The following is a 144,179-nucleotide window of genomic DNA, read 5'->3' as shown; positions in this document are numbered from 1 at the left end:
GCTCATTACAGGACTCCTGGAGGGACACGTTTCCTTCTTTACAAAGATTGAAGAAGAGGAGCCAGAATGGGTTCTGGGCTATGCTGAGCTGTCCCCCATAGGTTTAGCACGTCTTTCAAATTCAGCCCCAGCTCCAGCGCTAGCCCCACCATGGTGCTTATGTCCTGTGGACATGCATTCCTAGTGTGGACCCCTAGCAAAGCCAATCCAAGTTCCCTGGAATCAAATCATGCCTCTTTCCACAGATTCCTCCCGGTGCCTGTCCAAATTGTGACCTAATCCCTCTACATTGCAGTGATGTTTATTTCCATTAGTCGCTAAATTCTGGTCATTACATTCTACTAAATGTTTGTGATAACATCCTTTGTCCCCTTGAGGCAAGTTTGCTTCTATCACCTACACAGCTTTGCCAGCCTTTGTGTGTCAAAAATGTCCATGAGGACACAAAATAAATTGCAGAAAGAAGGTCACTATGTAGTAAATAGCTCTTAACAACATCAGCTAGAAAAACTACATCATCTGTATAGAGTAGTAGGGCACTCATAAGCTAAGAGCACTGTACCACTCATGGTTCTAGAACATAAAAATAGAGAAAAATATGGGCTAGCTCACATTGGCTGAAAGTATAAGAGAGCCCCTAGAGTTTGAGGAAAACATACATTAACAGTGTGCTACAACAAACTGTTATATACAATTAAAACTGATACATATATATAGGGTTTTTTTTTAGTATTTGAGAGACAAATGACCAATCAACATGCTGTTACCAGGTGCTGACAATCTAAAAGGATAATAATTCTCAAAACATAAAGTGTTTGTGACTTGTTCTTAAAATGTGCATAAATATATTAACACAGGGAGAAATGATTGAAAGCTCTGGTTACATTTCTGAACCATCCAAACAAAATTTTTATATTAAGATTTAAATTAGAGTGTCAAAAGCTGATCAGTGAACGTTCCTGTCTACTAGTTATAGTATAATCATTTAAATTTTGTATTTAAAATTATTTTATGCAATTAGCATATTATTTTAAATGTCAATTAATACAATAGTTAAATTAGTCTGTTTTTATGATCTCTGAGATGTAAGTTCTCTGGGGATAAGGACAAGATCTGTTAGGTGATCTTGTTCATGGTACTCTGATAACCAAGATTTGGTATTTGATCATTTTAATAATAAAGTCAAGTGTTTTCTCCAAGGCCATGAAGTCAAATTAATTTTTTTCTTCTTTATTTTCAATCTTATTATCCACACCATCAATGCTTCTCACCTTATCACTTCAGAGCCCACAGGTCAAGGAATCTTAGTGTCCAGTACATGATTAAACCCATTAACTGAAATGGCACCTGAAATGGACATGCCACTAACCTAAAGAGATAACAGGGGGCTTCTCTGGTGGTTCAGTGGTTAGGAATCTGACTGCCAATGCAGGGGACATGGGTTCGAGCCCTGGTCTGGAAAGATCCCACATCTTCGTTGCCGTGGAGCAACGAAGCCCTTGTGCCACAACTACTGAGCCCACTTGTCACAGCTACTGAAGCCCGCGCACCTAGAGTCCATGCTCTGCAACAAGAGAGGCCACCACAGTCAGAGGCCCGCGTACCGCAACGAAGAGTAGCCCCCGCTCGCCACAACTGGAGAAAGCCCACACACAGCAACGAAGACCCAAGGCAGCCAAAAAGAAATAAATAATTTTTTTAAAAAAAAAAAGAGTTAAAAGGAGATCATTATTTTCTCCAATCAACTTCCACTGAAAATGCAGGGCAAGGCAGGAAGTTGATCTAGAAGAAGGTACAACATCAGAATGCTGCCCAAGCTACCACCCAAAAAAAATCTATATTCCCAATTTACCTATTTTACTTAAGGCAGAAAAAACTTCTGGGGATTAACATACCCATTTTATACATTTAATGTAATTGGAGAATATTAAAGCTAGAAGAAACCATCGTTTCATCTCTAAAAACAAGAGTGAAAGTACAAGAACCCTGATTCCCAAAGAAACAAATTGCAGCTTCTAAAACATGGACATTTAAATTACATATCACAGCCCCTTTGGTTCCTTTCAAAATAGAATAAATAAGAGGAATGTGACAAGGGTCATATACCTCCCCTCTCCCCATCTCTGCAAGGGTGGCCTTCAGTGGAACTTGGCCATAGACAGGGAGCCCAGACAATGCTGATAATCTAACAAGACTGAAGAAAGATTAGGGACTTCCCTGGCAGTCCAGTGGTTAAGACTCCACACTTCCACTGCAGGGGGCATGGGTTCAATCCCTGGTTGGGCAAATGAGAACCCACATGCCCCACGGCTCAGCAAAAAAAAAAAAAAAGAAGAAGAAGAAGAAGAAGGATTAGATGGTACAAAAGATATTCTTTTCACCACGTGTCAAGTCAGTCTCAATAAATTTATTTTGTTTTCCATTGTAATTCATTCATATTTGTGAAATAACAATGTCAAATATTGAAAACAACTTCACAATTTACTAAACATTTCCATAGACATTCTTTAGCACTGACAGCAATTGAACAGAGGTAATGGGCTGACCAACAGAGATCCACGTTCCTCATTCATAGTGCAAAGTTGGTGGGAAGAGGTGGCCCAGCTAGGGACCATGTGATGGAATGTGAACCAAAGTGATGTGTGCCATTTCTGGGCTCAGATGTTAAGTACTAGGTGCTCAATCCTCTACACTCTCACTCTTCACTACCTAGCCAACTAAATGCAAAGGATCCAGTAAAAGACACCAAGGAGGTCTTAAGAGATAGAAAGAGTCACAGCTTAAGAGGAGATTCACAGATCTGGGATGTGAGCAGGAAGTTACAGAGATTTGAAGATTTCTTGTTTTATTAGCTAGTGAAAACAACAGTGCAAAAAGAAGTGACAATGCAGGTACCAGTCAGTGCCTAACTCACATCAGGCACTCAACAAATGTTGGGTGGACGGATGGATGGATGGATGGATGGGCAGGTGGATGGACAAATGGCAGAAGCATTATATTCTAACCTATTTAATCTGAAAATCATAAAGTCCTGCCACAAATATAACACTAGGTAGTGATGTTAATTTCTAACACATGTGAACTGGGCCAATGATTATTTTTAAAGAAATATGGATGACCTCTAAAATAGTAATGTACTTTCCAGAGGAATATCAGAAAAATTGTAAATGGCACTAATTAGAGACTAAACTAAATAATGTGATTGTCTCAAATCATCTGAAGACTAGTAACCATGACTTTCCCAAATAATTCAGAATAAATGGGGATTGGAGTACTATTACATAGGTTTAAGAGCATTGGGCTTTGAGATTAGGGAGATGTTAATTCAGATGAAGGCCACAGCACATACTAGCTGTGTAACTCGAAATGAGCAGTATCCTCCCTAAGCTTCACTTCCCACATCTGTAAAATGTGAAAATGGAAGTAGAAACCTTAGCACAGTGTCTGGCACATAGAAGACGCTCAATACATGCTAGGCTATTATTCTTGAGAGTGAATCTACATGCTGTTTTTGTTAATTAAAATATATTCAAGTTACTCTGTCACATGGCATGTAATTTCAAAGATACTAAACCATAGAAATCTTTAAAAGATTCCTCCAATTTTCAAGCATGGTTAAAAGACAGTCAATAACTAACTCTCATATTGCAGAACTGGGAGCTTTTCAAGGGTGGCTATCAGTGGCTGCAGTATGATTTTATAACTGCTGGGCTATTCTTTCTAAAATACAAATTTAACTTGTCCATCCAGTGGTTGCTAGCCTCTACTGGATATCAAGGTCCATATTCATGACATTTTCATTCTCACTCATTTGTTTCTTTTCTCTCCAAATGTGCTTCCCAGTGCTCCTACCACCATCTTCCAGACAAGCCACAATTTCTGCTTTTGAGCCTCCCCAGTTCTGTGAACCACTTTCCTCCTATTCTTAAATCTCCTGAGCAAATATCAGACTCAAGGTCACACTGATAAAGCCTCTTGCAAACTTTATATACTCAGCAAATGTCAAGGCTCTTAGCTCTCTCCATCTACTTCTACCACAGGCTCCTTCTACTTCTCTCCTCTCTTTGGATTCCTAGAGCATATATAATCCACATAAAATAGAGTATTGGATCCTATACTCTTGTATATTGATATTTAATTATTTCAAGTTTTTTTTTAGTCCTCTTAAATAAATAAGATTGTCAATTTCTTGGGGGCCTTAGTATCCTCATCTATGAAATGAGGGTATTGTATTAAAGATGTCTTGGCTTCTTCTTACTCTCAAATTCTTATGATCTCTCGGGTCATCTTGTCTGTGAAGCCCAAAGCACGGAGCACAAATATGGGTACATCTTAGCTCAGTCACTACAAAAAGAGTTAAGAGAAAAGATAAGCCATACTTAACAAAATTCAATCAAGGTCAGATCTAAAGTGAACCTTTTTTTGTATACATCAGCATATAGAATAACATTCACAAAGATTTTCTCTTGACAGGTTTAGCTCTAAGGTAAGAAAATTCATGGGATTTCTTTTCTTTATTTTTGCGAAATTGAGAGGCAACACAGGGCCAGGCAGCCTGGTAGAAACTTTCTTGTGCCTCCGGAGAAAGTATCCTATTTCCAAAGGCTTCCTCGAATGCTCCGGGATTTCTGCTGCCCTCACAAAAACCAACTCAGACAGAATTCCGCTTTCTTCTACTTTCCTCATGCTCAAAATTGATTTACCACAAAACGAATAAGACTGAGCTTTCAGGGGCCCTTATTTGAGAGAATTCTAGCAATGTGTCCGCGTGGTCCAATGTTGTACAATTTGCAAATGTAAGATATTTTATTCATAATTAAATGACTGCTGTCTCTTTCTACCCTGATTTTTCCCCCTTTTAGTTCCCTTTGCTGAAGTGGTAGTGTTGTGCCCGTGGGCACATATGAAGTCCAGGTAAAAAGATGTAAGTTTGTGATAGGTAGTTGGGAACACCGTCAACTTTTGTTTAGTCAAATGTTTTCACGTGGTTCACCATCACTTCCATAAAGTTAAGCTCTAGCTTGTCCAGTAAGTGGCAAAGCTAAGATTCAAACCTAAGTTTGTCTCATTGTAACGCTACCATATCATATTATTTACTCCTTTCATATTCTTTGGGATGTATTAACAAGTCTTTGATTCCGTAATTTAAGATATGATGCTCTATGCTGAGCAACTTAGCAGCATCTGGCACTTCCTCCCATCTCTCAACCTGGCGCCAACAGACTTTCCTAGCTTTAACATCCACCACTGTCCTACCTGTACAAACAATTCTATCCACGTGGGATTCTTCGTTTACAGACCGTGCTTTTGTTCATGATCTTTCCTTAGGCTAAAATGGTCTTGACCAATCGCATTTATGTAAATTCTTATTAATTTTTCCCTAAATTGACATAAACCACTGACATCAATGAAAAGAATATATAACTCATATCATGCCACTACTATAAAGGCATCAATGAAAAACTGGGTCATGATTGTTGTCAAATTTAAGAGCTGTCCATTGAAAAAATCTGGAGACAAAGATCAAGCCGGTAGGACTAAACACCTCTAGCACCCAGGTTTTGCTCTCTAAATGTAAGTAAGTGTTATTTTTTAATTTAAAAATTAAAGCATCTTGGAAAAAATTACTAATTACAGGTCAGGGCAGGAAATATACAAAACTAGATAATCTTTTGTCATAGCTGCAAGCAAAAAAGATTTCTAACACTGCAGTTGTCCCCCCTTCTCCAATGTGTCACTTTCTGTGATTTCAGTTACTCCCATGGTCAACCATAGTCCAAAAATATTAAATGGAAAATTCCAGAAATAAACAATTCATAAGTTTTAAATTGTGCAACGTTCTGAGTAGCATGATGAAATATCGCACCATCCCGCTCCATCCTACCTGGAATGTGAATCCACCCCCATTGTCCAGCATATTCTCCCCTATGCTGGTCACTTAGTACCCATCTGGGTTATCAGATCGACTGCCCCAGTATTGCTTGTGTTCAAATAACCCGTATTTTACTTAATAATGGCCCAAAAGCGCAATAGGTAGTGGTGCTGGCAATTCAGATATGCCAAAGAGATGCTGCAAAGTGCTTCCTTTAAGTGAAAAGGTGTCTCAAGTTAATGAGGAAAGAAAAAAATCCTATGCTGAGGTTGCTAAGATCTACGGTAAGAATGAATCTTATATCTGTGAAACTGTGAAGAGGAAAAAGAAATTCGTGCTAGTTTTGCAGTCGCACCTCAAACTGCAAAAGTTATGGCCACAGTGTGTGATAAGTGCTTAGTTAAGATGGAAAAGGCATTAAATTTGTACAATAAGATATTCTGAGGGACTTCCCTGGCAGCGCAGTGCTTAAGAATCCGCCTGCCGGGCTTCCCTGGTAGCGCAGTGGTTGAGATTCCGCCTGCCGATACAGGGGACGCGGGTTCGTGCACCCGTCCTGGGGGATCCCACATGCCGCAGATCGGCTAGGCCCGTGAGCCATGGCCGCTGAGCCTGCGCGTCCGGAGCCTGTGCTCCGCAACGGGAGAGGCCACAACAGTGAGAGGTCTGCGTACCGCAAAAAAAAAAAAAAAAAAAAAAAAAAAAAAAAAAAAAGAATCCGCCTGCCAATGCAGGGGACACGAGTTCGAGCCCTGGTCCAGGAAGATCCCACATGCTGCAGAGCAAATAAGTCCGTGCACCACAACTACCAAACCTGCGCTCTAGAGCCCGCGAACAACAACTACTGAGCCTGCATGTCACAACTACTGAAGCCTGTGCACATGCTAGAGCCCGTGCTCTGCAACAAAAGAAGCCACTGCAATGAGAAGTCCATGAACCGCAATGAAGAGTAACCACCGCTCCCCGCACCTAGAGAAAGCCGGCGTGCAGCAACGAAGACCCAACACAGCCATAAATAAATAAATAATAAAAAGGAAAAAAAGATATTTTGAGAGAGAAACCATATTCACATAACTTTATTACACTATATTGTTGTAATTGTTCTATTTATTAGTTATTGTTGTTAATCTCTTACTGTGCCTAATTAATCAATTAAACTTTATCATAGGTATGTATGTATAGGAAAAAACATAGTATAATATACGTGACCAAAAGTGGGGGTCTGGCTGCTCGCCACTCAAAAGCCAATAAAGAGGCAAGTTTGGTGGAAAGGAAAGTTTGCTTTATTTTGGATGCCAGCAACTGGTGGGGGAAGGGCAGGTTCCTGTCCAAAGGCCAATTCCCCCCAACTACAACCAGTGGGCAAGAGCATTTATAGGTTGAGGGAGGGGGCTACATGCAGAAACATCACAGTCAGCTCTGACAATCATCTTGAAATTGGTCATGCAGGGGTCTGACCAGCGTCATCTTGATTGTTTTAAGTATTGATACTATTAATCTTCAGTTCCAGGGTCGGTTTGTTCCCATTTTCTTGAGGCCAATTCTCAGAATTGTGGCAGCTTATGTCATGGCTACAGTCTGGTCATCATGTAGTTAACCTCTTCCACCTGGTGGGGGTGTCAGTATCTACAGGACAGGTCCCAGGATGTGGCTCAGAATATTATCTATAGCCCTTGAGGAGGAACTAAAGGTCCTTAAATGTGCTTAATGACTAAAGTATTATTATTTAGCTTTGTTAGACTGTTTTCCTTTGTTTCTGCATTTTCCCACTTCTCTGATTAAACTTATTCTTTGGCTAAAGTTTTTCCACAGACAAAAGGCAAGCGGAGCACATGGGGGTGGGGGGAAGGACCATAGGGTCCTGCTCCATTTCATATATATACAGAGAGTTTGGTACTATTCGTGTTTTCAAGTAAACACTGGCGGCCTTGGAATGTATTCCCCATGGATAAGGAGGGATTTCTGTATTGAGGTTATATCACAAGAACAGAGGAGTCAATTTGAAGAGGCTCCAATTGACCAAAGTACTGATAAAAATAAAAATACATCAGATATGTTAAACTGCAAAGAATAAAAACACTCCAAAAATGTTAAAAATTCATGAGTTTGAAATGTTACTAAAACAGAAAAAAGTAAAACCTTCATTAGTCACCTTTAAAAAATGCTAAGGAATCAACTCTTTTTTCTGAAAACTGGTAAATAAAGCAAATAAATTAAATATTGAATCTGCTTTTCTTTTTTTTTCTTTTTTTAACTTTTTATTTTATATTGGAGTATAGTTGATTAACAATGTTGTGATTGTTTCAGGTGTACAGCAAAGTGATTCAGTTTTACATATACATGTATCTATTCTTTTTCAAATTCTTTTCCCATTTAGGTTGTTATATAATATTGAGCAGAGTTCCCTGTGCTATACAGTAGGTCCTTGCTGGTTATCTTCTTTTTTTTTTTTGGCTGTGTTGGGTCTTCGTTGCTGCACACGAGCTTTATCTAGGTATGGCGAGTGGGAGCTACTCTTCGTTGCGGTGCGCGGGCTTCTCATTGTGGTTGCTTCTCTTGTTGCGGAGCACGGGCTCTAGGCACACAGGCTCCAGTAGTTGTGGCATGCAGGCTCAGTAGTTGTGGCTCCCAGGCTCTAGAGCGCAGGTTCAGTAGTTGTGGCGCATGGGCTTAGTTGCTCCATAGCATGTGGGATCTCCCCGGACCAGAGATCGAACCCGTGTCCCCTGCATTGGCAGGTGGACTCTCAACCACTGCGCCACCAGGGAAGCCCACCAGATACTTTATTAGGAAATTTTTCTCTCTATGGAATCACTCCAAGTACTATAGGAAGAGGAAATGATTGAATAGGAACATTTGCAAACTCCTAACGAAGACAGGCAATGGTCATGAATGACTTCAAGCAGTCCCAAAGAGAAGACAACCAGACACCTTGTACCTGATGACAAAAATACATAACACCATTTAAAAAATACTTTTGCCAATAATATCAAACCTAAATCAAATCAAGCTTCTCAATATAATTATTAATATTCTGGAAAAAGAGTAGACAGAAGAAGACACTGTGTGACATCATTAAAATGCAATTTGTAAAATCCAAACAATAATAAGGACAATAGATAAGTGTATTTTTACACCATTTTTTTACACTTGTATAACCAACAAAAAATAAAGATGTTTTGAAAATATAAAAAGGCAATATAACAAAAAAGAACCTTGGTTTACGTGTGATATTATTATCACCTTAACAAAGAGATTCTCTCCTTGAAAGATTATTCACCAAGAAATATCTTGAAGAATGAATTGTATTGGTGCATTTATACTTAGTCACAGATTATAGGCTCCTTGACTTAGGGTCCTACGAAGAGAGAAATTCAAGAATGAAGTCTTAAAGGCTATTGTCAATGGAAGACCTGATAGTAATAAGTAAAAAGTGTCTTTAAATTTATATCTGAAAATGTTACACACTGAAAAAAACTTATAAATTTGCAAAATTCTCATTTAAATTTGATATATACATGTTTAAAATCAGGTCCAAATGTATTTGTGCTAGCCCAGCTTCCTGCCGGTCCCTATGGAGTGCAAGTCACTGCTGTGCATTGTCAGGGCAAATTCACCTTCGTATACAGCAAGGAAGCAGCACCAAAGAGCAAAGGCAATGGATCTGAGTCCTAAAGCAGGAGGCTAAAAGTCGTTGGCAAGATGTAAATAAGTGTCATGCATGCTGACTCGTGTTAGGACCTTCTGGTTTTTTATTCTATTAATTCTATTTCATTATTTAACTCTCTTTTGCATAACCAAAAAAAGATACCTTTGTAAGTCTTTGGCACCATCTTTTGGACAACGTGATTATTTCAAAACTGAAATTTGTTTCAATGAAAAGGATTTCTGAGTACTTTATAGGCAAATTGAAATCAGACATATTTTTATACATTTTTGGTTTTTTTTATAATTAATAGACTTTACTTCTAGAGCAGTTTTAGATTTGCAGAAAAATCCACCAGATAATACAAAGTCCCCATATATTCCCCTCCCACACTTAGGTGGTGCAGTGGTTAAAAATCCGCCTGCCAATGCAGGGGGACACGGGTTCAATCCCTGGTCCAGGAAGATCCCACATGCCACAGAGCAACTAAGCCCGTGTGCCACAACTACTGAGCCTGCACTCTACAGCCCACAAGCCACAACTACTGAGCCCGTGCACCACAGCTACTGAAACCCATGCACCTAGAGCCCGTGCTCCACAACAAGAGAAGCCATCGCAATGAGAAACCTGTGCACCACAACGAAGAGCAGCCCCTGCTCGCCTCAACTAGAGAAAGCCTGCGCACAGCAACGAAGACCCAATGCAGCCAAAAATAAATTTTTAAAAATCCCTTGTGCTTCATCTTTCCTCCCTTCCCCCCAACCCCTGTAACCACTAATCTTTCTACTGTCTCTATAGTTTTTTGTGTCTCTGTAGTTTTCCACAGTGACAAATAGTGGATAATAAAATATGTATCCTTTTCAGACTGCCTTCTTTCACATAGCAATATGCATTTAAGAGTCTTCCGTAACTTTTTGCGATTTGATAGTTCATTTCTTCTTGTCACTGAATAATACGGATTCCATTGTATGGATGTGCCAACGTTTATCCCTTTCCTATTGGTGAACATCTTGATTGCCTCCAGCTTTGGTAATTATGAATAAAACTGCCATAAACATTTCTGTGCAGGTTTTGTGTGTGTGTTTATGGAGTTTTCATTCGGGTAAATGCCAAGGAGTTTGATTGCTGGATTATATGGTAAGATAACGTTTAACTTTGTAAGAAACTGTCAAATTGTCTTCCAAAGTGATTGTACCATTTTGCATTCATACTAGCAATGAATGAGAGTTTCTGTTGTCTTCATTCTCACCAGCTTTTGTGTTGTAAATTTTGGGGATTTTAACCATGCATATTTGGGACAAATCCTACTTGGTCATGATGTATAATTTTTTATTCATTGTTGGATTCAATTTGTTAATATTTTATTGAGGACTTTTGCATGTTTGTTCAGAAGTGATACTGGTCTCTGGTTTTCCTTTCTTATAATGTTGTTACCTGGTTTGGGGGATTAGTGTAATGCTACCTTCACAGGATATGTTAGAAAGTATTCCCTCTGCTTCTATTTCCTGGATGAGGTTGCAGAGAATTGGTGTCATTTCTTCTTTAAATGTTTGGTAAAATTCACCAGTGAAATCATTTAGAACTATTGCTTTCATTTTTGGAATTTTATTTATTAGTAATTCAAAATCCTTAATATATATAGTCCTATTCAGACTATCTATTTCTTTTTGAGTTTCAGTAGTTTCTGTCCAATTGGTCCATTTTATCTAAGTTATCAAATTTGTGGGCATAGAGTTATATATAATATTCCTTTATTATCCTTTTATTGTCCATGAGATCAGTAGTGATCAGTTTTATCCATTTTTTACTTCATGTATTCTGATGCTCTATTGTTACGAACATGCATATTAAGGATTGTTAATGACTTCTTGGAGAATCAACCCTGTTTTAATTATGTAATACCTCTTTTTATCCCTGATAACTTTCCTTGTTCTGAAGTCTGCTTTGCTTAAAAGTAACATAGTTATTCCAGTTTTGTTTTGATTGATGTTAAGATGGTATAACTTTCTATACCCCTTTACTCTTCATTTATCTGCATCTTTATATTTTAAAGGGCTTACTTACAGACAATAGGTAGATGGGCCTTGTTTTTTTATCCACTTTGACAATTCCTGTTATTTTAATTGGTATATATAGACCATTCACATTTAAAGTGATTATTGATATAGGTGGATTAAAATCTACCATATTTTTATTTGTTGCACTTTTTATTGCTCCTTTGTTTTAATCTTCCCCTCTTTTTCTGCCCCTCTTGTTTTTTGGGGGTTTTTTTAATTTATTTACTTATTTTATTTACTTATTTTTGGCTGTGTTGGGTCTTCACTGCTGCACGCAGGCTTTCTCTAGTTACGGCAAGCAGGGGCTACTCTGTTGCAGTGCGCAGGCTTCTCACTGCGGTGGCTTCTCATTGCGGAGCACGGGCTCTAGGTGCGCAGGCTTCAGTAGTTGCGGCACACGGGCTCTAGACCACAGGCTCAGTAGTTGTGGTGCACAGGCTTAGCTGCTCCACAGCATGTGGGATCTTCCCGGACCAGGGATCAAACCCGTGTCCCCTGCATTGGCAGGCGGATTCTCAACCACTGCACCACCAGGGAAGCCCCTGCCTCTCTGGTTTTAATTGAGCATTTTATATGATTCCATTTTCTCTGCCCTCCTAACATATTATACTTCTTTTTAAAATTTTTTTTCTGGTTGCCATAAAATTTACAGTATTCATTTACAACTAATCCAAATCCACTTTCAAGTAACACTATACCACTTCATGAGTACTGCAGGTATCTTGTAACAGAATATTCTCAATTCCCCCTCCCATCCCTTATAACACTGCTATCACTTCACTTATCCCTATCTACAATCGCCCAAATGTTGCTATTACTTGAACAGCTATTTATCTATTGGATCAATTAAGAATAACAAAAATAAAAGATCCTATTTCACCCTCATATATTCCTTCCCTGATCCAATCCCTTTCCTTATGTACATCTGAGTGCCTGACCTACATCATTTTCCTTCTCAGAACTTCCCTTTAACATTTCTTGTAAGGCAGGTCTACTGTCAACAATTTTCATCAGCTTTCTTTATCTGAGAAAGTCCATATTTCTCTTTCACTTTTGAAGGATGATTTGTCTAGATACAAAATTCTAGGTTGGTGGATATTTTTTTTAACACTTTAAACAATTTCACTACATTCTCTTCTTGTGTGCATGGTTTCTGAACAAGGAGTCCGATGTAATCCTTATACAGCTTCCTCTATAGATTAGTCCCCCATCCTCCTGACTTTGATTTTCTGTCGTTTGAATATGATATGAACAGGTATAAACTTTTTGATATTTATCCTGCTTGGTGCTATCTGGGCTTGTTGATTCTGTCATTTGGTGCCTGTCATTAATTTGAAATATTGTCAGCATTATTACTTCAAATATTTCTTCTACTCCTTTCTCATTTTCTTTTCTATCCGTTACTCCCATTACATATGTGCAGCTGTCCCCACAGTCCTTGGATATTCTCCTCCATTTTTTTCCTTTTTTTTTTTTTTTTTTTTTGGTTTTTTCAGTTTAAGAATGGTGAGTATGTTGTTTGCTAGTACCCTATTCTTTTTTTTTTTTGGAAAGAAAATGATTCATAGATTTCAAATTCATAGTCCTAATCCCCAGTATCTCAGAAGGTGACTCTATTTGGAGATAGGGTTTTTAAAGAGATAATTAAGTTGAAGTCATTATGGTGGTCCCTAATCCAATGTGATGGGTGTCCTTATTATAATAAGAAGTTACAGAGGGAAAGCAATGTGAAGACACAGGGAGAAGAAAGTCATGTACAAGTCAAGGAGAGAAGTCTTGGAAGAAACCAATCTTGCAGACACACTGATCTCAGATTTTTAGCCTCCAAGACTGTGAGAAAATAAATTTCTATTGCTTAAGCCACCCAGTCTGTGGTACTTTGTATGGCCAACCTAGCAAACTAATATAAACACCAATCAGTATTAAGGCTTTAAGGACCTTAAAAACAAGTGCTTTCAATGTACATTCATATATCGACACTTCAGCCCAAAACTTTTATTTTGAAACCAGTGTTTTCTCTTTGACTATACAGAAGCCATTCTTGAGGTTATTTGATGCAGTAATGAACAGGGAAATTTAGACAGAAATGTATCCCCTATCACACAGGTTTCACATAGCTCAAACTGCTGGCTGCTTCTTGGTGACTAAGAATTTTTATAATCCCCAAATAATACCAAGGTTAAAACCAAGTCCATGAGAATAGCTGTGGGGCTATGCATGGGCCTTATGGTATCTCATTATTTTCAAAGTCTCCCAGGGACTGGGCCGAATGCCCACACAAAAGGGAAATAATGTAGAGAAGACTGGGTGATAAGACTCAGGAGAATTGCAAACAAGGATTTTACTGAGTATTTCTGTTATAGCTCTATCCTGCAGTTTAAAGACTTCAGTTCTCCTCTAGACTCAACTACCAACTAGAGGAAGAAGCCAGGCAATTCCCTTCTCTTTACAAGGGGTGCTCATGTGTTTTCTCGTGTGTGAAACAAAAGGATCAATCCACTAGCCAATCTCTAAGGCTGTTTATAGCTCCCAAAATTTATAAATCATAAAAGTTTAAGAGGATGATATTCAACGAGGAGTTCCATGGTGATGGACTTAGAAGAAGCCTGAGTCAATCTTTCCATGGCATCCATATGACTGGACAAGTGTGTATGAAAAAACCAAAGGCAAAGCAGTCATCCCACTGTAATACAAGTCATGCAATTGAGGTGATATCAGTGAAAATGTCAGAATGAGAGCCTCTGAAAATGCATCCCTTCGTAAAAGTAATGAAAAAAACTGGAAAAATTTGTCAGAATCAACTTTTTCAGACCAGACCTATGGATACTAACCAAAGAATTGTAGTAACCCAAAGAGCATTTGTTCAAGAAAAATGGCTAAGGACTTCCCTGGTGGCACAGTGGTTAAGAATCCACTCGCGGGCTTCCCTGGTGGCGCAGTGGTTGAGAGTCCGCCTGCCGATGCAGGGGACACGGGTTCGTGCCCCGGTCCGGGAAGATCCCACATGTTGCGGAGCGGTTGGGCCCGTGAGCCATGGTCGCTGGGCCTGCGCGTCCGGAGCCTGTGCTCTGCAACGGGAGAGGCCACAGCAGTGAGACGCCAGTGGACCGCAAAAAAAAAAAAAAAAAAAAAAGAATCCGCTCGCCAATGCAGGGGACACGGGTTCAAGCCCTGGTCCAGGAAGATTCCACATGCCACGGAGCAACTAAGCCTGTGTGCCACAACTACTGAGCCTGTGCTCTAGAGCCCATGAGCCACAACTACTGAAGCCCACGCACCTAGAGCCTGTGCTCCGCAACAAGAGAAGTTACTGCAGTTAGAAGTCCATGCACTGCAATGAGAAGCCCATGCACTGTAATGAAGACCCAACACAGCCAAAAATAAAAATAAATAAATCTATAAAAAAAAAGAAAAATGGCTAAATAGTCATGAAAGCAGTCATGAAAGCTTATTTTGTGGTGTTTTAACTTGCCCTAGTACCATCCTCCACTGCCCATCTCAACAGTAGCCTTGGAAACCAACAGTCTGCATTCCTATTGCCAGATGGAGCAAAAGACACCATCATGAAATACAACCCACAGTAGAAAATATCCACAAATCATATATCTAATAAGGATATAGTAACCAGAATATATAAAGAACTCTTATAATTCATAATGAAGGACAAATAAACCAAACAAAAAATGGGAAAATGTTCAAATAGACATTTCTCTAGATAGATACATAGGTAGGATGGATAGATAGATAAATAGATAAGCAGATAGATAGATAGGGCAAATAAGCATGAGTGCTCATCATTCATTAGAGAAATAAAAATCAAAACCATAATGAAATACCACTTCATACCCATTAAAATGGATATATATATATTTTTTAATGGGAAATCACAAGTGTTGACAAGGATGTGGGGAAATTGGATCCTTATATATTGCTGATGGGGATGAAAAATTGCACAGCTGTTGTGGGAAACAGTTTGTCTATTCCTCAGAAGGTTACCTGAAGCTACCATATGACAGCAATTCCACTCCTAGGAGAACATACTCAAGAGAAATGAAAACAAATGTTCACACAAAAACTTGTGCACAAATGTTCACAGCAGCATTATTCATAATAGCCAAGAAACGGAAACAAAGCAAATGGTCATCAACTTATGGATAAATAAAATGTGGTATAACTACCTATACAGTGGAATACAATTCAATGAAAGGGATTGAAGTACTGATACTTGCTGCTGAATCTTGAAAAGTTTTTGCTAAATGAAAGTAGTCAGACACAAAAGAGCACACATTATATATCATTTTATGTGAAATATCCAGAATAAGCAAATCCATAGAGACAGAAAGTACATTAGTAGTTTCATCTTTTCTGGATTAATGAAATATTCTGGAGTTAGTCATGATAGTGGCACAACCTTATCAATGTACTCAAAACCACTGAAATGTACACTTTAAAATGATAAATTGTGGAACTTCCCTGGTGGTGCAGTAGTTAAGACTCCACACTCTCAATGCAGAGGGCCCGGGTTCCATCCCTGATCAGGGAACTAGATCCCACATGCATGCTGCAACTAAGAGTTCACATGCCACAACTAAGGAGGCTGAGTGCCACAACTAAGAGGCCTGAAAGCTGCAACTAAGGAGCCCGCCTGCCACAGCTAAGGAGCCAATGAGCCTCAACTAAGGAGCCCACGTGCCACAACTAAGGAGCCAGCAAGCTGCAGCTAAGGAACCCATGAGCTGCAACTAAGGAGCCCATGAGCCACAACAACTAAGACCCGGTGCAACCAAATAAATAAATAAATTTTTTTAAAAGACAAATTTTATGGTATGTTAATTACATATCAACAACAACAATGAAACAAGACACACAATTAAACCAAATATTGCTACTGATTCCAAAAGATTGGCCTTAAACATGGGGCAAACAAGCTACATCAATAAGAATGAATAAGGACACCAGCACTGTGGCTTCTCTGGTTTTGACACATATTCCCAATCTTTCCAAAGTCCAATAGTGTTGCCAATAAAGCATTTTCATTTTAAGCTTCATAATAAGCTGGTCCGTTGTTATCATTATTCCTTTCCTGACATGTGATTTTATTTTATTTCCAAAACATATTAACTTTTGATACATCACAGTAATTTCAATCCATGAGGATCTTTCAATGTAGGAGTGAATTAGAAAGATATTTTTTGTCTATTTGAGATAACAGGTCCTGGCACCATGCTTTGGGCAAAATACATCAAAAGAATGAACTGAAGTTTAAGGTTCCTTTTAGATCACAATTTTTATAACATCAGAAAAATTCTTGCCTAAAAACAATCCGAATTATTCAACGGTAAGATATTCTATATTCACCTCATTCAGCCTGAGGGAAAGAACAAAGTCAGCAGCTGGAGAAACTTCTAAGTTTGAGGCACATTCATCTTCTCATTATGCCCTTCTAAGTCACCAACGCCTGAATTCAACATCAACACACTCAGAGAGAAAACGCAAGTAAAAGGTTTCTGAAAACCTTTCTATTATGTCGTATTTGCAAAGGTAATTCTCACGTGGAAAGAAGCCATAAGAAATTCAAGTCATGAAATTTAAATACCGTGTCCAATAATTACTACCATTCTATCCTACCCGTATCAGTCAATTAAATTTAACTAACTCTCCAAATTAGCGTTAGATAACACTTAATCCCAATTTGATAAAAAAAAATTTTACTTTGTGTATATCCTTGTTTCTATGAAAAAAAAGTTTCTTACTCTGATTATGAATCTTAGAGAATCGAAAGATTCAAAGCTCTTTGCCTCCAAAGCTGTTTATTATAGAGCAAGGTTTGTATTCAGTTTAAGGCGGCTCCATGGGAGTATTTACCCAAAGGGGTTTATTTACTGAACTATCCAGAGATTTTCATTATGAGATGACTTCAAATATGGAGGAAACCACTGACATTATCCATGAGCAACGTTGGTAACAAGTTTATACTTAATCAGGTCTTTCTTGGCTTCAGCCTCTTTTGTGCAAGGCCTGATCCTTGACACACACACAGAGCCCACTGGGATTTTGCAACACTGTGGTCCTGCTTAATAAATGATTCTTTTCTTAGTCTTTATTGAGATATAATTAATATACAAAAAAATCACTTCACTAATATTTATATCTTGATAAGCTCAGACATATACTTACACCTGTGATACTCACTTCAACCAAGGCTTTAAACATATCTTTCACCTTCCAAATTTTCTTTGTGTTCTTTTGTGAGTTTCTTGTTTATTTGTTTGTTATCAATTTAGGGGGTTAGGAGATCTACCCTCTTAACATATTTTAACGTACATGCACAATAATGTATTGTTAACTATAGGTACTACTTGAATAAATGCTTTTTTATATTGATGATGACAATGTACATGACATCAGGTACTATTACCCACATTCATGCATTCACATAACCAATGGTTTTGTATCGATCACTCAATTTGTGCCAGGCCCTGTCTTGGCACTGGTGACAGGATGATAAAGAAGGAAAACACAGCCCCTGACCTCATGCAGTTTTTTGTTTGTTTGTTTGTTTTCTCATGCAGTTTTATACTTTAGTGAGAGGAGAGAGAAAATACACATAGCTTGAGTGAGTAAGATGACTTCAAATACTGCTAAGTGCTATGGAGAAAATACAGTTGAATAAGGAGACAGGAAGTGACAGGGCAGGACAATTCACAAAGGTTCACTGAAGTGAAGAGAGAATGCTCAGCTCATCAGGCCATCCTGCCCCTGCAAAAACCAGTGGAGCTCCTACACGGAGAACACTGTGGGAACATGAAATACTCAAGTAGCAGAGGCCTGAAGACCAAGTAAGGAATCAGTGCCCCAATAAAAACATTCAACTCACATCAGGTTTACTCCGGGATCTGCTTCCAAAAGTCTCCCGTTAGATTTGGTACACACGTAGCTCTATCCTGTTTCAGCTTTCAGAAGGTATCCGCCTAAAGACTAGCCCCTATTCTGATATCTCACACTGAGAAAAACCACACTTGCGATTTTATCTGGAAGACAGAATTCAAGAACTGTGAATTCTGAAGTATCCCACTGAACTGTTGAGATCACCATCATACTCAGAAGTAAAAAGTGGAATGCAATTTTTTTTTGGTAGAAATTTATTTATTTTAGGGGCTTCCCTGGTGGCACAGCGATTAAGAATCCGCCTACCAATGCAGAGGACACAGGTTCAAGCCCTGGTCCGGGAAGATCCCACATGCTGTGGAGCAACTAGGCCCGAGCGCCACAACTACTGAGCCTGTGCTCTAGAGCCCGTGAGCCACAACTACTGAGGCCCGCACGTCTAGAGCCCGTGCTCTGCAACAAGAGAAGCCACCATAATGAGAAGCCCGCGCACCACAACGAAGAGTGGCCCTCGCTCACTGCAACTAGAGAAAGCCTGCACGCAGCAACAAAGACCCAACTCAGCCAAAAATAAATAAATTAAATAAATAATTTTTTTTAAAAGAAATTTATTTTTTTTTTATTTATTTACTTTTGGCTTTTTTTTTAACATCTTTATTGGAGTGTAGTTGCTTTACAATGTTGTGTTAGTTTCTGCTATATAACAAAGTGAATCAGCTATATGTATACATATATCCCCATATTCCCTCCCTCTTGCGTCTGCCTCCCACCCTCCCTATCCCACCCCTCTAGGTGCACACAAAGCACCGAGCTGATCTCCCTGTGCTATGTAGCTTCTTCCCACCAGCTATCTATTTTACATTTGGTAGTGTATATATGTCAATGCTATTCTCTCACTTTGTCCCAGTTTACCCTTCCCCCTCCCCCATGTCCTCAAGTCCATTCTCTACATCTGCATCTTTATTCCTGTCCTGCCCCTAGGTTCATCAGAACCTCTTTTTTTTTTTTAATTTCATATATATGTGTTAGCATACGGTATTCGTTTTTCTCTTTCTGACTTACTTCACTCTGTACGACAGACTCTAGGTCCATCCACCTCACTACAAATAACTCAATTTCATTTCTTTTTATGGCTGAGTAATATTCTGTTGTATATATGTGCCACATCTTCTTTATCCATTCATCTGTCAATGGACACCTAGGGTGCTTCCATGTCCTGGTTATTGTGAATAGTGCTGCAATGAACATTGTGGTACATCACTCTTTCTGCATTATGGTTTTCTCAAGGTATATGCCCAGTAGTGGGATTGCTGGGTGAGATGGTAGTTCCATTTTTAGTTTTTTAAAGAAACTCCATACTGTTCTCCATAGTGGCTGTAACAATTTACATTCCCACCAACAGTGCGAGAGGGTTCCCTTCTCTCCACAACCTCTCCAGCATTTATTATTTGTACTTTTTTTTTTTTTTTTTTTTTTTTTTGCGGTACATGGGCCTCTCACTGTTGTGGCCTCTCCCGTTGCGGAGCACAGGCTCCGGACACGCAGGCTCAGCGGCCATGGCTCACGGGCCTAGCCGCTCCGCAGCATGTGGGATCTTCCCAGACCAGGGTACGAACCCGTGTCCCCTGAAACAGCAGGCGGACTCTCAACCACTGCGCCACCAGGGAAGCCCTGTACATTTTTTGATGATGGCCATTCTGACCAGTGTGAGGTGATACCTCATTGTAGTTTTGATTTGCATTTCTCTAATGATTAGTGATGTTGAGCATCCTTTCATGGGTTTGTTGGCAATCTGTATATCTTCTTTGGAGAAATGTCTATTGAGATCTTCTGCCCATTTTTGGATTGGGTTGTTTGTTTTTTTTGATATTGAGCTGCATGAGCTGCTTGTATATTTTGGAGATTAATCCTTTGTCAGTTGCTTCACTTGCAAATATTTTCTCCCCTTCTGAGGGTTGTCTTTTCGTCTTGTTTATGGTTTCCTTTGCTGTGCAAAAGTTGTTAAGTTTCATTAGGTCCCATTTGTTTATTTTTGTTTTTATTTCCATGTCTCTAGGGGGTGGGTCAAAAAGGATCTTGCTGTGATTTATGTCATAGAGTGTTGCAATTTTCCAATCAACAAATTAACAAGGTCAAAATGCAATTTGGAAGGGGAAAATTAGCTGCAAATTGTCTAGGTATAAATTATTTATAATCATTACTTTAAAGACATCTATTTTAATACTTCACATGATATTGAGATGAAACTTCTCTGAATTTATGTAATATCTTCCATGTAGTTGATGCAATTTACCAACAGTAGTTTATAAATTCATACAAGAAAGGTATCTGCAGAAATGGAGCAGAGGATTTCCCTGGTGGTGCAGTGGTTAAGAGTCTGCCTGCCAATGCAGGGGGACACAGATTCGATCCCTGATCCAGGAAGATCCCACGTGCCGCAGAGCAACTAAGCCCATGCACTACAACTACTGAGCATGCACTCTAGAGCCCATGAGCCACAACTACTGAGTCCGCGTGCCACAACTACTGAAGCCCACGTGCCTAAAGCCCATGCTCCACAACAAGAGAAGCCACCACAATTAGAAGCCCGCACACCGCAACAAAGAGTAGCCCCCACTTTCCACAACTAGAGAAAGCCCATGCACAGCAATGAAGACCCAACACAGCCAAATAAATAAATAAATAAAACCTTCATTAAAAAAGAAAAAAGTGAAGCAGAACGTGTGATACTCCTTGCTACACTTGGAAAACTCAGTATCTTGAGTTAAGAAGCCACATTCACCTGAAGGACTAGTGGATGGCAAAGAAATGGAGAGACGGGTGCCAACTCAAGTCTTCTCAGGCATCTTCTACAACGCAGTGGCAGATAACACAGGTCAAATACTCCAGTTTATCTTTGTTCTTTGTCCTACTCCTTTTGAGCTGCTACAACAACAATACCACAGACTGAGTGGCTTATCGCTAACAGAAATTCATTTCCCACAGTTCTAGAAGCTGGAAGTCTAAGATCAGGGTGCCCCAGTGGTTGGGTTCTGGTAAAAGCCCTCTTCTGGGTTGAAGACTGCCAACTTCTAGCTGTGTCCTCATAGCTAAAGCACCTTGTCCTTCCTCAGGTGTTGGCCTGAGAATCAGTCCCAAAGTTTTCTTTCTGAGATAATTCTAATCCATCTTCACTTGTGATACCAGAACTGTTTAGAACATAATTGCTCTTTTTTTTAAAAAAAGATTGATCCATTGATTGACTGATTTGGCTGCGCCGCGTCTTGCAGCACGTGGGATCTGCGTTGCAGCGTGCGGGATCTAGTACCCTGACCAAGGATGGAACCCGGGCCCCCTGCATTGGCAGCGTGGTGTCTTAACCACTGGACCACCAGGGAAGTCCCCATAATTGCTCTTTTTAATGTCTTTGCTTTGTTCATTTACAAGAGGTCGAAATGAAATACATATATTTTTTTAACTGGACTGTAACTATTTATCTCAGTCTTAATTGAGTCTAATTCATTATCAACAGACAAGGTCAGGTATGGTGTCTGTGTGCTGGGCTCCTGCCTACACTCTGTTATCTCTTCATGCTGCAGTCTTAGCCACCCAACCCAGAATGCCTATGAAAGGGCACATGAATCCCAGCGTGCATAGAATGGTCCATGGGGAGCAAATAAAATAGTATATCTCCATTAGCATTTGTTTTATACTAATAAATAAGACAGAAATTAGACCTTTAATATTTACTTGGGAGAGTAATCTTGCTCAGTTTATATATAAGATGGTCGTGCTGCATGTGCAGTGTGCCAGGCTCAAAGAAATAGTGGACGTTCACCAAGATGTTCGCATTTTCTGAAGTGAACAAGAGAACGCCAAGACTAAAATGTCTTCGATTCCACTTAAATTAGCCTCATTATGGCAGAAAACAGTGATCTAATCAGACCTGACATTATCTGCAAAAATTTCTAAGTTGCCAATGCAATTTCATTATTAGCACAAGTGTCACAGTTTTGTGTATATTTTGTAATCTATACAATTGCATGGAATGTATGACATAGGTATAATTCATAAATAACTAGATATAAATATATTGGATGTTTACTAAACCAATATTTTATTATAAAGTCTGTTCATTCAAAAGAGTTTGGAGACTCTAGTCTAAAACACCCTTTTAATCATATCAATCACTTAATCGAAAATTGTCATTTAATCTCCACCGGCTAAAAGGTATAGTCCAAATTCTTATTGTAGTAAATTTAGCGCTTCACAAAGTGGCCCCAAGCCCATTTTTAATTCTTGCTTCCTGCCACTCTTCTCATGGATTCACTCAGTGTTCCCTGATCTTGTCATGATATTCTGAGCACCTCTCTCCTTCTACTTTACGTCACATTTGCACTGTTGGGGATAGACAGTTATTTGCCCCTTTCTCAAGTGGAAAGCTTACACATCTTTTGAACACTGATGGATGGTCAGCTACTCTGTGAAGCTTCTCAGACTCCCCCTGACAGGGTTACAAAGCACGTTGCCTTGTGCTGTCATTAGGGGTCCACATCTGTGTCTCCCACCCCTGCAAAGACAGGAGCCCTCTGAGGTAGAGTATAGTTGCTTTACAATGTTGTGTTAGCTTCTACTGCACAGCAAAATGAATCAGCCATACCTATACATATATCCCCTCCATTTAGGACACTACAGTGCATTAAGTAGAGTTCCCTGTGCTATACCGTATTAAAAGAACCTAGAAATGCTTTGGGCTCTGCTGATTCTGAAAAGCATCTCAGCTGTATAACATTGCCACCTAGTGGTAGACTTCAAAACATTAACTCAAAATAATTCTGTTTCACTGTTTCAAAGCTAAGTACAGTAAGTCCCTTACATGCGAACGCGTTCTGTTCCAAGAGCGCGTTCATAAGTCCAATTTGTTTGGAAGTCCAACAAAGTTAGCCTAGGTATCCAACTAACATTGGGTATATAGTACTGCACTGCAATAGGTTTAAAACACTTTTCACACAAATAATACATCTTAAAAAATACAAAAAGGGCTTCCCTGGTGGCGCAGTGGTTGGGAGTCCGCCTGCTGATGCAGGGGACGCAGGTTCGTGCCCCGGTCCGGGAGGATCCTGCGTGCCGCGGAGCGACTGGGCCCGTGAGCCATGGCCGCTGGGCCTGTGCGTCCGGAGCCAGTGCATCCAGAGCCTGTGCTCCACAACAGTAGAGAGGCCACAGCAGTGGGAGGCCTGCATACCGCAAAAAAAAAAAAAAGAAAGAAAACATTTTTTGTCTCATAGTAATCTTACAGACACATGAACTAACTTACGTGGTTGGACATGCGAACACAGGTTAGCATCTTTGAAAGTTTGCAACGTGAAGGTTCGTATGTAGGGGATTTACTGTACATAAATAGGAGGTTAGCTTCTGGCCATGATGGAATAATAGGGAACATATTTTCCCTTCTACCAAGAAAAAAAAGAAGACAAAATATAGCACATAATGGTTTGCAAGACACTGAACAACAGGCAATAGAGGAGAGTGGCTCTGTGAAACCAGAGACAAGGTCAGCCCTACAATCTCCCCAGATTGCTGCCTTGAAAGAGATCGCAGACCACAGAGCAAGTATGGGGTGGGGTGGGTAGTGGACTCATTATTTCTTCTTTTTAAGTTAACCATTTGATTTATTTATTTATTTTTGGCTGTGTTGGGTCTTTGTTGCTGCACGCGGGCTTCCTCCAGTTGCGGCGAGCAGGGGCTATGCTTTGTTGCGGTGCGCAGGCTTCTCATTGCGGTGGCTTCTCTTGTTGCGGAGCACAGGCTCTAGGCACGCGGGCTTCAGTAGTTGCGGCATGCGGGCTCAGTAGTTGTGGCACACGGGCTCTAGAGCGCAGGCTCAGTAGTTGTGGTGCACAGGCTTAGTTACTCCATGGCACATGGGATCTTCCCGGACCAGGGATCGAACACGTGTCCCCTCCATTGGCAGGCAGATTCTTAACCACTGCGCCACCAGGGAAGTCCCTGGACTCATTATTGATCATGTATCAATATTTGTTCATCAATTGTGGGAAACGTGCAGCACTAACGCAAGATGTTAATTATAGAAGAAACTATATGTTATAAATTGCATCTTTATAAGAACTCTTTGTGCTCAATTTTTCTGTAAACCTGAAACTGCTCTTCAGAGTGTGTGTGGGCAAGGCACGCAGAGCGCTGGGGGTGCCATGGGCCAGTTGGGGGTATCCGCGGGTGAGGCGTTCACAGCAGCTCATGAGCTGTCTTCTTGACGGAGTCTGCGATGCAGTTGGTACGATCCGCATCCCTTAATGCCCTCTGAGAGTCCTCTCTGCCACTCTCGCAGCCTCTTCCACCCCCAGTCACGTAGCCCATATTCAGCCTTCTTGATGAGGTGAAAGAGGACCCTTCGGCAGTGTCCTGTGTTCCTCCGCGGGAGATCACAGGCCAAGAAACTTTCTCGTGGCCCTAAGCTGTGCTGTTGGGGAAGGAAAGATGTAGGCAGAGTCAAGCTATTCCTCTTATCCACTCCAATGCATCCAAACTTGTTTCCCCTCCAACCGTGTGCTGGAACTTCTCCTCTGGAAACTCAGACTTCCACAAAGGCTCTCTTTTCAATGTCTTTTAGAGGTTCCCTGGTCTGAATCACAGAAGGGCTGGAGCTGGTTCACAGGCCACTGCAGGGTCCATGACCAGGACTAAGGTGTGTGTGCCTATTACCCAATGCACAGGTGGGTGAGACGCCTCCTGGGTCACTTGGCATATGGTGCTGGATCCCACAGATCCCACAAAGGCAAGTTGTCTGTGGATGAATGCCAAATCTTTGTTGTTAGGGGGGAGGCGGTGACAAAAACGAGTGACATCTTACTCTGCCATGATGCTGACATCCTGGAGACATGTTGATTGTCATGGTGGGGAAGGATGCCACTGACATCTAGTGGGTAGAGAAACCGCTAAACATCCTACACTGTCTAAGACGCCTCCCACAGAGAATGATCCTATATAAAAATGCCAATAGAGACAAGCTTGAGAAATGCCGATGAATAATATCCAGTTTTGAAAAGGAAGAACAAAGTCAGAGGACTTAAACCACATGATTTCAAGACGTAATATAAAGCCACAGTGACCAAAACCATGCAATTGGTGTACAGATAGACAAACAGATCAATGGGACAGATTAGTGAGTGCAGAAATAGACTCATACATATAAACTGATTTTCCACCAAGGTCCCAAGGCCATTTGATGGGGAAAGGATAATCTTTCAACAAATGGTATTGAAATAATAAAATATATGTGTAAACCTCTACCCTTAATCTCACACCACATACAAAAATTATGTTGCGTCATAGACCAATTTTACGAGCTTAATCTATAAAATTCTAGGAGAAAACATAAGCAGGGCTTCCCTGGTGGCACAGTGGTTAAGAATCCGCCTGTCAATGCAGAGGACACAGGCTCGAGCCCTGGTCCGGGAGGATCCCACATGCCGCGGAGCAACTAAGCCCAAGCGCCACACCTACTGAGCCTGCGCTCTAGAGCCCGCAAGCCACAACTACTGAGCCCACATGTTACAACTACTGAAGCCCGCATGTCTAGAGCCCATGCTCCTCAACAAGAGAAGCCACCTCAGGGAGAAGCCCGTGCACTGCAACGAAGAGTAGCCCCCGCTCGCCGCAACTAGAGGAAGCCCGTGCGCAGCAATGCAGACCCACTGCAGCCAAAAATAAATGAATAAATAAATTTATCTTTAAAAAAATAAGCAAAAATCTTAGTGATCTTGGGGTTGGCAAGGTTGCTTAAATACAATACAAAGAGTACAAAGGTTTTTTTTAATGTAAAAAATTGGACTTCATCTATATATATTTTGCCTTGCTAGGAAAAGGTCTCCAGGAAAATGTTATATGCATTGTCTGAAGTCAGGATACCCAGTGAGGGGAGAAGCCAGGGGCTGGCAGGTAGGTCCCCACCAGCCCAGGACCCTGAAAGCCCCACATTCAGACTGCACAGGGGCAGCCGCACTCTGCCACCAGCGTCCCCCCCGTGCAGCAGAGGGTAGAGTCCACGCTGCCACCTCCCACAACCAGGGCCTGCCTGTGTTTGCTCATCTTTGGAATAGGGGGGAGTGTGAGCCAGGCTAGTGTCCACGGCACTCTCATTCACGGTGTGATGGTGCAGCTGTGTCCTTGGTGCAGGGTCACTCACCCTTGGCTAAGCTGTTGGGTGCACGTGGATTTCCACCTCCCCTGCCTGGAACCAGCTCAGTCCAAGCAGCCAGATCAGGCTCCTGGCTTGAGTGCTGTGACCAGCCCTGGCTCCAAACAAAGCCATGTCCCATGTAAAGACAAAGCATATTTCTGCGTGGAGATGGCGAGTGTGGAAACAACGGGCACTAGGGGATGGCAAGAGAGCTTGAGTTTGTGATCTGTCCTGGGCCAGGTCCTGACTGTGCTCCCACCTCCCTCATTCCCACCTCAGCCTGAAGCCCCCTCTCCCAAGGAGGGACAGGATCAGAAATGAAAGGAGGGGCTTCCCTGATGGTGCAGTGGTTAAGAATCCACCTGCCAGGGCCTTCCCTGGTGGCACAGTGGTTAAGAATCCGCCTGCCGGGCTTCCCTGGTGGCGCAGTGGTTGAGAGTCCGCCTACCGATGCAGGGGACACGGGTTCGTGTCCTGGTCCGGAAAGATCCCACAGGCCGCGGAGCGGCTGGGCCCGTGAGCCATGGCCACTGAGCCTGTGCATCTGGAGCCTGTGCTCCGCAGAGGGAGAGGCCACAACAGTGAGAGGCCTGCGTACCACAAAAAAAAAAAAAAGGATCCGCCTGCCAGTTAAGGGACAGGGGTTCGAGCCCTGCTCCAGGAAGATCCCATGTGCCGCGGAGCAACTAAGCCCGTGCGCCACAACTACTGAGCCTGAGCTCTAGAGCCTGCAAGCCACAACTACTGAAGCCCGCGCACCTAGAGCCCGTGCTCCATAACAAGAGAAGCCACCGCAATGAGAAACCCGCACACCACAAGGAAGAGTAGCCCCCACTCGCCGCAACTAGAGAAAGCCCGCGCACAGCCACAAAGACCCAACACAGCCAAAATAAATAAATAAATAAATTTATTTTTTTAAAAAAAGAATCCGCCTGCCAATGCAGGGCACACGGGTTCGAGCCCTGGTCCAGGAAGATCCCACATGCTGCAGAGCAACTAAGTCCGTGCACCACAACTACTAAGCCTGTGCTCTAGAGCCCACAAGCCACAACTACTGAGCCCATGCACCACAACTACTGAAGCCCACGTGCCTAGAGCTCGTGCTCCACAAGAGAAGCCACCGCAATGAGAAGCCCGCTCACCGCAACAAAGAGTAGCCCCCACTTGCCGCAACTAGAGAAAGCTCACATGCAGCAACGAAGACCCAACGCAGCCAATAAATTAATTAATTAATTTTTTTAAAAAAAGAAATGAAAGGAGATGAAGAACAAGTGTCAGGAAATATTGGACATGAGGGTTCTTAGTGCAGTGATTGAAAGGTTCTCAAGCATATTAATGCTGATTGTTGCACCAGTCAGTAAATTTACTTAAATCATTGAATCATACATTTGGTAGGGGCAAATTTCTTATCTGTAAAATGTACCTAAATAAAGCTGTTTGAAAAAAGAGCATTGGCCAGGGATTACTGTATTTGTCCCTCTCCCTCAGCTCAGCTGAGGTCTGCCTGGTTGCCAGGCACTGGTGTGGTTCCAGACACAATGCTCTCAACATTCTCTGAAGTCTGTTGTGAGCAGCAGCGTTCTGGACATGAGGTAGTGCTGCAGTATCTGTGATGCTGTGTGTCCTGCTGGTCCAGGAGATGTGGAGCTGGGCAGTGGCGACACTATCAGGGGACCTCAGACCAGGCCTAGCTCTCCGCTCATTGCTGTATTTGATGGCAGTCGAGATGGTCATGGTCGGAATTATCAAGGTCTGACTTCTTCATTCAAATAGAGACAAACTAGACACTGGAGACTCTGCCCCTCTGGAGGAAAGACAACATATCTTTACGCTTTGCCTAATTGAAAATGAATTTGAAGGGCATGAGTCAACTTCGGAGGAACCCCTTTGGGAGACCACAGTATCAGTAATAAGAAAATTAGAAGCCATGAATAAAGACCTAGAAACATCTAACCCTTTTCTGAGGTGTAAAGTGGACATTCCAAAAACTACCAAAAGAGGACAAATCTCAAAATGTAAAACAAGTTGAGCTAATGGCTGGCATTACCAGAAAAATCTGGTCCTTAACAAGGCACAGCAGAGGACACACAAAATGCAAGTCGTTGCTCCTGTTACATCCTTCAAAATCCATCAGGCAAATGAAGAAGAAATTCAGGTATCTCTATAAGGAAAAGTCTCATCTTCAAGGAAGCCTAACACTGTTTTCAAGAGAAGCTGAATGAGTGAAAAGAGTGAGCACATTTACTATACAGAATAAAAAGATATTACAAAACTTTTTTTAAAAAGCCAGATCAAGCTTCTGGGTGAACTTCAGGGAAGAAGGAGGATTGGGCTTCTGCTCCTGGAAAAGATACATGGATGGTGGGAGCTTGCAGTTGGATGTAACAAGTTCACCAGAAAACAGAGACCACATGGATGACAAATCAAAGGGAGTTTTGAAGACTATGACTGTTGTGACTGAGTTAAATACTTACTTAAAAACTCTTGAAGAAAAAAGAAACCAACTGCATACTAACTGAACTGAGGAATATGAAATAATTGATGCCCTTAAATTTCATATGAAATGTCTCCACACTGGGAAAGCTTCACTGCAGTCAGAAAAACAGACCTGATAGGTTTATAATGTTTAGGATTGTGTTGTACCTGATGTGAAAGTGAATCACATTTAACACTGAAGCCACAGCTGCTTTAACCTCCACAACCTAAACTCCTTAGGGTGTTGACTACAAGCAACCTTAACCTTGACCCTGAAAGCTGCCCTCGGGGGAAAGGGAGGGCTGACTGAGTTCACAGGTCAAACCCAGCCACTCTTCACCCAGCCCTGCCCCAGACAAAATTATGAAGGTGACAAGGTTTTTTTGGGACCCCTGATTCCCTTGCCTGTCCCTGTCCTGTGTGCTATACCACTCCGCCCCATCATAAGCCTGGATTTGGGATTGGGAAGGACCTCAGAAGCCAGAGTCAACCCTCACCACTCCCTCCCTGAGCTTTCTCACCTTCACAACTGTGCAGTCAGTGGAACATTTAGACACCCTAAATGAGGGCTTCCCTGGTGGCACAGTGCTTAAGAACCCACCCACCAATGCAGGGGACACTGGTTCAAGCCCTGGTCCAGGAAGATCCCACATGCCGTGGAGCAACTAAGCCCATGTGCCACAACTACTGAGCCTGCACTCTAGAGCCCACGAGCCACAACTACTGAGGCCACATGCCACAACTACTGAAGCCCACATGCCTAGAGCCCGGGCTCCGCAACAAGAGAAGCCACCACAGTGAGAAGCCTGCATACCACAATGAAGACCCAATACAGCCAAAAATAAATAAATTAAATAAATAAATAAATAAAACCCTAAATGAGACCATGAGACCACCCTGCTGAAAGCCCATCAATGCCTCCAAGTCACACTGAGACTCAAATCCATGCTTCCATGACCCCCCCCCCCCCGCAAGGTGGTGCATGGCCTGCTCCAGGCATGTACATGCCCAAGCCCCTCCTAACAGCCACAGGCCATCCTTCTGTTCCATTAGCATCTCAAGCTCACTTGTGTCATTCCCTCTGTCAGAAGCACCTTTCCAGTGATAGGTGGGTGCTCCATCTTTCATTTAGGTACCAATTCTGATCCTGTCTTCTTAAGGTGGCCTTTCCCAGCCACTGTAGCTTAGTGATGGCATTTCATCTGCCCCTCTCTATTCCTTTGCCCTATTTACTGCCTCCTAGCAGTCATCCTTCCTGAAATCGTTTTATTTCCATGTTTATTCATGTCTACTTTCTGCATCACCCTCTGCACTATAAACAGCCAATAGGACAGAGAGATTATCTTACTTCCGCTGAGTCCTCTCCTGTCTGGCACATGACAGGAGCTCATTAAGGATCTGAGAAACTGAGCAAGAAATTAATGAGTCCAGTGGGAAGACCCATGAGATCTCAGACCTGCCCAAACATCAGAGTAAGGCCATTCTGGGCCTCCAGTACAGAACCTCCTTGGAGCCTGACCTGGGACCCAGCTGCTCCCACTACCTGAATGTTCCCAGAGGAACAAAGCTTATGTCCCAGAAACTGCTCCTCTCTCACGAGTGGGTTTCAGGCCAAAGACTGTGCATTCACACGGTCCATGTGGAGGGCAGGGGAAGCTCCAGGTTGCAGGGAAACAGGGAGGTGGTATTAAGGAAAGAGACATGGTGGGGTGGCCACTGCCTCCTGTACCGCAGGGTTGAGCAGGAAAGAGCTGGGGTGCCTTTGTGGTAAAGGAAAAGCCACTGGGCCTCAGGGGCCCAGATTACTTCACTGGTTCGGACAGTCAGTCCCTAGCGAGGAGGAACCTGCAAGCGTTTAACACCCAGGTCCTCCTGGGAGTCATGACTAATATCTGCGAGGCGAGAAGTCACAAAGCACAGACCTTCATCAGAGCTCCATGCTGTCTTCTACTTCATCACCTGTAAGCCCCCCTGATGGCTCCCCTCTAGTGCAAGGGTTACATACAGAGATGAGGAAACAGGTTCAAACAAGCTCCAAATTATGAAACACTGAGAGGTGGTTATCAGCTCAGAAACTTAAACCCGCTCCCTGGAATCCCTCAACTCTAACACAGAGACATGCAGGTTAAATGAGATGAATTTAGGCAAAACTCTTAGCACATGGTAAAATAAGTTGCTACTTTTATCATCACATTCATAACTGGCATTGAATCTGGGACTTCCATCCCCAAATCCCATTCATCTTCCACTCTCTGAAAAGCTGTTTTGCCTCTGTTTACGCTTTTTTTTCCCAATTATTTTTTTTTAATTGAAGTACAGCTGATTTACAATATCGTGTTAGTTTCCAGTGTATAACAAGGTGATTCAGATATAGATATATATTCTCTTCAGATTCTTTTCCATTATAGGTTATTACGAGATATTGAGTACGGTTCCCTGTGCTATACAGTAGGACCTTGTTGTTTATGTATTTTATATATAGTAGTGTGTATCTGTTAATCCCAAACTCCTAATTTATCCCTCCCCCTCCTTTCTCTTTTGGTAACCATAAGTTTGTTTTCTGTGTCTGTGAGTCTATTTCTGTTCTGTAAATAAGTTCATTTGTATCATTTTTTTAGATTCCACATGTAAGTGATGTTATATGATATTTGTCTTTGTCTGGCTTACTTCACTTAGTATGATCATCTCTAGATTCATCCATGTTGCTGCAAATAGCATTATTTCATACTTTTCTATGGCTCAATAATATTCCACTGTATATAGGTACCACATCTTCTTTACCCATTCATCCGTCAATGGACATTTACATTGTTTCCATGTCGGCTATTGTGAATAGTGCTGCTATAAACATAGGGGTGCATGTATCTTTTTGAATTACAGTTTTGTCTGGATATATGCCCAGGAGTGGGATTGCTGGATCATATGGCAATTCTATTTTTAGTTTTTTGAGAAACCTCCATACTGTTTTCCATAGTGGCTGCACCAACTTACATTCCCACCAACAGTGTAAGAGGGCTTGCTTTTCTCCACATCCTCTCCAGGATTTATTATTTGTAAACATTTTATGATGGCCATTCTGACCCGTGTGAGGTGATAGCTCAAAGTAGTTTTGATTTGTATTTCTCTAACAATGAGCGATGTTAAGCATCTTTTCACATGCCTTTTGGCCATCTGGATGTCTTCTTTGGAGAAATGTCTATTTAGAGCTTATGCCCATTTTTTGATTCGGTTGTTTGTTTGATATTGAGCTATATGAGCTGTTTATGTAGTTTGGAAATTAAGCCCTTGTCAGTCACATCATTTGCAAATATTTTCTCCCATTCCATAGGTTGTCTTATTTTGGTTTTGGTTTCCTATGCTGTGCAAAAGCTTGTAAGTTTGATTAAGTCCCATTTGCTTATCGTTTAAACTTTTACGGGCTGGCGAACTGCATCAAAATGTTTAGGGTGAGAGGACCTCTCATGGAGGGAAATGGTCATTTACTCAGGAGGAGGGCCCCCAGAGATTGTGAGCATGTGCATGCTTGGGCCAGGTCTGTGCAGCTTGGAAGCGTAAGAGCACATCTTTCCAGAGGCAGATCCAAACATCAGTGGGCACAGGTGGGAAAGGGGTTCAGCCTTGAGTTCAGATCACAAGAACAAGGGAAACCAAGGGTAAAGGGGGTCATTTCAGGCTCACTGTGAGTGGGGAAGAAACAATGGGAGCAGAATTAGCAAATGCAATCCTAATTAGAACCACAGTGGGGATTCTTTCTGGAACTGGGCAAAACCTTTTGGAGGGAACTATGGGAATAAATGTGAGAGGGTAGTAAAGTCAGTAGTATAACACTGGAAATAAACGTGTGTGCTTCTCTGCAACATAACAGCTGAAGCCTAGTGAGTGCTCGCTCTGCCTCGCTCCTAGCCCTGACATCCACCAACCCGTGTCACCATCTGGTATCACCATCATTTGAGTATGTGCCTCTTTTCAAGTTCAGAGTGTGGAGTTGTTCCTGCCTCATTCTCGGCCATCGGTGACCTGCAGAGCTTTCCACAGACCACTAACTGCTTCATGTGGGAACTTAATAGGATTGTAATTCTTAGATAATGCTCCATAACTGTAGATTATTTCCATGTGACTCTTGGATGTCCTTCCTTGTTATTCTATTTGTAGGTGGTATAATGACAGTATTTTGTGGCTACCAAAAGACCACTAAAATCATCAGAAACACAAAATTTTCTTTTTTCTAAAATGATTTAGCTCTTTTTCTCTTCTATTTTTATTGCTAGTATTTAAGTAAGGGCAAAATTTTGGTTGTTTCTGTTTAACAGGGCCCCGTAACGTGAACACTGAGGGAGGATTTTACATGAGTGGACTCACAACTAGAAAGATGTAGAAGGCAAAGTTTATTTCAATGTAACAAGAGCTGAGTTACTCTAGTTACAGCACTAATATGTTTAACAAAACTGATTTTTGATTTAAGAAAAAGTAGGTCGTGAAACGTTTTATATGGCCCAGCATCCCTTTCTTCAGCATTTATCACATGTAGTTTTGTTTGGGTTTTTTTACTTTTTATTGGGGTAGAGCTGATCCACCATGTTGTCATCATGTATAGTTTTGTACTAATGGCCCCTGTGAGCTGTGCCACCTTCCCCCTTCCCCCTCAGAATGGAGCTCTGGCCCTGGATTAGCAGCCCAGAGTGGGTGCTTTCCTCCAGAGGCAGCCCAGTTTCTCACTCTCAGGAGGCAATGCTCTCCACCCACCCCCTAGCAGCACCATAACCCTGATTAACATCTCCAACCAGCCTTTCAAAAAACACGTTTCAGTTAAGTTTGGTGTAGAAGAAATAGCGTTATCCAAATACGTAAGAGGGACACTGAACTTAGATTTAATCCTAAGGCTCAAGCTAAACTCCCCAGGACGATCCTTAAGACATAACCTTAATCCTAACTCTGAAATGTGCCCCAGTTGGGCCCCTACCCAGTTCACAGGTCAAACCCAGCACTTTTCAGCCAGGCCAGCCCATGGCAAGAATATGACTGTAACAAAGATTTTTTTCAGGACCCTGATCCCCTTCTCTTTTCTTTGTCCTTCACCACCTGTCCTCACCACAAGTCTGGACCTGGGGTTGGAAAGGACCTCAGAGGTCAAGGTGCCAATCCTGCTCCTCCAGGGTTGTCACCTGCATCCTCTCAGTAGCTGCCTAGCCAACCCAGTGACAGTTAGAACCGATGTCCATGGACAGTTTACAACTGTGCCTTCCATCAGGGGAGGGCTTCCTAATGTTCCGTTAATACGTCAAGGTCAATTTTTTCTCAGAGCCTTGCACTGGCTATTTCCTCTGCCAAGAACGCCCTTCCCCAGACAGGTGGGTGGCTGCCTCCTCCATATAGAAACCAGTTCTGCTCCTGTCTTCTTAAGGTGCCATTTCCACCAAGGGCTAGTGACTGTGCTTACTGCATCCCTCTCTACTCCTCTGCCCTAGACATGGCCTCATAGCACTCATCCTCCCTGAAATCATTTTACTTCCATGTTTGTTCCTTGTCTGCATTTTCCTCTGAATTGTAAAGGTTGTTAAGACAGATATCTTACTCCTGCTGAGCCCTCTCTCCTGTCTGGCACATGTGAGGCATTCATTAAGGCCCTGGGGAATTGAGTAAGAAATGAAAAAAGTGAATCCAGTGAGAAGACCTGAGACCTCAAATCTGTCTAAACTTCAGAGTAAGGCCGTTCTGGGCCTCCCAGTGCAGGACCCACACACCTGCAGATGCCTCCTTAGAGCCTTACCTGGGACCCTGCTGTTTCCCGCTGCCCACACATCCCCTGAGGAACCCTGGCTTTGTCTTACAGACTGCCCCACCTTCATGTACAGGTGATGGGCCAGCCTCTTTGAGGTCCACCCCTAACAGTGAGTTCTATGACTCCACATTAATGTAGGTCATGGAGATGGCTGGGAATCCCAAGGTTGTGGGAAAAGAGGACAGAGATGCTAAGGAAAAAGTCATGGTGGGGTGGCCACTGGACTCCTAAACCACAGTTGAGCAGCAAAGAGCTTGGGTGCTTTTGTGGTAAAGGAAAAATCACAGGACCTTGGGGACCTAGACGGTTTCACTGGCTTGGAGAGTCCCTAGCGAGGAGGCAGGAAAGTACCAGCAGTCACCAGGTCTTCCCTGAGTGTGGTAACTAATGTTTGTGGGCGAACAACTCAACGAAGCACAGAGCGCCATATAACCCCTCATGGCTATCTTCGAGAAAGGGAATTGTATTGTACGCAGAGGTGAGGAAACCGAGGTTCAAACAAGCTCCAGATCACACAGTATTCACAGTTGGTGTACAGCTCAGGCTCTAAAACCAGACTGGGGACCAGTCTCACCTCTGCACCTTCCTAGCTGGGTACTCAGGACATATTCTTGTAACTCTTCATCCCCTCGACTTCCTTAACTCTTAGCTTAGCTGAGGGTTGTTGTACAGGTTAAATAAGATGAAGTTATGTAAAACTCTTGGCACATGGTAAACCCTCGTGTAAGCTGCTCTTTTTATCATCACAAACTAAGCTAATGACATACCTGGCATTGAATCTGGGACCTCTACCACCAAATCCTATTCACTTCCCACACTCAAAAACATTTTGCCTGTGTTTAAACTGTGTTTGCCTTATAGACTGCTTCAAAGTGTTGAGAGTATGAGGATCTTTCCTGGAGGGAAATGGTAAGCATCATTCACTCAGGAGGAGGGACGGAGAATAAATCAGCTGGGGCCAGGTGTGTGCAGGTGGGAAGCACAGGAGCGCACTCTTCAGGGGCAGATTCAGCCATCAATGGGGACACGGTAGGAGAGAGGTTCAGCAGGAAGCTTTGAGTGCACATGGCAAGAACTGCCCCTGGGGTGAGGCAAGAACTTCAGGGGTGGAGGGGGCATTTCTGGCTCAGCATGAGAGGTAGAGAAATGTTGGGAAATTCACTAACACATGTGATCCCAACTAGTCCCCTAGGAGATATGTTCTGTACATGGACAAAACTAGTCCCCTAGGAGATACTTTCTGTATACGTGGTCCCAACTAGTCCCCTAGGAGATACTTTCTGTACATTTGAAGCTTACTATTGAAACAAATGTGAGTGGATACCTTAGGTAGTATTAGAATAAAACACTTGGGGACTTCTCTAAAATGATAGCAGATAAATGTCAGTGAGTGATTCCCCCACCACTGCGCTGCCCTGAACACTCACATTCACTAATTTGTGGCACCATCTGATGTCACCACATTTGAGTTTGAGCCTCTTTTCAAGTTCAGAGTGTGGAGATGTTTCTGTCTCACTTCCAGCCATTGGTGACCTGCAGAACACCCACTGCTCCATGTGGGAACTTGATAGGATTGTGATCCTCAGTACTCTAAAACCATAGATTACTCAACATGAGTCTCAAAATTAAGTGTTCTCTTGGCACTCTATTTGTAGGTGATATAATGACAGTATCTTTGTTCTTGTTAACAAGGCCACTAAAGTAATCAGAAACACAGCAAGAACTTTGTCTTTCTTCTGAAATAATTTTTCTTTGCTTTCCTGCTATTATTTAAGTGATCACACAATGTCTCAAATGGAGAATTAATATGATTATAACGTATAGGGTAGAGTTTTGTAAATGTTCATTATATAAAATATGAATTATACGGGTAATTTGTCCTCATATTATCTGCTTTCTGGGCAGCACAGAGAGAATATTTTTGTCAGTACTATTTAGTCTAGAGACACATTTTCTTCTCTCTTTTGATGCAATTTTGGACTTTCTTACCATTGTTTTCACCACTGTTGCTAAGTAACTGTACATTTGCTCAAGTTGAAGCTTGAGAATTATAATTTCTAAGATGGTGCTTCAAAAATGGATTTCATTAGGGAGTAAATTTGGTGAGTGCCTTGTTTTCTTTTCCTCTATAGCTAGACTGTGTAAGGACAGTATTTTGGTGATGGATATTTATCAATGTCCCGTAACTAGTGAGAGTTTATCGTGAGTGGCCTTACGACGACTAGAGAGATTTGAAAGACAATGTTTACTTCTGTGTCCCAAGAACTGGATTGACTCTAGTTATAAGACTAATATAGCTAACTAAGTTATTTTTGGTTCAAAAAGAAAGTAGTCTGTGAAAACTTTTAGAGGCCAAGCCTTACTTCCTTCCGTACCCATCTATCCATCCTGTGTTTAGTGTATAAACAGCATGGAGGAGACCTGCTCTGTGGATTCAGCCACCTTCATCCTTCAGCCTCAGAATACAGCTCTGCACAAAGATTACCATATTACCATATTACTCCATATTACTCCATATTACCATATTACTCCATATTACTCCATATTACCAATATGGAATGGGAGGTTTCACCCAGTTTCACAATTTTTTTCCTACGTCACCCTATTCCATGCCCCCCACCCACTGCCGACCCACCGTAACCCTGATGAACATCTCTCAAAACCAGCCTTTCAGGGTGCACACTTTAGTGAATGAGAATGTAGGTGAAACAGAGTCACTGTGATGCATAAGAAGGACTCTGAACTCAGATTCAACCTTGAGATTCTTCACCCTCCAAACCCAGCCAGCCCAAGGCCAAATTATGATGATGAAAATATTTTTTTAGGCCCGCTGATTCCCAACTCTGTTCTAATGCCCTTCACCTCTCCCTCGCCACCCCAAGTCTTGTCTTGGGAATGGAAAGGACCTCAGCCAAGCTGTCGACCCTCCCCCACTTCCCAGTGGCCATCTCCATCCTCAGCCACTGATTGGCCAACCCAGTGACAGTTGGAGCTGATGTTCACAGACTGTTTAGAACTCTGCCTTCCACCAGGACAGAGCAAGGGCACATGGTCCAGGAGGCACAAGCCCCCGCTGAAGACCAGCCTGCCATGACTGGGCCTTGGGAACCCCTACCTCTCTCGGGATCATTTTCCACTCGCCACTGCAGACTGCCATGAGACGTAAGCAAGGTTGTGTGCAGCCAGCTGCCCTTCAAACCTCACAGCACTGTCGGTGCCCAGGTCATCCATGTCACAGGCAGAGACAACCATCTACACCAGCTGGGCTATAGCAGGCCCCCTTCCCAACGACCTGAGGTCCTTCAGAATGGCTGATCTGAATGAGGTGGTGGAATCTAGGAATAAATGTATTTTGTTGTTCAAATTAACAGAATACAGAGCACTTCCTGGTCTTGTGGAGAAGAGCATAAAGCATGCAGTAGTGCATGTCTCTGACCTTGGCCACGGGTGAGTGAGACTACTATCAATTCTACTTTAAAAAATAAAATTTCAAAGTGTCTCTTATTTGGTTTTGATGGAAAAAATTTTCACATATTGAGGTATGGGGAAGTCATTCTGTCTTTCACATGATTTAACTTGAACTTTATGCTAACTAGAGTAGCTTGTTTTGTGGCCCATCGAACATGTACAGTACATCTGCTTTAACCATTAAAGAAAAGAATGCATTCAAAAATCAGAATGGAGTAAGTGTGGTTCAGGCGTCCAAACTAGAGCCAGGTGGCCATTGTGGATGTAGTTTCAGACAAGTTCCTGCATCACTGAGAACTCGAAATTTCTGAACTGCAAGGACACCACCAGCCGTTCTCAAAACAATATCTGCTAGCAGCTGCCGGCTGCAACCTTGTGGTCTCAAGGTCCTCACTTGTACGTATACAACTATTTCAGACCCCAACCAATCCTTACTTGACAAGCACCCTTACTTCTTGCCAGCTTCAGTCCTAATTCTTGACAAACAACTTACGTAGTTTTGTGAGTTTTGCCTTTATAAGCCTCCCCCATTCTGTAGTCCAGCAGAGCACAATTCAAGTGCTTCTGGAATCTGTATCTCCTAGATTATAGTCCTCAGTTTGGCTCAAATAAAACTCTTTTCTATTCCCTTTATAGATTGTTCGTTGATTATTTCAGTCAACAATTTATTATTTTTTGTCACACGGTTATTATTTGGGGTGGGGGTGGGAATAGTAAACCAAAGAAAGCACCCTCCCCCCACAGCCAAAGAAGCATTGTTAGTTTTTAGTTGTATCATGACATTTTGCCTGATCATACAACTGAAGTTTTTCTTTGATCACATTGAATCATGAATGCTTTTGAGTTTGGCAGATATGTCCCCAACTAACCCAAGTATATGGGGTCTCCATCAGTTGATGCATTTTCATCCTAGGTGATGTTCTAGGATGTCTCTGCCTAGAGGCTTCCTGATGCAGCCCGCACCTAAATGGGTTTCCCATATAGGCTGGCCCTGGCCCTCTGCTCCCCTGACATGACCCAAGATGAGATCTGACCCCTGGACACATTGCTGAGTATTGATTTACCTGAAGTGTCCCTCAATGTCGAATGTGCCTGGGTGACTTCATGGTGTCCAGGACAAGCCCAACTCGGGTCCAGGCAAGTTACCTCCCAGCAAAAATCTGTCTCTCAGCACACTGTTCTGGGCACTATGTCCACCATTCTCTTTTTTATCCTATTTGCAATTTTGTCTTTCTTATAACTGTGGTTTTTATTCCTCTTGATGTAATAGGCATAAGTTTATGAATTTTGAATTATGGTTGACTCCAACTTAGGGATGTCTTAGAATTGGATCTTGTGGGGGAAAGGCATGTAGCAAATGAATATACATTCCATAGTAAACTGAAAGCTATTCAGCATGATTTCATGGTTTGTTCTAAAAACGCACAAAAAAACCTTTTTTCTGTTAAATAAATAATTGTACTAACCATGGAACCTTAAAACAAAATCTGGAATCTGAGTTTCAGCGACAGCCTTTTTTTTTTTTTTTTTTTTTTTTGGCTGTGCCGAGCAGCTTGTGGGATCTTAGTTCCCTGACTAGGGATTGAACGTGCCACGGCAGTGGAAGCACTGAGTCCTAATCACTGGATTGCCAGGGAATTCTCCAGACAGACTTCTCTTTAATGACACTTTTGTACTTCCTCAGTAAAATGGAAGATGTGTGAATAATTAAGAAAAATAAAATTAGAAAAGAGGAGAGAGTTTAGAATCGAAGGTTGATTATTTGGATAGACTATTTGTTTTGTATTCCTTCCAACTGATAGAATATTTAGGACACATCAGGTTTCAGAAAGGCAAGTGGTATTTTTCTTAGACAAAATAACAAGAATATTATCAGGATATATAAGTGTTCTGTAAATAAATATACATGCATCTGTATTCATATTCATATACATAATGTGTTATAGCCTTAGGAATATTAAGAAAGTGCTACACTTGATTATTTCTCAATGTGAAGTGTGTGCTATAATGAATACAAGGTTAGAGATAAGAATATGTGATCTGACATAAAAGTTGGTAGTAAAGGAAATCTTAAGGTCTAAATACCATTACGAAGGTTTTGGCTACATATGTCAAGTTTTCTAGGTTTTAGCCTAAAGTAATATTACCCAAGGATCTGAAATTGTCTTCCAGGTCATTAGCATCCCAGCCATGGCAGCTTAACCAATTTATTCCTGGGAAAATGTTGCTAGTGTGTCATGATTGTATGCATATGAAACAGTTCTGAAAAGGACCCCAGGACTGAATAAGAAGAAATATATTTCACGTGTACTCAGTTTCACTGTATTAAAGTCTCTGTTCTTGGGGATTTCACATTTTATTTGAACTTCTTAATTTGAATGTCAGAAATAAAATATAGGGAAGGATAAATTAGGAGTTTGGTATTAACATATACACATTCCTATATATAAAATGGGTAACCAACAAGGACCTACTGCATAGCACAGGGAACTATACTCAGTATTTTGCAATAACCTATAAGGGAAAACAATCTGAAAAAATATATATATAATATATATATAAAATATATATAACCTACTGTAACCCTGATGAACATCTACATTCTCATTCCCTACATTTACATATATAAAATATATATATAAAACTGAATCACTGTGCTGCACACCTGAAACTAACACAACATTGTAAATCAACTATACTTCAATTTTTTAAAGTAATAATTTTTTGAATAAAATATAATTAATATATTAAAACCTACTTACATGTCTTCCTGAAGCACCCAGACAGCAAGAGGCCTCAGATTTTAGAAAAGCAGAATTCAGTGGTATGTTAATTTTTATCAAGAGGAAAGTAGCATGAAGATCTTGGAAAACCAGAATGATGTTAAAGCATTAGAAGAATAGAAGGGTAGATTTAAATGATATAATAATTATAATTTTAATGAGTAAATAATTAACAAAAGTTAAACATGAATTATAATTTAATGTTCTAATGGTAAACATACAGTAAATTTCAATTTTCTTAACATTATATCCTCTGGGCTTATAATATTGATACTGGATTATGAAATAATTATTATTTCTCTAATCATAAAATCTATTTTATAAATATAATAAATATGTAGTACTATTAAAATATTAATAGAAACTTAATTTGGAATTTAAAATGTTTTATTAACACCAATATTACATTAGTGATTGATAAAATATTATATTTTCATATTCTTTTAGGGCAATACTTTCCAAGTTTATAATTAATACTTATATAGAATCATATATAGTATCTGTTGGCCAATAAATAAAGTGATGTTCCTTATACTGATGTCATTTTCCATTTGACTGAACAAAGAAAGTGAATGTACTCCCTCTGGTGAGAGCACCAAAATCACAACTAACTGCTGAACAATCATCCACAGGAAGACGCTGGAACTCACCAAAAAAGATACCCCACATCCAAAGACAAAGGAGAAGCCACAATGAGACAGTAGGAGGGGCGCAATCACAATAAAATCATATCCCATAACTGCCGGGTGGGTGACTCACGGACTGGAGAACACTTATACCACAGAAGTCCACCCACTGGAGTGAAGGTTCTGAGCCCCACGTCAGGCTTCCCAACCTGGGGGTCAGGCAATGGGAGGAGGAATTCCTAGAGAATCAGACTTAGAAGGCTAGTAGGATTTGATGGCAGGACTTTGACAGGACTGGGAGAAACAGAGACTCCACTCTTGGAGGGCACACACAAAGTAGTGTGCGCATCAGGACCCAGGGGAAGGAGCAGTGACCCCACAGGAGACTGAACCAGACCTCACTGCTGGTGTTGGAGGGTCTCCTGCAGAGGCGGGGAGTGGCTGTGTCTCACTGTGAGGACGGGGACACTGGTGGGAGAGGTTCTGGGAAGTACTCCTTGGTGTGAGCCATCCCAGAGTCTGCCATTGGTCCCACGAAAGAGCCTGGGTAGGCTCCACTGTTGGGTCACCTCAGGTCAAACAACCAACAGGGAGGGAACCCAGCCCCACCCATCAGCAGACAACTGGATTAAAGTTTTACTGAGCTCTGCCAACCAGAGCAACAGCCACCTCTATCCACCACCAGTCCCTCCCATCAGGAAACTTGCACAAGTCTCTTAGATAGCCTCATCCATCAGAGTGCAGACAGCAAAAGCAAGAAGAACTACAATTCTGCAGCCCGTGGAAGGAAAACCACATTCACAGAAAGACAGACAAAATGAAAAGGCAAAGGACTTTGTACCAGATGAAGGAGCAAGATGAAACCCCAGAAAAACAACTAAATGAACAACCTTCATAGTCAACCTTCCAGAAAAATAATTCAGAATAATCATAGTGAAGATGATCCAGGACCTCGGAAAAGAATGGAGGCAAAGATCGAGAAGATGCAAGAAATGTTTAACAAACACCTACAAGAATTAAAGAACAAACAAACAGAGATGAATAATACAATAACTGAAATGAAAAATGCACTAGAAGGAATCAATAGGAGAATAACTGAGGCATAAGAATGGATAAGTGACCTGGAAGACAGAATGGTGGAATTCACTGTGGCAGAACAGAATAAAGAAAAAAGAATGAAAAGAAATGAAGACAGCCTAAGAGACCTCTGGGACAACATTAAACACAACAACATTCACATTATAGGGGTCCACAAGGAGAAGAGAGAAAGGACCCGAGAAAATATTTGAAGAGATTATAGTCGAAAAGTTACCTAACATGGGAAAGGAAACAGCCACCCAAGTCCAGGAAGCACAGAGAGTCCCATACAGGATAAACCCAAGGAGAAATACAACGAGACACATGGTAATCAAATTGACAAAAATTAAACACAAAGGAAAGATTGAAAGCAGCAAGGGAAAAACGACAAATAACATAGAAGGGAACTCCCATAAGGTTAACAGCTGATTTCTCAGCAGAAACTCTACAAGCCAGAAGGGAGTGCCATGACATATTTAAAGTGATGAAAGGGAAGAACCTACAACCAAGATTACTCTACGCTGCAAGGATCTCATTCACATTTGATAGAGAAATCAAGAGCTTTACAGACAAGCAAAAGCTAAGAGAATTCACCACCACCAAACCAGCTCTAAAATAAATGCTAAAGGAACTTCTCTAAGTGGAAAACACAAGGGAAGAAAAAGACCTACAAAAACAAACACAAAACAATTAAGAAAATGGTAATAGGAACATACGTATCAATAATTACCTTAAACATAAATGGATTAAATACTCCAACCAAAAAACACAGGCTCACTGAATGGATACAAAAACAAGACCCATACATATGCTGTCTAAAAGAGACCCACTTCAGACCTAGGGACACATACAGACTGAAAGTGAGGGGATGTAAAAAGATATTCAATGCAAATGCAAATCAAAAGAAAGCTGCAGGGGTTTCCCTGGTGGCACAGTGATTGAGAGTCTGCCTGCCAATGCAGGGGACACAGGTTCGTTCCCTGGTCTGGGAAGACCCCACATGCCGTGGAGCGGCTGGGCCCGTGAGCCATGGCCACTGAGCCTGCGCGTCCGGAGCCTGTGCTCTGCAACAGGAGAGGCCACAACAGTAAGAGGCTCGCGTACCAGAAAAAAAGAAAGCTGGAGTAGCAATACTCATACCAGATAAAATAGACTTTAAAATAAAGAATGTTAGAAGAGACGAGGAGGGACACTACATAATGATCAAAGGATCAATCCAAGAAGAAGATATAACAATTATAAATATATATGTACCCAACATAGGAGCACCTCAATACCTAAGGCAACTGCTAACAGCTATAAAAGAGGAAATTGACAGTAACACAATAATAGTGGGGGATTTTAACACCTCACTTACACCAATGGACAGATCATCCAAACAGAAAATTAATAAGGAAACACAAGCTTTAAATGACCCAATAGACCAGATAGATTTCATTGATATTTATAGGACATTCCACCCAAAAACAGCAGATTACACTTTCTTCTCAAGTGCCCATGGAACATTCTCCAGAATTGAACACATCACGGGTCACAAATCAAGTAGCTTCAAGACGGTGAAAGAGGGCTTCCCTGGTGGTGCAGTGGTTGAGAGTCCTCCTGCCGATGCAGGGGACACAGGTTCGTGCCCTGGTCCAGGAAGGTCCCACACGCTGCGGAGTGGCTAGGCCCGTGAGCCATGGGCGCTGAGCCTGCACATCCAGAGACTGTGCTCCGCAATGGGAGAGGCCACAACAGTGAGAGGCCCGCGTACTGCAAAAAAAAAAAAAAAAAAAAAACCTATGGGATGCAGCAAAAGCAGTTCTAAGAGGGAAGTTTATAGCAATACAATCCTATCTTAAGAAACAAGAAACATCTCAAATAAACAACCTAACCTTGCACCTAAAGCAATTAGAGAAAGAAGAACAAAAAAAACTCAAACTTAGCAGAAGGAAAGAAATCATAAAGATCAGATCAGAAATAAATGAAAAAGAAATGAAGGAAACAATAGCAAAGATCAATAAAAATATTTGCAAATGAAGCAACTGACAAAGGATTAATCTCCAAAATATACAAGCAGCTCATGCAGCTCAATATCAAAAAAAACAAACAACCCAATCCAAAAATGGGCAGAAGACCTAAACAGACATTTCTCCAAAGAAGATATACAGATTGCCAACATGAAAGAAGCTCAACATCATTAATCATTAGAGAAATGCAAATCAAAACTACAATGAGATATCATCTCGCACCGGTCATAATGGCCATCATCAAAAAATGTACAAACAATAAATGCTGGAGAAGGTGTGGAGAAAAGGGAACCCTCCTGCACTGTTGGTGGGAATGTAAATTGATACAGCCACTATGGAGAATGGTATGGAGGGTCCTCAAGAAACTACAAATAGAGCTACCATATGACCCAGCAATCCCGCTATTGGGTATATACCCTGAGAAAACCATAATTCAAAAAGAGTCATATACCACAATGTTCACTGTGGCTCTATTTACAATAGCCAGGAGATGGAAGCAACCTAAGTGTCCATCGACAGATGAATGGATAAAGAAGATGTGGCACATATATACAATGCAATATTACTTAGCCATAAAAAGAAATGAAATTGAGTTATTTGTAGTGAGGTGGATGGACCTAGAGACTGTCAAACAGAGTGAAGTAAGTCAGAAAGAGAAAAACAAATACCGTATGCTAACACATATATATGGAATCTAAAAAAGAAAAAAAAAAGTGGTCATGAAGAACCTAGGGGTAAGAGGGAATAAAGACACAGACCTACTAGAAAATGACTTGAGGATATGGGAAGGGGGAAGGGTAAGCTGTGACAAAGTGAGAGAGTGGCATGGACATATATACACTACCAAATGTAAAATAGATAGCTAGTAGGAAGCAGCCGCATAGCACAGGGAGATCAGCTTGGTGCATTCTGACCACTAGAGGGGTGGGCTAGGGAGGGTGGGAGGTAGGGAGACGCAAGAGGGAAGAGATATGGGGACATTTGTATATGTATAACTGATTCATTTTGTTATACAGCAGAAACTAACACACCATTGTAAAGCAATTATACTCCAATAAAGATGTTAAAAAAAAAAAAAAACAATGGAGCTGGAGGAATCAGGCTCCCTGACTTCAGACTATACTACAAAGCTACAGTAATCAAGACAATATGGTACTGGCACAAAAACAGAAATATAGATCAATGGAACAGGATAGAAAGCCCAGAGATAAACCCACGCACCTGTGGCCAACTAATCTATGAAAAAGGAAGCAAGGATATACAATGGAGAAAAGAAAGTCTCTTCAATAAGTGGTGCTGGGAGAACTGGACAGCTACATGTAAAAGAATGAAATTAGAACACTCCCTAACACCATACACAAAAATAAACTCAAAATGGATTAGAGACCTAAATGTAAGACTGGACACTATAAAACTCTTAGAGGAAAACATAGGAAGAACACTCTTAGACATAAATCACAGCAAGATCTTTTTTGACCCACCCCCTAGAGAAATGGAAATAAAAACAAAAATAAACAATGGGACCTAATGAAACTTAAAAGTTTTTGCACAGTAAGGGAAACTACAAATAAGATGAAAAGACAACCCTCCGAATGGGAGAAAATATTTGCAAACTAATCAACGGACAAAGGATTAATCTCCAAAATATATAAACAACTCATGCAGCTCGATATTAAAAAAACAAACAACCCAATCCAAAAATGGGCAGAAGACCTGAATAGACATTTCTCCAAAGAAGACATACAGATAGCCAAGAAGCACATGAAAAGCTGCTCAACATCACTAATTATTAGAGAAATGCAAATCAAAACTACAATGAGGTATCACCTCACACCAGTTAGAATGGGCATCATCAGAAAATCTACAAACAACAAATGCTGGAGAGGGTATGGAGAAAAGGGAACCCTCTTGCACTGTTGGTGGGAATGTAAATTGATACAGCCACTATGGAGAACAGTATGGAGGTTCCTTAAAAAACTAAAAATAGAATTACCATATGATCCAGCAATCCAACTACTGGGCATATACCCAGAGAAAACCATAATTCAAAAAGACACATGCACCCCAATGTTCACTGCAGCACTATTTACAATAGCCAGGACATGGAAGCAACCTAAGTGCCCATCGACAGATGAATGGATAAAGAAGATGCAGTAAATATATACAATGGAATATCACTCAGCCATAAAAAGGAACGAAATTGGGTCATTTGTAGAGACGTGGATGGATCTAGAGACTGCCATACAGAATGAAGTAAGTCAGAAAGAGAAAAACAAATACCGTATATTAACACATATATGTGGAACCTAGAAAAATGGTACAGATGAACCAGTGTGCAGGGCAGAAATTGAGACACAGATGCAGAGAACAAATGTATGGACACCTAGCGGGGAAAGTGGCGGAGGGGGGAGGGTGTGATGAATTGGGAGATTGGGATTGACATATATATACCAATATGTATAAAATGGATAACTAATAAGAACCTGCTGTTTTTTAAAAATTAAATAAAATAAAATTCAAAAAACGAAAAGAAAGTGAATAACTTCGAAATGAATGGATGTTTTTGAGATATTTTTTGTTTTGTTTTGTTTTTTGTTTTTGCGGGACGCGGGCCTCTCACTGCTGTGGCCTCTCCCGCCGCGGAGCACAGGCCCCGGACGTGCAGGCCCAGCGGCCATGGCCCACGGGCCCAGCCGCTCCGCGGCATGCAGGATCCTCCCGGACTGGGGCACAAACCCGCGTCCCCTGTGCCGGCAGGCGGACTCCCTACCACTGCGCCACCAGGGAAGCCCTGGTCTTCACTTTTTAATAAACAAATAGATTAGAATCTAGGTAACTAAATCCAGAAAGGTCATTGTTTTACTTTCTTCCTAAAGTACAAATAAACATCTTCTCCAGGATTAAGGAAACACTTGGACAGATTCACTCTTTTCTCCCACACGTAGGCAACATCCCAAGTCTCTATCCCCTAAATCCAAGAGATTCCTTCATTTTCTGCACATCAGATGACCACATGAGCAAACAGCTTCCCATGATTTTCATCATGGTGGGTCCTGTCCTATGTACGGTACCTCCTTAGGCTTCACACCTGACACAAGGACAAGTCCCTTGGAATTCTTCATTTAGAAAATGGATTTCATGCCCTTCTAAATTTCACAAAAATTTACTGCAGTTGAAAAAAACAGGGTTGGGGGAGGCTATTAAACAAAGTTATAACAAATGGGTTTCTGGAAATGTTCAGATAATTGTTTTTTAAAAAAAAAGACAACTCTGGTCATAGAACTTAAAGATACAAAAAGCAAATTTGTATATCCATCACCTTAGTCTCAATTATGTCATTGTAATACGTGACCTTAAACACTAATGACTCACCTATTTCTCACTCATCCTTCTGGGATTCAGGTTAATGGTATCATTATCTAGGACCAAGAAGGCGCATGGTAGTGAGAAGAGAATGATGGCCCCAAAGATGGAGGATTCTGCTCAGAGATGGCACAGGCTGCCTCATTAAATCCATTCATATTTCACTGGCTGAAAGAAATCACAAGGCAAAGACTGAAATCAACAATTTGGAAAGTATAAGCCTTTTGGAAGACATGGCCTGATTGGGCTGGTGCCATGAAATATTCAGTCCCTATAAAATATATTGCACGGGGGCTTCCCTGGTGGCGCAGTGGTTAAGAATCCGCCTGCCAATGCAGGGGACATGGGTTCAAGCCCTGGTCCGGGAAGATTCCACATGCCGCGGGGCAACTAAGCCCGTGAGCCACAACTACTGAGCCGGCGTGCCTGGAGCCCGTGCTCCACAACAAGAGAAGCCACCGCAGTGGGAAGCCCCTGCTCCCGCAACTATAGAAAGCCCGTGGGCAGCAACGAGGATCCAACGCAGCCAAAATAAATAAATAAAATTTATTTAAATAAATAAAATATATTGCACGGGACTTTCCTGGTGGCACACTGGTTAAGAATCCACCTGCCAATGCAGGGGACACGGGTTCGATCCCTGGTCCAGGAAGATTCCACATGCCGCGGAGCAACTAAGCCCATGAGCCACAAATACTGAGCCTGCACTCTAGAGCCTGTGAGCCACAGCTACTGAGCCCACATGCTGCAATTACTGAAGCCCATGTGCCTAGAGCCCGTGCTCTGCAGCAAGAGAAGCCACAGTAATAAGAAGCCCACGCACCGCAACAAAGTGTAGCCCCCACTCACCGCAACTAGAGAAGGCCCACACAGAGCAACGAAGACCCAACACAGCCAAAAATCAATCAATAAATAAATAAAATTTAAAAAAAAAGAAATGACTTTTTAAATTTTTATTTATTTATTTATTTATATTGCAGTCCATCTATTTGGTCAAAATTATTGGCTTCTACCCCTAAAGTACACAGAATAATCTTACCCTTCTCCACCAGGCACAGTATGAAAGATTTTTCCAAACACAGTTAGGACTCAAAGCCCAACACCTCCATTCACACTCAAAGCAGCTGAAAGATCCAGATATAACTCTTCCTCATCAAAATATCAAAGAACAAAAGCCCATGCTATGAGCTAGTTGGAACATGGACTGGATCAATGTAATATCCTGCCATGATATGGAAGAAGAGGAGGGACACTGCACCCATTGAAATGTAGCAACAGCAAGATTCAGATGGGGGGATGTTTTGAGGAAGAGCTCCCTTTAGCTGAGAATGCTTTTCCCCCTAGTTAGGTCAATGTCTGATCCTAGATGAAGTCCTTACACCAGATACTTGGATGTCTTCTATGTTGCTTGGCCTCATTTGTAGGGCTATAGAGGCTATACCTCTTTGAGGGTTTTACCATCTGGATATAATATGAGGGGGTGCAGTTCACAAAATATTGTTTTTATCCAAGCTAAGTTTCTTTTAGTTAAAGCATGTGAATTTTCTGGTAATCCCACACATATATGTCAACAAAGAAAAACACACACAATTAAAGATGAATTAACCTATCTAATTATATCTATTTCCAGGTGCAATTAGCCCATCCCCCAATTCATTGTGCCTAATATTTCTGTTTCTCATCTTAAATATCTTGAGTTTATCAGTGTCTGTGGCAAAAGCACATACCATTTTTTTTCTGGTGGCAGTTTATAGTAATGCTGTCTTAAATAATAGAAGAATGATTGGTAGAAGTTATAATGCAATCACTGCTTTAAACCAAAGGTTTTAAGCCACAACCCAGGTTTTATTTTTGCTTTTTTTTAACTGTGTAAACTTTTTGTTAGAAAATATGTCTCCAAGTTCGTATTTCCTCATATAAATGATACAAAGTCTGCCTGTACACGTTATCTTGCAGTTCATACAATCTTTCTATCCCCTTCCATTTTTCCTGTTAAGGAACACATTTCTTTCTGAGCTCATTTCTCTCTAGCTGTTCCCAAGGCAATAGTAGCCAAGAGCACATGAGTCTTGACAGAGATATTCTGTTGTCCTTAAGTCAAGGCATAGAATATTTGTCGCATTTCCTGCCTTCCAGTTTTTCACAGCTGACGTTTACCAGAAAAAATTTACAGCAGCAAAATTTACAGTTGCCATCTTTTCAGGATTCAATAAATTTTTCCATCACCCATGGTCTAGCCCCATGATAAATCCACATATATATTTTTTTCTTGTTAAAGTCATCACTTCAAAGTAAATAATTTAATAATTGTATCAGATGATTGTATTCAACCAGAGAAGCAGAATCAGTGTGTATGTGGAGATTTATTGCAAGGAACTGGCTTACCTGACTGCAGAGAAGCCTTGGCAAGTCTAAAATCCGTAAGGCAGATTAGAACTCTTGGGCAAGAGCTGATGCATCTATCAATAGGCAGAATTTCTTCCTCTCAGTGAAGCCTTCACTCAGTCCTTCTGGCCTCTCAGATGATTGACTTAGGCCCACCCAGATTATATAGGATAATCTCCCTTAGTCAAGTGATTATGAACTTTAATCACATCTACAAAATACCTTCACAGAAACTCCAAGTAGGTGAGTGTTTGAATTACTAGGGTCTGTAGCTTAGCCATACTGACACAAAACTGACCAGCTCTGTCCATACCTTGTCAACCTGGAAACCATACACATCTCCTGAAACCATAAATAATTTCCAAATAAAGATAATAACAAAGTGGTATTTCTGCCTAATATGGTGCAACTATCATGCCTACAAGAGAAACATGCTAATCCTTTCCCCAAAGAGGATGCAACATCCTTGGCTGATGTGAATACTTCTCTTTTGATGCCCCTTAAATACGGTGATTTAATGTTAACTATTATTAATACATCTTATATTGGATCATCAGGGAATAAGAGCAGGAAGAAAGCAAAATATTTTGTTAATATTTATACAAACATATTCATAATGCAATCCTCATAATTAGTATAACCTCATTTATGCAAATGGTCACATGGTAATAGCTGGTATTTGTAACTTTTCTTCTGTTAGGGAACCGTTGACCAAAACTGCCCGCCTTGGCCAGGTATGATAACCGCTTACCTGAGTTGTCTCACAATAGGAGGTCCTGATAAAGAATGAAGTGCAACTAACCAGAATTCAGGAGGGGCCAAAAGGAGGAGGGAGGAGACGATGTGTCCTGCCAACCTCCCAGAAGCCCTCACGCTGAAATCCATCTTGACTGAGAGATGGGTGTGCCACCAGGAAGGACCCTGAGTCAGACGAAACATGGGCCAATCAAGATGACTGGCCAGAGACAACCTGGAAACTAACCCCATTACCATAAAACCTGAGACAATGAGCCCCACAGGGTCCTGCTCAGTTTCAGTACCAACATCTGTATCATTTAGTGTTCAATCAGAGAAACAGAATCAGTAGCATTCTGAACTCAAGTCACACAGGGAACTTGTGAAATTATATACATACTTGTGTGTGTACATACATACATACACATACACAAATAAAGACATTTATTAAATGGAAATGGCTTATACAATTGTGGGGACTGGCTAGGCAAGAATGAGATTTCTAGGGTAGGCCCTTTGGAAGGGCAGGCTGAAAGTCTCTGGCAGGAGATGAAGCTGCTGTCCATAGGCGTGATTTCTTTTCCTTTAGGAATGCACCCAGATTTGCTCTTAAGACTTTTCGCTGATTGCATCAGCCCCACCCAGATTATCGAGGATAATCTCCTTTACTTAAATCCAACTGATTATATAATTCAATTTATAGAATACCTTCACAGCAACACCTAGATCAGTGTTTTTTTTAATTACTGTGGAATATAGAATAGCCAAGGTAACACATAAACCGTACTAACAATAATGGAAAGAAATTTGTTTCAGTAAGGGCTAAGGAAAACAGGGAGCCTAAAAGTGAATAGGAATATCGATCTAATATTAAAATAATATCATCAAGCCAAAATAATTAAGAAACAGGAGTACTAAAAATTATAGAGAACAAAGCATATATTATAATATATATTGATACATACATATGTACTATGTAAAGTAGAAAGCACAGATTCTAAGTCATATTTGGGGAGATATTATAATAGATGCAAAATTAGAATCTGGTAGAATCTGTATTTCCTCTTAACCTGATTACTTCAACTCTCTTCTGAAAAGTGTTAAATATTTAATGAAGGGATTAAATAGGAGGGTATTTAAGAAATGGGTGGGTCGCTCTGGGTATTTTATAAATCCTGTGTCTTGCTTAGTTGTCCACTCATCTCTGCAGAATCTGGATACCTCTTCCCAAGATGGATTTGAACAGCACTGCAAGTGGTAAATTCCCATCTGTGTTTTGCTCTCTTCTTTGATAATGCCACATGCTTTGTTTATTTTCCAGAGTTTATAAAAAGTAAAATCCCAATTATGATTAGAGGAATAGGTTGTTGAAGCAGGGGCTGTTTTGCAGTGATAAGTTGTATCAGGGGATTGATGGGTGCTTTGAAGTGAGAGAATGCAATTTCAAATTTAAGAGACAGCCGTGAGTCCCATATGTGGGTTTTCAAAAGTCTTAAAGTTAACACTTTAAATGGAGAAAAATATATATGGAATACATAATATTTTATGTTTAGTTTATATCTAATAATTTAACATTTTATATTTATTTAAATGTATTTTATCATAAAGTATCAGTTTTGTGTATTGTATTTAATTTATCCTTTTAATGTTTTTCTTGTTTTTGTTTTAATGTTTTACTTGTTTCATTTATTTCCATTTATTTTCCTAACTCCTATTTTCTTTGCATGTAATTTTGTAGATTTCTAGTAACTTCTTCCTTTGGTAACTCAGAGATGACAGACTGTCATTTTTTCTATTATATATATATTTGACCTGTATGTCTCCAATTTTTTCTTTTGGCCACGCCGGGCTGCTTGTGGGATCTTAGTTCCCCAACCAAGGATTGAACCCAGGCCCTTGGCAGTGAGAGCATGGAGCCCAAACCACTGGACCACCAGGGAATTCCCATGTCTCCAATTTAGAATGACTTTAGGTATATCCCTAAAGTAAAAATACAGAATAATCATTGGATTTACAGACTTTCAACCTGAAGTAAGATACATGCTCACCCAGTTTTTAATCCATAAACATATCCTTCATAATTCTCCCCATTTTCTCTTCATCAGACATACTATTACAAAAAGAAACCTGGCAAGGCAAGATTATTTACAACCAGAGTCAAAAGAATATCCTCCAAGCATGGTTTGAACATGACGCTTACCCTGAAAAAGCTAACAGGAAACAACTGGCCAAGGAAATTGGCATTCCAGAATCTAAAATTCAGGTTAGTATCAGGTTTCTATTTCATTATCTGTCAGGTTCAGGTAAAGAGAAAGGCCAAGCTTAGCACTGGCAGGTGATTCTCTTATGTTGGGTATGTTTCCTAAAGGTTTTTCCTGTTAAATAATATTTAAAACAAAATAAAAACAAGAATTACCTCTTTTACCAATGGTAGAAAACTGTTACTTCTTTTACCAATTGGTTGGGGGCATTCACTCTTGGAGAAAAGAATATACTGGTTGAGGCTCTCCAATAGGAGATAGTTAAATCAACTTCTGAGATTTAGAGATTATAGGAAATTGGATCACTATGATAATGCTATGGTATCAAGTACTGGAATATATACTGCAGAATAATGATTAATATATAATTATGAGGAAACTGTGGGGTAAGCACTCATGTAAATTCTCAAGCTAGCTTTTTTTTTTTACTAATATCTGAAATGTGATTCATACACAGGAGTGTATGAAATAAAATCCCATACTGTATCATTTTGAATAGAACTACTGATGTAAAAATAAAAATAAACTGGATTTCTTCGTCAGCAAAAAGATAGCTGTAAATAATACAATTATACCAACTGAAACAGTATTGAAATCAATAAAGGTCAATAAAAAAGGTGCTTTCAGAGGAGAATAATGAGTTCAGATTTTTGTTATCAAAAATAGTCTCCAGGGGCTTCCCTGGTGGCGCAGTGGTTGAGAGTCCGCCTGCCGATGCAGGGGACACAGGTTCGTACCCCGGTCCGGGAGGATCCCACATGCCGTGGAAAGGCTGGGCTCGTGTGCCATGGCCGCTGAGTCTGCGCGTCCGGAGCCTGTGCTCCACAACGGGAGAGGCCACAACAGTGAGAGGCCCGCGTACCGCAAAAAAAAAAAAAAAAAAAAATAGTCTCCAATAAGTCACTATATATAAGGGCATCAGTCTGAGGGGACGCTGGGGAGAAGAAAAGTTCCCCTTTTCTTAATGCATTTGTTTTAGGTGTAGGAAACAGTTTTCCCAAATCCCAGAATAAAGTGCACTTTGGGGGACTATCTAGTGATTAGCTGCATGAGAGGTACTAGGCCCATTTGAACTGAGGTGGAGGATGGCAAGTCCAGGAAACAATGTAGGATGAGGTTGCTTCTGCAACTGTGTTCAGTAACTTACTCATTAGTTTCCAGTTTCCACTTGGGCTTAAGACTTCTTATTGGAAAATATTTTTATTAATTAATTTAAAGAATAGATATAACCTTTTAGCACAATGCCTGGGATATGAGTACTACATCAGATATTGGTTATAACTGACACCCTAATCTTACCATGAATTATCAAATTATCAAAATAAAACACTCAGAAATACTTTGAAAGCACCTTGCAATGTCAACTCCAGTAATGAGGAAACAAGCAGAATACAATTGGCTATGTTAGTGATAATAGTTTTAAAGCAAGATATATGGGGTCCCTAGGAGTTTCATTATCTATTGCTGACTATGGGATGAAATAAGTAAAAGTGTAGGTGAGTTAGCCCTGCTCTTGACTATGGCTAATTCTACTGCCCTACATAAAGAAATTCTTTTCTAAGATCAATCCCATATGTATTGTGTATTATGAAATGGTATTCTAATGAAAAGTTGATACAACACAAGGGGGAGAGAGAGAGAGAGAGAGAGAAAGAGAGAGAGAGAGAGAGAGAGAGAGAGAGAGAGAGAGAGATTGATTGACTTCCTTCGAGAGAACTACACTGTTTTTCTTAAATCAGGGAAATTTATTTTGGATACCCTGAGGATGACCATACAAGAAATGCTAACTTGAGTTGAGAGCAGATTGTATACCATCCTGAATTGTATGCTAATAATAGCATCAATCCCAGGATAATACATCGTCTTTCTCTTAGGGATATTATCCCAAGAGCAGTTGATCAATTCGTTTTGTTTAACTGCATTGATATTTGGAATGACACAGACTGAGTTACATGACTTTCACGTCGTCTTTTCCCACTCAGATTTGGTTTAAAAACCACAGAGCAAGACAGAGCCGATTGGGGTTCAGCTCCTCCTAGGGGAAGACCAAACCCATGGACAGAACCAGCCTCAGCCTTATACTCAAGGTAAGAACCCACCAGTCCAAATGCAGTTCATTAGTGGGTCCCATTGAGAGGGGAATCAATTCTGAATGTTGTGCCCAAATTCTCCACAAAGAATCCTTAGTTTTGGAGCCAGTTACAGCCTGTTCTGAGTAACCTAAGGTCATCAATATAAGCATGGTCCCACAGTGGCTGGGACAGACGGGTTCTGAGCAAGAAAGGCTTTGGACTTTTTGGTCCTGCTGCTCTGAGCAGGGCAACATCCTCCTCTTCTGTCATCTCAGGGGGATTCAGAGGGAGTAAGAGGTCAGCACTATCTTCCCAAGTTTGAGTTTCCAGCTTGAATGCAAAAATGTCCTAAAAACCCTATTGTCCCTGCGTTCTCTTTCAGAATACTTACCAAAAGGAGCCACACAAGACCACACATTGGTTCCAAGATCTCAATCAAACATTCTAGTTCAAGCCTTCAAGAGGAACCAATTCTTTGATATTGCAAACAGGAAAACACTAGCCAAACAGGCATTCCAGAATCGAGAATTCAAGTAAGTTTTATGTCTATGGCAGCAAATATCCCTAACCCATTAAACGATGTTACCCCGAGTGGTTGCTGGAAAACCTTGACTAACCTAGATTACCACAGCAATCAAGGACAAAGGCCTGGGATAGTAAACACCTGGCATTGCAAGTCACATTCCTGCAAAAGGAAGAATTTTCTAATCAAATTGTCAGTGGTGCATCTATTCAGAATCACCAGCAGCAAAACTGTGGGAAAATGTGAAAATTAATGTCTATTTTGAGAACACTCTCGTTAGGTTTTCTAAAGCTTGGCACTGCTGTCATTTTGGGCCAGACAATTCTTTCTTGGGAGGGGCAGTCCATGCCAGGTATAGTGTTTTTCAGCATTCCTGGCCTCTGCCAACTAGATATCCTGCCCATCTCTCCTTCCCCCACTTTTAACACCCCCAAAAAATCTACAGGCATAGTCAAATAGGGGAACAAAAGCACCCTCATTAGTACCTTCTTCTACCTAAGCTATGGGGATAGTGGTTCCGTATACATTCAACGCTCATGACTAGGAAGCATGTTCATAGGTCTATCAGCACAATGACCCTCATAAACACTTATCTGTGTTTATTAATCCTTATTCAGATTTATACACGTTTACAAGGTATGTATTCCTGTGCAAACACTGATTAATAGGAGGAAAATGTCAACCTCGTCAAGAGACCTTGTTCCCTGATCCATCGTTGAAATTGAAGGGTGGATCCTAAAGCATATGCCTTTTTAGCCAGAGTTTCATCTATAGTTGATTGCTGAATGTGCTATGACCTAAATCTATGTGTTTGTATGTATGTATATGTATACATATACATACATAAACACACATACTTAAGCATATGCACATATATACGTGTCCACACACATATGTACATATATACACATACTGAACAAGGGCAATTAATTTCATATATATATATATATATATATATACATGTATAGACACACACACACACACACACCTCTTGAGATTTGGGCCTATATAATAGGCCCTTTGCTTTACACAGTTTGAGAACAGCCAGAATCACTTGTCTTATGATATCCATGTCTCTGTTTTTCTCACGGAGATGTGGTTTCAGGACCCAAGATCTCTGTACCCTGGGCAGAGCACAAGTGAGCCTGTGAATTCCTTGGTAGATGGCCCAAATGGGAGACCTGGTATGACAGCTCAGCAGCACGAAATTGACCTATGTACTCTCCCAGGCAGATCTCATCATTTTGCTTCCTCCAGTTCTTTCAGCAGGAACCAACCATTTCTACCTGTTCTTCTCCCATCCCACGTATCCTCTGTCCCTTGTGTGATCCAAGGACAAAGTGTCATGATGCAGCCCATGCAGGCTGTGCAGAGAGGAGAGAACTCTCCCTCTACTCTAACACTTGGGAATTATGTGCCAGAACTGCTGACTATGAGAGGAGACCCAGATACTCAGCACCCCTTCTGGCCCCAATACCAAGAACGCCAGGATCACCAAGAACAGACTGACATGGGAGTACTGCAGCTGGAAGACTATTCTCAGCCTCAAGCTGAGCACAAAAAACCACCACCACAGGATCTGAGCCAGGTGGACATATCTCACTTTCTGCAGTGGTGGGATGAGTGCTGCCAGGCTCTGATTGCAGAGCGGGATCCTCAAAAAGGGACCTACTGAGACAGACTGGTGGCCACACCACACAGAGTCAGCTGGAGAACCACCTCATGCCCTCAGCCAACCGCACCAGCAATATACAGAAACCTCAAGAAGCCTTTAGGTCAACTCCTGCCATCCACAGATTGTCAGTAAAAGGTACAAACTTTTTGAATCCTGATCCACAGGAAGAGGACCCTCCAGGATTTTCAGGTTCTTCTGAACTTTGCAAAGCTCACCAGGGCTTGAGCTTCAGCAGGAAGAAGATAGCATTCTGAACCTGACCAGTCCTCCTTTCTTTGGATGCAGATCACAGCAATTTAAAGAACAATAAATAAGGAGGTCATCCTGTCAGAGGCAAAACTAAAGCAGGGGGAAGGAAAAACCACTTGGAAACCCACATGGAGGTTGTTTTTCTTGTGGGCAGTGGTTATCTTCTATACTCCACTAAGTGAAGGATTGTTTCCAAGCTCCACACTGCCTATGGAAGCACCATGGGCACTAGGTGGTGGACATGTCTGCTGAATTCTTCCAGAAAAAAAGTATTTTACTCAAGAATATGACCTTCTCTCTGTAATCACCATGTCCTCCACGGTCTGGAAAACCCACAAACTGTAACCTAACTCAGGTGAGAATAGATCTCTGAGGGACATATTAGAACTTCTTTCCCTCCTGGCATCATGAGAGGGCAAACTTGAAATTAGTTGATTGTGTAGAAAACGAAGGGATGCTGTACTTCTTGATGATGTGAGCTCATAAAAGTGAGCTTTTCCCCAAAGCTCCGAGGGTTTAAACTGGGAACTAGATACTACCTCAGCATCCATCATTACAGGAATGATTAAATGGATTTGGACAAATCCATAATACTGAGTAATCTTCACTTAGAAGTGTATTTTTACTTTGACTATTTAAAACATACAAAAATTACAATTATAATAGCAATACCATATCATCACTGAACATAGTCTAATGATGCTAATATTTCCACTTTTTTAGTTTTTTGTATATATTTGCATATATGTATATATATATGTCCATAATATTTCTTCTCTTATTATAAATACATTATACGTTCATCTAAAACCTGGGATAACCATTCTCATTTTCAGTCTTCCCCCCTCTTTTGAAAAGGTAAATTCTGAAAACAGATTTTGGTACATGTGGGTTTACCTTGGCAATAAAAATGTCTTTAAAAAATATCACTTCTGGGCTTCCCTGGTGGCACAGTGGTTGAGAGTCCACCTGCCGATGCAGGGGACACGAGTTCGTGCCCCAGTCTGGGAAGATCCCACATGCCGCGGAGCAGCTGGGCCTGTGAGCCATGGCCACTGAGCCTGCGCGTCCAAGAGCCTGTGCTCCACAACGGGAGAGGCCACAACAGTGAGAGGCCCGCGTACCGCAAAAAAAAAAAGAAAAAAAAAATCACTTCTTTGTTCATTTTATTAATTTGCTTTCTGTTTTGTCATATTTGCTTTGTTTACTTTCCATATGAAGGTGTTGAAAGAAGATCAGTACGCATACCATCTAGTTCTACAAAGATACCAGTTTTGCACAAATATAGTCGTGAGGTGGACATCCTTCTGGTATCTGGGTGCGTTACATGCAAGAGTTCTCTAGATGTTTATACACTGAAGCACAAGTGCCAGAATATTCCAACATCAGTATTTATGGCCAAATAACACTCAGCACAAGTTATTTTTCCTAATATGAGCTGTATCTTCATTAACCACTTAGGGAAATAAAAGTCACATGCGTATGTGCAGGTATTAGTGGCACAAATCTACAAAAAGAATCTGATATATTTAACAGTGTTGATACCATGCCTAGTTTGATTTTTAAATTTCTCCCCCACATGATTCTCATGTGGTCAGAGATGAGAGGTCCTAGTATCTTTCCTGTACTTCAAACACATACGTGGACAGAGTTCTCCAACTTATGAAAACAAGTCTGATTATTTGTGAAGGGAAAACTATACATTTGTGTCTATAATCTACTTCTTCATTTATATGCATATCTGTATCTCCATGTTTATATGTATGGATCTATGTAAATATATTATCTATTGTTCATCTACATTGTCTCTACAGCTCCCCTCCATACTCTTTATGCCTATCTCTATATCTACACATCTAACTATAGCCTCTGGAGGGAGACAGATGGGATGACCTTCTCTAGAGAAATAGGTAAATTTTCACTTCTGAAGCAAGCAGTGGGATTAAGTCTCTAGAGAAAAAGGTAAGGAACAGTATCTGACCAAGAGAACCACGTTGACCAGTTCAGAATCTCCTGCAAGTCAAATGTCCCTTTCATGGATTGGGTGACCAGACATCCTATTCTTATAACAGATTGAGGTGACCATGAATGTGCACTGGGCTCACAGCCAGTGGAGGCCTTAAAGGCTGTCATGGTTGAGGCCTCTACAGCCTGAAAGCAGGGCTGAGAACATGGATCCTGCAGGGTGGCAAGTCCAGTGGACCTTGCTTGGTGCCCACGGCTGGAGCATCTGATTGCCCCATCCCAGCTCTGCCTCCAATAAAAGGCACCTGCCCTCTTCCTAGAGGCCCCTTGGGTCCCAACAACCTGGTCCCTTAGTTCTTGGACCCCTTGGGGCTGAAAAGCTTTGGACGGGAGGGTCCGTGGATGAGGTCACGCATCTCGCAGGCCAGTCCTGGTCCAGGTTGTGTCCACTGTTTGGGTGATGGCCAAAGTGCAGACTTCACCTCTGGAGCAGAAATCACTGTATATCCTCTGGAGGGGGCATTGGGGATTTAGTCACTAGCTGTGCTGCCTGCTCCTGGGTAGAATATTCTTGCCCCTGAAGAAGGTGACTCGTCCGTACAATGGAAGTTCTTAGCAGACCCTAAACTCCCTGACTTTTATTTGGGTATACACCCTCCCCTTTCAGGCCACATTCCCAGGGAAGGATACACAATCCGCAGCCCAAGGAGTATAGTTCTTAATCACTCTCAGTCAATTTCATTTACCCTGCAGAGAGGTGGAGTTAGGAAGGGGCACGTGTCACAATTCTGGCCAGTGAGATGTCTATGAGGGGCTTCTGAGAAAGGCTGCCCACCAATAAAGGAGACACTTAGGAGGAAACCCTCCCTCTTCAGCTGTTGGAGCTGTAGCTGCCACCTTTCAACCACAAGGGGAGAAGCTGACAGAACACGTTAAGGATGGCAGAGCAGAAAACTAGAACCTTAAAGCCACCCAACCTCAGGGCTTCTTGTTATATATACAAAATATAAATCCCCTTATTTATTAAAGTCCTTTAGAGTTAGGTTTTCTGTTACGTTCAATGAAATACACCTTATTGCTATAGCCAGGTAGGCATATGATTCAGCCAAAAGCATTAGTCCAAAAGCAAGAGGATCAGAACAATTCAAACAGCAGCTTCAATTTTTAAAACTCAACTGCACCCACTTAAATGGAATAGGGAACAGAGGAAAATAATGAATAGCCTCATTGTTGCAGAGAAAGAGAAAACAGAATGTTTCTGCCACTAATGAAGTTATGGAGGTTATTTAAGGTCTAGAAAAATTTCAAAAGCTGGAGTAAGGGGGAGCCAAGAGGGAATAGTGAGGAAGGCCTAGAACTCAAGAGCTAAAATGAGTAAGAAATAACATATCCCACATCATAAGCAGAAAAGCCAAACTCACGAAGTCAAGGAAAGAAAACCCAAAGAACAAGAATCTGGCAGCACAAAGCAGAAGTATCTCAATTCAAGACTTCAACTGCTGGTCTCTGGAGTAGATACAGCCATAGCTCAATGCCATTAACCATTAAGATCCAACTCATTTTCCTTGCTTAGTTTTGTGCTCCCCAAAATATTTCTGATAATTTGTTTCCCCACATATATCCCAGCCCAAGAGATGAAATGACCAGAGAAATTACAAAACCAGATATTTGAAAATTACTGGTTTATAATGAGCACTAGAAGTTGGTGTGTGTTTAGATTTAAACATGTCTTCTGGGAGTCTGGGTATAATAAATCAGACCCTTTTGCACATGACTGACAAAACTGGAATTTCTAGCTCTGTAAAGCCAATAGGCTATGGTAACTTTATTGAGATACAGACATGCTAGATGACATTTCCATTTCATATCTAAAGCAATGATTTTCAACCACTCTAGGGTCACATCACAATGGAGGAGAACCCATTTTAAACAAATATCCACCACCCAACCCCTCCCAAGCCCCATTTAAGAATCACTACTGTGGGGACCTCCCTCGTGGTCCAGAGGTTAAGACTCCATGCTTCCACTGCAGGGGGCGTGGGTTCAATCCCTGGTCAAGGAACTAAGATCCCACATGCCGTGCACCACAGCCAAAAAAAAAAGGAACACTACTGTAGCGAGCTACGTTTACTGCTGGGTGTGTGTTGTATCCTTTCAACATTCTAAGGAGGAGTAAAAGGTTAAATGCATTGCTTTAGGCTGGGTTCTCCCAGAAGCAGACTCTAAGGAAAAAATGTGAATTTAACTGATGATTCCAGGATGCACTAGTAGGGAAGTGGGTATGTAAAATAAGAGGAGGTCTATGCAGGTGCATTCATACCACTGTGGGCAACTATGCTTTCTTCTACTGGCAGCCTCGGATGGTATGGGGTAACTCCACTCGAGGGGTAACTCAAATATTCAGCTGTCAGTTCTCTGGTGAGCAAGGAAGCTGGGATGCATCCTCTGATTCCTATTCACCATTAGCTGAAAGCTGCTCTCAGGGGCATTAACTCCACAGCACTTCAAGCAGAGAGGGAGCCTTAGGAAGGTGATTGCAGTAGGACTCCTGATGGTGGCAAGTGCTGGAATGGTGAGTGCTCAGGCATTTGGGACAGGCACTGACACCTTCTATTACACACCGGATGGTTCCTTATTGGCTTCTCTTCCCTTTTGACTCTCAGCAGTTCACCTTGTTATGCTATGTTTCACAGTCCCTGACACAGATCTTCTCTTTGCTCCACCCAGAAGAAACAGTTTCTTTCTAATAACCCATTAGTCTTAAATGGAACTCCTTATTAGTTCTAATTACTAAGAGCCAAAAATGTTAGTTCCTTTATGGTTTTTATACCTAAAAGGTTTTGTGAACACAATCAAAGAAAACACTTTGTGGAGACTCAAATACAAAGTTCTATTTATTTTCAGTAATGAAATCAACACAACAAAGAGGAATTAATCCTCTAATTTTTAAATCTAACACTATTCTTAGCACAAAACTATCCTCAATAAATAAAAACACATTCCTAGTAACCAAGTAAGACTTTTCCCAAGACTCTCTAAATTTTTGTGTTTTAAACAAAACTGGATGGTAGATAAAGAAACACATGGTAGAGACTTAACTGACACAGACTTGAAGAAAAGAACAGCCAACGAACAGGCTCCCCAAATATAAGTTGGCAAAAGGAATATGGGGTTTTCAAAGCAGCCCAGAAATCAGAGTTCACTGGGGGATGCAAGGGTTTGGGACAGTCCATGTTCAAAGGCCTTGTAATTAAATCTTTCCACATTCCTAGATTCTTGATTTGGAATCTATCATAATCTAGAGAAACTTCTGCCAAAGGATAGGAGGCTCTTTATTTATGCTTTCTGAAACAACCCATCTAACTTTCCGCCTTTGACTTTGTCACTAGCTCCTCTCACCAATACAGCAGGGATTCCATTCCAGAAAGCGGTTATTACTATGTAAACCAACCTCTCTGTTTTTGATTTTCCTTGTACAAACACATTGATACTGCCAGGAACAGCTCTAAATATATCCAATTTCTTTTATTTTCATCCTCCAACTTTGCTTGGCTACAAAATCTAGGACTCACAGAGCAACAATAGCATTGGTCAAAAGATGAGTGTCAGTTCCAATGTAAAAATCTCTGAAGTTCAATAGTCACAAAAAAAATTTTTAATGCCTTATGTGCCAAACCTTTTTTTTTCATTATCTTGCCAATTATTTCTTTCGGAATTCAATCCTCCGAGCTACATTCTGAGCACCAAATTTTTTGACCAGTGCATCTCGGGTACCCTCATCATCTTTTTGCAAATCTAAGTCATCCTGTCGGGACCAAATGGGATACCCATCAGCCCTCTGACCAGACTCTAAAAAGGAGGAAGTAGCCTCCAGCTCACCACTATTTTTTAGGAAGGCCTGTGTAACTGTTGACAGATCCAAGTTAAACTTTTCCATTAACTGCCGGATGATCTTAATGGCAGCTCCCACCTCTGGTGCGGAAACTTTTTCTTCTTCTTCTTCCTCATCAGGCTGTGTTTCTGAGTCCTCCTCAGGTGTGGGTGGATCATCATCACACATTGTTATATGTATTTCAAAATCAGGGCTCTCATCCACCTAGAGAAAGTGATGAATATGACCAGTTACTAATTACCAAGTCATGAATACTTACTCTTAAAATATCTGGTCTCTCCCAGCTACCACTTCCTTGCCCTTTTCACCCCTATCACACTGGACTTCCTTCAGTTCCTCTTATGTGCTATGTTCCTTCTTACATTTACTCATGTTGGATGTGTGCATATGTGTATGTATGTGTATATATATGTATGTATATGATAGGGTAAGGAGAAGTGTGAGTGTGGATGGAGTGTGTGTGTGTGTGTACGCATGTGTACATATGTACGTACGTGTATGTATATGGTATTCCAACAGAACATTAGAAGCTACACTGAATGTGAAAAATAAATGTTATGTGCATACACATATATGTATACACATGTATGCACTAGATTATTTGTTAAAAATTTGACTTCACTCTCAGATTGTAAGCTCCATAGGGCAGGAAATGTTATGTTTTGCTCATCACTACATCCCCAGTGCCTACCAATGCCTTCACATGGTAAGTACTCAAAAAACATTGCTGTAGGAATATATTAGGGTCTCCACACTACACTATATTTAGGCACGTTACGAAGCGTGTTATGTGAGAGGAGACCTATGTAGGCCATGTTTGAGAGTTGTTGAGAGTATTTGAAAGTTTACAGAAAATGAACCAACTTTAAATTAAATGAACTTTAAATTATTTTCCTGTTTTAGACTGATACATAACCATTTTTCTTAGTGTTAGTAAGAAAAGTTAATTAACAAGATCCTTTTTCTTAGAGAAGATATGCACATATAATTTGGATTTTTTTATTACTCATTATTTTATGGTTGCCTTTCTCTATAACTATGATTAAATATGGGATTCCAACAAAGTTTTAGAACTTAACTGAATATGGAAGAGCTAAAAAATTCTAAAAAATCTCTAAGTATACAAAGAGCTAAAATTGCTTGATAAAAAATTAACCTCTTTAAAAAATTACTTTTACCTGAGAATAAAAACATTTTAAAAAGATAAATCCGCAAACTTAACTTAGAAAAACTTACAGATGAAAGTACTCAAAGTAAGATGCTTTATACTGCTTAAAAATAATTCTCCCCCATCTTTCTCCCTCCCCTCCTCCTTAAATCATCCTACCAAAAACTAAAAGTACATGCCCAGAACCTTGATCAGTCTCACCTTCCATTTTCCTCCTCCATCTTGAATTTCTCTCTTACCTTTCTGGGCCTCAGGTGTATAAAAAGAACAGATGGGAAGACCAATTTCAAAGGAGGAGAATGGACATAGGAAAAAAACATGAGTTAAATCTAGTTAACATACCACAATCTCTTCAAACTCCCGGGTGGCTTCTACAAGCATCTTTTTGACTGCTTCTTCATTCTCCTTGATCTCTTCCTTTTCAAATTCTTCTTCAGGCAAGTCTGGAGTTCTCTTATTCTGTGGTTCTATTAAACAGAACAGCACCAGATTAGAATTAGCCTTTTTTACAGAAACCAAAAATATAGTAAATGCTCTGTGAGCTCTGGGCCAGAAGTGAGCCTGCACTTTTTTCCTATTAGAAAATATGTTTTTGATCAGAAGGGTAAGAAAAATATGACATGCATGTTCAATAATTTCTACTCTTGCTTCTGAAAAGTTGTACAATAAAAATGGTGGTAATTTTCCTAGGTTCTGATACGTAAAATAAAAATACTCTTCAAGTTTAATTCATTTTTCACTTTGTATTTATAGATCTTGCAAATTAACAAAACTGTGCCATAAATTGGGTTGTCTGGGAAGTAGGTTCTGAGATGGAGATTAACAGGTAAGGTGTTGATTAAGGAGTGTTCACTGGGCAGAAAGAAGCTGAGAGCTGTGAGAGTTCCAACAAGGCCGCAACTGAAACCATGTAGAAGTCTGGAGCTAGGAAGGCCCTACAGAGTTGACCAAGTTGGGGCAAAGGAGCCAAGATGTTATTTTAACCGCGCATAGATTAGTCATTGGATGCTAGCCTAGAATGACAGAACCTTGGGTAAGGCAGTTCTCCCAGGGGAAGATAGATCTGGGGGTCTATCACAATCCACCACATACAATCTACAGAAAGGAGAGCCTCCTAAAGCTAAACATCCTCCTATTTCCCTTTTAGTCTTTGTTCTCTGAGGACTTAACTCTGCTATTTTCCACTTAACAAAGACTGACTACTAAGGGGCAACACGAGAGAGATTTTTTGTGATGGAATTGTTCTGTATCCTGATTTTGGTGGTTACATCACCATCTGTACATGTGTTAAAACACCTAACTGGAAAACTGTATGGCAGTTTCTTAAAATATTAAACATATAATCACCATATGACCCAGCAATTCCACTTCTGAGAATACACCCCCCAAAAAAAAAGCAGGGTTTCAAACAGGTATTAGTAACCCATACTACAGCAGCATTATTCACAATATCCAAGATGTGGAAACACTAGGAACAAAATTCTCACACATGTTGCAACATGGGTTGGTGTTTAATAGGTACAAATTTCAGTTCTGGAGGACGAAAATGTTCTAGAGATGGATCGTGGTGATGACTGCATCACAATGTGAACATACTTAGTGCTACTGAACTAAACACTTAAAAACAGCTAAAATGGTATATTTTATCTAATGTATATTCTACCACAATAAAAAAAATTTAAATACATAACTGTACACCAAAATAAGTCAATTTTATTTTACATAAAATTTTAAAAAGAAGCCTTACATTTTAGAGATACTTGCTGAAACTGATAAAAAAAAAAAATGGGATAATGCCTGGCACTGGCTTCAAAATAATCCCAGAAGTCAGGATGAAAGGTGTAGATGAAAAAACTGGCCACAAACTATAATCAGGTGAAGTTGGGTGATGGGTACGTGCATTATACTATTCTCTTTCTACTTCTGTAAATGTTTGAAATTTTCCATAATAAAAAGTGTAAACAAATTATGGCTCACATAATGAAACACAATGCAATGAACAAGAAAGGAATGAAGCAAACAATGAGCAGACACACAAAAGCTTCAAGATCTATTAAGTTAAAAAAAGAAAGCAAACTGCAGAACAAACTTCTGTCTAGTGTGCTAGTGTTACTATGAGCAAAAAGGACACAAACAGGGGACAACAACAGTGGTTGCCTCTGGGAGAGGAAGCGGGGGAAGGGGTATGGAGCAGTGAGACTCACTTTTCACTATGTACTCTTTTACACTTGGAGTATATCTGAGGATAAATTCCTAGAGGCAATAATTACCATGTTTAAGGGAACATGTATTTTAAATGTTGTCAGATGGTGTCAAAATTCCTTCCAAAGAAATTGCACCGATTTCCTTCTATTAATAATGTAGGAGTGTACTTGTTTTCATATACCTCGTTAACTCTGGGTATTACCCATTTTGTTAGTTATTGCCAATCTAACTGATAAAATATGACATTGCCTTGCTCTGATCTACTTTTCTAAAAAACACACCAGACACACTTATTTCAGTTTCCATGGGCAGAAGTCCAGGCATGGCTTGTACTGGTCCTCTGCTCAGGGTGTAATTTTTTGTTTGTGGGGCTGCGCCTTATGGCAAGGCGGGGGGGGGGAATCTTAGTTCCCTGACCAGGAATCGAACCGTGCCCCCTGCAGTGGAATCACGGAGTCTTAACCACTGGCCAGCCAAGGAAGTCCCCTCAGGGTCTAATTTATTTTTATTCAGTAACAATATTTCTGCATTTGTTTATTTGCCATTTATCTATTTCCTTTTCTGGAAACTTCCTGTTCCATTTCCTTTGCTCACTTTTCTACTAGTTTTTCTTTTACTTACTAACTTCTACAAGCTCTTTGGATATTAAGGAAACTCACTCTGTTGCAACGTATTGAAAATACTTTTCCAGTTTGCCCTCTGACTTTATTTATCATGAGAAGCTTTAAATTTTAAGTAATCAAATATATAAAGTTTTTTCTTAGTCTTCCTGGTTTCAGAACTATCAACATGTAACTATTAAAAGGGATATTCGAGGACTTCCCTACTGGCGCAGTGGTTAAGAATCCGCCTGCCAATGAGCGGACACGGGTTCAAGCCCTGGTCGGGGAACATCCCACAGGCCCCAGCAATGAGAAGCCTGCGCACAGCAATGAAGAGTAGCCCCCACCCTCCGAAACTAGAGAAAGCCCACGTGCAGCAACAAAGACCCAACGCAGCCAAAAATAAATAATAAAATAAAATTAATTAATTCTAAATAAATAAATAAAATTTTAAAATAAAAAGGATACTCGGGAATTCCCTGGCAGTCCAGTGGTTAAGACTCTGTGCTTTCACTGCCGTGGGCCTGGATTTGACCCCTGGTGAGGGAACCCTGCAAGCCGCGGCCAAAAAAAAAACCCACAAAAAAACAAAAAAGGATACTCATCCACATTTTCTCCTGGTCATTTTATGATTTTAATTTTTACATTTAAATGCCTGAATATCAAAACACTGAGTAGGGTGAATCCAGCTTAATTTTGTCCCAAGTTCCAATTGGTCTACCAGCCATCTCCACACCACTGATTTAAAATCAGGGCCCTACATGATCTCCTTCACCCATACACACAGCCCAGTCTCTCCAAGAATTCTCCCTCTTGCTTCCTCCATCCCAGCCACACAGGTCTCTGTTGCTCCAAGAACACACCAGCTATACTCCACCTCAGGACCTTTGTACTTAATACTCCCTAAGCCTGAAATACTCTTTCTCAGATAACCAACTGCTAAGTTCTTTCATTTCCTCTGGTCTCTGCTCAAGCATCAGCTTACAGTAGTGACCTTCCCTTCTCATCCTGTAGAAAACCTCCTCCTCTCCGGCCCTTACCCTGATTTATTTTTTTCTGTAGCACTTCCCGCTGCCCAGCTAGCATTTTAAACTCCATGACTGAAGGGAGTTTTATTTACTGTTATATCCCAGCAGGATAAAGGTCTGGCACTCAAACATCTGTTGAATGAATGAATCTCAAATGTCACTTTTACCAAAAACAAAATTCCTACTAAGCATACTGAATAGGATTAACAGATTTGCCTTCCCAGATTTCAACTGTTATGCAGAATAGCCACATAAGGAGAGAGAAGCTGAGGAAGCAGCATGACTCTTTAAACAAAAGGGTCTGTCAGTTTACGCTGTCAATACCCGTTTTATCAGAAGTGAAGCATCTCAACAGCTATGCACTGTGTCCTAACCGGCCCTGCATCCCAATATTCTGTTCAACTGCGTTAGAAATACACTTCACCTGAGCGAAACGTGGAAACGACTTCCCACTGAGAACCTTCTTATGTGAATATGCAGTCATTTAAGCCAAGAAATTAAAATAAGCTGGTCTGGCAGGCATGGCTTTAAAACGTCTTATACTGAATGTACCTGAATACAGAAGAACTATTTTTTAAAACGAGTCTGGGAAATCTCTTAAAAGATACCCAAGAAGCTGGTTCCCCGTTGTCTCGGGGGGGGGGGGACTAGGTAGCTGGTGGGAAAGGAAAGGGGGGAGAATTTTCCACATACTCTTTCTGCACCTTTTGAATATCGGACCATGCCAATACCCCAGTTATTGGAAAAGTGAATTAAGAGAGACCTTAGAAAACGGCGCAATATTACCCGGATGTCAAAGGGGGGGTGAGGAGGAGGCTGTACGATGCTCCCCCAAGACGCCAACATGGACGCCCAACAGAAGAGGAAAGAGGCCGACGCCCCCGCCTCACACAGGGGACAGCAGAGGGCTCGCGCGTTCGCAGCAAGCCTCACCCCCGCTATCAGCATCCTCGGGGTCTTGCTCAGTTTTCCGCTTGAGTTTCTGGGAGGAGGGGCTCACTGGGGCCTCCCCCAACAGGTACTTATGCTCCTGGCCCCGCAGGCGCTTGAGGTAGCGGTCCTTCATGGACTGCCACGAGTGCTGGGTGAGCGAGCTCTTCTCCATCGCTTTCCACAAGGCGTTGCCGGTGACGGAGCTGGGCGAGCGGGCATGTTCCTTCACGTACGTCAAGATGGCCACGTCGTCCGCGTCCGTGAAGACGATCCGCCCCGCGTGCGGCTGCAGCTCGGGCTCCGTGGAGGCGGCGCCCCCAGCCTGAGCCCCGGGCTTCGTCTCTGGGGCTTGGTCGGCCCCTAGAGCCGGGCCCAACCGGTAGGCCTCCAGCTCGAGCCTCTCGTTGCGCTCCACGCAGTCCAGGATGTACTGCGTGGAAATGAAGTCGCCCGAGGCCTCGGCCGCCGCCTCCCCGGGCTGAGCCAGCAGCACGGCCCCAGGCTCCTGCACGCGACACAAGGTGCCGCCGCCGTGCAGGATGAGCGTCGAGAGCCGGCGCTTCGCCGGGCTGGGACGCACGTAGAAGGACATGGAGCTGCCATCCTCCCTCACGAATAGAGTCGAGGAATGGGTTGGCCCATTGGGGTCTTTGCCCAAATCCATCGCCTCAGCCATAGCTCACGCCGAGCACCAGAAGAAGGTGCCGTCTTGCCAACGCGCGGCGTACAGAGCCCCAGTGCCTGAGGTAACGCTCCAGACGCTACTGCCGCCGCCCCACAACCCCGTACTACGCCTGCGCTGCAGTTGCACAGAGCAGTGCCCGCCCCCTTTCCCCGGAAGAGGCGGGGCTTCTGAGCGTGACCTGGAAATTGCCGTGCGACCCTCGTCCTCTTTAGGTCCGGCCCTCCGGGAAGATGGCTGCGGTGCAGGGACCTGAAGTTAAAGTGGACGACTGCGAGCCGAAACTGAGCAAAAAGTAAGTGTCGCAGCAGGTCATTAAAACCTTTGCTGTCGGAGAGTCTGAACTAGAAGGCGCCTCGAGGCTCCGGCCGAGGCGGCTGTGCCTGGGGCCTTCCTGCTGGTTCTCGTGGGTATGAACATGCTGGGACGTAGTCGCTGCGCCCCGAAACTACATCCCCCAGGATGCCCGGGGGCCCCCCGCTGGTTGGGTCCTTCCTCCTCGTACTCTTGGAGTAAGAATGCGGAGAACTGGGCGGGGACAGAGAAAAGCGAAATTTACTCCTTCCCTTTTCTCCGAGAAATGCGTTACTGTGCCACACCCCGGTAAAGAAGTTGGAGAAATGTTAAATACCCTAGCTTTTCAGAAGCACCTTCAACGTTCGAACTTTATGTATCAAAGGCCATTCTGAACCCTTTGTATTAAAGGGATCAGTTCTTAAACTGTGTCGTACACCTCTCCATATGGATTAGAGCATTGTGAGTATGTCTGGCAGTAGAGACTGTCTTATTTAGCCGGGTACACCAAACTGCACTTAGCTCTGCTGGATGTATCTTTGTTAATCACTCCAAATCCTTGGAGTATGAAGGTGAATATAAATAAGTTAAGATTAGCCGCCCTTTCACTGACTGTGTCTTGTATTCTCTTAATACTACACTCCTTCTCAACCGGAGTTCTTCATAGAACATAGGTAATGATCTGAGTGACTAGTTCCTCAGTACGCCTAAGGACAGTACATAAATATAGTACCGTTCCAGAGGCATCGGAGAGAAGTTAGTTTATTGCATATAATGCCTGCTTTAGTGCATTTTTTTAGTTCTGTTTCTTAATTGCTCTTGGAACTTCCTTGGTGTGAATCTTTAGTGAGCACCATTGTATGCCAGTTATTTTCTCCAAGTTTAAAAACAGATAGGCTCCCTGCCAGGTGATTCATTCAAGGCCACATTTATTTTAAGGCAATAAAGAACATGATCTCTGTCGTTCTGTTGCCTTCCAGTGTTAATGTATAAACTTAATGTAGTCTAAGACTCTTTCTGAATTTCTTCTTTCCTCCTTGCTCCTGGAGCTCCAAACAAGGCTTGTCTTTGATTCAGGTGCTTTTGTGTGGCTTGTTTTTAGCTTCCTCTAGAGTTTGCAGTTGGTGGTGATGTTTTGTATGCTTCCCATTGCCATCTTTGTGGACAGGTATTTCATCACCAAGAGAGAAACTACATGTCAGGGGCTTCAGAAACATTCCCATTTTCTAGACTGTTGTGAGCATTTCTACCCGTAAACCATTGACTGACTTGCTGTTGACCCCAAATAAGCACCATCTTACCATAGCCAGGAATGAGAACACTGTCAGTTAATTTGCAGCACAGTGAGTGTTACAGGGTTGATGTCAGTTGAGAGGGTCTTATGTAAAACGGGACACTAAAAGGTTTCGTAACCTCGCCTTCTCCCCGCACCCAACCCATAAGAGTAGGAGTGCTGGCTGGGAGTATGTGTACTGTCTGTCCCATCTGACACCACATCTCTGTGTTTCCTGTTAGGTGGTGGTAATCATTAGTTCCAGGGTAATCTGCCATGTTGACGCAAGCTGCTGTAAGGCTTGTTAGGGGGTCCCTGCGCCAAACGTCCTGGGCACAGTGGGGGCAGAGGGAGCTGCGCCTGTGTCAACTTGCTCTTTTGACAACGATTCACAAGGACAAGCCACTTTTTGATAAAAGAAGGTTGGTGCCCATTACCTTCTTTATTGCTCTGGGAGCAAAAATCCTTCCCTTACTTGGTTTCTTATCTGCCTAGCCTCTGGCTAAGTCTTTGGACTTGCTAATGAAACAACCCTGCTACCTACCAAAACCAATAGTCCTTTCTCAGTTTCTCTTTAATAAATTCAAATTCTCACTCCATAGATTTTTGGGATGACTTTTAGGTCTTATTCTAGAACAGTGCTGAGAACAAAACCCTTTATGAATAAAGAATTTCTAATGCAGGTTATTTTCCCTTCCCTGTCTTTCTGGAATTTCTTTGCTCCTGAGATTAACTTGGTTTCTAGTCTTAGTTCTTACTCCTAGGACCTTTTTGGATTATCCTCATTATTGATTTGACTTAAAGAGCAACATCCAGTTGAATGGAAAACAAGTTCATTATGTTAATGCCAGGAAGAACCTGAGAGGCTTCAATGCCCACTGACTGAATGACAGCACAATAAATCTAGCACACTGTTCTAGAAAGGTGGCTTCACAACTGCTACAAAACAGATTTTATCCAGAGACACTTACTTTGAGGCCCTCAGAGTCAGTTTTCTTACTTAAAAGATAATCATTTCAAATCTCCAATTAAGTTTTTTTAATTGAGTTATTCTAAACTCATAGATAATTTAAAATGGACCCTGAAGCCAAACAGTATGCAAGCCTGACTAAGGATCATCTGCCATGGTTCGTTATGACAGGATATTCAGTTAACATTGGTGGTTTAAAGGAATGATCAAGTCTATTTGAATAATGAGGGTATCCCTCTCTACCCAAATCTGTTTGGTTTCTGGGTTCAGATAGCAAGTTTTCAAGTTATTTAAACCAAGTTGTACCAATCGCTTTAGTTTTTGAGTCTCAGGTGACGAGTATGAAGAGTTTGAATAGTGAGAGATTTGACAAGAAATTTATCCACATCTGTAAAATTTCTGTCCTTGAGGCAGAGTGTGAAGGGTTAAGATAGGGATACCTAGAATGGTTCACATTTTGCATGGTTACTAAAATGCTAGGGGTGGGGTCATCTCTTTATGTATATTATCTCAATCCTCACAACATCTGGGGAGGAGGGTGTCTATTATTATTTTACAGAAGAAATTAAGTTACTTGCCCAAAGTCACATAATTGGTAGGTAGGCGTGTCAGGATTTAGCCCCAGGCAGTCTGGCTCCAAAGATGGTATATTATCCCCTGTGCTATGCTGCTTTGTACACTATTCTACCCAATTTGTTGTCAAAGTCAGGCTCCATTGTGGAGAGTGAGGCCAATGCTGAGGGCCATTGTCAATGCCTTGATCAATGCTGGGGGAGAGATTGTCAGTGGAGTGTCTCCCTGAACTCTGAAGATCCCCCTCTTCCTCACCCCACCCCAGACTAACCCACTCCTTTCGGGAGGGGAGAGAGATGACAGACAAAGCTAGAGATGTCACCTTATCACACATCAGATCTGGTGCTCTAGGAACTTCGTATTCTGCAGAGGAATCCAAACAACTAAGATTCAGTCCCTGGCCTCAAGGAGCTCCCAAGCCTGATTAGCTTGAGAAAAGCCTACCTTGCTGATTTTCTGGAAAACCTTTTTCCTATTCTAAATATAAATTAATATGTAGGGTTTTCTTTGTCCTTGTCTATCTTGATTTTAGTTGGGATCTAATGCCAAGGACCTCAGACTGGAAAAAAGAGACTGAGAAAGATCTTTCACATCTTTATTCTAAGTTTGTTTTTTTCCCTTGTCTGTTTCACATATAGAGTTCAGTGACTGAGAGACTAACAGTGGGCATGTAGAACTGGGCATGAGTGTTTCCCCAGGTTATTCATATTTTTGATAAGTAGCTATGGGGCAGATCATAGAGGACTCTTCAGGCACCTGTCACGTTGAACATTTTCATCTTCCTGACAGTGAGCTAAAGAGACGCCTGAAAGCTGAGAAGAAAATAGCAGAGAAGGAGGCCAAGCAGAAGGAGCTCAGTGAGAAACAACTAAGCCAGGCCGCTGCTGCTGCCACCAGCCACACTGCTGATAATGGTGTGGGTGCGGAGGAGGAGAGCTTGGACCCAAACGTGAGTCCTCGGGACCACTGCCCTGGCTGGGCATAGGGAAGCTTCTAATGCGGATTATGGCAAATTCCTTGGGACCAGTGATTAAGGAGATAAATAGGAACTGAAACAGGCACAGGGACGGATGAGGGTGGGCCCACCACTCCATCTGGTTAAAGGCACAGGCCCTGCGCATTCTTCTTGTCGACTACTTACAGATATTTGGGAGAATCCAGTACTTCCAAGTGACTGATCTTCCTTGGAGCTAGCTGGGCCTTATAGCAGCCCCAGAGAAAATGTCTCCCTAAACGTGGGCTGGGGTTTACTTTAGCCCAGAGATTGGCAAACTATGGCCCACAGGCCAAAGCCACCACTACCCCAATCCCTCCTCCCTGGTTTTATAAATAAAATTGTGTCGAAACACAGCCATGCCCATTTGTTTATATATGTCTAAAACTGCTTTCACACTGCAATAGAGTTGAGTAGTTACATCAGAATAAGTTTGCTGACCCCTGATATAGAATATTCCTTTTACACATCCTCCAGGCCCATGGGCCTGCCTTGGGGAAAAAGTCTGGTGTGTGGCCAGGGGCAGGAAAGTAGGAAGATAAGTGACTCACCATGCAGATGTGTCTACAAAAGTGGTAACCAGGGCCATCTGTACCAATTAAACATTATTTTAGGCAGAGATTTGATTTTTCTTTTTGTTGAATCTTGTTTTTTGGAATTCTGGCCTTTATTCCCAGCTGTGGATCTGGCCACCCTGCATATTTAAGTGCAAATCTCACTCCATATTCCAAGCCTATGATTTCAAGGATTCAGGTGGGTTGGTTAAAGAAACCTCACTGTATTGGGGCCCCTCTGAGGCAGAATACAGAACTCCATTAGACAAGCCTCTGGACTGACCATGTTCAACTTCTCAAAAGCTCTTTTGTTTTTTGTTTTTAACAGCAATACTTCAAAATCCGCAGCCAAGCAGTCCACCAGCTGAAGGTCAGTGGGGAAGACCCATACCCACACAAGTTCCACGTCGACATCTCGCTCACTCACTTTATCCAAGAATACAGTCACCTGCAGCCTGGGGAGCACCTGACTGACATCACCTTAAAGGTGGCAGGTAGGAAGATTCCCTGGCAGTTTGCTGAGCTCCCACAGCAGGCAGGCCTCTCCAGTTGCACAAAGGAAGGTCTGGGGTGGTCTTGCTCTCAAAAAGCTTAAGTCTGAGGCTACATTACTAAAGATGGCACCAGTATGTCTATTCACAGAAAGTAGAGCAGCCCTGAGGCATGAGGTCACATTCCAGTGGTGATGCTACAGAGGAAGGGGCATTCTTTGTGGGGGACCCCTGGCCTGATACTGCTACTCATTCACAGTCCTTTATGGGGACTTCCCTTCATCAGTGGGAGCCATGGCCCTGAGCTCCTAAAAACTGCAATCTGTGTTCCTAGACTACTTTACACTAGGCTATTTTTCTAGAGCACTGTTATTTTGGAGTTTACTGTCTTGTGTGGGATCTTCTCCTTAATTTAAAAGATAATTAAATCCTGTCTTTCGTTTATACCTTCCCCCCCAAAAAATATATAAAACTATTTGTTGTAGAAAATTTAGAATGTTGAAACATTCAGAAAGGCAAAGAAAGAAAAGTTTGATTACCCATAATCCCACCACCCAGAGAGAACCCCTGCCAATACTTAAATGCTCCCCAAATTTCTTTTTCTTTAAAGTCCAGTGTTTTCACTAAAATATGTCTTGATGTTAGTTATTCTGGGTCAGTATTCTCAGGTACACGGTGTGCCCTTTATTTTTTTTTTAAATAAATTTATTCATTTTATTTATTTATTTGTGGGGTCTTCGTTGCTGCACACGGGCTTTTTCTCTAGTTGCGGCGAGCGGGGGCTACTCTTCATTGCGGTGCGCCGTCTTCTCATTGTGGTGGCTTCTCCTGTTGCACAGCACGGGCTCTAGGCGCATGAGCTTCAGTAATTGTGGCACGAGGACTCAGTAGTCGTGGCTTGCGGGCTCTAGAGCACAGGCTCAGTAGTTGTGGCGCACAGGCTTAGTTGCTCCGAGGCATGTGGGATCTTCCCGGACCAGGGCACGAACCAGTGTCCCCTGCATCGGCAGGTGTACTCTCAACCACTGCGCCACCAGGGAAGCCCCTGGGGCTCCTTTTTATCTCTTTTTTTGTACTTTGATTTTTAAATTGTATCCTCCTTTCCAATGTAATTCTCTTAAGGCATTATTTGTTGTATTTATTCACTCTTATTTCCTTCTAATTTAGGCTTCCTTTCTGAGATGATTTTTTCCTTTATTTCTAATTTTTTCAACGTGTCGTCTCATTTCTTAGTTTCTTCTAATTCTAATTTGTGTTCTTTCACATTTTGTGTCATATTCTTAATGTCTTTCAGCTCATGAAATAGAATTTTTTGCTTTTTCCTGAGCATGTCTTTCTAGTGCTTTTGTTGCCTGTGATGATGTTATTCTCCTTATTGTCTTTTTTTTAATTTAATAACTTTGGTATTTGACCTCACTACTTTTATGTTGTTTATTTTCATGTGAGATTAATTTTCTTCAGTGTTAAAAGGAAGCTTCGTTCAGATAGCTTTTCCACCTTCACTGAGCTCCCTCTTCTGTTGTTTTTGTGGAGCATTCAGAAATACAGCAGCTTACTTTCTGGGATTTTCAGGCTCTTCTCCTTTCTCACTTCTGTTGGACCTTCTCTTTCCTTTGTCTCTGTTTTCTTGGTCTTGTTCAATTTTGGGGACCTTGTCTTCGGAGAGATCCCTTGCTGTTAAATTTAGAGAGTTCTTGGGGGCTACACTAAAGGGCTTCATCCCCTACACCTTCTTAATGCAGCCAACTATATTGACTTGTATGTTAGTAAGCTGCTATCCTCTCCGTGTCCGCTGCTATCCTCCACTTAGCCCTGCCACATTTTCCAGTGAATACCTATGGCTTTTTGGCAGACTTCCAGTTCTCAGACCTGCCAGAGACTCCATTGCTTCCCATAGCTTTTTCCCATATAGAGGTCTTGGCGCCCTTAGTGGTTTTCCCCAGTGCTTGTATTTGGGGATTCTTGGGAATATCTTCCCACATAATTTTGTTGTAAATTTTGTCCATGGCTTTTTGGGCTTGCCTGTCTAATTGTGCTTTCTTTTTTTTTTTTTTTTTTTACTATTTATTTATTTGGTTGCACCAGGTCTTATTTGTGGCATGAGGGATCTAGTTCCCTGACCAGGGATCAAACCCAGGCCCCCTGCATTGGGAGCACAGAGTCTTAAACACTGGACCACCAAGGAAGTCCTTGTGCTTTCTATTTTTATGTGAAGATTTAGGAAGATCCCACAACTACGCTGCCATCAACATTCCAGGAATCCATTGAACACCTTTAAAAGCCAGATCTTCCTGCACATCTTTTAACTGGTTTAAATGAGGAGCCAACTTTGTCATGAAGAAAATGGCAGGGCTTAGGCCTCAGGCTAAAATCAAATTGTTCTAGTTTATATTCTGCCTGGGTGTAAAAACTGCAGAGGGAGCTTTTTTGGCACTGATATCATGAAATAGCTTCTGCTTCTGTCATTATTTTTGCTGTTCTCTAGGTAGGATCCATGCCAAAAGAGCTTCTGGGGGAAAGCTCATCTTCTATGACCTTCGAGGAGAGGGGGTCAAGTTGCAAGTCATGGCCAATTCCAGGTATATAGAAATACCCAGTTACAGGCCTTTCTAGTTTTGCCCAGAGCAACATGACTGGGGACAAAGGCCCATATAGTCTTCTTTTCCCATAGGAAATTAAAGTTAAAGGGAGTGGTATATGGTTGGGAAAATAAAAGGGCCATCTGGTCACCTGAAGAATAAAGACTGATCTTGGGTTGTGGAGCAATTAAAAATAAAAGATAATACTTTTTAACAGTTGACCTTGAATCTGAGATTCTTCTTGGGTACACATTAACACTTTAGTGAGGGTTCCACAGTAAAACCAGTGGTCAGTTTTAATTTGGGATACTGTATACTGAATTATGTTTTCCATTTATTCAGGAATTATAAATCTGAAGAAGAATTTATTCGCATTAACAACAAACTGCGCCGGGGAGACATAATTGGAGTTCAGGGCAATCCTGGGAAAACCAAGAAGGGCGAGCTGAGCATCATTCCCTATGAAGTCACACTGCTGTCTCCCTGCTTGCATATGTTACCTCATCTTCACTTTGGCCTCAAAGACAAGGTAGGGGCTTCCCTGGTGGCGCAGTGGTTGAGAGTCCGCCTGCCGATGCAGGGGACACGGGTTCGTGCCCCGGTCCGGGAGGATCCCACATGCCACGGAGCGGCTGGGCCCGTGAGCCATGGCTGCTGAGCTTGCGCTTCCGGAGCCTGTGCTCTGCAACGGGAGAGGCCGCAGCAGTGAGAGGCCCGCGTACCGCAAAAAAAAAAAAAAAAAAAAAAAAAAAAAAGACAAGGTAATTTTTCGTGGCCCCCTGGCTCTGGTTTATCATACCATTGAATCAAACGCATCAGTGATTTTTATCTGTTACTTTTCATTTAGGAAACACGGTTTCGTCAGAGATACTTGGACTTGATCCTGAATGACTTTGTGAGGCAGAAGTTTATCATCCGCTCTAAGATCATCACATACATAAGACATTTCTTGGATGAGTTGGGATTCCTAGAGGTGATGGAAAGTTCTTACCTGACATGATGAGCTGCATTCTGTGCTTGCCTCTTACTCTTCTTCCCTTCCCTTCTCCACAGGCACATCCTGTGTCAGTATCCTTCATGCTCAGTGAAAAGTCTCCTCTTGCCAGTGTCTTTGTTCCACCTTGTTTATTTAGTGCCCTGATTAGGAAGGTAGGACAGGACTTCTAAGATAATGGACAAAGTAGAGGGCCATCCACATGCTAACAATGCCATGTTCAATGTGTTATCAACTCATTTTGCTTTTTTGTAGCATTAAAAAATATTTTTCTTGATTTTTATTCAACTTATTTAAACTAAAAAATGTTGTTTAGGAAAATTTGTAGAGCAAAAGAAAAAAATTTTATTTTCTAATTTTATGAGAAAGGTGAGTACCTTTTACCATACAACAAATTCAAATAATAAAGAAATAAATAGAAGCAAAACTGAAAGTTCCCTTTCATTTTTTCCCAGTTAATGTCCCTCTCCAAACTTGAATTTGAGGTGGCACAGTGGTTAAGGCTGCGCTCCCGATGCAGGGGTCCAAGGTTCAATCCCTGGTCAAGGAACTAGGTCCCACATGCGTGCCGCAACTAAGAGTTTGCATGCCACCACTAAGGAACTCTCGAGCCTCAACTGAGGAGCCTGCGTGCTGCAACTAAGACCCAGCGCAACCAGATAAATAATAAATAAATATATTTTTTTAAAAAAACAACTTGAATATGTATCCTTCCTCACCATTTGCTCTGCATATTTATAATACCTCCACTCCTGTGCATGTTGCAGGTGGGGTACATGTGTAAGTGTTTTAGCAGGGTTTTATTTTTTGCTTTAAACATAAGTGAAATCACATCGTATGTATTATAATGAACCTCACACACACACACACATACACGATATATTCTGGGACCCTTTGCATGTCCATATATATGTGTGTATGTATATTCCTTTTTGATGCTTTATAATTATTTCCCCTATTGATAGTTTAAGTTTCTGATTTTCTTCAGTAATGTTTTAGTGAACATCTTTGTACACATGGACAGGTGTTTCTGTAGGATGGATTTCTAGAAGTAGAATAAGTCAAGGGGTATAAGCAGTTACAATTTTTAATAAATACTGCAAACTGAACTCAAGAAAGGCTGTACCCATTTAGACTCCCACTAACAGCTTGTGAAAGTTTATGGTACTGTGTTAATGGTGTTTGGTATTAATAGAGACTCTATTCTAGAAAATCAAGCTATCTCTACTTTTTTTGTCAAGCACCTATGCATTATTATTGAACTTAACTTTTACTTGGGATATAGTAGGCTTAGCCTATCACATTCAAAGCCTGAGCCATTCCCAAGAACTCTAGTTTGAGGACCTCTGTCTGTGAACTAAATGTTTTTCCTCTCTTTTAGGTTGAAACTCCCATGATGAACATCATCCCAGGGGGAGCTGTGGCCAAGCCTTTTATCACCTACCACAACGAGCTGGACATGAATTTATATATGAGGATTGCTCCAGAACTCTACCATAAGGTAGTCAATAATAACTCCTGTGTCCTTAGAGAAGTAGAAGGCTGAAAAATATTGTCTAGACAGGTGCAGTCAGAAATAAGAGGAACATTGAGGGTAGAACAACCAGGAGAGGATTCTAAATTGTCAGGCTTCTGAGTGTTACGTTTCTGGAATTTATCTATAGGATCAGTAGAGCATTATAGGGCAAAGGGGGTATCTTTCCTAGGTGTACCGATCCTCCTAACATACTTTGTTTCCCATAATCTCATAATACTTTTAAGTTTATAATCCTTGGATTAAATTTGATTTTAGTCTTTTGTAGAAGAATGAGTTGAATCTCTGTCTGAAAGTTGGAAATATCCTCAAATCACCAGAGTAAATATCGAAGACTGTGTCATTTAAGATTCTTACTTGCAAATGACAAAACCTGTTAATGGTGTTTAAGCAAAAAAAAAAAAAAAAAATGTATTCGAATATATAAGGAAGCTCACAATTTCCAGGAAGATCAGAGAATCAGGCTTGGAGGCCACACAACTGAAATGATTCTGAATCATATCACTGGGCTGTTCGCATGAAGAACCCAGTATCTTCCAGTCAGGACAGTTACCACAACTCATCCTTGGCACTAGGCACAGGTCATTGCCATTGGGACTTCTGCAGTTACTGCCTCTATAAGCCAGATATCTCTGGCCCCCTTCACCAGAAGGGATTCTGTGCAACACTGCATCTTCTTTGCATGTTGAAGTCTCACAGGTTGGGCAACTTACGTCACATGCCTACATCCTAACCCCAGAAGAGGCTTCTTTCTTGGGGAGGCTCACACTCACAAGATGGGGGACACCCCAGACAAAGGACGAGAGTTCAGTGATCCTGGACAGCCAGAATGATGACTATCCACGAAGGCCTAAAGAGAGTAAGGCACTCAGCATTTGGCTAGAGACCTGAAAGCATGCCTTGAGCTGTGAAATCCAAGTTACAGCTTTTGTAGGCAGACACTTTCCCTAGCCAGTAAGACAGGATTAGCTGCCATGACCACGGCCGTGTGTTGTTATTAGATGCTGGTGGTTGGTGGCATTGACCGGATTTATGAAATCGGACGCCAGTTCCGGAATGAAGGAATTGATTTGACTCACAATCCTGAGTTCACCACCTGTGAATTCTACATGGCCTATGCAGACTATCATGATCTCATGGAAATCACAGAGAAGATGATTTCAGGTGACCCCTCCTGTCCCTTTGTCTTTCACACGTGTCTGCAGGGCTGGTGTGCCACTTTCAGTTGGACTTCCTGTTGGTCCTCTTTAAATGACACATTTCTTTCCCAGGGATGGTGAAACACATTACAGGCGGTTACAAGGTCACCTATCATCCAGATGGCCCAGAGGGCCAAGCCTGTGAGATTGACTTCACCCCACCCTTCCGGAAAATCAGCATGGTCGAAGAGCTGGAGAAAGCCCTGGGCGTGAAGCTGCCAGAAACTAAGCTCTTCGAAACGGAAGGTAAAGTGATGCACTCCTTCACTCTAGGGCCCTCGTTCCTGTTCAGCGTTGAATTAGATTAGGTCAGGGCTAGAATCTCCCATGTTATTCTCTTTATATACCTCTTAATGGGGTAGTGTGATGTCTTCTGTCCTAACTTGTATGTTTGTATTACAGAAACTCGCAAAATTCTAGATGATATCTGTGTGGCAAAAGCTGTTGAATGCCCTCCACCTCGGACGACAGCCAGGCTCCTTGATAAGGTGAAAGGCCGTGCACTTCTAGTACATGCCCTCATCCAGTGGTAACGCCCCTTCCTCCCTATGAAGGTGAACTCCACTGTAGAGAATGAACTTCTACAGCTTCACAGAGGAAAGCTCTAATGAGAGAACAAGTTTTGAACTCCTGCTGTACTAAGCTCTGTGCCAAATAGTTATGTTCGTTACCTTATTACTGACCACTGAGAAGCTTAGGATAAACCCCTATAGCATCAGGTATAGGGTTGGGGTCCGAGGCCTCTACCACCAAGACGGAGACGATCAAAATGCCATTTAGAAGGGCTCTCTAACTCTGCTTTCTCCTTAAGCTTGTTGGGGAGTTCCTGGAAGTGACGTGCATCAATCCTACGTTCATCTGTGATCACCCGCAGATAATGAGTCCTCTGGCCAAATGGTAAGATAAAGCACGGTGTTGCAGTTACCTGTTGCTGCATAACCTCAGAGCTTAGCGGCATAAAACAGTTTATTCTCAGGAGTTTGTGGGTAGTCTTTCTGCTCTACGTGGTGTTGGCTAGGGTAACTCAAGTGGCTTTTTTCAACTGGGAACTCTGCCAGGGCACCTTGCATCTCCTCCACATGGGATCTCATCCTCTGGGGCCTCTCTGGCAGCGTAGCCAGGGTTCCAAGTGGAAGCATTCCAAAAGAATAAATCCTGATGTGCAAATACATATCAAGCCTCTGCTGATGTCCCATTGGCCAGAGCAAGTCATATGGGCAGCCCAGAGTCGGTGTGGCAGGGACTACAGAAGGGCATGAATACAGGGGGTATGGTTCAGTGTATCAGTCTATCACACAGCCTGTTGTGAAGATAATTAAAGCTTCTTTGTCTCTAACCCTCCTCACTAATGTACCAAATGATTTGGTGCCAAGAATGCATGCAGGCTATGGGTCACAATCAGTAACAATTTTGAGTCAACTAGATTTCAGGAATCCTTGTTTGTACCAGATGTTCTTGCTGAACCTGCATATTCACCCTCCCCTTTGGTCTCCTGTCCCCAGGCACCGCTCTAAAGAGGGTCTGACTGAACGCTTTGAGCTATTTGTCATGAAAAAGGAAATATGCAATGCCTACACTGAGCTGAATGACCCTGTGCGACAGCGGCAGCTTTTTGAAGAACAGGCCAAGGTAAGGAAGGAATGTGTGCCCACTCACCAGAAGATATCAGCCTTAACCCTGGTCTGTGTCTTGTCTGCAACTCCTGGTGACTTCAGCACAATGAAGGATGAAAGCCACAGGCTTCACTGGAGGAAGTCACATTTCAAGATGGAGAACTTGACTAGTTTGGGCCCTAGAATTTCTATATAAATGGAGCTTAGGCATGAATATCTGTTTGAGGAGTGTGACACCTGACAAGAACATAATTTTTCTTAGATGGTACATTTATTGAGGGGGCGTGAGGATGAGAAGCCACAGCACCCACAGGCTGCCTATACTAGCACTGCCACTGATGGGTGGTTCAGGAAGTGGGAGAAAGACTGTTGGGAACCATCAGAGTCTCTGAAAGAAAATGCGTTTCGCTGGACTCGAAGAGCCCCAGGCAGTAGAAGTATTTTCATTTCGCAGAGAAATTTGCATGTGTTCTGAGGTAGAATTCATCAGTCCTGACCTCCAGGTCTTTGAAAGAAATGACTCCATCCTGGAGTTACTGGGAAACCAATTCCCAGCAAGTGCTGGGTGTCCAGAGCATCCCTGGAATGATAACGCCTCTGGACATTTTCACGTGCTCACTCAGACGCTGAGAGAGCACAGCCTAGAACGACGTCGCTGTGTGGTTCTCCTCTTCCAGGCCAAAGCTGCTGGCGATGATGAGGCCATGTTCATAGATGAAACCTTCTGCACTGCCCTGGAATACGGGCTGCCCCCGACAGGTGGCTGGGGCATGGGCATCGATCGCGTCACCATGTTTCTCACAGACTCCAATAACATCAAGGTACGAGGAGACCCTGAACACAGCACCACTGTGTTGGAAGCGGGGTGTGGTGGGCCTGGAGCATAAAGAGAGGGCTTTGGGCTAGGAGGAGGGGCAGGCAGAGAAGTTACAGGTGACTTCACAAGAGGAGGGGCAGAGCATCTGACCTTACAGAATTTGGGGGGTTTTCAACCTGAGGCAGAAGAAATACTGATTGTTCACATTTCTTAAGGATCCAAGGAACCTGCTCAGCCATCTACATGCATTACCTCATTTAGCTTAAGTCAGCTTATGATGTGTAGAAACTGTTGCTATCCCATGTTTATGGTTGAGGACATCATATTTGAAGAGAACCCCTCTGTTTGTTCCTTCTTTTGACATCGTACCCTAGGCAGCACTGTGCATTTCTTTTCCATCCTCTGTAACTGAGAGGGACTGAATTGAAATAAAAGAACACAGATCTCCGGGTTTTGGTGATAACAGTAATGAGGGGAGAAAGGAGTAGGTGGATAGCCAGGAAAAAGTGTGTCTTAGCTTCAGAATGCATTCTCTCTCCTGTAGGAAGTGCTTCTGTTTCCCGCCATGAAACCCGAAGACAAGAAGGAGAATGTAGCCACCACTGATGGACTGGAAAGCACAGCAGCCGGCACTTCTGTCTAGAAAACAATAACAGCAAGTCGTATGACTTGGGCATCTTTGCGTTTGTGCAGAAGATCAAGGACTGCGAGGGAATTCCTGTGTGTGTTGCTATCTGTTTGACTATCACATTTCATGTCAGCCATCAAAAGAGAGAAGAGGAATTAAGAATTCCTTTTTACTCCTTGTTACCAAATAAACCATTTGTCTCTACTCCTGTCTCATCACTCTTTTTACTTTTGGAATGTCATCTTATTTCTCAGACAGCTGATATAATGAATGTTTAGGATTATACCACTTTATTCATTCAACAAATTTATATTAATGTCTGCTCTGTGCCAGCCATTGTTCCAAGGGATTGGGGACACACCAGTGAACAGAAGCCAAGTTCCTGCTTTTGTGGAACCTATACTCTTGCTTTAGGGGCAGGAGTTTGGGGGGCAACTAAACAAATAAGAAACAAGTAAATCCATATTTGTGATAGTGATGCATGCTAAGAAGAAACATGAAGCAGGGAAAGGGGACAGAGGTGCTATTATATTTTATTTTAAAGTCTTTATTGAATTTGTTAACCATATTGCTTCTGCTTTATGTTTTGGTTTTTTGGCCACGAGGCATGTGGAGTCTTAGCTCCCTGACCAGGGATCCAACCACCCCCTGCATTGGAAGGTGAAGTCTTAACCACTGGACCTCCAGGGAAGTCCCCAGAGGTGCTATTTTAGATAGAAGTGATGGAGGCAGTGCTACGTTGCGTATGTGGTCAGGGAAGACCTCTTCTAGGTGACATTTAAGCAGAGATCTGCAAACAGAGATCTGAGTGGAAAAGGGGTGATTCAGACTACAGGGCTGCATTTTTGAGGAACAGCAAAGGGGTCTGGTTTGGCCGGAGAGGAGAAAGTAAAGATCAGTAAGGGGCCAGATCATGCAGGCATCTGTAAGCCATGCAAAGGAGTATGTATTTTATTATGAGTGAGGTGTGAAGCCATTGGAGGGTTTTGAGCAGTGTTGTTTTGTTTGTTTGTTGGCCACACCACGTATGGCATGTGGGGTCTTAGTTCCCCAACCAGGGATCGAACCCATGCCCTCTGCATTGGAAGCATGGAGTCTTAGCCACTGGACCACCAGGGAAGTTCCCTTGAGCAGTGTTTTTATTTTTTTATTTATTTTTTTTTTTTTGAGCAGTGTTTTTAAAAGATTGTTCTAGTTAGCATGTGGAAAGCAAGAGTGAAAGGGAGACAGTGGCACTGCAGCAGTGGGCTGAGGAGAGATGATGGCTGAGCCTTGGGTGGTATAAAGTGATGGTGATGGTTGAGCCATTGGACTTTGCCTGTGTTCCTGAGGTCAACAGAATCTGCTGTCAGTGTGGGTTATAAGAAGAGGAATCAATGATAATTTCAAGGTTTGGGGCCTGACCAACTGGAAAGTAGAGTTGTCATTGACTTGAGATAGAAAAAACTTGAGGAAGTGCAGGTTTGAGAAGGAAGGTTGAGTGTTTGGTTTTGGACATAATTAAATTTAACATACTTGTTAGATATTGGGTGGGAAGAGTGAATAGGATGCTGAATAGTGAGTCTGGTGTATTCTCATTTTCAGCACAGTTCAATTGAGCTAAGAATGACAAGGATACGGCTGGGGACCTGCTGTTAAAAGAGAGCCCGTGACACAGGGAGGCAGCTGGGGGAAACTTCTCCAATGAGACAACAAAGGACTTGTCTTTTGCACTTCAGCAAAACCTCTGCAAGCGTCTCAGCTTGGGAGTTGCCAGTCTACTTTCACAGAGCAGGTTTTTACTTTGCGGTTGGTAAAATGATCTAAGCACGCAGAAATTACCTAACTGGGAACTACAGGGAGTGCTGAGAACCTCAGTCCTTGCTGGTGTTGAACATAGGCTCCAGGAGCACTTGGCAGTGCTGGTTAGATGACCAGGTGGTATTTCAGAAGAAACGCATCATATGGCACATCCTTCAGCAAGGTGGTGTTAATTAAAATGAAAAGTCAACTCACCAGGATAAGGGACTGGACTTCAGGCACCACTGTACCGTCAATGTGGACCATTGGAAAAGGCAACAAGGATTAATGAGGTCACAAGTGATCTTTCAAGAGCTGTTTAGTAGTAGGCTGGGGGCAGATGCCAGCTGTCTGGCCTCAAAGAGCTTGGGGATAGAGGAACTGAAGCAGCAGTAGACATCTTGTCTGTGCGGTTTAGCAGGAAAAATGACAGAATGAAAGCTGGAAGGGGACTTCCCTGGTGGTGCGGTGGTTAAGAATCCTCCTGCCAATGCAGGGGGCATGGGCTTGATCCCTGGTCTGGGAAGATGCCACATGCGGCAGAGCAGCTAAGCCCATGTACCACAGTTAAGCCTGCGCTCTAGAGCCCGTGTGCCACGACAACTGAGCCCACGTGCCTAGAGCCTGTGCTCCACAACGAAGAGTAGCCCCCGCTCGCCACTAGAGAAAGCCCGCGCGCAGCAATGTAGACCCGACGCAACCAAAAATAAATAAAATTAAATCTTAAAAAAAATCCTTTAAGAAAATAGATATTGAATAAATCATCCCCCAAAAAACAAAAAATGGCAACTCTGGAAAATGCTTTGAAGGAGAGATCCATGGGGTATTGAGAAACTCTAACAGACCTAGTTAGGGAAGCCTTCCCTGAGGACATCAGATCTGAGATCTGAAGGAAGATAGAGTACTAACTAGTCAAAGAAGGGAAGGAAGGGCTTTCCATAGCGTGGCAACAAGTGCAAAGGCCCTGACGAGGAAAGAACAAGGAGAAGACCAATACCACTAGATACAAAAACCCAAAGAAATATGCCAACAGATGAGGCAGGAGGGTGCTGATCATACAGGGCTGTGAGCCCTACTATGGGACTTTGTCTGCATTTTAAAAGTGCTGGGAAACCACTGAAGCATTTAAGCAGGAGAGTGACATCATATCTGCATTTTGAAAACATCAGTCTGGCTGCTCTGTGAAAAAGAATTGGAGTTGGGCAGAAAGAGGTTAAAGTCCAAGGTTAACAAGCAGTCCAAGAGGGAGACAACAGCAGTTCACACTAGGGTGTTGCCATGAAAATGGACAGAATTGGATGGACTCAAGAGATAGAAAGCTCAACAGGACTTGGTAATGGATTATATATTGGATTATATTATGGGGGTGAAGGGAAGGGAAATGACAAGGTGATTCACTTTTCAGTTTATGCAACTAGACAAATGGTGGTACTAATCCCTGAGATAACCCTGGAAGATGATTCCCCCACCAGGAGTCTTTAAAGACAAGGAGTCAGTCGCAGATTAAAAATGCTGGAGGGACTTCCCTGGCGGTCCAGTGGTTAAGACCCCGCGTTACCAATGCAAGGGACGCAGGTTCGATCCCTGGTCAGGGAACTAAGATCCCACATGCCGCACGGCCAAAAACAAAAAAGAAAACAAAAAAAACTAAACATGTTGGAGAGAGGAACAAGGATCAGGGTCCTGACACTTGGAGGAGGCCTGTGGCCCTTTTCCTCTGATCTAGAGAGAAAGATGGGGGTCAAGTAAGTTGCACTTCTTCTCTAGCTTTTGAGGGGTAGTAAGAAAAGTGAATTCTCTCATCTTTAGTAATTGAGGTACAGAGCTGCTGAATGGTACAGGCTCCTGAACTATCCAAGACAGCTATACTACCTATACCTGACAATCTGAAGGTTTAGAGCTGTCCAATATGGTAAGCCACTAGCCACATATGGCTATTGAGCGTTTGAAATGTGGCTGGTCAGAACTTAGATGTAGTGTAAGTGTAATATACACATCAGATTTCTTGTATGAAAAAAAGAATGTAAAATATCTGAAATTTATTTTAAAAATATTGGTTACACGTTGAAATATGTTGAATATGCTGGGTTAAATAAAATATATGGTTAAAATTAATTTCACTTATTTCTTTTGACTTTTTAAAATGTAGCTACTAGAAATTTTTTAATTACATATCTGGCTCGAATTATATTTCTACTGGACATCGCTGTTTCAGACAAAAATTCAGACTAGTGTTTCAAGATACGAAATCATTCTACTATTTGAATCTATCCTACCGGGGAGTCAGCTTCCCTGAGCCCGTTTAACCGCTACTTAAGCACAGCGCCGGAAGTCGCTAGACTCTAAGGATCAGCACAGCCGCCCCTGGCTCCGCCCCCTGAACGACTACAAGAGCCAGCATGCACTGCGCGCCTCCGGAGACGGACCTGAAAGAGCCGCCTCTTTGTGACGTCACGCCCGTTGCGCCGCGCGGGTTCTGTTCGTTCCCTTCGAGAGCTCGCGTTGTAGAGGTGGGAGGGGAGCGTCTGTGAAGGGGGTGGTGTCGTGCGGCCGAGGGCGCGCAAATAAGGGGGACCTTGGGGGTCCTGGGTGAGGTCCCCTCTGTCCGACGTTCCGGAGCCCTTTTTGTGTGGGGAGAGGATATCAGGACCGCGCCTCTCGCACCGCGCGTCCGGTGGGAAAATGCGGCTCCTTTCAGGGAAATGCCAACGTCCCCCCGTGCAGAGAGCTCCTGCTGCGGACGAGAGCGGGGCGCGTGGCCTCTCGGCAGCATCTCACAAAGCCCAAGGGGGCAGGCACGCACGTTGTCCCTGCTGCAGGGGCCTGGAGTCTCCTGATGGGCCCCACCCGGGCCCCTGGAGGATATTGAGGAGGGGGTCTAAGGGAAGTAGGCTTCACTTCCAGCCCCTCTAAAGCCTTTTCTCCTCTGGCAGCCGAATTACCTTTTCTTTTTTTTTTAAATTTATTTATTTTTTGGCTGTGTTGGGTCGTTGTTTCTGTGCGCGGACTTTCTCTAGTTGTGGTGAGCAGGGGCTACTCATCGTCGTGGTGCACGGACTTCACATTGCGGTGGTCTCTCCTGTTGTGGAGCACCGGCTCTAGGCGTGTGGGCTTCAGTAGTTGTGGCACACAGGTTCAGTAGTTGTGGCTCACAGGCTCAAGAGCGCAGGCTCAGTAGTTGTGGCGCATGGGCCCAGTCGCTCCGCGGCAGGTGGGATCTTCCCGGACCAGGGCTCAAACCCGTGTCCTCCGCGTTGGCAGGCGCATTCTTAACCACTGTGCCACCAGGGAAGCCCAACATGCTTAGATCTTGGTTTGCTTAAATAGGCCACCACAGCATTAGAGCCTCATCAATCTAATGGCTTCCTTGTTTAATTAATTTAACACAACGCAATTTTTCTCGTTGTAGAAAAGTCAGTTGTCTGCTATATGCATTGGGGTTCAGTAGAGCCTTTTTTGTTTGTTTTTGGTGACATGTCTGGCTTTGTCCATCACCATATGATCTTATTTTCTACTAGGAAGCTTTTCATACATTTGAGTCCAAATGAGGTCACTGAGTGAGCATCCATAGAGTCAAGAGTGAGAGAGTTTCCAGGGAAGTACTCTAGGCCTCTTTTAGGTCTGATCTGCTTCATGGTTTCTTATGCATGGTTTTACGTGTCCATTACAGTTCCACTACCTGATAAGGAGCCCAAGGCAAATCAATCAGGAAATTCAAGTGTTCTTTTTTGTAATATTAATCTCAGTTGACATTAATTATGCTCAACGTTGTACCAATTGCTTTTTGTAATTATTTAAGCCTCGCAGTAACTCCAGTGGGTTACATACTACTGTCTCTATTATCAGATGATACAGAAAGGTTAAGTAATCTACGCAGTATCGCACAGTTACTTTGTAGCAAAAGCAGGATGAGAATCCGGAAATGCTAACTCCAAAGGACACACTCTGAGAAGCAGAACACTTGACTGGTGAGAAACTACTAGACTCTTGTCACTTCTCCCCTCTGCATCATAAAACGCTGTAGAAGAAATTAAAAGGTTGCTTTCCTGATGGGGGCATCAGTGGAGGTTTACTAGAGGGAGGTAAACTATCTGCTATGACGGAATGACAAGTAAAACGTCTGAAAAAGAGGACGGAAAAGAAAAACCTTTTCCCCGGAAAGATAAACTTTGTATGGTGAGGGTCTGTCCCAAGCAAGCTGAGGTCTGCAGCCTCAGCTATTTTACATGCTATTTCCAAATGAAAATTGCAGTAACAAGGATACTTCCCTCTCATGTGCTTTCATTTTGAGTAGTTAGGTTCAGATTCATTAGAAACATGTCAAATATATAACATTAGAAGAAGAAAAAAAGCAGCTTGAAGAAATAGGGTATCTTCTGGTGTTGTGAGATTTGGGACTTCTTTAGTCTTTCATTAAAGATGAAAAGAAGGCAGAGGGGTAGTAGGAGAAGATGATACATAGGGTTCTGAACTGAGAAACCTCAGTATGAACATGAATGGGCTATATCTGAATGCCTGTTGAAGCACCGGTGCAGGGTTTTAGCATCTTGCATTCGTTCTCCTTTCTGCCCTTCTGATGGTTGTGGGTTTTGATCAGGGCCTCAGCACCAGCTCACACCATGTGGACCGCGGATGAGATTGCGCGGCTCTGTTATGAGCACTATGGGAGCATGCTGCCCAAGCAAGGGAAGCCCGAGCCCAACCGCGAGTGGACGTTGCTGGCAGCCGTGGTGAAGATACAACCTACAGCTGACCAGGCCTGCGACCGCCCTGACAGACCGGTGCAAGGTGAGACCTTTTCTCCCTGGAACGCTGTCTCTCCCTGTAGGAGATGGTAGAACTACACAGGGTTAGGCAGGGACGATGGCGGTTGGGTGTAAACCGCGATATTGGGCATGTTCCGCTGCTCCCCGCCAGGGGGCGGTGTACCTCTGGTGGTGGTAGATGGCCGTGCTGGAAACGCAGTGCACAGTTGAGTCAGCCTTTGGGGGACTCAATGTGCAGACTTATCAAACCTATAGATCATTCAGATTCTGAGAGCACACTTAATGATTTTTTTTTTCCCCCTCAGTGACAAAGGAAGTTGTCTCAATGGGAACAGGAACCAAATGCATAGGCCAGTCCAAAATGAGGAAGAGCGGTAAGCCCCGGTGGGGTCTGAACAGGGCCTGTTAGGGAGCTTTTGGAAACCAGTGTGCATGTCATCCGTTCCTCTTCTCGGCAGAGCAAAGGGGCAATATCGCTAGGTGGCTGACCTTTCACTTCCCACTGACTGTCGCTCCACTTGAAAGGACAGAACTCATTTAAAGAATGGAAGTAAGCTGTGGAAGCAAAGGCCACCAAGAACATCTTTCTGAGTGGCTTGAAAGTTGGCCAGTATTTTCATGCTCAAACCAAAAGTTGCCTGGGCTTAGCTATTCCATATTAGATCTGAAGCCCCACAAAGCAATCTTTAATTAAATGGAGATTTTGGCACCAGAAAGAATATGGAAATCCCTTAGAGGTCTGGCATCTTCACCTTCTGGTTGCCAGTTAACAGATTCCTCCTCCAGTTTGCTCTCCTCATTCTCCTAGCCTTTCCTCCTGGATATGATGAAGCTGTTCCAGGACCACTATTGATAGAATTCGATGGAATTTTATCACTATGAGCACAAGTATGGCATGAGGGTACAAAAGATCTGGACTCTTCTCCTCCAGATAAAGATTTCCCTATAAATCAGGGGTTCTCAGCTAGGGGAGATTTTGCCCTCCAGGAGACATTAGGCAATATGTGGAGACATTTTTGTTGTCAAAACTGGGGAGAGGGGAATATGCTAGTGGTCTCTAGTGAGTAGAGGCCAGGAATGCTGCTAAACATCCTGCAAAGCCCAGGACAGCGCCCCCCTGCCCCATTCAACAAAGCATTTTCCAACCCTAAATGTCAGTAGTTGAGGAAACCCTGCTGTAAATGCTTTGCCAGTAATGATTGTAAAACTTTCTGGCAAAGCCCTCCAGGAGCTACGTGGTCATTCTGGGTGCTGGGAGAAGCTACTATGTTCTGCTTTTAGGAACCAGGGAATCTCCAGGTTCCATATGTTTTCACTAATGTCCTGTCTTTGCCGCAGGAGACATCCTCAATGATAGCCATGCTGAGGTCATAGCCAGAAGAAGCTTCCAAAGGTAAAGCTATATCCCGAAAGAGTCTGATTTAGGTTGGGTGGGGGCCCCAGAATATGCATTTCTAATAAGCTCCTAGGTAATACTGATTATGTAGGCCTCTGAACTGCACTTAAAATAGTGCTCGTCTAGACAGTGGTTCTCATGCTTGATGTGCATCAGAATCACCTAGAGGGTTTGTTAAAACCCAGGGCTTCCCTGGTGGCACAGTGGTTGAGAGTCCACCTGCCAATGCAGGGGACGCGGGTTCGTGCCCCGGTCCGGGAAGATCCCACATGCCGCGGAGCCGCTGGACCCGTGAGCCATGGCCGCTGAGCCTGCGTGTCCGGAGCCTGTGCTCCACAACGGGAGAGGCCACAACAGTGAGAGGCCGCCAAAAAAAACAAAAAAAAAAACAAACAAAAAAAACCCAGATAACTGGGCCCATCCCCAGAGATTCTGATTCAGCAGATCCGGGTGGAGCCTGATAAGTTGCATTTCTAATAAATTCCAGCCAATGCTGATGCTGCTGTTTCAGGAACCGCATTTTGAGAATCACTGGGCTAGGTCATTCTCATAATTCCAAATCGCTACCAGTCCCATTGGCCTGCAGTATCTCTTTCTTTCTTAGTAATCACGCAACCAGAGTCTTTCCCTTTACCACAGAGACTGGTTGTTCGTTCTGATAACATCCTGCACCCCATTAGGTACCTTCTCCATCAGCTCCACTTGGCAGCCACCCTGAAGGAGGATTCCATCTTTGTCCCAGGAACTCAGAGAGAACTGTGGAAACTCAGACCAGACCTCTTGTTTGTGTTTTTCTCCAGCCATACACCCTGTAAGTATATTAATGCCTTTGGATTCATGTTACATTGTCTGCTTCCTTATTGTTGTCTTATCCATAGTTTCTCAAAAAAACACCTTAGATGAAGTGTAGCTACAACCATTTATAGTCCCTTTTTGTGAACAGCCCAGTGTGCCTAATCACGTCTCTACCAAGGAAAAGTGGAGGGAGCTTCACTCATACTATTATTCAGTTCTCAGTTCCCAAGCAGGATTTGGAAGCTTAAAGCTGAGACCCCACAAGGTCCAAAACCAACAAGAGGGCTTAGAGGTCCAAAGCCCTGAGTTCTATGGTGATTTATCCTGAAACTCATTTCATTCATTCATTAAACATAAATTTTCTACTCCTTGTCAGGCAAGTGTGACATACTGGTTATGTAGCAGTGAATAAGACTAGTCCCTTGCTTACCCTTTAGTTTTTTAGGAAATGTAGACAGTCATGGTTAGTTAAGGTAAATTTTGATGAGTTGTAAGGGGATGTTCAGGTGCTCTGGTTGCATTAGGCAGGAAGAGCAGACCTGGCTGATTTTCTCTCCTTTGTTTTTCTGTCTTGAAAATTGGGAATAATTTCTACCCTTTGTAGACAACAGTTCAGGGATGGTAGTAAAATTTCGTCACCCTAAAAACTTTGAAATAAGGATATAATATTGTCCCCTGAGTATTAAATTTTAAAATTAACTATGCAATTAGAGCAGATAGGTGATCACTCTTAAGAGACAATAACTGAAGATCATAACTCAAATCAAAAATATAATATAGCTTATGAAAGAACAGGAAAATGACATACAGAGGGAGGGAGGACTCATCCATACTCTATTCTTAGCAGTGCCCTGATAGGTTGTTTCCTAACTCAGTGCTTATCAAACTGTAATATGCATATAAATCACCCAGGGATCTTGTTAAAATGCAGATTCAAATTCAGTAGGTCTGGGGTAGAGCCGGAGGTCTTCATTTCTAACCAACTCCCAGGTGGTGCCAGTGGTATTGGCCCATGTATCACATTTTGAATAGCCAGGGCCTGACTGATCCCAGCGGGAGGTGTAGCATTCCTGTGGAGAGAGATACATCTGGAGATCACAGCTGGCCTGACCGCCTAATCAGAGGACATAAATCAGTGGTCTGCAGGCTGGTACTGCTTTGTGAGAGTGTACTGGTCCATGGCCAGATGAGAAAAATCAGGACTACTCAGTGAGTTTTTCAAAACACTAATTTCCTTCCATTTTAAGGTTATGAGATTTTTATGCATTTTTAAAATAATGATAAATAGGATTTTTAAAGATCTTACTTGGTGGAATAAAAAGTTGTCAACACTCTAGTTGTCTTAAAATCTTCTGGAGATTTTACTGGTCTTTGAAATCAAAATTTAGAACCACTGATCTAACTCCCAGGGTGATGGGTAATCTTTTACAGTGTGATGTCCACCGATGGTTTGTCTGCAGGGAGAAAGAACACTACCTAGAGAATGTGACTATTTGGCGCCCTTGGCATTTATTCCTCATTACTAATTGATAAGTTGGTGCCTGGATTGGCTACTTCAGACTGGTACTTGTGAGCTGTATTAGCATGAGTCAGCCTCTTGAGTTCAGGCATCTGTCAAGATCAAATCTCTGAGCCTTCAGAGTGGGAGGTGGGCCCTGGGGAATTCTCCAAAGTCACTGTCACCTTGTGAGGTCTCTGGAAGCCTGCCAGCCAGCCTCTCTGGCAACACTCCCACTTCTGCATCTCTTGCCTTTCCCACTCTTAGGTTATAAAGACCACAGACATATTATTTACACACTTTAGAAAAGCAATACACATTAGTGTTTGAAGAAGAAGCTCCCTTCTCACAGGGGCGGTGTGCTTTTTACTGATCTCTGGTTTTCTTTGATTACCTGTAAACACAGAGTGGGTCAGAAACCTCTAAACCAGCTTGGGGAAACACCAGTTGTGTAATTTACTGTGAGTCTTTACTGTGAGGATATGCAAGATGGGGAAATTGTGAGCATTATTTGCCAAACTTATTTAACCCTGAAATCAACCATCCACTTTTGTTTTCCAAGGCATCTTATGGAATAATATTCCACAAAATGCACTTGAGAAACTGTGCTCATTCTAAGCCAGGGGTTCCCAACTCAGGATCATTCTGCTGCCCAGGGGACATTTGGCAGCATCTGCAGACATTTTTGATTGTCAGACTCAGGGGTGCTATTGGTATCTAGTAGGTAGAGACCAGGGAGGCTGCTAAACATCCTGTAATATATGGGGCAAGCCTCCGTGGCAAAGAATTATCTGGCCCAGAATGTCAACGTGGAGGTTGAGAAACCTTGGTCTAATCTAGTGTTTCCAAAACTTCTGTGGTAAGAATCACCTGGGATCTTTGTTAAACAATTCAGTCTTCAAGACTCCTCCCACTGAGAGAGGCTAGCTCACTGGGTCTAGGATACGGTCTTCAGCAAGAACCTCAGAGAATTCTTGTTAGGGAAATTTGGCCAAGTGTTCTTAACTCATCTCAGGTAGCTGGGAGAATAGAATTAAGCTTCATTTAAGTCAGTGGTTCTCAAACTTGACGTTGCATCAGTATCACCTGGAGACCTTGTTAAAACAGACTGCTAGGTACCACCTCTAGAGTTTCTGATTCAACAGGGCTACTGTGGGTCCCAAGAATTTGCATTTCTATCAAGTTCCCAAGGGATGTGGCTGGTCTGGTGGCCTCACTTTGAGAACCACTGGTTTAAGTGATTTCTTCTCCTACAGGTGGGGATGCCTCCATCATTCCAATGCTTGAGTTTGAAGATCAGCCTTGCTGTCCTGTCAGTAGAGATTGGGCCAATAATCCATCAGTAGAAGCTAGTGGTAACCTAGAAGCTCCTGAAGATAAAAGGAAATGTGAAGACTCAGATAGTCCTGTGACCAAAAAGATGAGGCTTGAGCCCAGGACTCCTGATGGTATGGCTCACCATCAGAGTTTTGGCAGCCAGGAAAGTGGCCCTAATTCACCAGATGTCAGCAGCTCTAATCTCACTGCAGAGGAACTAGCCACTGTCACTGGAATGGCCCCCGGTGGCGCCAAAGTGGTGGACGTTTATAGAACCGGAGCCAAGTGTGTGCCTGGGGAAGCTGGAGACTCAGGGAAGCCTGGTGCTGCCTATCACCGGGTGGGGCTGCTCCGAGTGAAGCCAGGCCGGGGGGACAGGACTTGCTCCATGTCCTGCAGTGACAAGCTGGCACGGTGGAACGTCCTCGGATGCCAGGGGGCACTGTTGATGCACTTCCTAGAAGAGCCCATCTACCTGTCAGCTGTGGTCATTGGGAAGTGCCCGTACAGCCAGGAGGCCATGCAGAGAGCACTGATTGGGAGGTGAGAGGGCAGGGAGGGAACAGTCTTTCCAAAAAGCAGTCTGAGAATATGTGCAAAGAGCCTGGACATACATACATACGTACAAAGAGTTAAGAATTTGTTTTAAGGAAATAATTAAGAAAGTGCTCAAATATTTAGCTTTGTGTGTACTAATTTAAGGGAAAAAAAGAGGAAACCACTGAAATGGCCAGCAATAGAAGATTGTGATTTTTGCTACAACTAATATTGATGAATATTTAACATGGAAAGATGCTCATAATGTTTAAAGAGCAATTTAGAAGGTAAAATGAGTTCGTTTTGGTCTTAAAGTATATATGCCCATAGAAAAAATTTATAGGAGGATATACACCAAGGTATTAATATGATTACCACTGAGTTGTGGTATTACGGGTGATTTTTTCTTCTTTGTGATTATTCTATTTTCTGATTTTTCTGCAGTGTGCATATATTGCTGTTATAATGTTTAAAAACCTTCAGACATTACTGTTAATTTTTTAAAAAGAAAAAAAGACAAATGATGACCACTCAAGCGTGGTCTCCCTGAAGAAGGGCAGCCAAACCTGATTAATGCTGTAGTAACTGAGGGCAGATAAGGCCATGACCAGAGGAGGCCTGTGGGCCCTTGTCAAATGTACCAGTCCTAAAGCTGACTGTTGGAAGCAACCCCAGGATATGACCCACTAATTCCACTCCTGGGTACATACACAAGAGAAATAAAGACATACATCCACATAAAAGTTGTACATGAATGTTCCATAGCAGCATTAGTCATAATAGCCCAAATGTGCAACAACCCAAATGTCCATCAGCTGGTGAATTGATAAACAAAAGGTGGTAGCTCCCTGCGGTGGAATGTTACTCAGCCACAAAAAGGAATGAAGGACTGATACATGTCACAACATGGATGAATCTTGAAAATCTTATGCTAAGTGAAATAGGCCACATGTTGTATGGTTTCATGGAGTGAAATGTCCAAAATAGGCACATCCATAGAGACAGAAAGTAGATTCATGGGTGCCAGGGGCTGGAGAAGGGGATGGTGAGTGACTGCCGTTAGGTGCAGGATTTCTCATCGGGGTGACGAAAATGTAGATTGCAGTGCTTGTTGCACAACTCTGTGACTATACTTAAAAAATTGAATTATAACTTTAAATGGGTGAATTTTATGGTGTATAAACTATATGCCAATAAATATGTTAAGAAAAAAAAGGCAATCCTAGGCACTGTGCCCAAGACATTTTCTGTTTTCCATGTTTTCTTGATTCCAAGACTTTAAGTTGCTGTCTGCTCAGCTCTAGACCCACTACATGTTGGCATCTAGTTTGTGTGAAATATTCAAGAGGAAAAAATGAAGCTTTTATATTATAGTATAATTTTGGTTTCTGGCCTGTTTTAAGGACTCCCTAGGAAGCTGATGCCGACGGGTTAGTATTTCTTCTTAAGGTTTTCAAATCTGTGAAAGAGAAATGGAGTTTCTCAATATGAGAAATGGAGTTCGGTGTTACTGAAGTCCCTGAGGGGTGGTGACTCAGTTTATAGCTGTCACTTCAGAGTGATGGAAGAGATCTTTCTTCAGCCATAAGGTTCATAGGATCTGGATTCTATTCTGTCACAACCTCCTATACCATCCTCCCCATAAATAAATCCACACACCTTCTAAGGCCTTTGCCTCCCACTGAGACATGGGTGGTGATGTGGTCCACAGTCCAAGATACTCTCTTTCTCGATGAGTGAGCCTAAACTACATGCCTTTCCCCTCACGTTTAGGTGTCAGAATGTCTCAGCTTTACCTGAAGGCTTTGGAGTTCAAGAAGTGAAACTACAGCAGTCAGATTTACTATTTGAACAGAGCCGCTGTGCAGTACAGGCAAAAAAGGCTGAGAGCCAAGGCCGACTTGTTCCTTGTGGGGCAGGTAAGGGATCCATGTTCCACTTGCTCTGGAGTAACTTGTCCCTGGACATTAGAGTGGCCTGGAAGGGACTGCATCCTCCCAGCCTGGGGTAGCAGTTTACCACTCAAGTGGCCAATAACATGGGCTCAGGAGATACCCACACTGGGTCAAGTTCATACTCTTTATGACCCTGGGCAACTTGTCCTCTCTTAGCCTCAGTTCCTTCATCTTCGGATAAGAATATCATTTGTCAGGGTTGTTACGAAGAATAAATGAGAAATTCTGTTTCATGCATTTACTTTGTTCATCATATAATAAATACTCAGTGATTGTTAGCTATGATGATGATGGTGGTGGTGGTGGTGATGATGAATCATGAACCACTTATACTGTTGTATTCTGGAGGCCAGGCATCAGAGTGGCAGCCACTGTCTCTGGCATCATATCCAGCTCTCATGAGTCTTCAGTGGTAGGGGAATATTTTTATTAAAATACCTCTGACATTTACAGAAAACTGAACAGTTTTAACCCCAGAATCTTATCTTTTCATAGCCATCAGCTGGAGTGCAGTTCCTGAGCAGCCACTGGATGTCACCGCCAATGGCTTTCCGCAGGGAACAACAAAGAAAGGAATCGAACGCCTTCAAGCCAGGTATAGCATATTGGGGCAGAAGGAGATGGTGGCAGTGTATTCACACCTCACCACCCTCTAATTCCAGAACTTTTTCTTTCTTTTTTTTTTTTTTTTTTTTTGGCTGCATTGGGTCTTCATTGCTGCACGCGGGCTTTCTCTAGGCGCGCAGGCTTCAGTAGCCGTGGTTCGCAGGCTGTAGAGCGCAGGCTCAATAGTTGTGGCACATGGGCCTAGCTGCTCCACGGCATGTGGGATCTCCCCGGACCAGGGCTCGAACCCATGTCCCCTGCATTGGCAGGCGGACTCCCAACCACTGCGCCACCAGGGAAGCCCCTATCTGTTCATCCTTTGGTGGGCATTTGGGTTATTTCACTTTTTGGCTATTATAAATAATAATTCTGCTCTGAACATTCATATACAAGCTTTTGGGTGGACATTTGTTTTCAACTCTCTTGGGTATACCTAGGCGTGGGATTGCTGGGTCATGGGATAACCTTATGTTTAACTTCTGAGGAACTGCCAAACTGTTTTACAAAACAGCTGCACCATTTTAAACTTCCATCAGCAATGTATGAGTATTTCAATTATCCTGCATCCTTTCCAACACTTGTTATTGTCTGTCTTGTAATCATTTTAGTGGGTGTTAAGTTCTATTTCGTTGTGGTTTTGATTTGCATTTCTCTAATAACTAAGGATGTTGAGCATCTTTTCCTGTACTTATTAGCCATTTGTATATCTTCTTTAAAGAAATATCTGTTCAGATCTTTTGCCCATTTTTTAAATTGGTTTATTTGTCTTTTCATTGTTGATTTGAGAGATTTCTTTATATATTCTGGATATGAGTCCTTTATCAGATATATATTTCAGATAATTTCTCCAGTTCTGTGGATTGTCTTTTCAGTTTTTGAAAGTGTCCTTTAAAGCACAGAAGTTTCAAATTTTAAGGAAGTCCATTTTATCTATTTTTGTAATTCATGGTTTGTGCTTTTAGTATCATATGTAAGAAACCATTGTCACAAAGATTTACTTTGTGTTTTCTTCTCATGGTTTTAGCTTTTATGTTTAGGACTTCGATCCATTTTGATTTAATTTTTTATAAGGTGTGAGGTAGGGATCCAACTACATTCTTTTGCATGTGGATGTCCTTGTCTCAGCATTTCTTGGAAAGACTGTTCTTTCCCCTGGGAGATTTTTAAAGGAACACTTTCTTGGGCTTTACCACTAGAGATTCTGGTTTAGTGGGTCAAGGCTGGAACCCGAGAATCATTTATGAAGCTGCACAGTGATCAGACTGGCAAGAAGGGTGCCATGAAAACAACACTTTGTATCTTCAAATTGGCTTTTATTGAAATGTGGAGCATATGATCTGTTGGACATGAGACTTGGGTTTCATGATTGTGTGTTTGGAGTTTCATGCATCTGCCTTATTGGTTCTTCTTTTGTTAAATATTCATCTTGCCCCCTCTGCTTTTCCCTCCCAGTGAGCCACAGAGGGTCTGCAATAACACGAGGGTGGGTGGGGCTATGGGGTAGCAGCCTCCCCACCAAAGGCATTTCCATCTGTTTGGATTGAGCTGCCTCTGAGTGACTGTTGTAGGACTCCCACAATTTATAGGTAGTTCTTTTCATTCTAAGTGGCTTTTCCATTTCTTTATTATGCCCTTATAAAAAGTTGTATTGGGGCTTCCCTGGTGGCGCAGTGGTTGAGAGTCCGCCTGCCGATGCAGGGGACACGAGTTTGTGCCCCAGTCTGGGAGGATCCCACATGCCGTGGAGCGGCTGGGCCCATGAGCCATGGCCGCTGAGCGTGCGCGTCCGGAGCCTGTGCTCCGCAACGGGAGAGGCCACAACAGTGGGAGGCCCACGTACTGCAAAAAAAAAAAAAAAAGTTGTATTGTAATTAAGTTCACATGTGGATTTGTTTCTTTTCTTTTTGACATGCTTATTTGTCTCCCTCAATGGAAATAATAATAACTTACATCTTTTTAGACTTAAAAAAAAAAAAAGTTTTTTTCTTCACAGACACTAAGCAGGGTTCAAATGGCCTATACAGCAGACCCAGCCTGCCTCTTGGTGGCCTGAGCTGTTGAATTGAGTAGTATTTACAAAATTGTTAGGGGTAGAAATTTTTTAACCAGTTTTTTCTCAAGGGCCTCCCTGCTTCAGGCCATTGTCTGCATCTCTCCGGGAACCAGCAGTTAACCACAGGCCACGATGTGTGAGCAGAGCAGGTCACAAGGGACAGGGAGCACACTTCCTGCTGAGCTCTGCCTTTACTGTAAGTGACAGGCTAGCAGCAACCCATACTGGCCCCACCCACCTGCCTGTGGCTTCAGTTTGCTGCTTTGCTCAAGTCTAAATGCTCTTCACTGTGAACCTACACCATCTTTTACCTTAAAAGCTTTCCTTACGACTTCTTTCTGGCTCAAAATTACTATCTTTTCTCCAGATTCCTAAAGTGCTGTTTTCCAGTTTATCCCAATATGTCAGTGTTTTATGTGTGATTGGGAGTGCCCCGTGTTCTCACCCTGGCTCCGTCTCCAGTTGTCAGGTGACTTTGGACAAGTCCAGTAGCTCTCTGGGCCTCAGTATGTTCATATCTGTAAAACAAGGATATTGGAGTAGATGATCTGAGGTATCTGACATGTTGTGGATGTCTCTCCATTTAGAAGGCAGACTCCATACAGGAGTAAGTTCATGGTGGAAAGAGCAGAAGCTTTGCAGTTCAAGAGACTGATGTTTAATTCCTGGCTCCCTTTCCCCCCAAGTGTGTGAATTGGGCAAATTACTTTACCTCTCTGGGCCTCAACTTCCCTAACAATAAAGCAAGGGTAACTCATAGTATCTGTCACACGGGAATGTTGTGAAAATTGAATGAGAGTGCCTCTAACATGGTACAGGGCTTGCAGTAGACATCTTGTTAAGATAGATTTCTTCTTCAGTCATCAAATGAATCTGCACATTATGTGTTTTGGGTTTTTTTAAGACACTTTTTTTTTTTGGCTGTGTTGGGTCTTCGTTTTTGTGCGAGGGCTTTCTCTAGTTGCGGCAAGTGGGGGCCACTCTTCATCACGGTGCGCGGGCCTCTCACTATCATGGCCTCTCTTGTTGTGGAGCACAGGCACCAGACGCGCAGGCTCAGTAGTTGTGGCTCACGGGCCTAGTTGCTCCGTGGCATGTGGGATCTTCCCAGACCAGGGCTCGAACCTGTGTCCCCTGCATTGGCAGGTAGATTCTCAACCACTGCGCTACCAGGGAAGCCCCTGCACATTATGTTTGAAAGGGTCAAAGTTACTTTAATTTTAAAGACCAACAGCTGCTGGGGAGAGTGGGTTTTTCTCACTTCTCATTCCTGAGTGCTATCCTGGAACCACCTTTTTTAGAATGATCTGGAGTATGAACTCAAGACTGGGATGTTGGAACCATTTAAAATACTAGTGCGACACTCAAAGGTAATATTTTATTTTAAGTCTTTGTGTTTATTGCAAACAATGAGATAATAACAGGAATCAGATAAAGGACCCTCATTTTCAAGAAATTTAATTTTTTTTGCGTTACGCGGGACTCTCACTGTTGTGGCCTCTCCCGTTGCGGAGCACAGGCTCCAGACGCACAGGCTCAGCGGCCACGGCTCACGGGCCCAGCCGCTCCGCGGCATGTGGGATCTTCCCGGACCGGGACACGAACCTGTGCCCCCTGCATCGGCAGGCGGCCTCTCAACCACTGCGCCACCAGGGAAGCTCGGCAAATCCTTTTAAATTCTCTTTGCCCTGAAGAGGCATATTCTCTTCCCTTCCCAGATGAGCTACCAGAGCATCCTGGAGAGATCATTACGTGGCTCATTGGATTATAAAAGAGAAGGGTAAGAGATTAAAAAAAACAAAAACAAACAAAAACTAAGCGTGTCTAAGTATGTTAGAATAAAGATAGGGCTAGGTTGAAATGTGAATGTGTAATCTTTAAAAAATTATGTATGTATAGCTTTCCTAGCTCTTTGATACACCAACCAGTAGTGTTAACCAGCTCACCAGGAAGACTAATATCTAAGAATGTAATCCTCACTGTTAAAAGGAACTAGGGCTTGTTGGAGCATAGCAGCTAGCGGCCACCAAGATTATTTTGCTCCACAGATGACATCATTGGTTATTTTTGGGTGGGCCTCTTTGACAGAGGAATTACTATTATGGTCACTCTGTTCTGCTGTTGAACAAGTCTTGAGAAAGGTCTTACTTCTCTGGAGGGAGATATAACACCTTAACATTACTCATGAGGTGACTTAGACCAAAAGCATTCATAAGAGAAAGTGCCATTTGCTCCTCCAGAGGGAATAATGTTGAAAACATTTTACAGATCTGGTCTCAAGAAGCTGTTAAGCTGTCACTGATGGCTTTTCACAGTGACACTGGAGGCCTTGACACTTGGCCCAGTGTTGGTGGTAAATAGAATCCAGTGTGCCACCTTCCAGTGAGGTTTAAGTGTTGTATTTCTTTAATGAACCTTGAGTGGATCCCATCTCCAGACTACAGATCGTGGCATGGTTGATTACTAAGGCTTGTGAATGAAATGCCTTGACATATTTCATTAATGTTCTGTAATAATATAGCCAAATTTTCTCTCGTAGTTGTACATCGGTAGCCACTGGGTTATAGCAAAAGTCTCATGGGCTCACCTATCAGTATTTCAAAGGGAAATGTGAGCATCCCGGGCAAGATATTAGTTTATTTTTTGATGTTCCTCTTTTGCTGATTCTGAGTGATGTGGACAGTGGAAATGTTGAGTCTGTAAGACTCTCTGGACTTCTTGAGCAATAAAATGTGTGGTCATGTCACCAAAACTTTCAGAGTCTTGAATCTGGAGATGAAATCTTTGATTCTGAGTAACAGTGAACATATCAACTTATCTGCCTGAAGACAGACATACAATAAAACATAAATAATGTTTGTTTTCAGCTGGGTAAACCAATCCTGATATAGTGCTAGTTGTCTGAAAAGAAAAAAATTCTAAGTCTCCCTTTTTTGAGGGTCATGGCCTCCTGGCTTTACACTTAATATGTTTCTATTAGCTATAAACTTCTTTGTCTCTCTTTTTATGCTTAGGCCTAGAAAGCATAGGGAGCTGCCAGAGAGCCTCGTTTCTTTGTCCTGTATGAGATTTTCCAGGACCATCACTTCCCTGCTCCAATATATAGAATAATTTCTCTTCAAATTGCGCTGGTTCTTTTACAGGAGAATAACATCAGCATCTAAACTCCATGTTCGAAGCATGTATGTTTGATGGTTTCTTACAAGTCCTTGAGGTGTTAGCTACATATAAGTAGTTGGTGCACCAGTGAATGAGCTACACAAAGTATTATGTAAAGCTGTAAGGCTTGGCTAAAAGTAATTAATTGTCTAATCAGTCAATATGAATTAGTCAGTATTATTCACACTTAAACTACTACATGAATAAAAGATTTAACATTACAGTTGCCTTTGGTGACCACCCTTTGGATATATTTTCACTAATATTGAACAGTCAGATTATTTTCTTCTTGAGTAATAATTTTCAGTTCTAGTGCAGTCATATAAACACTTGCACAGTATTTTAGTTCTATAATTTAAGTTCATTTTCAGTTCAAGGGGATTGATATTTCAATCTGACAGTTCTTACTTAGTGGCAGCTTTAGCTACAACTCCTTATTAGCTCTACCAGGCCACTTTATTAATTGAATGGAAAAAAAAATATGAGAAATATCATTTCTCTACCATCTTTCTAGTCCACCTGCAATGACCCAATACATAGTATGTATAAAAGACTCTCATATACAATACAAGCTCTCTGTCAGAGAAACTCATTTTATTTTCTACTCTTGATAGAAAAAGAAACTGTAGTAATTTTATTGAAATCTACATGTTTTAAGTGAACACATATCAAATGTAGAATATCTGTATGTATCTGTATTATATAGAATAGCTGTATTTTATAGATAGATAGATAGATAGATAGATAGATAGATAGATCGATCTGTTTCTGGGCATTCTGTTCTGTTCCATTGGTTTGTTTGTTTTTCCCTGCACCAAAACCATACTCTTAATAACTGTAGTTTTATAATAAGATGATATTTGTTAGGGAAAGTCCTCTTGCCTTGTCTTTCAAGAGTGTCTTGGCTTTTCTTAGACTTTTAAAGTTCAGTTTGGGGAGAATTGACATTTTTTATTGTTAAGTCTTCAAACCAGGAATATGGTGTATATCTTTTTATATAATGCTGGTGCCAAATTGGCAGTTGTGCCCCAAATTTAAAACAAGCAGTTTTGAATGTTCACTTATTTAGGTCTTCTTACATATATTTCAGTAAAGTTTTATGATTTTCTTCACATAAATTTTCACATCTTTTATTAGATTTATTTCTTGAATGATGTATTAGTTATCTGTTGCTGTGTAACAAATTACACCCCCCCCAAAAAAAAAAACCTAGTGGCTTAAAAAAACAATTAACATTTATTATTTCACAGTCTCTGTGCGTCAGGAATTTGGGAGGAGCTTAGCTGGATAATTCTGACTCAGGGGCTTATGAGGTTGCAATCCATTATGTCAACCAAGACTACAGTCATCAAAGGCTTGACTGGGGCTGGAGGATCCAGATTCAAAATGGCTCACTCATGTGGCTGCAAGGTCAGTCAGTGCTGGCTGCTCGCAGGAGGCCTCAGTTCCTCTCAATTTGGGTTTCTCCATAGTCCTACAAGTATTCGTCTTTACAACATGATGGCCGGTTTCTCCCCAGAGCAAGCAATCCAAGAGAGCAAGGCAGAAGCCACAGAGTCTTTTGTGAGTAGCCTCAGAAGTCACACTCCAACCCAATCTCCTAATGGTTATTCACATAACCCCTATTCGGTGTGGGGCGGGATTGCATAATGGCATGAATTCCAGGAGGTAAGAATCACCATTCAGAGATTGGCTACCACAGATGCTGTTTTAAGTAATTTCCTTTCATTTCATTTTCTGGTCATTGCTACTGCAATCAACTTTTTTGTTGTTGTTTATTTCTCTTACAGTTAATGTTTGTATCCAGCAACCTTGCTAACTCTTATTATTCTACTAGTATCTGGGCATTCTTTCGGAATTTTTGAACATAGTCTATCTTTTGCAAATAGTATTTCCTTTCCAAACCTCCACTCCTTTTATTTTTTTTTCTTGACTTATTGTGCTGACCAGAACTGACAATATCACAATCATCTACGAATAATGACTTGTTTTTTGCTTTTCAATCTTTATTCCTTTTATTTCTTGTCTTACTGGCCAGACCTTCTGTATAATGTTGGATAAAAGCAGTGATAGCAAGTATCCTTGTATTATTCCTGATTTTTTTTTTTCTTGGCCACGCCATGTGGCATGCGGGATCTTAGTTCCCCGACCAGGGATGGAACCTGTGCCCCCTGCAGTGGAAGCGCAGCCTTAACCACTGGACCGTCAGGGAAGTCCCAAAGCTTTGTAAGCATTGTTACCCAAGGGGCCAGCTCCCTTGAAAGGAGGAAGCCAAACACAGCTGATGGGTATCCTTGGGGGCAAAATTTAGTAATCCCCTCTGTCTTTACCCCATTTCAGCCCGTCACCTTGATGATTTCACTACTGGTAACATTTCTTGAGAGTTTTGAGGTTTTTTGTTTGTTTGTTTGTTTTGGCTGCATTGGGTGTTTGTTGCTGCACATGGGCTTTCTCTAGTTGCAGTGAACGGGGGCTACTCTTTGTTGCGGTACTCAGGCTTCTCACTGCGGTGGCTTCTCTTGTTGCGGAGCATGGGCTCTAGGCACGCAGGCTTCAGTAGTTGTGGCACATGGGCTTAGTTGCTCCGTGGCATGTGGGATCTTCCCGGACCAGGAATGGAACCCGTGTCCCCGGCATTGGCAGGTGGATTCTTAATCACTGCACCACCAGGGAAGTCCCTGATAACATTTCTTAAGATGAGAATCAGTTTTGTCCCTCGACCTAATCAGACTCTTGGGTCTGGATTTTTCTTCTTACCAAGTGCAAGAAGGTGAAAATGGGGGCTCAGGACCTTCAGACCTAGAAAGATACCATGTGAAACCCAGTATCTTTGATAGGGGCCTGATACATAGTAAACACTTAATAAATCTTCTTGGTCTTCTTTTTCCAAACAGATCCCGAATCAGCAAAGTAGAGCTCTTTAGATCATTCCAGAAGCTGCTAAGCAGTATTTCAGAGGACAAGTGGCCAGACTCCCTCAGGTGATGCCATTGACCTATGTTTTTTCATATTTAGGAAGACTTCTGGTTTAATTCTGCTTATGAATGGCAGGAAGCTTTGGCAGGAATGGTGGTTCAGTAGGCGAGTAGGTACTTATTACTAACCACATGCTCTTCAATCCCCATGGCCCCATTTGCAGATATGTGTATGATCTGAGCTGTGGGAGATGGGTAGTTGATAATACAGAGTCACACGAGCCTAAGGGCAGAATTGGGGCCTGGGCCATTACAGGCCCTCCTCTTGTTCCACCTCCAGATGCACAGCATTGTGGAAATGTGAGTGCTTGGGGAGCAATAGATTCTGTTGGGAATATCATTCTCTTCTCTTTTTCTTTTGTTCACATCACTGCTTGCGAACGGAAGCTCGAAGACTTAAATTACTTTCCAAACAGGAATGTAGAGAACTATAAAACCACTTCTGGGGCAGGTGGGTGGGTGGAATTCAGATACTAACTACCCAGAGTTAGGCCAAATCTCACAGGGTAGGGGCACAGCCCCCACAAACTGACCTCACTGCAGGACACCAGCCATATACTGGGGGGGCCCCAAAGCCACTTACACTTCTGACCAACTGACTACAAACTCAGGTTCCTACTTCCCCCTCAGGTTCAATAATTCACTAGAAAAACTCACAGAATTCAGGAAAGCACCATACTTACAATTACCTTTTATTATGAAGGATACAAATAAGGACCAGATGAAAGAAGGGACACATAGGGCAAGGTCTCCAAGGGTCCCCAACCTGACACTTCTGTGTCCCCAGGATGCATCACCCTCCCAGCATGTCACTCTCTGTCACCAACCAGGAAGCTGACCTGAGCTTCAGTGCTCAGCGTGTTTAGTGTGGTTTCATCAATAAGCATGATTAATAGAATTGTTGGCCACATGATGTGGTTGAACTCAGTCTCCACCTTCCAACATCCCCACCCCAGGAGGTCAGACTGATATCAGATGGCTCAAAGCCCCAACTTTCTAAACTCATGGTTGGTCTTTCTGGCATGGCCAGCCCATCCTGAAATTATCTAGGGCCCACCATGAGTCATCTCGTTAAGCAAAAACTTAGGTGTGATCTGAGGGGTCCACCATGAATAACAAAGACATTCCTATCATTAGGGGAATTCTAAGGGCTTAGAGGCTCCCTGCCAGGAACTGACAACAATGATCAGCCAAAGTCTTTTTTATACAACAGTGGGGAAGCGAAGGCGTAGCTATATGCTTCCATATGAAGAGGCTACCACCTGTTTTCACCATCATGCATCCTACAGTCAGTATTGATGCCCTCCGTCATCCATGGTCAGTTTGCTTGTTTCTTGTCTGGAAGAATGAATCAGACTGGAACTGGGTGGGTTTCCGTACATTCTGTGACTTAAAAACAAATCTGGACTTAGGTAAGGAGAGACTTCATTCAAAAGGATTATTGTAATAAGGGAAAGGGCCTGTTACAATAGGAGGAGGACTAACGCAATAGCAAGGGCACTGCAGTCTTAAGATCTGTAAGCCTCTTGAAGAGCAGGTGCAAAGGAATTTTCTTTTATACGGAGAGAGAAGCAAAGTTAGACAGAGCCGGGAATGGGGGAGTAGGACGAGCCGGTAGTGTGATGGAACAATTGAACAGGAAGTGTTGATTCTCAGGAGGGGCTGTTAAAAGAAGGGCTTGTTACACATGCTGATGCTGGCTCAGGCTGAAAGTGGCTCAAAGTTCAGGGGTCTGGGGGAAAGAGAGAAGCATAACTAATTGGTCAAATTAGCAGGCATGTGGTTGAGATTTTGTCAGTGGGTACAGTTCAGCTAATCATTATGAGGCAAAGAATGGGGTCTGTGTCTGGCCTTGTTAGAGGTAAGCGAGGGGGGCATTCATGAGTCTGTCTAAGCCATGAAGAAGGGTGGTTCTTTGCAGTCAGCCACTTCCCACAACACAGAAGTGTGGGATGGAGATTTCTTAACCATAGCTTGTTTGGGGAACTGAGGGCTCAGGTAAAGTTTAACATTGTCATGTGTGTGGTTCCCATCCATTAACCACCAAAAAGCTATGGGAAATTGATCAAACAATGAAAATCAGTGTTTGCTACCATTAGCAACTTTAATCTTTGCTGAAGTGAGTGAAGAAACAACTTGGGTCTCCTCAGATCTTGGCAAAGAACGAAAGAGTAGAAGCAGGATAAAACCTGATTCAATGAGACATGAGGCTCAGTTTCTTCAGCTGTGAGATGGCAAGGACAGAGCTCAAGGTCGGGGCTGGATCGAGAAGAGGGCTCAGAGGAGCCTGACTCAAGTTTGATCAAAGGAAAGAATCTTTGTCACAAGAAAATCTTTTGATCTGGGCGTGAGTATTATAGATATTATTCAGCACGTCGGCCATTCTTCAGCAGTCAGAGACACTAAGGGATTTGGGAAGGGGTATTGGCTGGCAGTACATAGGAGAATATGATTAAGATGGAAAGTGCTTTGGGAAAATGCAGTTGAGAAATTTCTAACAGCTAGATCCTAATGGTGGAAATTATAGACACATAGAAAATTTTAAACCAAGTAGTAGATACAGTTATTCTTGTTTATCTGATTCCACCAGGACCAGACAAAACTAGCATTCTGTTTATTCTTACCTGTTTTAATCCATGCTGTTTTCTAGTGAATTCCCTACAAAGGAGGTAAGAGTCAGCATAGGACAGCATAACAAAATCCTCCTGCTTCCTAAGTCTCTTGTAATAAATCTGTCCAGCCTATTGCTGAGGTGTCTTGCTGGCCACGGTGGTGAGCTGTCCAGTGAGAACTTGTGTGCTTGGTGGTGTGTGTGCATTAGGGTGCAGAAGCTAGTGACGTACCATGAGTACAAGGAGGCCGCATCCACTTACCAGCAGGCCTGGAGCGCACTCCGAAAGCAGGCATTTGGATCCTGGATCAGAAACCCACCGGATTATCAACAATTTAAATGAGCAAAGTTTACTGGCAGCAGGGTGTTTTCCATTCATTCATTCTGGACTGCCTTCTTCCTACGTGCTGGATAAGCCTTAGCTTTTCTTGTGGCTGATCAGGAAAAAAAGACTGCCATCTACCAGAGTAAAATATCTCTTCTGTGTGAGATGGATGGAATTCTGGACATGGAACAATCTATACTTGACTGAAGTAGCTCACTGCTAAAACAGCATCTTGCTAATGACCTTGGTATGTGTCCTGTGTTTTATTGCTTCTCTAAGAATAAGAATTTGGAATGTGATGCTTTAAAAGTACTCTGCAATAGCTCCATTTTGTCTGTTCCTACATTGACTTGGCAAGTACTTATTGGGCTGAGATGATGTTTGAATCTCTGCAAGTTTTAGAGTTTCGCCTGTCATAGTGGACATGTATTTTGTATATCCAGTCTTTTTTCCTTTGGAGAACCACCCTTTCCTGCTTTACCCATGCTTGGATGAAGTGAACTTTACTCCTTGGCTCCAGGAATGTGAGCCAGCCCTGAACAGTCCTGGAACTAGTGCCAGAGTGATCAGGTAAGATTCTCTCTCCTTTTGTATCGGGAGCTATAAACGCCACGTAATCTTGGGATTGCCTGTGGTTGCCGTTGCCTACTACATAGAGACAGCCAGCTTGAGAACAAAGGCAATGAAGGAAACAGCTGAGAGAATCAGAGCTCTCGTGACCTTGTCTGGATGCCTGAAACTAGTGCCTACTCTGGACTTCAATTATGTGAGATAAATTCCTATTGTTGTTTTGAGTAAGCCTGTTTGAGACCGTTTTCCTATGACTTTCAATGGAAAGAGTTCTGTCTAAAAGGCCAAAAGTCCCTATAGTAATTCAGCAGCAGAGCTAGCAATCAATGTTGTTTTTACTAACAACTAATGTTTAACTTTCAACCTCTTCACACTCTAATTTATTGACTAAAAGTGGAAGTTCTCCATGTTGGGATTACTCAAGGTCATTGTTGGTTCTTCAGTATTTCCTTATACCTTTAAATATTTTAAATAACAGCTTTATTGACATATAATTCACATACCATAAAATTCACCCATTTAAAGTGTACAGTTTGGTGGGTTTTAGTATATCCACAAAGGTGTGCAAACATCACCACGATCAATTTTAGAACATTTTTGTTCTCATCTGGGGGAGGCAGGGGGATGCTGTTTGACCCAGTACAGTATCCATTAGCAGCCGCTCCTCATTTCCCCTCAACCCCCTCAGCTCCAGGGCAAACAGTAATCTACTTTGTGTCTCTATGGATTTCCCTGTTTTGAACATTTCATATAATGGAATCATACAATATGTGGTCTTTTGTGACTGCCTTCTTTCACTTAACATGATGTTTTAAGATTCATGATGTTATAACGTGAATTGGTAGCATGAGTCAGTACTTTATTCCTTTTTATGGAATAAAAATAATATTCAGTTCTATGGATATACCACATTTTGTTTATCTAATCATCAACTGATGGACATTTAGGTTGTTTCCACTTTTTGGCTATTGTGAATAGTGCTGCTATAATCATTCATATACAAGTTTGCATGTGAACATATGTTCTTAATTTTTTTTTATTACAGAAGTAATACGTAAGTTTTTCTTTTTCTTTTTTTTTTTTAATTTACCATTGTAACTTTTTTTTTTTTTGGTTGTGCCGTGCGGCTTGCAGGATCTTAGTTCCCTGACCAGGGATTGAACCCAGGCCACGGCAGTGAAATCACCGAGTCCTAACCACTGGACCACCGGGGAATTCCCCCATAAGTTTTTCATAACAAGTTATCCTTGAACTTTTTTCTATAAGGAATCCTTTTAGATAGCAGGAAAGAAAGACAAAAACATCACTACCTGAAGGCCAGACCCCTACCATATGCTACTTCAATCAGAGAGATCCTTTTGCCTGACCCCAAATCCTATGATATGAGAGCAGTTAAGATACCTCGATTGGCAGAAGCTTTTTTTTTTTTTGCGGTACGCGGGCCTCTCATTGCTGTGGCCTCTCCCGCTGCGGAGCACAGGCTCCAGATGCGCAGGCCCAGCGGCCATGGCCCACAGGCGCAGCCGCTCCGCGGCATGTGGGATCCTCCCAGACCGGGGCACGAACCCATGTCCCCTGCATTGGCAGGTGGACTCTCAACCACTGCGCCACCAGGGAAGCCCTGGCAGAAGCTTTTATCCACAGAAAATTATGCATCTCTCTCTCTCATGAGATTCTTTTTTTTTTTTAATATTTTTTTATTTTGTCTGCGCCAGTTCTTAGTTGCAGCATGTGGGATCTTCGTTGTGGCATGCGGACTTCTTATTTGCAGCATGCAGACTCTTAGTTGCGGCATGAGGACTTCTTAGTTGTGGCATGCGAACTCTTAGTTGCGGCATGCGAACTCTTAGTTGCGTCATGCATGTGGGATCTAGTTCCCCAACCAGGGATCAAAACCAGCCCCCATGCATGGGGAGTGCGAAATCTTACCCACTGGACCACCAGGAAAGTCCCGAGATTCTATTTTAAAGGATAAAGATTTATATGAGAATGTAAGGAGATAGTCTTTTTATTCCTAAATTTTATAGTGTTCATCACATGTGCACCCAAAAAACTAAATATTAAGAACACTCCTGAATTTACGCTTCAGAACAGAGACTGGCAAAACCCTGAAAGATAGAGACCAGAGGCAGCTTCACCTTGGACTCTGCCTGTTTTCTCAAGAGCTAAAAGGGGAGCTTAGACAGCCAACTTCCAACATTTTGCTTTAATCTCTTAAAACCCAAGTTTAGGGACTTCCCTGGCAGTCCAGTGGTTGGGACTCCATGCTTCCACTGCAGGGGACATGCGTTTGATCCCTGGTCGGGGAACTAGATCCCACATGCCACGTGGTGCTGCCAAAAAAAAACACCCCAAAAACAAAGCCAAACAAAACAAAAACCCAAGTTTAGAATCTCACCTATGCCTTAAAATCACATCTCTGCAATATTGGCAGTTTCTCGGACTTCATACATTTAGATCATATGTTTTTACGGATAACTGCTTCCAATTTTTAAGTACCTTTTTAGACACTTGTTATAGGACATCCCTGGTGGCGCAGTGGTTAAGAATCTGCGTGCCAATGCAGGGGACGTGGGTTCTATCCCTGGTCTGGGAAGATCCCCCATGCCAGGGAACAACTAAGCCCATGCGCCACAACTACTGAGCCTGTGCTCTAGAGCCTACGAGCCACAACTACTGAGCCCACGTGCCACAACTACTGAAGCCCCCACAATGAGAAGCCCGCTCATTGCAACGAAGGGTAGCCCCTGCTCACTGCAACTAGAGGAAGCCTGCATGCAGCAACGAAGACCCAACGCAGCCAAAAGTAAATAAATAAATTTATAAAAACTTGTTATAGAAGTTTTTAAATAGACAAAAAGTAGAATAGCACAATGGGCCTCCATGTACCCATCACCCAGACTTAACAATCATCAGCTTTATGCTGTTGTTATCTAATCTATTCCCCCCTCCCCTCCAATTTTGTTTTTCTTGGAATATTTTAAAGTGAATTCTACCCAACAAAATTAACAATCATTCCTTAATATTTATTATGCAGGCTGTGTTTTATTTCCCCTGTTGTCTCAAAAATGTCTTCTGACTATTGTTTTGTTGAAATTAGGATCCAAACAATGTCCACACAATGCATTGGATTGACGTGTCTTTTTCTCACTAAATCTGTAGCAGTTCACTCTCCTTTTTATGTGCTTAACAAATGGGTTATTTGTCCTGTAGACTGTCCCCCATCCAGGATTTGGCTGCTTATTTCCTCCAGTGTTGATAGCAGGTTCTCTCTCCCTCATATTTCCTATAAATTTGTGGTTACGTGGAGAGGCTTGATTACATTCAGGTTCAGTTCTTTTCAGGTGGTTCTGCACAACATAGGGTTGTCCCGCTTTCAGTGATTAATCAGTGGGTTCATTGGTATCAGCCTGATCTATCCCATCACCCTTTTACAGAATGGTTTTAGCAACTGTGTCACGAGGTCCCCAAGACCACCCTTAGGTTGATTCACTAGACAGACTCACAGAACTCAGAAAAACTGTTAGTTACCATTTATTACAGTGAAAGTCAGCAAAGGGAAAGGCACATGGGCGAAGTCCAGGAGACAGTCTGCACAAGCTTCTAGTTGTCCTCTCTGCTAACCTTGTGTCTCTGATGCTTTGACATCTTTGCCTTGCTGACCCTGGAGAGACTGCCCCTCCCAGGGATAGCCAGTTTCTAGGGATAGCGACTCATCTCTGAGCACACCTTTTGTACGTATACCAACCAATCCAGAGCCCATACCGCAACCACCTCCTTTCTGGGGCTCTCACATTCTGGGCCACTATCCACCTGCCCTAATCACACCAGGGCCAGGCACCAGAAAACCAGGGGCAGTCACTGTGCCTCCAGTCTACTGAAATTAGTCAAACCAGCCAATCCCAAGCCTGTTTACCTTGCCCGTCCCGTCCCTTCCCCTTCACAGTAATGGCTCTTGCCCACATTTCCTCCTTCCTCCCTGTGCCTCCTGACCCACCCTGGTGCTTCCCTAGGTGGCTCATCCTGCCGTGTCATGCTCCCTCCTCCTATATTTTAGAACATTCTCCCAGGGCAATCAATATTTAGTTTTTTGGGTGCACATGTGACAAACACAGCACTTAATTCTCGGGGCAACGATGTGTGACTGTATGTGCAAAATGTTGCCAATCAGGGAAGTTCACCTGAGCCTTGGGTGCTGACACCCTATGGTGCACAGGACAACCCCCCGCAACAAAGAATTATCCAGCCCAAAATGTCAGTTGTGCTGAGATTGAAAAACCAGATCTAGGGATTGTGAGGTTTTTTGATTTTTTTTGTTTTTGGCCTCGCCTCGCGGCTTGCAGGATCTCAGTTCCCCAACCACGGATTGAACCTGGGCCACAGTAGTGAAAGCCCCGAATCCTAACCACTAGACCACCAGGGAACTCCCAGATTGTGAACATTTTAAAGTCACTTGAAATAGTTCCTCTGTAGTTAGTGCTTCAAATATATATAGTTAATTTTGTCTCCTTTCGCTTTCAATTTTTAGGGGGACTTTTTTAAAAATTATGTAAAATATTTAAAACAAGTTTTTGTTTTGTTTTGTTTTGTTTTTGCGGTACGCAGGCCTCTCACTGTTGTGGCCTCTCCCATTGCGGAGCACAGACTCCAGATGCGCAGGCTCAGTGGCCGTGGCTCATGGGCCCAGCCGCTCCGCGGCATGTGGGACCTTCCCGGACCAGGGCACGAACCCGTGTCCCCTGCATCGGCAGGCGGACTCTCAACACTGCGCCACCAGGGAAGCCCCAAGTTTTTTTTTTTAAGGTAGATTCAGAGAGGTCTTACATCCTTGTCCCCTCACCTCTGTTTCTTCCTGCCCCCAGCAGTAACCATTTTTATTAGTTGGTGGACATTTCATATTCTTTCTTTTTGAAATACTCTGTGAATAGCCTACATAGAATATTTTATATTTTTGCCAATGTATATTTTGGATAGATTCTTAGAGGTGGGATTCACTGTGTCAAAGGGTAAATGAACATATAATTTTTCTTTATTGAAATATGTCTTGAAAATTCTGTTTCTAAATACAATGAAGTGCAAAAAAAAAGCAAAATGTAGGAACCATTGTAACATTCCATTTCTAAAAAAAGAAGGATGAAAGGTATATATCTATGTTTTGCTAAACTAGCTCTGAATAGATGCACAGGAAACCACTAACACAGGGCCTATAGGGTGGGAAAGGGAATGGCTGGGGCCTGGGAGTGGGAGGGAGACTTCTTATTTTAAAAATTTTGAACCATGTTAATATAGTGTCTATTTTTAAAAGTAAAATTTAGAAAATGAAAAAAAATAGAAAAAGTTTAAAATATCAATAGTTTTAAACTGTAGAAAAGCCGCAACATACTCAGAAGTGACATTGCATAGGGAAGAGGGATTCAGCATGCTTTAGGCAGCTAATTCCGCAGAATTCTCTCTTTACTAACAAAATGTCTTCTGAAATTTGGCTCTTTCAGAGAAGTTTACATTTTCAGCATTGCTTCCTCTTTATTCTGTGTTCACAAGTGGGTTCCAATGTTATGACTATGTGTGCATAATTTTTATTCTCTTAGAATTTTTAAAAGTTGTCTTGATTTAAATAATTTTGTGTATATATTCCATTTAGTCATTTCTGCCTCAAAACATGGGGTTAAATGCCTTTTTTTTTAATGGTGTTTTTTGGTGCCAAGCATTAGCTCACTGTCTGGGGAGACAAGCTGATGCGGAGAAAATGATCCAGGCTGGCCGTCAGCGCTCTGCTTAAAAGAGAAGCAGGCCCCGTATGATTTGGTCGTGTCTGTGGCTGGTGGAAAGCTGCCTTCACCTGGACCTTGCCAACACTTTTTGGCCTTAAGACAATGTTCTGAGCAAGCCTTAGCCAAAGTTTTCCAGTTTCTAAAACCCAGATCCCTTGCTGACTAAATAGCTTTGGACAATGTTAGGTTTTTAACTGCCTCTGCCCTCCTGTAATGATGTCTGGGGAAGTCAGAGGAGCTGCGAAGAGGAATCCCACTGCAGCAGAAGGTTATCGAAACTAGGAAACAGCTTCCAAGTAGAAAGATAATGCATATGTGCTCACTTTCAAGGGCTCAGGCAATTCTTTCCATAGGAACAGAGGCAGCTACTCTAAAGGAGTGGTGTGTTACAGAAAGAGCCAAGAAGGCAGATATTTTGGAGATAGCAACTTTATTTTCCAGAAGGTAGAGTTCTTTTTATACCACATATTGAGGAATCATAGTTGGCCTTTGCTTCTTATAAACGTGGATGCCTTTAACCCTAAATATGTCTGTGCTGGGGCTAAGGCTGACTTTCTGGAAGAATGTCCAGATGGATCCAAAACAAATCTTAAGTAGTACTTGCGGTCCAAAAGGGAGAGGAAAATTCTGCAAAGAGACATTTCAGGGCTTCAGGCAAATTCACATGCATTCAATTTTTATTTCTTAAAACTGGAGCCCCGAAACTTAATCAAAAGGGATGGAAATCAGAGCAGGGGTTGTTGCTGGGTGCAGGAAGATGGGACAAGGGAGTTGAGTGGAAAAAGGCCCAAGGGAACTTTCTAGGATGATGGAAACATTCCATGTTTCGACTGGAGTTTTGATCACGTGGGTGTAAACATTTGTCAAAATGTATTAAGCTCTACACTTAAGATCTGTGCATTTTATTGTGTGGAATTATATGAGTATAAAAATGTTAAAAAAAAAAAAAAAACCCAGTCCTTATTAGTGACTTGGCATAGTAGAATAAACTTTGGTCTGGATATTCAAGTAATTATGTTCTAGTACCAACTCTGCCACTACTTCCTATGTGGATGTGGGGAAAGCATTTAATCTCTTCATTCTGTCACCTGACCTAGAAAATGAGGCCTCAGGATAAGGATGCTCAATTTTTTTCCACTTGTATTAGGATTTCTCATAAAAATTCTTAACTCGGTAGATAATACAAAGAGAAATTTTCTCCAGGAAACTAAGCCCATTGATGCTGTGAGATATGTATGCCCTCAGTCGTGTTGGTAACAAGGGAGGGATGGAAATAATTTTTGTCTTTGTAACCTGGGCTCTGGATTTTGGTGTGAATTTTTTGTCCCTCATCCCAGTGAGCTAGCAGGATGAGGAACCAGCTTTTAGAACTAAGCGTGTTCAGCACTGCTCTTCAGTCTCCAGATTCAGGAACTGTCTTGATGGGAAAAAGGCAAAGGCAGAAAGTCGCTCCAAGTGGGGACCCAGGCTGCCAAATGTTGGTCGCAAGCACATGTTCCATGAACTTGGGCTTGGCTCCAGACGGAGAAGAGCTCACAATGGAAACAGTGATGGCTGTTTGCTCAGGCAGCCAAGAGAATGAAAAGCACATTGAAACCCAGCAGTGTCTCCATGGGCAGAGGCACGGTGGGCCCCTGGGTGGTGAAACCAACCTGACAACAGAGCAGGATCAGAGAGCCTATTCCCAGCATCTTTCTTCAGTTCAACAACAGACCTTTATGTGCAACCTCTCAGGAAATCTCTGAGAAGTTAAACCGTGGGCCATGCCACAACTACTGAAGCCCGCGCGCCTAAAGCCCGTGCTTCACAACAAAATAAGCCACTGCAATGAGAAGCCCTCGCACCGCAACGAAGAGTAGCCCCCACTTGCCACAACTAGAGAAAGCCCATGCGCAGCAACGAAGAACCAATGCAGCCAAAAGTAAACAAATAAATTAAAAAAAAAAAACGGAATTAAACTGTGGGCAACCCGAGCTTTGCCCAGCAATAGAGGCACCCTCAATCTAGTCTGCCCCAGTTTTAATTGAATTAGCTTCTATTAATTGAGAGAAAGCAAAGAGCTCTTCTCAATGTATGTTCCCTGTCCCTCCCCCCAAAGATTTCATCAACTTCCTTTTTTATTGCTGCTACTAGTGGACTATTTTGACCTCTAGTGAGTACCTTTTCAGTTGGTATTTTCATGCTATACTTTTCCTCATTTCCCCAGTGGTATGTGAATGCCCTCCTATCCCAGCACATCAGTAACTGCTGGGCTGAGAAAACAGCTGGCAGCGGGAGAAACCAGGCTTCGGGGCGAGGGAGCAAGAGTACAGTCTCAACAGGTCCGGATGACACCGTTCGCTCACCTGTGCCGATGCAGGCAGGTCACGCAGCCCAGCTCTTTGCCTCTCCCATGAAAGATGGGGTTGACCAATGTGGGTTAGTATTTTGCTTACATATACTTTGGAAGAATTCTGTTCGAAATAAAGGATGGCACGTAAACTATGGTGCAAAGGTTGTAAGCCCAAAGATATCCAGGAATAGGAAACATTTAAAAAATAGGTGGCGTGAGCGACTTCCCTGGTGGTCCAGTGGGTAAGACTCCACGCTCCCAATGCAGGGGGCCCAGGTTCGATCCCTGGTGGGGAACGAGATCCGGCATGCATGCCGCAACTAAGAAGCCCACATGCCTCAACTAAGACCCAGTGCAGCCTAAATAAATGAATAGATAAATAAAATTTTTTTTTTAAAAAGTAGGTGGAGTGAACTGGCAAGTTCCTTGTCCAAAGAGGAGCCATTATTTTGTTCTGGCTGATTGTTGCCAGAACTTCAGAATTTTTTGAGGAGAAGCAAGAAATTTGTGTTTTTACGTACGTGTCTAGGGTCCACGTAGACACAGGCCTTCAGCTTCTAACCTCTGGTCTAGCAGAACAAGGATGGACTTTGGCCATAGACTTGAGTTTGAATTGTGACTCCAGGATGGACTGAGTGTGTGATCTTGGGTGGGTAAGTGCATTTTCAGAGCGTCAGTATCCTCACCTTTGACATGAGGGCAACACTACCCCGGCAGTGGGGTTGTGGCGATGAGATGAGATACTGTTCAGCACAGGCATGAGGAGGGCTGCCTACCGCGTGTGCAGTTCCTGCCTTGGTCTGTCACTGCCGCTTATAAGGTACTCTGCAGTTTACTGATCCTGATTTCCAGAACTTTTGCTAACAAACGTTAAGAGATCGTCCTTAGGAGAAGTGTGTTGGGCAGATGTTTGTGGAGCCCCTTGCTGTGCACCAGGCGTTTGTTTGCGTGCACCACCCCATCCCACATCTGGAAGCAGCAGCCTGTCTCCAGCAGCTAAGGAGGTGAGGAAGCAGAGCTGTTGATCACAGAGAAATATGTAGATCCTCCTACCTAACTCCGTGGCCTCGCCTTCCTGATGTCAACCACCAGGATTGTTTTTTTCTCCCTGAGGAAATAAAGATGAAAGGGGTAATTTAAAATCCACAATTGAGTAAGAGGTGGGCGGAGGGCACGGGAGGTGGTAGTCGTCGCGTGTTGCCGGCCGGAAAGGGAACTGCGCGCTTGAGTTGACCAGGGACTGAGCGTTTCCGATCGCTTGGTAAACCTGGTGCACCACCATGCTGGCCGCAAGACTTGTGTGTCTCCGGACACTACCTTCCAGGGTTTTCCACCAGCTTTCACCAAGGCCTCCCCTGTTGTGAAGAATTCCATCACGAAAAATCAATGGCTCTTAACACCCAGCAGGGAATATGCCACCAGGACAAGAATTGGAATTTGGCGTGGGAAAACTAGCCAAGAACTCAAGGAGGCAACTTTGGAACCATCATTGGAAAAAATATTTAAAATTGATCAGATGGGAAGATTGCTGGAGGGGCTGCTGTTGGTCTTAGAGCTTTGTGCTACTATGGCTTGGGAGTGTCTAATGAGATTGGAGCTATTGAAAAAGCTGTAATTTGGCCTCAGTATGTGAAGGATAGAATTCATACCACCTATATGTACTTAGCAGGAAGTATCAGCATAACAGCTTTGTCTGCCCTGGCAGTGAGCAGAACTCCTGCCCTCGTGAACTTCATGATGAAAGGCTCTTGGGTGACAATTGGTGCAACCTTTGCAGCCATGATTGGAGCTGGAATGCTGGTCCAGTCGATATCATATGACCAGAGCCCAGGCCCAAAGCATCTTGCTTGGTTACTACATTCTGATGTGATGGGTGCAGTGGTGGCTCCTCTGACGATATTAGGGGGCGCCTCTTCTCATCACAGCTGCATGGTACACAGCTGGAATTCTGGGAGGCCTCTCCACTGTGGCCATATGTGCACCCAGTGAGAAGTTTTTGAACATGGGAGCACCCCTGGGCGTGGGCCTGGGTGTCGTCTTTGTGTCCTCACTAGGATCTATGTTTCTTCCACTTACCACTGTGGCTGGTGCCACTCTGTACTCACTGAAAATTTATGGTGGATTAGTTCTTTTCAGCATGTTTCTTCTGTATGATACACAGAAAGTAATCAAGCGTGCAGAAGTAGTACCAGTGTATGGAGTTCAAAAATACGATCCCATCATTTCGATGCTGGGAATCTACATGGATGTGAGTTGCCAGTATTCTGGCAACTAGAGTCAACAGAAAGAAATGAAGTGACTCAGCTTCTGACTTCCTTAATACATCAGATATCTGGCTTGTTTAATAGGGGCAGATATTCTTTTTTTTTTTTTTTTTTTTCAGTACGCGGGCCTCTCACCGTTGTGGCCTCTCCCGTCACGGAGCACAGGCTCCGGACGCGCAGGCTCAGCGGCCATGGCTCACGGGCCTGGCCGCTCCGCGGCATGTGGGGTCTTCCCAGAGCAGGGCACGAACCCGTGTCCCCTGCATCGGCAGGCGGACTCTCAACTACTGCGCCACCAGGGAAGCCTGGGGCAGATATTCTTTAAATAGTTTGTGCAAGCAGCTTTTGTTGAAGTTTAGAAGGTAAGAACTTGTCAACATTTCAGGTGTTCCAGTAATGTGATGCTTCAGGTCTGCTTTTTCTTCTGGAGAATAAACTCAGTAGTTCTCTTCCAAATAGCACACACATTTTCAATTCTCATGTTTGAGTAATTCGAAAATGTTCAAATGAATATGAAAACCAAGTTTTGTGTTGCAGGAATTTAAGTATTTTATCTATTTTTAAGTTTATTTGGTTAAATGAAGTTTAGCAAACTTGTGTACCTGCATTTTTCATTTTGGATTGCAAAATATTAACAAGTAACGTCATAAGTGATGTAGGGGTTTGGTAAAGGGACCAGAGAGAAGTAAAGCGACACCTGCAGTCTTTCTTCGAATACTTAAAACTTAGCACTCGTGTAATTGTGGTGAGCCAGTGAGGGGGTCTGGATGTTTGGAAACAAGTCATGGCCGTACATCTGCTGAACTTATCAGAAGCACTGAGCAGAAAACAAAGACATAGGTGATTCTCCAGGCTCTCCTTAAGATATGGATGTGATCACGTTTGGCTTCTCATTGTTTGACACTGTTAGGAGAGTCCACAATGCTAATCATGTGGAGAATTCCTGTTGTATATATTATGTGTGTGTGTAAGTCTTACTTTTGAATTGTCTAGAACAAAACATGCTTGAAACACTCAGGAAAAAATATTCGAAGCATGAAAATTGTTGCATTTTTAAGTATACAAACAATACGTGCATAGTTGCTGAATATTTTTGCAAATTTATTGAAATGTTTAAAGGAATACATGCTTGCCTTTCTTATCTCTTCAGGCTTTAAAGCTTTTATCAGAAAAGCCTATTCGTGGTTTACACTTGAGATTATGAAAGCAGTTTTCCCCCTCAGATTTAGTTTCTTGCATTCCCTCTCAGAGGAATCACTAAAAAAAAGGAAGGCAAAGCGAGGCTTCTTTCATGAACTATATCAATCAAAAATGTAATGGAGAAAATGCTTCACTAGAGTTTCCCCTAGCAGAATTTTCCTTCTCTCCTCCATAGACCATTATTTATAAGTTTTTTGACACAGAAGAGTTATTTTTGTAAGTTCTTATGAATGAAATGTGTATGATTATTGAGATACTTGGTGTTTTGACAAATATTTACTACAGTAATCCATAAATAACTATTCTACCCACCTCAAGTTACATAGGATGCCTATTTCTGAAATAATAAAGGTTCTAGCGAGAAAAAATTTAAAAAATAAAATCCCCAATTGTGCTTTTTAAAGCATTCTGCCATTCAGCCTAATGAAGAGTGAGGCTTTTGAGAATAAGAACATTTACATGGCCTCCTTCTAAATTCTCCTTGAAGGAGATGCTTGGGCCCCCTTTGGAATTGGTGCCCTGGTGCACATACCTGCCCCATGCCTTCTGTGTGGCTACTGTACATACTTTACGTATTTCAGCCACTGCTGCAACATTAAGATGCATTAGCACTTGTTAGGTAGGCTCTCAGTCCCAGGTGGACCTGTCATATATCTTCTGAAACCATCAGTATATCAGGCTTTGTGCTGTGCACCTGAAATACAAGGAGGGGGGTTAGTCCTCTTGTTAACTCCTTGACTGATAGGGAAGGTGGGAAAGTGACTTTGCAGGGAACACAAGGATGGCCGTGATAGAGGTCTAATTCCCAACTTGGGAGAGGAAGGGGCACAGGAAGATCTCATAGGCCCAGGTATACTTGCTCAGAGGTGAAGGGGAAGCAAACAAAGAGAAACTGGTGGCGCACATAGGGACAGCTTTGAGAGAAGGGTATTTGAGGTAGAGAATCAACGTATGCAAAGGCCAGAGATGACAGCACTGCGTGGCTGGGCTGGGGGAGTGTGGGAGGGGTTGGAGAGGCACTCGGGGCAAATCGGTGAGGACTTTTGAGTCCTGCAAAGGAGAATGGTTTTATCCCAATGACTTGCCACTTAAAGGATTTTTGAGGAAAGGGTATTGGGATGGAAGTTGCATTTTAGCGATATCGCTCTCCTCTGTAACAAGGAGGATGGATTAGTCAGGGACAGGGATGGTGGCAGGGAGACCACAGTTGGGGGATTACTGTAATAATAAGAGAAATGATGAGGCCCAGACAATAACAGTTTTAGGAGCCATTGGGAGGGGACTGACTTGAGAAATATGCAGAGGCTGGTGCGGCTGATTGGCTGATTGCGGTAGGGGATGAGGATTGAGGGAGCATTGAGGATGGCTCTCAGGTTCCTGTGTGGGTGAGAGGAGGGAAGGGGGTGCTGTATATGAGGAAAGGGGATCCAGGAAGAGGAGCTGCTCTGGGCTGGGGAGGGGGTCAGTGGCAGGAGTTGCAGACAGGGGACGATGAGCTCAGACAGTTGGGATTTCTGTGATACTGCTGGCCAAGGACCTAAGAGGGGACATTTGGAAGGACTGGCTTGGGGCTCAGGAGAGAGATGGACTGAGGATCAAGATTTTGGAGTCATTTATAGGAGGTCTTTAAAGACACGGGTTAGGATAAAACCATCCAAGGAGAATGTGTAGAGAATGAGAAGAAAAGGGGACCCTGGACTGAACCCTGGGGAACATGGAGAGTTCAGGAGTAGGTGGAGAAGCACAAGAAGGAGTGTGACCAAGAGGCCAGAGGAAAATCAGGAGAAAGGCAACTAGGAGCTTCAAAGAGGGAGTAATCTGGAGTGTAGAATATATTAAAAGAAAGAGAGACAAGGAAGGTAAGAATTAAGAACCTCGTGGTTCCCCTCCAGCCCCTCAGCTGGGCGGAGAAGGTTACTTTTGGTAACCTCAGCAAACGCAGGGTCAGGGAAGTAGAAGCTGGCCTCTCCTGGGCTGAGGAGTGAAGGGGAGTGAGAAATTGGAGGCACCCGTGTGCTGTTCTTTGAGAAGGACCCAATCCCTGTTCTCACTGATGTAACTTAAAAAGTTATTTAATAGTTCAAACATAACAATAAAAAGAAATAACAGCAGTAAATATTTTGCTATATTTGCTTCAGGTTTTTATTTTCTGGAGGAATAAAACATGACTAGCTATATTTGAAACCCCACATTGACCCCTCCCTGATACTGTTCCCCTCCTTCCATTAGGTAACCACCACCCTGAATTGCATGGTTATACTTTTATTACATAACTTTATATCTGTGAGCAATACTTAGAATTGTTTTCCATGTTTTTAAACTTTATAGAAATGATATGCTGAATATACTTCTGCATCTTGCTTTTTTCATTCATCAGCACCATTTTGGAGATTTATTTATGTTAACATATGTAGTTCTAGTGCATTCATTTTAACCGCTATATAGTATTCCTTTGTATGGCTATACCACATATTATCCTTCTGTTCTCCTGTTGCCGGACATTTAGTCTGTTTCCAATTCTTGGCTCATGTAGACAAGGCTGCAGTGATCATTCTTGTACACGTCTCTTGTACATGGGTGGGGATATTTCTAGGATATATACCTAGACATGGAATTTGCTAGGTCATGGGTTATCTGCATCTTCGACTTAACTGAATATTGTCAGATTGCTTTCCAGTGTGATGGTACCAGTTTACACCCACACAGCAGTTTATGAGGATTCCAGATGTTTCATATCCTTCCTAACATTTTATATGTTGAAACTTTAGCCAATCTGATGAGTGTGAAAAAATAAACCAGAGTTTACTTTCCTTTGCATTTCATAAGGCCACCAACTGTACAGTGCAAGTCTGCATCTTTTAGTGTAGAGGTTGTACACTGCACAACTCTAGGGGGCACCGTTCATATTGTAGTCTTTGTGAAAGGCACTCGATAGAGTTAGTGCATGGACAACATATACAGTGGACTGAAGTTAAGGATTCTTCGTCTTTGCCCATTGTTCTCTTGGGTGGTTTGTCTTATTGGAAGAGTTCTTTATTTATTTTGGATATTAATTCTTTTTTGGTTTATATTTGTTACAAACATTTTCATCCAATCTGCAGCTTCTATTAATTTTGTTTAAATAAAGTGTTTAATTCTTTAAAGTTATGAAGCTTTTTCAAATTCCATAATATATGTGGTCACCTTTTATTAAAGAGAGGTGGAGTGATATTCCCATTTAATAAGACAAATCTTTTGTGACATCAAAACAACTTTTCAGCATGCCCTCAGTAAAAATATTACTGAAGAATAATATTGAGGAAATAAAAAACATAATTTTTAAAATTTTAATGTGATAGACCTAGAGTCTGTCATACAGAGTGAAGTAAGTCAGAAGGAGAAAAACAAATACCGTATGCTAACACATATATATGGAATCTAAGAAACAAAAAAATGTCATAAGAACCTAGGGGTAAGACGAGAATAAAGACACAGACCTACTAGAGCATGGACTTGAGGATATGGGGAGGGGGAAGGGTAAGCTGTGACAAAGTGAGAGAGTGGCATAGACATATATATACTACCAAACGTAAAATAGATAGCTAGTGGGAAGCAGTCACATAGCACAGGGAGATCAGCTAGGTGGTTTGTGACCATCTAGAGGGCTGGGATAGGGAGGGAGACGCAAGAGGGAAGAGATATGGGAACATATGTATATGTATAACTGATTCACTTTGTTATAAAGCAGAAACTAACGCACCATTGTAAAGCAATTATACTCCAATAAAGATGTTAAAAAAATTTTTAATGTACTTAAATTTAACCTTTTTCTTTATTGTTTGTATTTTTGTAGCTTATCTTAAGAACTTCCTCCCAACTCTTTTTATTTTTTATTTTTTTTGCGGTACGCGGGTCTCTCACCGCGTGGCCTCTCCCGTTGTGGAGCACAGGCTCCGGACGCGCAGGCTCAGCGGCCATGGCCCACGGGCCCAGCCGCTCCGCGGCATGTGGGACCCTCCCGGACCGGGGCACGAACCCGCGTCCCCTGCATCGGCAGGCGGACTCTGAACCACTGTGCTACCAGGGAAGTCCCCAACTCTTTTTATTTTGAATTTTTATTTTATATTGGAGTATAGTTGATTAACAATGTTGTGTTAGTTTCAGGTGTACAGCAAAGTGATTCAGTTATATATATATACATGTATCTATTCTTTTTCAAATTCTTTTCCCATTTAGGATATTACAGAATATTGAGCAGAGTTCCCTGTGCTATACAGTAGGTCCTTGTTGGTTATCTATTTTAAATATAGTAGTGTGTACATTGTCAGTCCCAAACTCCCAATTTATCCTTCCCCCCTTACCTTTCCCCTTTGGCAACCATAAGTTTGTCTTCCAGGTCTGTGAGCCTGTTTCTGTTTTGTAAATAAGTTCATTTGTATCACTTTTTTTTTTTTTTTTTTTTTTTTTTTTAGATTCAGCATGTAAGTGGTATCATGTGATATTTGTCTTTGTCTGGCTTACTTCACTTAGTATAATAATCTCCAGGTCCATCCATGTTGCTGCAAATGGCATTATTTCGTTCTTTTTAAAGTTTTGCTTTTCCAGCTTTAGATGTTTAATTCACCTTGAATTTATTTTATAATCCTGTTATATAGTATAGGAATCTATTTTCATGTATATATAACCAATTTTAAATAATGGATTAACTAGTTCATCATTTCCCCTTTGATTTTTCACTCCAGATACTTTAAAGTACTGCCTTTTTTTTTTTTTTTTTTTTTTTTTTTTGGCCATTCAGCTTGCGGGGATCTTAGTTCCCGGACCAGGGATAGAACCTGTGCCCCCTGCAGTGGAAGTGCAGAGTCCTAACCAGTAGACTGCCACAGAATTCCCAAAATACAGCTATGTTTTAAACATGGATCTGTTTCTGGGTTTCTGTTGTGTTCCCTGGTTTATGTGTCTGTCTCTTTGCCATATGGCACAGTCTTAATTACTTAATTACTGCTAATACAAATCTCCCTGGCCTGTTTTTCTTAACACTTCTTGGTTATCCTTGGCTTTTGCTCTCCTACATGGATTTTACCATCAATTGTCAGATACCACACATACACACACATACCTGATTGGGATTTTTATTGAAATTGCATTAAACTCACAGATTAACCTGGAGGCAATATGCATCTTTACCATATTGGATGTTCTCATCCTGGAATATGGTATATTAGTGTATCTTATATTAAGTTTATTCCTATGCACTTATACATTTTGCTCCTATTGAAACTGAAATTTTTTCCTGTAATATTCCCTAACTGGTTACAAATGGTGTGTAGAAACATCATCAATAGTTGTAACTGATCTTGTATCCAGCAACTATGGAGAACTTTCTTATTCTAATTTGTATAGATTCTCTTAGATTTTTCTATGTGGATTATCACTGTCTGTATATTATGGTTTAGTCTTCCTTTCTGATTCTTATGGCTCTCATTTACATTTCCTCATTATATTCGTTTTATGCCAGGACAAAGTTGAGTAAAAGCACTGATCGCAGACTTCAACAGCTTCACTGAGATATAATTCACATACCATAAAGTTCACCCTTTAGATTTCCTTTTTTAGTTCCTGTTTTTAATAGGAATGCCTCTGAAATTTTACCATATAAGTAACTAATTGCTGCAGTCCCATTTGTTAACTGGTTCGTCATTTCCCTGATGACTTGTCATGCCACCTCTGACATGTTTTATACACAGATCTATTTCTGGGTTCTGTTCCATTAAAGTATTTGTCTATCCCATTGTCAGTACCACACTGCCATACTCACCATAGCTTTATATACTAATGTACATATTTGCTATAGAGTTTTTATGAATACCCTTTATCAAATTAAAGAAATCTTAATTTGCTAAGAAGTTTAAAAATAAAAAACTATAAATAGGTTTTGAGTTGTTTCAGGTGCTTTCCCTTCATCTAGGACATGATCATATAGTTTTTGCCATGTGATCAGGCCATCCAGGATGCCTTGTTCTCTTGCTCTCTGTACATCCCCTGCTTAACCAGTCCCTGCTTCACCTACACCCTACTCACATGGCTGACCTTCCCTCTTAATCATAGAGCCTGATCAGTAACTGCCTATGTACTTGCCCCCAGCTAGTGATTCTTCTAATCTTTATATCAAAACAGCTCCACCCTGCTAGTTTTATCAAAGGGGGTTTGAGGGACATGCCTCTCTGATGGTTTCCCTGGTAATGGATGAGCCAACCTGACATCAGTTCCCCATAACAGGTAACCTTCCCCCCCACACACAGCTTTCTGGACTTCTGCCATGTCCTGCCTGCTGTCTGCCATCCACAGTGGAGTGTCACTCCAGGACCCTTTTGCTCTGGATGTGTAAGATCCCCTATCCATTAAACAACTGATGTCTCTGTCACTGACTCTGGGCTCTTTCTTCAGTCTGAGGCTGGGCAAGTACAGGCCTTGAAGGCCTGCGGGGTACAGCCCAACATTCTCCTTTGTTAAATTTGGGGTTTTAGGGCTTCCCTGGTGGTGCAGTGGTTGAGAGTCCACCTGCCGATGCAGGGGACACGGGTTCATGCCCTGGTCCAGGAAGATCCCACATGCCGCGGAGCGGCTGGGCCCGTGAGCCATGGCCACTGAGCCTGCGCGTCCGGAGCCTGTGCTCCACAACGGGAGAGGCCACAACAGTGAGAGGCCCAAGTACCGCAAAAAAAAAAAAAAAAAAAATTGGTGTTTTATTAACAGACATAATGATGAACTATATAACCCATTCTTGGGCTAAGTGCTACCTGGTCATGATTGTTTTGGTATACTACTGAATTTTATTTACTAATATTTAGGATTTTTCTATGTTGATGAGATCAATGTATAATTTTTCTCATAAAGTTTTGGCCATTGAGATTTTGTCTCAAAATTAATTTTTGATTATTCCCTTTTCCTAATCTCTGAAATTTTAAGAAAGGATTAAAGGTTCCTTACATAGTTTGATAAAATTCATCTGTAAAATCTTACTAGTGTCTGTTACAGACTAGAGTCGGGGGAGACTACGTGCAACTTTTTTTTTTTGGCCACACTGCGTGGCTTGTGGGATCTCAGTTCCCCGAACAAGGATTGAGCCCAGGCCCTCGGCAGTGAAAGTGCAGAGTCCTAACCACTGGACTGCCAAGGAATTCCCTTTTTAAAAAAAAAAAACCTTCACTCATCTGTTGCATTTTAAAAGCAGTATTAACATATCCATTTTTATTGACTGATATTACAAATAAGGCTGCTTGAATAGTTTTTATAGGTAACAGTTATTCTCTCCTCTGTTCCAATAATACTTTCTACATACCACTTAGAACAGTGCTTTGTAATTGTTTATGTGTTGGTTAGCACCAGACTGTAAGCTTCTGGAGTAGGGGGTAATGCTTTATTCATATTTTCCCCAGTGTCTAGCACAGTGTGAGACATACTGTAAATAGGAAAAAAAAAAATCACAAAATGACACTGCCAGCTATGTCTTTTCCCTTAAATCTCAAGTTTGGAGTCTCAGTTCTGCCACTCGTTGGCAGTGTGGCTGGCTGCAAGAATGACACTATCTCGTAAGGGCTTTTTGAAGATTAATTGCAACAATGTATGTAAATTATCTGGTATATCTAGTGAGTGCTCAATAAATGCTAACTATAAACTACTTTTAAAAGAAAAACAGTTGGCTTTCTGATCCCATCTGGAAAGCTGACATTAGTAGAGTACTTGGAGGGATTGCTTACATAATTTGGTAAAGATGAAGTTAAATCTCTTTGTTCCTTCCCCAGTAGAAAATTGGATAGTCATTTTAACTACATGTTCTTAGATCCCTGGATGATACCTGGTTTCTTTATTCTGATGATCTGTGTAATGGCTTTAGCCTCCAGCCACAGTCTGGGGAAGACTTAGAGAAGTAAATAAGCATTTCCTTTTAGATGCATCTGTGTAGTGGCAAGCCTACACATCTAATTTGTGAGAAATCATAAAATGTATGGCCTGGAAAAATCTGAATTTTCATTTGTAGAAAGTGGTTGTAAAGCAGCACCATGAATGCATGTACATATAACGTGTATGGTTATCATTCCAACACGGTATGTAATAGTAAAAGACTGCAAACCACCCAAATGCCGTTAATAGGGCACTAGTTAGGAATGTTGCTGAAAACTCAGCCTCTGTGCACCAGTGCTGCATTCAATCTCGGAGACAAGAGTTTTGGGTGAAGCAGAAAAGCTTTATTGCTTTGCCAAGCAAAGGGGGACACAGTGGGCTCGTGCCTCAAAAACTGTGTATCCCAACCCCGGGGGGATTTGGTGAGGAGTTTTATAGCAATGGGCAGAGTTGCCCATAAGATTAGGGTGTGTGCAGGGCCTGCATCCCTTTAATCTGGCCCCAGGTGGTCTCCTCCTACTGAGCTTCTGTTTCCCTTAATGTGGCCTCAGGTGGTCTCTCTCTTTTTTTTTTTAATATTTATTTATTTGGCTGCCTGGGTCTTAGTTGCAGCACGTGGGATCTTTAGTTGAGGCATGGGGGAATCTAGTTCCCTGACCAGGGATCGAACCTAGGTCCCCTGCGTTGGGAGCAAGGAGTCTTAGCCACTGGACCACCAGGGCAGTCCCAGGCCTCAGATGGTCTCTTGATAAGCTTCTCTGGTTCCTTTAATTTGGCCTCAGGTGGTCTTCTCTGGAATGAAGAATGCTAACATCTTCCATTTGTTGGGAGTTTTAGTTCTGTAAAGAGCTCAACGGTGTTATGTGTACCCCTTGACCTGGAACCAGGACCTGCCCCAAGGCTACACTGTTGTTTCTTGGCTGCTCCTACCACCTTGTCTCTGCATCCCCTCCCTTCCCTGATCAGCAGCTGTTTGAATCTGCCCTTCGAAACTCAGGGAAGGTCATGGAGGCTGGAGTCTATTCCCTACAAGAAACGGCGAACACGTAAAGGCTTCTGTGCCCAGGAGCCCCACAGGGTCCTGTTCAGTTTCAGTAATAATGATATATCCACACAATGCGATACTAAAATAAATTTAAAGGCTTTCTATGAACTGATATGGAAAGATCACTAGGATATACTGTTTTTAAAAAAACCAATGTACTTAAGTATAGATATAATGTGTTCTCTTTTGTATAAGAAAAAAACATTTTGGACATATATTCATATTTAACTGAACTTGCAAAAACAAACTCTGAAAAGAAACAAGATGCCAGTACAAGTAGTTTCCCAAAAAGTGGAGGGTTAGGGTAATCAGAAAACAGTGGTGGGAGAAGGACTTCTCCATGTATACCTTTTTAGAGAGACTTGACATCTGAATCATGTGAATATATTAACCACTTAAAAAAAAAGTTCCCTCCTCATGACACAGACCACTGCTTCCTGTGCCCAGCTGTGCTGCCATAGGCCCCACAAATCCTCCTCCTAGCCTGGCAGATGTAGGAGCTACTTCTCTGACCCATTTATAAGAAGGTGAATAAAGGACATGGTCACACTGCAATGCCTTTATAAGAGGAAGTTTTATTGTTAATTATTTACCTTAACAGTTTCAGAAAGAGGAACAGATTAGCTCAGTCCAACATGATTGGCAGTTGGCAAAATCTAGTGAAGCAAGTGTTCTGATTGCTAAGGATTTAATTTGGATGCTTTTAACACTTAGCCATCTAACACCTCAAACATAATCGAGAATAAATGCATCATCTCCCTCCCTTTCATTTTAATTCCCACCTACCTCTCTTCAATATGGAAATATCTTCGTTAAATAAGATTCCCAGAGGAACAAGTTCCCTGGAGAGTATAGCCATGAGGACAGTGCACAAAAAGAAAAACTCAAAATAAAACTCTGTATGATAATTTACTAGTCTAAGGAAACAATACCTTCCAATATATTAAGAAATAAATCCAGTTACAAATGTACTGATAGGTCTATGTTAAGAGGTTCTGGTATAGTAACTGAAAATGGCCAGCTATTTACAAGATACACAAGCAGGAATGGTGCACCTAGCCCAGCACTGGCCCTCAGAAACCAAAAGTGTTTTCTCCACTGTAGGCCACATACAAGAATCCATCTTCATCTTTTTCCTTCTCGTAAAGCTGTCCCATAGTTAGGCTTGAAAGAGAAAAACAAAAAACAACATTGAGAATTGGGTTTGATTACTGAGTCTACGTGTTGGGAGAAAGATGGCTTGAGGATAAGGAATTTCACTACTTAAAACTAGCTACTCTGTCACACCTTTGGTGGTAGGTGATAAAAAGTAATTCTCTGGGAATCGGTAGATAAGACTAGAATCAACCTCCATCCTCCTGTCCCAGGCAAGGCCATTTGACTCACCCTTACACCAAGGTATTCCTTCAGAAGCCAGCTCTAGCTCCTAGGGTGGATGTGGTTGGTTAGTACTGGTTAGTGCTTTCGCAATGCTTTCTGAATGGGGGGGGTGGGGGCTAGGGAGAAAAGCTAATAAGCAAAATAAGAGTCTAAGAGGCCCATCCCTGTGTGGGTGAGAGACAAAGGTAAGGACGAGTACTTGTGCTTTCCTCTCCTCAGGGCTGGTCTATTTGAAGATTTATAATTCATACCTAGCATGATAAAGAATGAGTGGGCTGATTCCTGTGGAAGTTCGCCCGCCAGAAACCCTGTGCCCCAGAGATCTGCATCAGCGTCATCGAAGGGAAGTTACTTTCCTCACATGTAATGCAAAAAGCTCTCATATTATATCTGGGATCCAAAGAAGTTTTGCCCAAGCTTCCTAAGAACCCTCCAGAAATAGATATTGCTCAAACTAAACATGTGTGGGTGGGAGAGCTGGCTTTCCCTCAGCAGTAAAACAGACTGCAGCAGGGGAGACCTAATCTAGTTCTCTGCTGAGGTGCACTGGCTCCAGAGTAAGACTAGTAACACCTGGAGCCCCAGGTGAGCTCTGGCCACATGACTGCTCTACTAGAGATAAGCAGGAGGTGCAGACATGTGCTAAACCTCAGCGTGACCATGTGTGGTGGGGTCAACCAGAACCAGCACTGACAAAGCAGTCTGAGAGCCGGCCCCCGAGGTGACAGAGGTCACTAAGCCCGGACAGGTCTTAACAGATGCTTAAATGCAGGACTCAGGAGAACAAGGGCCAGAGGGTAGATAAAGAGGGGTTGGAGGCCTCAAGCTGGTGAAGCAAAGACTGCGCCATGCTGCTGCTTTGCTCCTGGCAGCTGTATGGGACCACCATGTAAACAGGAATGCAGACCACATTTACTTATAAAGGGGAGTTTTTCTCCTTTCCTACTCTTCCTGCCCATTTTCAAGCTTAGCTGGTTCGGCTGTGTGGGTAGATGAGAACTAGTAATAACGTAGGCGTGGATGAGTATGAATACAGAATGGCCTGTCACTGGCATCTTGTACAATAAAATCGTGCTTCCTGTGAGGATCTAACTGGAATTTGTAAAATAAGGACTCCCTGAAACAGCACTGTCCACTACAAATTTCTCCTGTGATAGAAATGTCCTATATTTCTGCTGTCCAATGCAGTCGCCACTATGTTCAGCACTTTAAATGTGGCTCATCTGAATTGCTATGTGCTGTAAGGGTAAAACATACACAAGATTTCAAAGTATCAGAGTATGAAAAAAAAGATGTAAAATATCTCAATTTTGACTACATGTTGAAATGATGCCATTTTGGATATACCAGATAAAAAAATATACTATTAAAATTAACTTCACCTGTTTTTCTTTTTTTTATGTGGCTACTAGAGAATTTTAGATTGCATATGTGGTTCACATGCCATTTCTATTGACGACACTGCCCTGGAACATGTGAGGACTTGGGGGGCAGCAGGTAGAGGGAGGAACCCGTGCCCATGAGAACACCTGTGGTGGGTGGTAGGTCTCAACCTCAGCTGCACAGCAGAAACAATGGGGAGCTTGAAAGACATGCCCCACCTCAGACCAATTAAATCAGAATCTCTGGAGGTAGGACCCAGGCATCAGTAAGTTTTAAAATGCCCAAGATGGGGACTTCCTGGTGGCACAGTGGTTAAGAATCCGCCTGCCAATTCAGGTGACACGGGTTCGAGCCCTGGTCCAGGAAGATCCCACATGCCGCAGAGCAACTAAGCCTGTGCGCCACAACTACTGAGCCCACATGCCACAACTACTGAAGCCTGTGCGCCTAGAGCCCATGCTCCGCAACAAGAGAAGCCTCCGCAATGAGAAGCCTGCGCTCCGCGATGAAGAGTAGCCCCCACTCACCGCAACTAGAGAAAGCCCGCCCGCGCGCAGCAAGACCGAACGCAGCCAAAATAAATTAATTAGTTTTTTAAAAATGCCCAAGATGATTCCACAGGCAGCCAAGTTGAGAAACAATCCCCTTGCCAGAGGGAGAGATGCTTGTCTGTCTTTGTTTGTTTTGGAGATGCTTATCTTTAAAAGCATGGGATTAGGAAGTAGAGTGAGCCAGGAAGTGGAGTGAAGAGCCAGCAACTAGCAAAGGGCTTGAACAAGTAGCGGGGGTCTCTCAAGAAGACTTTTACCCTGGTGGTTAGGAATGCCCTGAGGAACCCAGCTTTTCCCTGAGAATCCTCAGAATGAGGCAAAGGGGAAAACAGCTACTGCTACTGCCACAACTCTCTTGCCCCGCTTGGTACAAGTGTCCAGGGTGACCGTGATAAGACCTGAACTACAGTCTCCCCACTATCATTACCAAAGGGGTTTGGAAGGAGCAGACACTGTGTGCAATTCAAAGGCGGCAGCCACACCTTGATGCCTATGTCAAGTTTGGTTCCATCTGCCAGACTAAGTTCTGCTCTTCTCCTAGCAAGTTACAAGCCCAAGGGCAGTGACTCTAAGTTGTGCTGCTGAGTTAGAAATACTTGAGGAGCTTATAAACCCCAGACTCTGAACGTTGTCTGCAGTGAACAAGACCACGGAACGACTACTGTCTAAGGCAGGCTCTGAGACTGACGGGGTTGGGGGAGGAGGACCCATAATCATGTGGCTTTCTGTCTTCAGATTCCATTGTCTTTTAAGTAAAACTTTGGTTTATATATTTAACAGTGCCCTAGCAGCTATAAAGGCTGATCATAAAAATTCTAATTATAATAGCAAACACTATGTGCCAAGCACTTGTTTTAAGTGCATTACATGTATTAACTCTTTACCCTCAGAACAATCTTAGGAGGCAGGTACAATCATAATCCATAGTTCAGATAATAAAAGTGAGGCACAGGGCTTCCCTGGTGGCACAGTGGTTGAGAGTCTGCCTGCCAATGCAGGGGACACGGGTTCGAGCCCTGGTCTGGGAGGATCCCACATGCCGCGGAGCACCTAGGCCCGTGCGCCACAACTACTGAGCCTGTGCGTCTGGAGCCTGTGCTCCGCAACAAGAGGCCGCGATAGTGAGAGGCCCGCGTATCGCGATGAAGAGTGGCCCCGCTCGCCGCAATTAGAGAAAGCCCTCGCACAGAAACGAAGACCCAAAACAGCCAAAATAAATAAGTTAATTTAAAAAACAAAGTGAGGCACAGAGAGGTTAACTAATTCATGCCAGATCACAAAGCTAGGAGACATTCTTACCACCAAGTTGTGCTGCCTCCATGTGAATACACAACTAGATCTAATGACCTAACGTCAGCATTCTTGTACCTTTTGTGAAGACCTCCCTTAGAATAGCACTTCTCACACATACAAACATGCATAGGGAATCACCTGGATGTCTTGTTAAAGTGCCTGTTTTGATTCTGAAGGTCTGGGTCAAGGATGAGATTCTACATTTCTATCTAACAAATTCCTAGGGAAGGCCACTGCTGCCAGCTTCTGTATCACACATTGAGCAGCAGGTCCTTCAGATCCTGTAATTTTACAATTAGATGGCTGTGCCTAATGATTTTAAGAGCCCTTTCACTGTTCTCCTTTTCTCTGCCACGCAGTGTCATGTGGAAACTCTACTTAGTTGGCAGTAGCACAGTGTCCTTATACTCAGGGTATCCCTTGGGCAGGAACTTGAAAACTGACAATGCTCAACACTGGGAGCTAAATGCTCCAGTCAGCAGCCCGTGACTGAACGCCTGATTCCAAGGCTTCTCTAGGTGACGAGAAAGAAGACTGGCGCATCTGTACAGTATAATTCAAAAACAGCACGTGTGGGATCAGGCCACACATACAGAGTCAGAATAACTTGGTCTGGAGCCAAAAAAGAGCAGGGCTACAAATATAGTTTAAAAATACTTTTTTTAAAAGTCCCATTAAGGGGCTTCCCTGGTGGCGCAGTGGTTGAGAATCCACCTGCCAATGCAGGGGACACGGGTTCAAGCCCTGGTCCAGGAGGATCCTACATGCCATGGAGCAACTAAGCCCATACGCCACAACTACTAAGCCTGCGCTCTAGAGCCCGCATGCCACAACTACTGAGCCCGCAAGCCACAACTACCGAAGCCCACGCACCTAGAGCCGTGCTCCACAACAAGAGAAGCCACCGCAATGAGAAGCCCGCGCACCACAACAAAGAGTAGTCCCCGCTCGCCGTAACTAGAGAAAGCCCACATGCAGCAACGAAGACTCAATGCAGCCAAAAATAATAAAATAAATTAAAAAGAAAAAAAAGTCCCATTAAAAGAATAGCCAAGGCGGTTACCCGCTGTCTGGTGCAGCGACCTGGCGTGGGGAGCCGTGGGAGGGGAGGAGAGGGTGTCGCTGTCGCTGATGGCTGAGGCGGCAGGAGGGAAGCTGGATCCCGGGCGGTGGGAGGGAAAGCAGGAGAGAGGGTCTGGTGAGGCGGCAGCACTCAAGGCCACGCTGGGTCAGGCTTGGTTCTTGTGGAGTGGGGTGCAGGGTGCCAAGCCAAAAAAAAGAAGAAAAAAAAAAAGAATAGCCAAGGGCTTCCCTGGTGGTGCAGTGGTTAAGAATCTGCCTGCCAATGCAGGGGACACGGCTTTGAGCCCTGTTCCGGGAAGATCCCACATGCCGCGGAGCAACTAACCTCGCAAGCCACAACTACTGAGCCCACATGCCACAACTACTGAGCCCACATGCCACAACTACTGAAGCGCCCGTGCTCCGCAACAAGAGAAGCCACTCCAATGAGAAGCCCGCACACCACAACGAAGAGTAGTCCCCACTCACCGCAACTAGAGAAAGCCCGCACACAGCAATGAAGACCCAACACAGCCAAAAATAAATAATTAAATTAAATTAAATTTCTTAAAAAAGAGCCCTCTTTAAAAAAAAAGTCATGAGGGACACAAAATAATTAAAAAAAAAAAAAGTATAGCCAAGTGGAAGGGCAGGGATGCAAAACGTGCCCCTTTTCAGCAGGCAGCATACAGCAGAAGGCTGGTGTGTTCCTTTAGGACAAGTTCTGTACACCTCTGAGAAGTCGGGCTCCCCTCTCAGAATCCAGAGGCCCAAGCCACACAGCACCAGATGGGCCACTACTGGAGCAGCAGAGGATCTGAAAGCAAAGAGACACTCATCCAAGAAGAAGGCTGCTGAGCAGTGGTGGTAGGGGACTGCCACCTTCAAGCTCTGAGTCTGACAAGGGAAGAAATGGGAAAGCCAGTGGCAGTTTTAAGCCATGGAGCCAAGCTAAAGGTATGGTGGGACCCTGAAGTACTGAGTGAAGTGAACCTAAATTGCCCCCTAAAACCCTGTCCCCTACACTTCCATTCAAGATAAACTGGTCTAGACAAACTAACCAATAATAAAGGCACTTTTCAGAAGGATCCACACCCAGGAATGGCCATGCTGCTGAGGGCACGCCAGTTTCAAGCTGCTCACCAGCCTACGAACTGGGGGAGGCTGACCTAGAACTGTGTGGATGCCCTATTCCTGCACAGCCTTCCCCTGGGCCCAGGCAAGGCCAGGCTGCGGAGGCTGTGGGGTCCAGCCTGACTCAGGAATTGGCTGGGCTGATGGGCCACCCGGCCATCCATCTGCTCTGCGCCCCACGTGCTTCCACTGTATCTGGATTTATCTCTTTCCCAGCAGGGGGAGGGTGGGTGGGGTGAACTGGGAGGACAACGGCCACTGCTGTGGATCCTGGAAAGGCACAGGCCTCAGAGTGAACGTTAACATGGCCCTAAAGGCTGCCCAAGATTCTAAAATACAAAAATTAACTACTGCTTATTCCTTTTATCAGATTTTTCTCTGATATAAATAAACTCTATTCCACTGTTAAGATAAACCCTGCTCTTGAAGAGGTATTTACCCAGAAATGATCAAATGTGCTTCATTTAAGCACCTTTCTAAATGAAGTCTGGACTGTAAGACATCACAACTTCTTTTACTTAGTACCTCTTTAAGAGCCAGGAGCAACTAAACACCATAATCTTAAACAGCACGGATTTCCCAATGTAACATTCCCAAGTTATAACATCTTAGATATATTTTATTTAATAATATACTCCTGTTTCTATTTTAGACAGGGGATTAAGAAGACTCTTATCTGTGCTCTAAACAAAGACCAAAGGTGGGCACCACTGCCACGTCTGGGTTCCCCTCTAAAGCCGTGACTGGGAAACATACACTGATATTCTTTCTCAAGTCCTGTCTGCACCAAGGCATAGTTTTCCCTTCGTTTCTGGCCCAATTCTGGATGCAGGCACCTAGGCAGAGAATTCAACTTTTCAATGGGAAATGGGAAAAGGCAGTTGAGATTTCCCCTTTTTTAAAAAAGAGAACTCAGAATTTTGAAAGTAAAACTCTTAGAGACTTGCTTCTGTCTCTATTTCTAGAATCAATATTTAATACTAACTACTCAAACAATAATCACGTTATTTTACGTGATGGTCACCTGCAAAGTTCCGCTCCAAGGCAGGAACAAATGAAGTTACTTTCGCTCAGCCTCAGACGTAAATTATCCTTGTGTAGATCTGTCTGTTATGGTATGGGGGAGGGCTCCTCCTCTCTCAACTCTGATTTCCCCAGCCACTCTCCAAAGGCTGCAAGCACTGGCTGAAGGTTAAAGGAGGCTCCATGCTTCCCTAAGGAGGCTGAAAAGTGCTACGAAAGAGGCTGCTACTGCCTTGGGGAGGAAATGGCAACACTGAGTCAAACAATAGCTTTAGGAAGGAGACTGGCAATTTTGTTTGTGAAGCCATCAGTTGCATAAAGGCCAATGATGTCACATGCCTCTTTTATTTATAAGCAAATTTGTTTTTAAGAATAAAACCAAACAAACAAAGAACTGGTACATTAAATATGGGGCAGGAAGTCATTAACTGGGTCCAAGGGCGCTGAAGAGCCTGGGCAGAGGGGCTGGTTAGTGACTTGGGTCACTGGTGTAATCTGTTTCAGGGAGGATTCTTACCAGGTTGGAAAGGCAAATAAAACTTAGAGAGAAAATGGCCCTGAAGCAGCCTCTGCCGCCCTGAGAATCACTTTTCATTTCCAATTCTATTTATATTTCAGGGATAATGGGGGAGAGGGCGTTAGTTAAAATCTTCAGCCATTTTAATTGCTAGATAACGTAATCTTAATGTCTCCAGAAGCCTGCTTCCTTTCAAGAAGTATCAGAGGATTAGAATCAAGGAAAATAAAACTCAATGCCACAGATCCTAGTCACCTACTTCCTCCCATAGGAAGCCACCACCAGGAAGGAGAAAACATAGGGCCACCAAGGAGCTGCAGAAGTTGCAGGTGGCATGAATGAAGATTTACCTCCCCCACTACCTGAAGGGAAGCGGAGAGTGACCACAGATGCCCAGGGCTTCACCACCCTTCCCTGGTGAAGAGTGTGCCTAGCACCACACTGCCCAGAGGCCTGCGAAGGAAGGCTGGGAGAGCCCAATGGGATGACCAGGTCACCCCTGGCGACACCACAGCTTCCTGAGCTACAGCTGTAAGCAGACCAATGGCACCCATTAGGCAGGACCTGGCCTGTCTCCTCAAGCAGAACCTTGGCCTAACGGAAGAACCTTCCATTTCTCCCTTATACTCTGCCAAACACCAAGAGGTGGAGGTGGTAGAGACTGGGAAAGAGAAAATCAGACCAAAAAGTAGCCAGAGTTGTCTACCTTTCGTAGGAAAAGGACTAGAACTTGGCTTAGGCCTCTTCTGGAGCTTTCAAGGATTTTCAAAAGAAACATATTTTGGCCACATTGGGCTAGTTCCCAGGAGTTCTTAAAGCCTTAGCTTCAGAAGTACTATTTTTGGGGGGATAACAAATGAAACTTAAGTTTGGGTCACTAAGATGAGACGCAGCCAGGAATTCACATTCAGAGGAGGGGCCTAGAAGTACTCAAATCAGTAATAGGAAAGGACTGACCAGGGATACAGACTGAGCCAGAAAATTTTCCTCTTTCCACAGAGGACTAAAGTCAGACTGTCAACTACCTAGAAGGGAACTGTAATGCCCCTGCCTAGATTCAGGCCCCAAGTTATCCCAAAGATTGCTTCCAGGCAGCACAAGAGCAAGAGCAAGGGGGTGGTTACTCTGAAAGTCAGAGCAGGTGGTACCAAGAGAGGTGTAAGTCTGTAAAGAGACCTCAGAGCCCTTTGCTGGCCAGCAGCCATTTCCACGTACTTGAGGATCAGGCAGCTGCTCTCAGGGTACTCTCACAGTGGCCAGAGCTGAGCCTGGAAAGCGAGCAAGTAGGCAGGGTGATTAACTGAAGCTGAGCCTCAGCAGAGACCACAAGCTCCTGGGGAAGAACGACAGGACTTATTTCATGGATCATTTGGAGAAAACCTCGTTTCAGGCTTCAGTTCTACTGATAGCTTAAGCCTAATTAAGTCCTGAACTATTTAAAAGGATTCTTGGGTGTTTGAGGATAAAAAAAAAAAAAGAAATGATGATATTTAAGTCCAGGCCTTGTTCTGTTTTTTTAACCCAAAGCGCACACCCACCTATTGAAGCCCTTTCTTGTTTTCCTTGAACTCCTGATGTCAGGGAGCACAAAAATCAGATTTCTCGTCAGGACCTCTAAGAGTTTTCAGACCTCCAAAGTTTTGAGTTCTGTAAGCAATCAAGCAGCTGGCCAATAGCAGTAAACAGCTCTCACCTGGACTGTGGGACTGTCTTATCCACAAACAGGAATATTGCCTTTTCAGAAGGAAGCTGGATCCTTTTCCTGATGATCCACATGAACTGAGCCACAGTGATGTCAGATGGAACCAGATACTTCCGTTTGTCAATGTCAACAATCTGAGAGCCTGAGACTTTTTCCACAATCACCTGTGAAAGCAAAGAAAGGTCAGGACTAGATTTCTAATGTGAGGCTCTGGCCCTGCATTGTTGGAGAGCTGATGAACAGTGTGTGGGCAAGGAGGTGTTTGGGAAACTGCATAACATGAGAAAATATGCCCCTGATTTAATAAACCACACACTCTGGAGGTTAAGAACTGATATAAATGTGTTATAGGGAAACGGTAAGTGCTTTTCTGTGGTCAACTATTATATTTCTCATCCCTGATATCAGCACGCATAAGAGAAACACAGCCCTCACTACAAAGCTTTTCAACATTTTGTCTGGGCAGACTCGAAAATATCTGGTGAGGGTTTCCTCTACAGCCTGTCACTCCAGGCTGGACCACAGAATGGATCTGCCTTCACACTACAGAGGAATTAAGATCTCAAGGAACACAGGAAATGAGAATGGATGGACTAATGGGAATGACTGGCAAGCCCAGCCAGCCAAGAACGAAGCTCTTCATTTGGCCTGTTGCTTCTCTCTGAACTAAGTTGCAAATTTATCCCTCCTGCCCCCTCCCCAAAGGAACTGTTCACAAGCAATAAGCTACAATAACAGGCCTGGATGTCCTTAAAAATAAATAAGGGTTACAGAAACTATCTCCCCTACCATGGGATAAATACAGGATAAGTATCATTGATTAAACACAAGCCACTAGAACTGGCTTCTCAGATTTTTTTAGTCAGGAAAGGATGTCAAGATCAGAGTGAGAAAAGGGAACTAGAAGTCAGGTAAAGATGGAGGCTCAAAGTTAAAGATCAATGTCCTGAGACTAAAGTACCACTTCCAAGACCAAAGTGAAAGTCTCCCTCCACCACCATTCCCAAAAGTGGCTGTGACCTGTTGCCCTGTCCTAGAACATCGTTTATTACATAATTGTCTAGGGAAGCCCAGAGGCTTCTGACAGCTTGTTGGCCTAGATCAGGAGATTCAGCACTGAGGCATCCTGAACAGCATCAACTCAAGCCCCTCACGCCCCGGCCCCAGCTGGTCCCTTACCCAGTCTGGCCCATCTACTACTATAACTGGGACTGGAATCTAAACTTGTCAACTGTTGAATGGTCTGGGGCCCTATCACGCGTCCTAAACAGCAAGGGTGACAGCGAGGTGAGGGGGCGGGGAGTCCACTCACCGGAACCCGGTCGGGATATTTCGCTCGGATCTTCGCAGATTCCACGCATCTGTGTTCTATGGGAGAAACGCACCGGGCTGACTGTCGCGCCTGACCGGCCGGCCGGGTCCCGAGCCCCCGGCCCTCCTCCCCACCGTGACCTGCGAACGCCCCAGGTCCTCGTTCAGGCGTCCCGGCAACCTCGGTCCCCGGTCCACTGGCTCCGGAAGGTCCCGCAGAGGTCGGCGCGGGGTGGGTGGGCAGCCGCCCGGGGTGCCGGGACCTCGGCGACCCGAGACCAGAGTGCGGCATCCGCCCCACCGGGCCCAACCCAGGGCGGCCCGAGTGGGGGAGGGGGCCCACCCGCCGCCCCAGCCCCCACGGCGGGGCCAATGGCCGAGCGCTTACCCAGCGAGTGGTCCTCCTTGAACATCCACTTCATGGCGGCGGCGGCAGCGGGGAAAGGATGCAGCCGGCTCTCGGAGCCGCGGAGCTCAGCGCACCAACCACAACAACAACGACGGCGGCGGCGGCGGCAGCGGTAGCGGCAGCGGCGGCGGCGGCGACTACACGGCAGGCGGGACTTCCGGCTACCGGAGTCTAGCAACCTTCAGGGGGCGGAGCTTCCGGCGCCGCTCGCTGGGACTCCGCGCCAAGGGGCGGGGCCTCATGTCAAGGGGCGGGGCCGCATGTCAAGGGGCGGGACAGGAGAGGGCGCTGAGAGGGGCTGCCGGCGGAGTGGGGATGACAGAGTTGGTGACAGATGTCCGTGAGGGATATTGGTGAGTGGGGAGGGGATATTCGAGAACTGGTAACAGGAGTGGGGTCTCGGTGGACGTTGGTAAGGGGAAGGGGTGAGTGGGGCTCTGGCTGATGGGATAGGGCTCTTATAGAG

At 42.8% G+C, this 144,179-nt stretch overlaps 5 protein-coding genes and 1 pseudogene across 10 annotated transcripts; 4 read left to right on the top strand and 2 right to left on the bottom strand.

Annotated features, from left to right (window-relative positions):
* Positions 1-52,574: 52,574 nt before the first annotated feature.
* DUXB (double homeobox B) lies at positions 52,575-57,873 on the top strand (the record flags this gene model as incomplete). The annotated part of the gene is given in 7 exon segments (XM_082677833.1): positions 52,575-52,599; positions 53,448-53,605; positions 55,606-55,690; positions 56,058-56,174; positions 56,177-56,208; positions 57,232-57,337; positions 57,620-57,873. Coding segments are annotated over 7 exon segments (777 nt in total).
* Positions 57,874-62,958: 5,085 nt separating this feature from the next.
* On the bottom strand, positions 62,959-70,684 carry TERF2IP (TERF2 interacting protein). The gene is made up of 3 exons (XM_082676662.1): positions 69,916-70,684; positions 65,490-65,614; positions 62,959-64,183 (listed from the first exon to the last, which is right to left on the bottom strand). Exons 1-3 carry the CDS (start codon positions 70,589-70,591, stop codon positions 63,788-63,790), a joined length of 1,197 nt encoding a protein of 398 aa, XP_082532788.1. The 5' UTR covers positions 70,592-70,684; the 3' UTR covers positions 62,959-63,787.
* Positions 70,685-70,759: 75 nt separating this feature from the next.
* Positions 70,760-85,314, top strand: KARS1 (lysyl-tRNA synthetase 1). Of its 2 annotated transcripts, XM_082677973.1 has the most exons (15): positions 70,767-70,892; positions 72,407-72,586; positions 74,497-74,656; positions 75,584-75,749; positions 78,232-78,325; positions 78,668-78,854; positions 79,173-79,298; positions 80,701-80,820; positions 81,855-82,017; positions 82,125-82,298; positions 82,455-82,540; positions 82,864-82,949; positions 83,555-83,681; positions 84,343-84,486; positions 85,027-85,314. In XM_082677973.1, the coding sequence occupies exons 2-15, from the start codon at positions 72,441-72,443 to the stop codon at positions 85,123-85,125; spliced, it is 1,878 nt and encodes a 625-aa protein (XP_082534099.1). In that variant the 5' UTR covers positions 70,767-70,892; positions 72,407-72,440; the 3' UTR covers positions 85,126-85,314. The 2 variants fall into 2 exon arrangements, with proteins under 2 accessions (XP_082534100.1, XP_082534099.1); XM_082677974.1 differs by lacking the exon at positions 72,407-72,586 and having other exon boundaries at positions 70,760-70,892.
* A 6,194-nt stretch (positions 85,315-91,508) lies between these two features.
* Positions 91,509-111,178, top strand: ADAT1 (adenosine deaminase tRNA specific 1; the record flags this gene model as incomplete). Of its 4 annotated transcripts, none has more annotated exons than XM_082677223.1 (9): positions 91,509-91,677; positions 91,961-92,029; positions 92,994-93,048; positions 93,732-93,862; positions 96,601-97,204; positions 98,972-99,117; positions 99,649-99,748; positions 107,866-107,952; positions 110,768-111,178. In XM_082677223.1, the coding sequence occupies 9 exons, from the start codon at positions 91,509-91,511 to the stop codon at positions 110,898-110,900; spliced, it is 1,494 nt and encodes a 497-aa protein (XP_082533349.1). The 4 variants fall into 4 exon arrangements, with proteins under 4 accessions (XP_082533349.1, XP_082533348.1, XP_082533350.1 ...); XM_082677222.1 differs by having other exon boundaries at positions 93,693-93,862; XM_082677224.1 differs by lacking the exons at positions 98,972-99,117; positions 99,649-99,748.
* A 9,587-nt stretch (positions 111,179-120,765) lies between these two features.
* LOC309836512 (growth hormone-inducible transmembrane protein-like) lies at positions 120,766-121,849 on the top strand (annotated as a pseudogene). Its single transcript has one exon. The product of its transcript is annotated as a growth hormone-inducible transmembrane protein-like (transcript).
* Positions 121,850-132,503: 10,654 nt separating this feature from the next.
* Positions 132,504-143,858, bottom strand: GABARAPL2 (GABA type A receptor associated protein like 2). Its single transcript, XM_082677526.1, has 4 exons — positions 143,693-143,858; positions 143,306-143,361; positions 141,985-142,157; positions 132,504-133,112 (listed from the first exon to the last, which is right to left on the bottom strand). Exons 1-4 carry the CDS (start codon positions 143,724-143,726, stop codon positions 133,022-133,024), a joined length of 354 nt encoding a protein of 117 aa, XP_082533652.1. The 5' UTR covers positions 143,727-143,858; the 3' UTR covers positions 132,504-133,021.
* Positions 143,859-144,179: the final 321 nt, after the last annotated feature.

Source organism: Grampus griseus (genome assembly GCF_964374135.1).
Source record: "Grampus griseus genome assembly, chromosome: 19".
Taxonomy (NCBI): Eukaryota; Metazoa; Chordata; class Mammalia; order Artiodactyla; family Delphinidae; genus Grampus; species Grampus griseus.
This window is presented reverse-complemented; position numbering and strand designations above follow the sequence as displayed.

Coding starts and splice junctions, on each gene's coding strand:
- TERF2IP (XM_082676662.1), bottom strand. CDS start 70,591: ATGGCTGAGGCGATGGATTTGGGCAAAGACCCCAATGGGCCAACCCAT. Junction 65,615..69,915: donor CGAGGATGCTGATAGCGGGG/GTGAGGCTTGCT, acceptor TCTGTTTAATAG/AACCACAGAATAAGAGAACT. Junction 64,184..65,489: donor GGGAGTTTGAAGAGATTGTG/GTATGTTAACTA, acceptor CACTTTCTCTAG/GTGGATGAGAGCCCTGATTT.
- KARS1 (XM_082677973.1), top strand. CDS start 72,441: ATGTTGACGCAAGCTGCTGTAAGGCTTGTTAGGGGGTCCCTGCGCCAA. Junction 82,018..82,124: donor CACAGAGAAGATGATTTCAG/GTGACCCCTCCT, acceptor TTTCTTTCCCAG/GGATGGTGAAACACATTACA. Junction 83,682..84,342: donor TTTTTGAAGAACAGGCCAAG/GTAAGGAAGGAA, acceptor CTCCTCTTCCAG/GCCAAAGCTGCTGGCGATGA.
- GABARAPL2 (XM_082677526.1), bottom strand. CDS start 143,726: ATGAAGTGGATGTTCAAGGAGGACCACTCGCTGG. Junction 143,362..143,692: donor CAAGGAGGACCACTCGCTGG/GTAAGCGCTCGG, acceptor TTTCTCCCATAG/AACACAGATGCGTGGAATCT. Junction 133,113..141,984: donor AAGACAGTCCCACAGTCCAG/GTGAGAGCTGTT, acceptor TTCTCTTTCAAG/CCTAACTATGGGACAGCTTT.